This window comes from Bombina bombina, chromosome 1, assembly GCF_027579735.1.
Source record: "Bombina bombina isolate aBomBom1 chromosome 1, aBomBom1.pri, whole genome shotgun sequence".
Lineage (NCBI taxonomy): Eukaryota > Metazoa > Chordata > Amphibia > Anura > Bombinatoridae > Bombina > Bombina bombina.
Window position 1 is genome coordinate 823,743,198 of NC_069499.1, and position 144,179 is coordinate 823,887,376.

A 144,179-nucleotide genomic window follows, 5' to 3' on the forward strand; every position below is an offset into this window, starting at 1 on the left:
CCTGGATTCCTTGGCGGCTCCCCTTCTGACTCTAGTAATAAATAAGTGGGCAAACAGAGGCCTGTACCGAAATGCTGATGTATTCATAAATAATTCTATCTTATCCTTTAACCAATATGCAGATCTGGACCCCTCTGACACCAATATATGGTTCCATTACCTGCAACTTAAGTCGAGAGTTCAAGCAATACTACACTCTAAAACCCCTAGCAACGCCACTAGTTTTGAACTATTATGTTTATCCAGAAATAGACCACTTTATGCTAAAATGGGAATCTGAACTTAATATCACCTGGGATCAGGCAGACTGAATTAATATCATAAATAAGGGTTGTTCCTTTTCCTTTAGTGCCAACCTCAGAGAAAATTACATAAAGACCATATACAGATGGTACTTGCATCCAACAGGTTTACTGAGAGATGACAAGGATAATGTTTCTAACTGTTTTATGGGGTGTGGGGGAGGAATGTACATTCACATGTGGTGGGAATGTCCATGTGTTGCTCAGATGTGGACACAAACCTCGACATTACTAAGTGCTGTCTTTGACACACAAATTAAACTCCAACCTTTACAAGCTTTACTGCACCAACACGTCCCTAGCCTGTCATCACGGGAAAATAAACTCCTGATGACCATTTGCACAACAAACAGATTAAATATTGCCCAGTATTGGAAATGCCAAATACCCTCCTTCACATGTATTTTGCGTAAGATTGCATATATATTTCAACTATCTAGTATCTCGGTGGATATACTTGACCAGAAAGAAAGATTCTTACAAGTGTGGGAGCCACGGATAATGTACTCAGAGGCAATAAACAGTAATACAAGACGGATAGGTATAGCAAACGAGCGAGCCCTCTCAAACTGATAATTCTATAGAACACAGACACGCCTAGATTTAGAGTTTGGCGTTAGCCGTCAAAACCAGCGTTAGAGGCTCCTAACGCTGGTTTTGGGCTACCGCTGGTATTTAGAGTCAATCCGGAAAGGGTCTAACGCTCACTTTCCAGCCGTGACATTTCCATACCGCAGATCCCCTCACGCCATTTGCGTATCCTATCTTTTCAATGGGATCTTTCTAACGCCGGTATTTAGAGTCTTGGCTGAAGTGAGCGTTAGAAATCTAACGACAAAACTCCAGCCGCAGTAAAAAGTCAGGAGTTAAGAGCTTTATGGGCTAATGCCGGTTCATAAAGCTCTTAACTACTGTGCTCTAAAGTACACTAACACCCCTAAACTACCTATGTACCCCTAAACCGAGGTCCCCACACATCGCTGCCACTCTATTATAATTTTTTAACCCCTAATCTGCCGACCGCACACCGCCGCAACCTACGTTATCCCTATGAACCCCTAATCTGCTGCCCCTAACACCGCCGACCCCTATATTAAATTTATTAACCCCTAATCTGCCGCCCCCAACGTCGCCGTCCGCTACCTACAATCATTAACCCCTAATCTGCCGACCGGACCTCACCGCTACTATAATAAATGTATTAACCCCTAATCCGCCTCACTCCCGCCTCAATAACCCTATAATAAATAGTATTAACCCCTAATCTGCCCTCCCTAACATCGCCGACACCTAACTTCAAGTATTAACCCCTAATATGCCGACCGGACCTCACCGCTACACTAATAAATTTATTAACCCCTAAAGCTAAGTCTAACCTTAACACTAACACCCCCCTAAGTTAAATATAATTTAAATCTAACGAAATAAATTAACTCTTATTAAATAAATTATTCCTATTTAAAGCTAAATACTTACCTGTAAAATAAACCCTAATATAGCTACAATATAAATTATAATTATATTGTAGCTATTTTAGGATTAATATTTATTTTACAGGCAACTTTGTATTTATTTTAACCAGGTACAATAGCTATTAAATAGTTATTTACTATTTAATAGCTACCTAGTTAAAATAATTACAAAATTACCTGTAAAATAAATCCTAACCTAAGTTACAATTAAACCTAACACTACACTATCAATAAATTAATTAAATAAAATACCTACAATTATCTACAATTAAACCTAACACTACACTATCAATAAATTAATTAAATACAATACCTACAAATAAATACAATTAAATAAACTAACTAAAGTACAAAAAATAAAAAAGAACTAAGTTACAAAAAATAAAAAAATATTTACAAACATTAGAAAAATATTACAACAATTTTAAACTAATTACACCTACTCTAAGCCCCCTAATAAAATAACAAAGCCCCCCAAAATAAAAAAAAATGCCCTATCCTATTCTAAATTAAAAAAGTTCAAAGCTCTTTTACCTTACCAGCCCTTAAAAGGGCCTTTTGCGAGGCATGCCCCAAAGAAAACTGCTCTTTTGTGTGTAAAAGAAAAATACAACCCCCCCAACATTAAAACCCACCACCCACATACCCCTAATCTAACCCAAACCCCCCTTAAAAAAACCTAACACTACCCCCCTGAAGATCATCCTACCTTGAGTTGTCTTCACTCAGCCGAGCCACCGATGGAACTGAAGAGGAGATCCGGAGCGGCAGAAGTGATCCTCCAAGGGGCGCTGAAGAAGTCTTCCATCCGATGAAGTGATCCTCCAAGCGGCGTTGAAGAAGTCTTCTATCCGGGCGATGTCATCTTCCAAGCGGGGTCTTCAATCTTCTTTCTTCAGGATCCATCTTCATTCCGCCGACGCGGAACATCCTTCTCCCCCGACGGACTACCGACGAATGAAGGCTCCTTTAAGGGACGTCATCCAAGATGGCGTCCCTCGAATTCCGATTGGCTGATAGGATTCTATCAGCCAATCGGAATTAAGGTAGGAAAATTCTGATTGGCTGATGGAATCAGCCAATCAGATTCAAGTTCAATCCGATTGGCTGATCCAATCAGCCAATCAGATTGAGCTTGCATTCTATTGGCTGTTCCGATCAGCCAATAGAATGCGAGCTCAATCTGATTGGCTGATTACTATTTATTATAGGGTTATTGAGGCGGGAGTGAGGCGGATTAGGGGTTAATACATTTATTATAGTAGCGGTGAGGTCCGGTCGGCAGATTAGGGGTTAATAATTGTAGGTAGGTGGAGGCGACGTTGGGGGCGGCAGATTAGGGGTTAATAAATATAATATAGAGGTCGGCTGTGTTAGGGGCAGCAGATTAGGGGTACATAGGGATAACGTAGGTTGCGGCGGTGTACGGAGCGGCAGATTAGGGGTTAAAAAAAATATGCAGGTGTCAGCGATAGCGGGGGAGGCAGATTAGGGGTTAATAAGTGTAAGGTTAGGGGTGTTTAGATTCGGGATACATGTTAGGGTGTTAGGTGCAGACTTAGGAAACAATGGGGCTGCGTTAGGAGCTGAACGCTGCTTTTTTGCAGGTGTTAGGTTTTTTTTCAGCTCAAAATGCCCCATTGTTTTCTATGGGGAATCGTGCACAAGCACGTTTTTGAAGCTGGCCGCGTCTGTAAGCACCGCTGGTATTGAGAGTTGCAGTGGCGGTAAATATGCTATACGCTCCTTTTTTGGAGCCTAACGCAGCCCTTCTGTGAACTCTAAATACCAGAGGTATTTAAAAGGTGCGGGAGAAAAAAAGCATGCGTAGCTAACGCACCCCTTTGGCCGCAGAACTCTAAATCTAGCCGAGAGTATTTTAGAATTAATTTCATAACTCTTAGGGGTTGTTGGCACCTATATATTTATGGAAAATCCATTAAAGGATTACTAATTTTTGCTTTTTTGGTTCAAAACAGAACATATTTTAAATAAGATATATCAACCCAATACAGTGTACTTTTTTTTTTCTTCAAACGATGCTCCATAACATAATAAAATATACTTTTATTTTACCCGCATGACATCACATCATCCAGCAATCAAATATGGGCCGTACACGGTATACCTCAATTTCCAATCGGATGGTGACTTTTTGCATATCATTATAATACAATATCGTCAACCTACGCATGCACAATTGGATTGGTCTATTCGCGCATGCGCAGATTGTGGCACAATTGCCGATATTACCCATTAAGTTGAGCTATCTTGCGCATGCTCATTGCGTACAACTGTCGCCATCTTCCAACTGGAGTTGTTTGCCCGCATTGGAAAACGAGCACAGCTAACAAATGAGTGGGTTTGGAAAAATTTGGCAATCTTTTCTAAAAAACAGTAGGTATTTGTAACATGATGGGCATTCAAAATGTATTTATTTTTATGCATTTTCTTTAATCTCTGATTATTTTTTTACTACAGTGTCCCTTTAAGGTATGTCATAAACTATTACTAACCTCTGCCCCTATGCTGAGTGTTTGATTCTCTTTCCTTAGCCATTTCGATATTATTAGGACCCTACAAAACTCAATGAAGATATCATTCTGACTGCTTGCTTTAAAGGTAATCTTGACAAAGCGTTAAAGGGACAGTCTAGGCCAAAATAAACTTTCATGATTCAGATAGAGCATGTCATTTTAACAATTTTCCAATTTACTTTTATCACCAATTTTGCTTCGTTATCTTGGTATTCTTAGTTGAAAGCTTAACCTAGGAGGTTCATATGCTAATTTCTTAGACCTTGAAGACCACCTCTTTTCAGAATGCATTTTAACAGGTTTTTCACCACTAGAGGGTGTTAGTTCATGTATTTCATATAGATAACACTGTGCTCGTGCACGTGAAGTTATCTGGGAGCAGGCACTGATTGGCTAAACTGCAAGTCTGTCAAAAGAACTGAAATAAAGGGGAAGTTTGCAGAGGCTTAGATACAAGATAATCACAGAGGTTAAAAGTATATTAATATAACTGTGTTGGTTATGCAAAACTGGGGAATGGGTAATAAAGGGATTATCTATCTTTTAAAACAATAACAATTCTGGTGTAGACTGTCCCTTTATAGACTGTATTTTATTTGTTGAATACCTGTAAATGCAATAGCTTATTTTATTTTACTTTGTTCATATGTGAAAACTTTGAGAAATAAAAAACATAATTTATGCTTACCTGATAAATTTATTTCTCTTGTAGTGTATCCAGTCCACGGATCATCCATTACTTATGGAATATATTCTCCTTCCCAACAGGAAGTTGCAAGAGTCCACCCACAGCAAAGCTGCTATATAGCTCCTCCCCTAACTGCCATATTCAGTCATTCGACCGAAAACATGTAGAGAAAGGAAAAAAACCATAGGGTGCAGTGGTGACTGTAGTTCAAATGAAAAAATTACCTGCCTTAAAGTGACAGGGCGGGCCGTGGACTGGATACACTACAAGAGAAATAAATTTATCAGGTAAGCATAAATTATGTTTTCTCTTGTTAAGTGTATCCAGTCCACGGATCATCCATTACTTATGGAATACCAATACCAAAGCTAAAGTACACGGATGATGGGAGGGACAAGGCAGGTACTTAAAAGGAAGTTACCACTGCCTGTAAGAAACCCTTTCTCCCAAAAATAGCCTCCGAAGAAGCAAGGTATCAAATTTGTTAAATTTGAAAAAGTATGAAGCGCAGACCAAGACTCCATCTTGTAAATCTGTTCAACAGAAGCCACATTTAAAAAAGGCCCAAGTGAAAACCACAGCTCTAGTAGAATGAGCTGTAATCCCTTCAGGAGGCTGCTGTCCAGCAGTCTCATAAGCTAAATGAATTATGCTTTTTAACCAAAAAGACAGAGAGGCTGCCGAAGTCTTTTGACCTCTCCTCTGTCCAGAATAGACAACAAACAAGGTGAACGTTTGATGAAAACTGTAGTAGCTTGTAAGTAAAACTTTAAAGCACAAACCACGTCCAATATTGTGTAATAGACGTTCCTTCTTTGAGGAAGGATTAGGATACAAGCATGGAACAACTATCTCTTGAGTGATGTTCTTGTTAGATACCACCTTAGGAAAAAACCCAGGTTGGTACGCAGGACTACCTTATCTGTACGAAGGACCAGATAAGGAGAATCACATTGTAACACAGATAACTTGGAGACTCTACGAGTCGAGGAAATAGCTACCCAAAAGGAACTTTCCAAGATAAAGATTGATATCTATGGAACAAAAAAGGTTCAAACGGAACTTCTTGAAGAACCTTAAGAACCAGGTTTAAGCTCCATGGTGGAGCAACAGTTTTAAACACAGGCTTGGATCTAACCAAAGCCTGACCAAATGCCTGAACGTCTAGAATACCTGCCAGACGCTTGTGCAAAAAAATAGACAGAGTAAAAATCTGTCCCTTTTAAGGAATTAGCTGACAACCCTTTTCTCCAAAACATCTTGGAGAAAAGATAATATCCTGGGAATCCAGAATTTACTCCATGAGTAACCCTTGGATTCATAACAATCAGATATTTACACCATATCTATGTTCAATTTTCCTAGAGACAGGCTTTCATGTCTGTATTAAGGTATCAATGGCTGACTCGGAGAAGCCATGCTTTGATAACATCAAGTCTCCAGGCAGTCCATCTCAGATTGATTCTATTTAGAAGGTTGAAAGGACCCTGAGGTAGAGGGACCTGTCTCAGAAGCAGAGACCGTGATGGAAAGGATGACATGTCCACCAGATCTGCATACCAGGTCCTGCGTGGCTACGCAGGCGCTGTCAAAAACACCAAAGCCCTCTCCTGCTTGGTCTTGACCTCCGGACGAAATCCCACTCCCCCGGAAGAAAAGTCTGACGACTTAGAAAATCCACCTCCCAGTTCTCAACACCTGGGATATGGATAGCTGATAGACAAGAGTGAGTCTCTGTCCAGTGAATTATTGTAAGACTTCTAACATCGCTAGGGAACTTCTGTTCCCCATTGATGGCTGATGTAAGCCACAGTCGTGTATATTGTCTGACTGAGTATGATGTACCTCAGAGTTGCTAACTGAGGCAAAGTCTGAAGAGCATGGAATATCACCCCCAGTTCCAGAATATTTATTAGAAGGAGGGTCTCCTCCTAAGTCCACTATCCCTGAGCCTTCAGGGAGTTCCAGACTGCATCCCAACCTAAAAGGCTGGCATCTATTGTAACAATTGTCCCATCTGACCTGCGGAAGGTCATACCCTTGGACAGATGGACCCGACATAGTCACCAGAGAAGAGAATCTCTGGTCTCTTGGTCCAGGTTAAACAGGGGGACAAATCTGTGTAATCCCCGTTCCTCTGACTGAGCATGCATAGTTGCAGTGGTCTGAAATATAGACGTGCAAACGGTACTATGTCCCTTGCCGCTACCATTAAGTCGATTTCATTCATGTACTGAGCCACCGAAGGGCGCGGATGGGATGAAAAACACGGCAGAAATTTAGAAACTTTGACAACCTGGACTCCGTCAGGTAAATTTTCATTTCTACAGAATCTATCAGAGTCCCTAGGAGGGAAACCCTTGAGATTGGGGATAGAGAACTCTATCCTTGTTCACTTTCCACCCATGTGATCTCAGAAATCCCAGTACTACGTCCGTATGAGACTTGGCAATTTGGATGTTTGACGCCTGTATCAGGATGACGTCTAAATAAGGTGCCACTTCTATGCCCCGCGGCCTAAGGACCGCCAAAGCGACCCCAGAACCTCCATAAAGATTCTTGGGGCTGTAGATATCCCAAAGGAAAGAGCTACAAACTGGTAATGCCTGTCTAGAAAGGCAAACCTGAAAAACGATGGTGATCTTTATGCATCACAATGTGAGGATAAGCATCCTTCAAATCCATTGTAGTCCTCTATTGACTCTCCTGGATCCTAGTTAAGATGGTACGAATAGTTTCCATCTTAAATGACGGAATTCTGAGGAATTTGTTTAAGATCTTTAGATCCAAAATAGGTCTGAAGGTTCCCTCTCCTTGGGAACCACAAACAGATTTGAGTAAAAACTCTGTCCCTGTTCCTCTCTTGGAACTGGATGGATCTCGTACACAATGTAAGAATGCCTCCTTCTTTATCTGGTTTGCAGATAATTGTGAAAGGCGAAATCTCCCCTTTTTTTTGGGGGGGGGGAATCTTTGAAATCCAGAAGATATCTCTGGGATATAAATTCCAATGCCTAGGGATCCTGGGCATCTCTTGCCCACGCCTGGGCGAAGAATGAAAGTCTGCCCCCTATAGGATCCGTTACCGGATAGGGGTCCGTTCCTTCATGCTGCCTTAGAGGCAGCAGCAGGCTCCTTGGCCTGCTTATCTTTGTTCCAGGTCCAATTGTCTCCAGACCGCCTTGGACTGAGCAAAAATTCCCTCTTGTTTTGCCTTAGAGGAAGTGGATGCCACACCTGCCCTGAAGTTTTAAAAGGCACGAAAATTAGACCTTTTTTGGCCCTTGATTCCTATCCTGAGGAAGGGCATGACCTTTTCCTCCAGTGATATAAGCAATAATCTCCTTCAAACCAGGCCCGAATAGGGTCTGCCCCTTGAAGGGAAGTTAAGTAGCTTATTTATTAAAGTCACTACAGCTGACCATGATATAAGCCATAGCGCTCTGCGCGCCAGTATAGTAAAAAACAGAATTCTTAGCCGTTAGTCTAGTCAAATGAACAAAGGCATCAGAAAACAAAGGAATTGGCTAGCATAAGCTTGTCAAATATATTCATCCAATGGAGTCGCTAACTGTAAAGCCTCATCAAGAGACTCAACCCAGAACGCCGCAGCAGCAGTGACAGAAGCAATGTATGCAAGGGGCTGCAGGATAAAAACCCTGTTGAATAAACATTTTTTATCCATTGGATCTAAAAAGCACAACTGTCCTCGCCAGAGGTAGTGGTACGCTTAGCTAGAGTAGAAACTCTTCTCTCCACCTTAGGAACTGTCTGCCAGAAGTCCCGTGTGGCGGTAACTATTAGAAAATATTCTTCTAAAAAATAGGAGGGGAAGAGAACGGCACATCTGGTCTATCCCATTCCTTATTAAAAAATTTTTAGTAAACCTCTTTAGGTATTGGAAAAACATCAGTACACACCGGCACTGCATATTATTTATCCAGTCTACACAATTTCTCTGGCCCTGCGATTGTACACATTCATTCAGAGCAGCCAAAGCCTCCCTGAGCGACAAGTGGAGGTTCTCAAGCATAAATTTTAAATGTAGAAATATCAGAATCAGGTTAAATCATCTTCCCTGAGTCAAAAAAATCACCCACAGACTAAGAATATTGTGAGGTAGTATCATACATGGTTCTTAAAGCGTCTGTATGCTCTGTATCTACCCCCAGAGCTATCTGCTTTCTTTAATTTCAGGTAGTCTGACTAATACTGCTGCCAGAGTATTATTCACCACCTTTGCCATGGCTTGTAAAATAAACGCTATGGGCGCCCTTGATGTACTTGGCGCCATTTGAGCGTGAGTCCCTGAAGCGGGAGTCGAAGGGTCTGACACATGGGGAGAGTTAGTCGGCATAACTTTCCCCTCGACAGAATCCCCTGGTAAAATAAATGCTATGGGTGCCCTTGATGTACTTGGCGCCATTTGAGCGTGAGTCCCTAAAGCGGGAGTCAAAAGGTCTGACACGTGGGGAGAGTTAGTCGGCATAATTACCCCCACGACAGAATCCACTGGTGATAATGTTTTTAAAGACAAAAAATGATCTTTATTGTTTAACATGAAATCAGTACATCTGGTACACATTCTAAGATGGGGTTCCACCATGGCTTTAAAACATAATGAACACAGAGCTTCCTCTATGTCAGACATGTTAAAACAGACTAATAATGAGACTAGTAAGCTTGGAAAACACTTTAAATCAAGTTAACAAGCAAATATATAAAACGTTACTGTGCCTTTAAGAGAAAGAAATTTTGTCAAAATTTGAAAAACAGTGAAAAAAAGGCAGTAAAACAAACAAAATTTTTACAGTACATGTAATAAGGTAACAGAGCATTGCACCCACTTGCCAATGGATGATTAACCCCTTAATGCAAAAAAACAGATAAAAAAAACGACATAGACGTTTTTAAAAACAGACACAACAAAACTGCCACAGCAGAGCTGTGGATTACCTTCCCTATAAACGATTTTGGAAGTCTTTTTAGCCCTTTAGAAATGCCCTGTAGTATTCATGGGACTGCTGAGGGAATCTGGATGATTCATTTTGTAATTTTAACTGCGCAAAAAAGCGCTAAATTAGGCCCCTCCCACTCATATTACAACAGTGGGAAGCTTCAGTTAACTGTTTTTATGCAAAATTTAAGCCAGCCATGTGGAAAAAACTTAAACCCCAATAAGTTTTATCACCAAACATATGTTAAAAAACGATTAAACATGCCAGCAAACATTTTAAAACACATTTTCACAAGAGTATGTATCTCTATTAATAAGCCTGATACCAGTCGCTTTTACTGCATTTAAGGCTATACCAACATTACAGTGTTATCACCAATGTACGTTAAAAAACGATTAAACATGCCAGCAAACGTTTTAAAACACATTTTTATAAGAGTATGTATCTCTATTAATAAGCCTGATACCAGTCGCTATCGCTGCATTTAAGGCTTTACTTACATTACTTCGGTATCAGCAGTATTTTCTTAGTCAATTCCATTCCTAGAAAAATATTTTACTGCACATACCTTTTATGCAGGAAAACCTGCACGCCATTCCCCCTCTGAAGTACCTCACTCCTCAGAATGTGTGAGAACAGCAAATGGATCTTAGTTACGTCTGCTAAGATCATAGAAAAACGCAGGCAGATTCTTCTTCCAAATACTGCCTGAGAAAAACAGCACACTCCGGTGCCATTTAAAAATAACAAACTTTTGATTGAAGAATAAACTAAGTATAAATCACCACAGACTCTCACAACCTCCTATCTATGTTGAGGCTTGCAAGAGAATGACTGAATATGGCAGTTAGGGGAGGAGCTATATAGCAGCTTTGCTGTGGGTGGACTCTTGCAACTTCCTGTTGGGAAGGAGAATATATTCCATAAGTAATGGATGATCCGTGGACTGGATACACTTAACAAGAGAAATAAAAATTATTTTAAAAAAAAAAGAAGACTTAGTCCTCCCTCTAACAGTAAAAACCCCCACCCACCAAACCCCCCAAAATAAAAAAACTAACACTAAAAAATCCTAAACTACCCATTGCTCCTAAAGGGGCATTTTTATGGGCATTGCCCTTAAAATGGCATTCAGCTCTTTTACTACCCTTAAAAGGGCATTCAGCTCTTTTAAGAGTGCCCAATAAATCTCTAATCTAAAATAAAACAACCCCCCCAAAAATATACTTCAGGAAAGTTTTCCTCTGTGAAAAGCACACTGGTCTAAAAGAGGCTGCTCCTGGGTGATAAATCACCATAGAACTAGCTAATTAGCTGGTGTTCGTTCCTGGTAGAGTGCTTCTCTATTTGTATGCAAATTCATATGACCCTAGGGAGGTCTCCCTATGGGTGATGGGGGAAACCAGACGTGAACTCCTTGCCCAGTGTGCTTAACGAAATGTGGCTGCACCTCACTGATGAGGCCATGAGGCCGAAACGATCGTCTGGGGTTGTCATGTTCCTTGTTCAGAGGAGAATTGCCTGGTATTTCCAGGCTGGACTGACCTTACTTGGTGGGATCAGACTGATATACTTCAGGAAAGTTTTCCTCTGTGAAAAGCACTGTCAGGGTGATACAACCCTTAATGTAGTAGGATCACAACTGCAGACTGTCACTTTAAGGTGTAGGAGTGAGAGTTTAGATGTAATACTTATTTTCTTGTTACTGGAGTAACAGGTGTCACCTCTATTACTGTTTATAGATAGTCTGTGATACTCTCCCGTAAGTTCAGGGTTTATGGTAACCTTAAGGAGTGATATAGATGTGATGTTTCCTTGTCACAGAGTTAATTGGATACTTATACAGTTCAATTGTACCAGTTGTGGTGAACATACAGTTTGACTTAGAAATGGAAAGGGTACCTTAGGAATAGGAGACGTGTCCGTGCTGCAGCTGCAGCGCTTCTGTTCAGCCTGTGTGAACTTCCTCCTATCAGTGCACAGAAACACCTGACAGGCAGTCAGCGTAAGAGTTCCCTGAGCCGGGACTATGTGGTAGCGAGTGGAAGGCAGACCGGAGGTGTGTCGCTGGAGTCCTATCACAGAGAACGCTTGCTGGCAGGCTGCCCGGTACTAGAGCTGAGACGGAGATAGTCGTGAGCGGGTATGACCCGCGAACAGTATTTGTAATCCCTCTGCAGTGGAGTCGAAAAGCCAGTGAGTCTTTGTTAAGGAAGCAAGCCACAAGTAGAAAATTCTTTAGTTAGCGGTTATACCGCACAGATGATTGGATTGAAAGTCAAGACAACTTGCTTAACAGAGTAAGCGTAACTAAGGTGGAAAACTTTATCCAAAGTAGGAGGAATTAAGTCAGTGTTAAAGTTTAACAAGTGTGGAAGTAGCCAAGAGGTTCAGAGTAGCGTCCTCTCACATGAGATTCAGGTAGTCTAAACAGATTAATCGGCAGGTGGAAGGGGGAGGAGCAAGAATAAATAAAATTGAGTTAAAGGTACAGGTGCTAATCCTGACAGGTCCCCCCGTCAAAGGTGCTGCACCGCAGCAGCTACAGCAGGTTTATCCGGATGGAGCCTATGGAAGCGCCCAATCAAACGTGAGGCATTGACGTTGGACGAGGGTTCCCAAGAATCCTCATCATGTGAGTAGCCCTTCCAATGAATCAGGTATTGCAATACCCCACGGGAAAGTCTCGAATCGAGTATGTCAGATACTTCATAAACAGTCTTCTCCTGTATGACAGGTGGGGTATCGGAAGAAACAGCCTGTTGCCGAGTGGGTACGTAAGGTTTTAACAAAGAAACATGGAATGTGGGATGAACAGGGAGTTCAGGCGGTAGCCGGAGGGTCACAGCGTTTTCATTAATGACTTTGATGACTTTGTAAGGACCAATGAAGAGATGGGAAAACTTCCGAGTAGGAGTTTTGAGCTTCAAATGGCGATTGGACAGCCAAACTAGGTCACCCACTTGATAGTTGGGTGGTGGGCGTCTCTTCTTATCAAAATGAAGTTTTTTGCCGCTGCTGGGCTGCAAGAACGTTCTCCTTGAGGAAGGTGAACACTTCAAGAAGTGAGTTAGTCGTGTCATCTACTACAGGTGAGGTAGTGTTGAGATGGGGATGAAGATGGAAGGTTGGATGATACCCATAGTTGGCGTAGAACGGAGTACTCTTAGTAGAGCTGTTTAGTGTGTTATTATAGGCGAATTCCGCCATAGGTAAGTTGGTCATCCACTCATCCTGTTGATGGGAACAATAGCATCTAATGTACTGTTCAATCCACTGATTGACGCGTTCTGTCTGTCCGTTGGTTTGGGGATGGAACGCGGTGCTGTAGCGATGGTCTATATTGAGAACCTTACACAATTGTCTCCAGAACTTTGAAGTGAATTGGGATCCTCTATCGGATACTATAACGGACGGCAAGCCATGTATTCGGACTATAACGGAAAGGAATAACTTGGAAGTTTCCGCAGCGGTTGGTAGTTTTTTGTAAGGTATAAAGTGTGCCATTTTGGTTAGTACGTCCACAACTACCATGATCGTAGTCGACTGATTGGATGATGGTAAATCGACTATGAAGTCCATCCCTACTGTATGCCAGGGTCTGTCTGGGATGGGAAAAGGTTTTAACAAGCCATATGGTTTAGCCTTTTCCGTTTTCGATACAGCACACACATGACAATTCTTGATAAACTGGTCAACAGATTGATGGATGTTAGGCCACCAGTAGTTCCTCTTGACAAGTTCGGTTGTCTTAGTGATCCCTGGATGTCCCGCCAGAGGGGAATCATGATGGTCACGGAGTATGTCATCTCTTAATGTTGGGGGTATGTAAATCCTTCCATGTACATGAGCTATACCCCTGGAGTCCATTTGTTGGTCAAAAGTTGGAAGAGTGGTATCTTTTCCTTGATGTGACTTCAAGGTTAAGGTGGAATTCCTTACTACCCCAATGAATTGATGGGGTGCGAGTATGGGTTGGACAGGTGATGGTTGGGTTGGACGAGGAAGCTGTCTGGACAAAGAATCAGCCTTACCGTTTTTTGCTCCAGGTCGGTACGTGATATGGAATTGGAATCTTGTGAAGAACAGACTCCAACGTACTTGACGTGCCGACAGGGCTTTACTTGATTGGAGGTATTCAAGATTACGGTGATCTGTATATATGAGAATCGGGAATGAAGCTCCCTCGAGTAGGTGTCTCCAGTGTTCCAAGGATGCCTTTATAACAAGAAGCTCTTTCTCCCCAATGGGATAGTTGCGTTCAGGGGGAGTCATTAGTCTTGAATAAAAAGCGACAGGGTGTATGGGATCTGTGGGGGATTTTCTTTGGGACAGTATGGCACCTAGGGCATAATCTGAGGCATCCACCTCCAAGATGAACTGTAGACCAGTGTCTGGGAATTGTAGAATGGGAGCGGATGTGAATGATTTCTTAAGGTTGTCAAAAGCCGTTTGAGCTTCTGGGTGCCATCGGAAAGGTGTGTGAGAGCCTGTGAGGGCACTGAGTGGTCTGGCTATATTGGAGAACCCTTTAATGAACTTCCTATAGAAGTTGGCGAATCCTAGAAACCTTTGTACATCCTTTTTGGAAGTGGGTGTAGGCCACTTTTGTACAGCTTCTATTTTCCCTTCCTCCATTTGTACTCCGGATGAGGATATCTTGTAGCCTAGGAAGGTGATCTCATGGGTATGGAAGGTACATTTTTTCAGCTTGGCATATAGTCGATGTGTCCTAAGGCATTCTAGGACCCACCTTACATGCTTCTTGTGGTCTTGCAGGTTATCAGAGTAGATCAGGATGTCGTCGAGGTAAATGACAAGGCACACGTCCCATAAATCCCTGAAAATATCATTAATGAAATATTGGAACGTGGCCGGGGCGTTGCAGAGCCCGAACGGCATCACCGTATACTCATAAAGCCCATAGCGGGTCCTGAATGCGGTGAGCCATTCATCGCCCTCCCTGATCCGTACAAGATTGTAGGCGCCCCTGAGGTCCAGTTTCGTGTAAACAGTTGCTTTGCTTAACCGCTCAACAAGTTCAGGTATAAGCGGAAGCGGATATCTATTCTTCTTGGTCCTTCTGTTCAATTCCCTATAATCGATTATGGGCCTTAGGGACTTATTCCTTATTCCTCACGAAGAACATACCTGCTCCAGCAGGAGAGGTAGAGGGTCTGATGAATCCCTTTTTTAGGTTCTCATCAAGATATTTTTTAAGGTGTTCCAATTCAGGTTGAGAGAGTGGGTATATGTGCCCATAGGGTATGGTAGATCCGGGTAGTAGATCGATAGGACAATCGTATATACGGTGGGGTGGTAGGTGTTCTGCTTGTTTCTTATTGAATACGTCCATATACTCAGCGTATTCATGGGGTATGGCGCCTTGTGAGATGTGGAGGAGTTGTTGATGTGGGTAACAGGTGTTACGACAGTACGTCGAATTTAAGTCAATTTGAAGTGTTTGCCAGGAAATGGTGGGATGGTGTTTTTGCAACCATGAGAGACCCAAGACCACAGAATATAGCGGTGAGGGAATGACATCGAAAGTGATGTATTCGATATGACCATCACCCATAGTGACCTTAAGAGGGATGGTGTGATGAGTTACAGGACCAGAAGAAACATATGTACCATCAATAACACGAATAGAGACTGGGTTTGCTTTCAGAATTAGTGGTATTTTATTGTTATTTACAAGTGTTAGGTCAAGGAAATTGGAGTAAGCTCCCGAGTCGACGATTGCTTCAGCTTGTAGCACTTGCTGATCCCACTGTAAAGAGAGAGACATGGTACAGTAAGCTGCATTCAGGATCTTATTTGTCATGCAGTTATACACAATTTTTGGCTTACTTCTTTTCTGGCGCTGTAGTAGAGGGCATTCTTTTACGAGATGAGTTGGAGATGCACAGTACATACAGAGATTCTTCTGTTGTCTTCTGTGTCTTTCTTCGAGCGTGAGAGGTCCTTTGGTAAACCCAATCTCCATAGGAGTGGAAGTATCCTTGGGTTGGGGTGCTGGGTAGTACCTTTGGGTTCCCTCTGTCTGCTGTCGTTCGGATCTTCTCTCGCGGAGTCTCCTATCTATCTGAATACTGAGTGTCATGAGATCCTCTAGGGCTCTTGGTAATTCGGTTCGGGCTAGTTCGTCTTTAAGGCTGTCTGAGAGTCCTAGGCGGTATTGGTTACGAAGAGCGATCTCACTCCACTCTGAATCCTTGGTATAGAGTTTAAACTCAGATAAATACTCCTCTACAGGACGTCTACCCTGTCTGAGTGATCGCATCTTTGCCTCTGCTGTCAGCTGTTTTTGGGTATCCTCATAAAGGGTGCTCATTGCAGAGAAAAAGTCAGTGAGTGATCCCAAGATAGGGTCTTCATTCTCTAGAAAGGTATCCGCTCATACCCTGGGCTCCCCAGAGAGGAAGGAGATAACAGTCATGACCTTGAGTCTTTCAGTACTGTATGTCCTAGGCTTCATCTGGAACAATAAATAGCAGGCGTTCTTAAACTGCCTGAATAGCTTCCTGTCTCCTGCAAACCGTTCAGGTAGACAGACTTGGGGTTCCGGGATGTTATCCCTAACAGCAGCTCTGAGCCTATCATTTTGTAATTGAAGCTCCCTCAATGCTTGAGAGAGTTGCTCAACCTGCTGGGATAAGTTGTATACGACCGTAGGCAGGTCTGCTGGATCCATAGTTGGCCGATTAATATGTCAGGGTGATACAACCCTTAATGTAGTAGGATCACAACTGCAGACTGTCACTTTAAGGTGTAGGAGTGAGAGTTTAGATGTAATACTTATTTTCTTGTTACTGGAGTAACCAGTGTCACCTCTATTACTGTTTATAGATAGTCTGTGATACTCTCCCGCAAGTTCAGGGTTTATGGTAACCTTAAGGAGTGATATAGATGTGATGTTTCCTTGTCACAGAGTTAATTGGATACTTATACAGTTCAATTGTACCAGTTGTGGTGAACATACAGTTTGACTTAGAAATGGAAAGGGTACCTTAGGAATAGGAGACGTGTCCGTGCTGCAGCTGCAGCGCTTCTGTTCAGCCTGTGTGAACTTCCTCCTTTCAGTGCACAGAAACACCTGACAGGCAGTCAGCGTAAGAGTTCCCTGAGCCGGGACTATGTGGTAGCGAGTGGAAGGCAGACCGGAGGTGTGTCGCTGGAGTCCTATCACAGAGAACGCTTGCTGGCAGGCTGCCCGGTACTAGAGCTGAGACGGAGATAGTCGTGAGCGGGTATGACCCGCGAACAGTATTTGTAATCCCTCTGCAGTGGAGTCGAAAAGCCGGTGAGTCTTTGGTAAGGGAGCAAGCCACAAGTAGAAAATTCTTTAGTTAGCGGTTATACCGCACAGATGATTGGATTGAAAGTCAAGACAACTTACTTAACAGAGTAAGCGTAACTAAGGTGGAAAACTTTATCCAAAGTAGGAGGAATTAAGTCAGTGTTAAAGTTTAACAAGTGTGGAAGTAGCCAAGAGGTTCAGAGTAGCGTCCTCTCACATGAGATTCAGGTAGTCTAAACAGATTAATCGGCAGGTGGAAGGGGGAGGAGCAATAATAAATAAAATTGAGTTAAAGGTACAGGTGCCAATCCTGACAAGCACACTGGTCTAAAAGTGGCTGCTTCTGGGTGGTAAATCGCCATAGAACTAGCTGATGAGCTATGTTTTGTTCCTGGTAGAGCGTGTCTCTCTTTGTATTCAAATATATATATATATATATATATATATATATATATATATATATATATATATATATATATATATATATATATATACAGTGGGGCAAAGCCACCAATTGTGCAAGTTCTCCCACTTAAGAAGATGAGAGAGGCCTGTAATTGTCATCAAAGTTTCACCTCAACTATGAGAGACAAAATGTGGAAACAAATCCAGACAATCACATTGTCTGATTTGGAAATAATTTATTTGCATATTATGGTGGAAAATAAGTATTTGGTCACCTACAAACAAGCAAGATCTCTGGCTCTCACAGACCTGTATCTTCTTCTTTAAGAGGCTCCTCTGTCCTCCACTCATTACCTGTATTAATGGCACCTGTTTGAACTTGTTATCAGTATAAAAGACACCTGTCCACAACCTCAGTCACACTCCAAACTCCACTATGGTGAAGACCAAAGAGCTGTCGAAGGACACCAGAAACAAAATTGTAGACCTGCACCAGGCTGGGAAGACTGAATCTGCAATAGGCAAGCAGCTTGGTGTGAAGAAATCAACTGTGGGAGCAATAATTAGAAAATGTAAGACATACAAGACCACTGATAATCTCCCTCGATCTGGGGCTCCACGCAAGATCTCACCCCGTGGGGTCAAAATGATCACAAGAACGGTGAGAAAACATCCCAGAACCACACGGGGGGACCTAGTGAATGACCTGCAGAGAGCTGTGACTAACGTAACAAAGGCTACCATCAGTAACACACTACGCCTCCAGGGACTCAGATCCTGCAGTGCCAGACGTGTCCTCCTGCTTAAGCCAGTACATGTCCGGGCCCGTCTGAAGTATGCTAGAGAGCATTTGGATGATCCAGAAGCGGATTGGGAGAATGTCATACGGTCAGATGAAACCAAAGTAGAACAGTTTGGTAGAAACACAACTTGTCATGTTTGGAGGAGAGAGAATGCCGAGTTGCAACCAAAGACCACCATACCTACTGTGAAGCATGGGGGTGGCAACATCATGCTTTGGGGCTGTTTCTCTGCAAAGGGAACAGGACGACTGATCCGTGTACATGAAAGAATGAATGGGGCCATGTATCGTGAGATTTTGAGTGAAAACCTTCCATCAGCAAGGGCATTGAAGATGAAATGTGGCTGGGTCTTTCAGCATGACAATTATCCCAAACACACGACCTGGGCAACGAAGGAGTGCCTTCGTAAGAAGCATTTCAAGGTCCTGGAGTGGCCTAGCCAGTCTCTAGATCTCAACCCCATAGAAAACCTTTGGAGGGGGTTGAAAGTCCGTGTTGCCCAGCGACAGCCCCAAAACACCACTGCTCTAGAGGAGATCTGCATGCAGGAATGGGCCAACATACCAGCAACAGTGTGTGACAACCTTGTGAAGACTTACAGAAAATGTTTGACCTTTGTCATTGCCAACAAAGGATATATAACAAAGTATTGAGATGAACTTTTGATATTGACCAAATACTTATTTTCCACCATAATTTGCAAATAAATTCTTTCCAAATCAGACAATGTGATTGTCTGGATTTGTTTCCACATTTTGTCTCTCATAGTTGAGGTATACCTATGATGAAAATTACAGGCCTCTCTCATCTTCTTAAGTGGGAGAACTTGCACAATTGGTGGCTGACTAAATACTTTTTTGCCCCACTGTATATGTGAGAGTTGAGGGTCCCAGACTGTAGCGCAAGTAGAATGAAGAAAACATAAACAAGAAACAATTTATGGTGCAGTATGAATATACTAGTAACCAATATAGTAAAAAAGTAAGAATAGTGCTCACCTTTTTAATCCTCAAACATGTGATGTATGTGAGAAGCATTGGGAGGAGTAGATCCCAGTCTTTATTACAGATGTTTGTCTCTTGGTGCCTTGTTGGAGTATGGTATTCGGTAGAATATGATGCTTCTTTCTTTTTAGTGCCTTTAGGATATCCTTCTCCTCTTGTGGAGTATGGTATCTTTAACTTTCGGTGTAGAAATGGCTTTTCCTCTCAGGAGTATGGTAATTTCCAGGTTTGAAGTGGCAAAAAACTTTATTCCAACAGAGTGACGTTTCGGGGTTTACCCCCGTCCTCAGAGTCAAACAACCCCGTCTGAGGACGGGGATAAAACCCCGAAACGTCACACTGTTGAAATAAATTTTCTATTGGAGGGTAATGGTAGTATTTCAAAGATATATGCAATCTTATTGTTGTTGTTATCATTAAAGGATCATTGTCCTCATACTGTACAGGCAACATTATTACATATTACCTATTATCATGCAGACTAGTTAAATTACACCTTTTGATACTCAAACAGGTTATACCGATGAGCAATAATATATCAAGAAAATCATAACTTATGCATGTGATCTATATTGCCTTTTTAGCCTGTATGATTGTCAAATAAATGATTAATCCATGTATAAGATTCTAACTATGGATATAAATACGGATTCAAAATGATACCCAAAACTCCAACTGTTATGTTTGGATGCATTTACATACAAACTTCGCTATAAGGACAATAGAGAAATATCCATAATAATGTTGTATATACATAAAATCTAAACATACATATATAGATATTTTTATAAGAGATGAAAACACATTCTTAGCAATTCTCCAATTTGAGTCAAATGTTATTAACACCATTCATGCATATTACTTATAATACTTAAATTCTGTGCTTGTCATAAGGACATATGGAAAACTTAACTGCATGGAAAGGATTAGTTTGAACTTAAGTGTGAATATCTACAATCGTCTCACGGCTACCGCGCTTGACAGCTGACGATTGGTTGCAGAGTAAGCAATGACGTATCCGACCTCAGAGTAACACTTCTTGTTACATGCACGGAGCGGAATCGCTCTGGGACGGCTATGCGGTGTACAGATGATCCCCATAATATACGCATGTAGGTAATGGCAATTTGAATGCCTGTAGATTATAGTCAGCATACATCATGTGGTATCGTTTGGTTCTCTGTGATTACTCGTAAGTGGGCTATGATATTTGTACAGATCGCTCCAGTTTTATTTGTGTCTGTTATATCCACCACTGCTCTGTAATCTTATTCTCCTATTTCTCCCTTTATCTCACGAGTCACTCACTTTGTTAATATTGATGCTCAAACAGTATGCATATCACTTTAATTGTCGGTATGACTCAGTGGTTACCTTGACAACTGCTGTTTGGCGGTTTTGGGTCTAATGAGGGGGTGGGGCTGATTATTTGTTTGCTATAAATGTATTTCACTTTGTATCACGTGTCTGAGGAAGGGGATATATTATCCCCGAAATGTTACACGGTCACAGTAAATTTGTTTTTGAAAAATCCAGCGAGTGCAAGTTTCCTTTTCATGCTGTTTATGACCATTCACTAGCACCCTGGTAGCTGACGTTTGAGTGAGAGTGCACTTCCCTGCTACACTATATATATATATATATATATATATATATATATATATATATATACGTATATGCATGTACTAAGAGACCTACACATATGTACATAAGAGAGTCAGGATCAGAATTAGGATAGCCTGGGAAAGAGAGAAAATGTCCAGGTACCACGCTATTTCCAATAGTAAATCAGATCATATTCCAAATTCAGACCTGTGGGGACTCTTGCTTTAAGTTTAAAAATCCAAAACATTTCTCTCTTTCCCAGAATCCTGTCTGTCGCCCCCTCTAGAGGGTAATCTGATTTGTTCAATTGTTTGCCATCTAAATGTATCATTCCTTTTCTGATGGACCCTACTAAAATGTTGTACCAGTGAGGTACTAGCATCTCCTTTTTTAATTGTCGATAAATGGTTTCTCATTCGAGTATTGACATAATTTGTCGTTAAACCTACATATTGTAGGTGACATTTTATGCAAGTGATTAAGTATATGACATAAGATGATGTACAATTCAAGCATGTTTCAATCTGATATTTCTCTCCTGTAACAGATGACACAAATTTGTCTGAAAAAATAGCAAATTCACAGGGTCTACACCTGGCTCTTCCACACCTGTACATGCCTTTGTTGGAAAGCCAGGCGCCGCTGTGAGATGGTATACACCAGGAATCCTTTGGCTGACAGAGCTCCCACACAGTTCCCTAAGAAGTGCTGGAAAGTACCAGATGTTAACAATCCCTATAGGCTGGATAGGTCTCCAAGCGGTCTGACACAGAAGAAGCCGACACGCTGATACATTGAGGATAAGGACAGAGCTTTTGTGGTAATATTGGAATGCGATTGGATAGCACTACCTTCCCAAAAGCCGGCATCTGGAGTATCTAGGCGGTCTAAGATACAGACACACAAGGAGACAGTACGAGACGGCGGTGAGTTGATGCAGCTACTAGCTGCTGAACACAAGCTGTTCATTCATTTTCTGTTATTACTCACGCTCCTGGCTACGAGTGTTATCAAGAAATCTGAAGGTGATTTTGGAATGATTTCATAAAGGGGGTTTAAAGTGTGCCTCTCACATGGTATACCTATTTTTTATGGCATTAGAAAATTATTTCTGTACTTATGCATTGGATGTAAAGATTTGCATAAGCCTATAAAAGGAACTGTTTAAAGTAATTATTACTGGTATAGACACTAGTGTTTTTTCTCTTTTGTATCCTGTCATTTATTTATTGTGCTTCCTGGTAGCACATTTACACTATTGTCTATTAGAGCACTGATTCAAAATGGAGATGTCCAGCACTTATTACTACTCCTCGCTCTTGCCTGTTACAGAGAGAGATAATGGGGTTACAGATATGGATTTGATTTTTTCTAAAGACATTGCCACCTATACTTTAGGACTGTTTGATGACATGGAGAGACTGTTCATTAAGGAGCACAAATTACAGTTCGATATCTGGACATTTGAAAAATATGTTAAAATGAGGATTGTTCCAAGAGGACTAAGAATGAATAAGGTTCCTAACTTTGAAGTATCTGAATTTATAGAGTCCTGGAATGCAGTTCTAACCGATTGCTCCTTAAGCCTTATGCAGTTATTGATTACATATAAAACTGTCTTATTAAATAAGGTTAGAGAGGAAATCCAAATTATTCAGCTAGAGATGAACTAGAGCTGCAACAACTAATCGTCATAATCAATAATAATCGATTATGAAAATAGTTGTCAACGAATCTCATAATCAATTAATCGATTAGTTGGTTTGTGCACAACACCAGCTGCTTCACTCCAATGAACTCCTGCATATAGTATTGTGTTTTATGGTTATATCCTTAGCCTAAAGGACGTCTACAGACGTCTACTTTTCACTTTTTCAGGATAGTATACGTTTACAACTACCCGTGGCTTATGTGCAACCCAGATATAATAGTCACCATTTTGGATTGTTTATATTAAAGGGACAGTACACTGTAAAATTGTTTTTATATGAATGTATTTTCAATGACTTATTATACCTGCTGCAGAGTATAAAATGTATGATAAATTGCATTTTTCTGGTTAACTTGTGTATATGAAGTAGCTGGTTTTGTGCTTTTAAACCACAACCTATTACAATGGGTTGAGCTTCAGGTAATATCAGTTCTCATTATGTTATCACTTTGTGTACACAGACTTGCTTCCTTATCTTATATTTGTCTAGAAAACCAAAGCTCAATACTTAGAGAGAACAATGGAAAATTATAATTTTATTACTTAACTATCATGCACCCCACTGAGAGTGTAATCTCTTCTACTGGCTGTGTTTACTTAGGCTATTCAATAGAATATACTCCAGTATAGAAACTTTCAGTATAGGTTGGGATACAACAGGCTAAATCAGCTATTTCAAATGCCAAAATATGGGTAAAGGAGCTACTTGTAAATAATTTAAAACACTCCAGCAGGTAAAATGAATAATTGGGAACAATTTAAAGGGGAGAAAGTTTTTGGGTGAACTGTCCCTTTAAATCTGGTGATTTGGAACTATGCTTTTCATGATATAGTGCCAAGCTTGTTGTTTACACCTTGCCCCTAGATTGATGCGAGTTATTTAAATTGATGTGCACTATTATCTGTTTGCACAATTATTAGCGTATTGCTTGCTATTGCTGATTATATGTACTGTATAAATAAATGTGTAAGGCTTTGTCCTGTTATTGATATACAGTCCTTAGCGCTTTTGATTTTGTTTTTATTGTTTTTTTATATTTTTAATAAATTGTGATAATATGTACCAGATTCAACCTTTATAAGTATATATTCGTTATTTTTAGAGCGGACTAGATATTTCCCCATACTGTACCTTATAGCTGGTTATTTATCATTGCATATAGATATTCAAGATATTTTTATGTTAGAATGAAGTCAAGAGTTATTTTATTGAAAAGCCCCTTGCCAAGGTAGAAAACACTTAGCATTGGTGAAGAGCTAACAAAGATAAATATCCCACTTTGGTGAAATTGGCAAAACCCTACTTATACACCTCAACAGCCTTTTCTCTGCTGCAGGAAATATAGCTGCAAACAGAGAATCAGCCTTAGCCAGAAGCATGTGGACATGTTAAGATTTTTGCATTTCAATGCAAAGTTTCTGAAAGAGTGAATAACAGAATGTTATTAACAGTGATAGTCTAACTCTTTCTAGTTCTACCTCTTTTCAAACAGTTTGTGGTTTTGTTTTGTTTAATTATAAAACGGTGTTCTGCTGCTTAAAAGTTGAAGAAACAGTTGTGTTAATGTAGGCCTAGATTTAGAGTTTGGCGTTAGCCGTGAAAACCAGCGTTAGAGGCTCCTAACGCTGGTTTTAGGCTACCGCCGGTATTTGGAGTCACTCAAAATAGGGTCTAACGCTCACTTTCCAGCCGCGACTTTTCCATACCGCAGATCCCCTTACGTAAATTGCGTATCCTATCTTTTCAATGGGATCTTTCTAACTCCGGTATTTAGAGTCATTTCTGAAGTGAGCGTTAGACATCTAACGACAAAACTCCAGCCGCAGGAAAAAAGTCAGTAGTTAAGAGCTTTCTGGGCTAACGCCGGTTTATAAAGCTCTTAACTACTGTGCTCTAAAGTACACTAACACCCATAAACTACCTATGTACCCCTAAACCGAGGTCCCCCCACATCGCCGACACTCGAAAAAAATTTTTTAACCCCTAATCTGCCGACCGCCACCTACGTTATCCTTATGTACCCCTAATCTGCTGCCCCTAACACCGCCGACCCCTGTATTATATTTATTAACCCCTAATCTGCCCCCCTCAACGTCGCCTCCACCTGCCTACACTTATTAACCCCTAATCTGCCGAACCGCAAAGCGCCGCCACCTACGTTATCCTTATGTACCCCTAATCTGCTGCCCCTAACACCGCCGACCCCTATATTATATTTATTAACCCCTAATCTGCCCCCCACAACGTCGCCTCCACCTGCCTACACTTATTAACCCCTAATCTGCCGACCGGACCTGAGCGCTACTATAATAAAGTTATTAACCCCTAATCCGCCTCACTAACCCTATCATAAATAGTATTAACCCCTAATCTGCCCTCCCTAACATCGCCGACACCTAACTTCAATTATTAACCCCTAATCTGCCGACCGAATCTCGCCGCTATTCTAATAAATGTATTAACCCCTAAAGCTAAGTCTAACCCTAATACTAACACCCCCCTAAATTAAATATAATTTAAATCTAACAAAATTAATTATCTCTTATTAAATAAATTATTCCTATTTAAAGCTAAATACTTACCTGTAAAATAAACCCTAATATAGCTACAATATAAATTATAATTATATTATAGCTATTTTAGGATTTATATTTATTTTACAGGTAAGTTTGTATTTATTTTAACCAGGTACAATAGCTATTAAATAGTTAAGAACTATTTAATAGCTAAAATAGTTAAAATAATTACAAATTTACCTGTAAAATAAATCCTAACCTAAGTTACAAATAAACCTAACACTACACTATCAATAAATTAATTAAATAAACTACCTACAATTACCTACAATTAACCTAACACTACACTATCAATAAATTAATTAAATACAATTGCTACAAAGAAATACAATTAAATAAACTAGCTAAAGTACAAAAAATAAAAAAGAACTAAGTTACAAAAAATAAAAAAATATTTACAAACATAAGAAAAATATTACAACAATTTTAAACTAATTACACCTACTCTAAGCCCCCTAATAAAATAACAAAGCCCCCCAAAATAAAAAAAATGCCCTACCCTATTCTAAATTACTAAAGTTCAAAGCTCTTTTACCTTTTACCTTACCAGCCCTGAACAGGGCCCTTTGCGGGGCATGCCCCAAGAAGTTCAGCTCTTTTGCCTGTAAAAGAAAAAATACAATACCCCCCCCCCCAACATTACAACCCACCACCCACATACCCCTAATCTAACCCAAACCCCCCTTAAATAAACCTAACACTAAGCCCCTGAAGATCATCCTACCTTGTCTTCACCATACCAGGTGTCAGGCTTTTGGGTGTACTGTTTCTTTAATTAGAATTCAACCAATCATATCTTACTTACTCCCATAAAACACCTGTTCACTGAACACACCTTGCTTAGTATTTTGTTATTTTCCTCAGAGTAACACTGAGCCTCTCATATCTCTGTAAGGTTAAAATTGAATTAACTTACAGCAACTCAAGTTTCCTCATTCAAGATCTACCTACTACGGATTTCATATTTAATTCCAGCCTGTTGCAACATCTTTTGGAAATCTTACTTTGGCAAGTACTTTCATTTATTCAAGACTGTCTTTATTTTGGGAAGTTACGTTACCTGTTTCAACTTATCAGCTCATATTATTTAACAACCAAGTCTGTGGCAGCCATAAAGAATAACCGGTTATTGAAGCTCTAATATGTTAATCTTATTTGTTCTGTTATATTATCCTTATGTTGATTTCTGCTGCACCGGAGAATCGTGACGTCACACGCTGACTGTTAGCTTGCTTCAGCGTGTCTCTGCTGCTGCTGCAGCCACAGCCTACAGAACCCGGAAGTGTTTGTTCTTACTTACCGCACTCACAGTTTTCAAGGTACATTACCACGTTTGCAACTATAACTATATCTGCAGAAGTTCTCCATTATAACAATCTATCAATACTACATTGGATAAGACTTACTTGCTGTGTGTTTAATTTCTCATGTTACGCAATATATTATAATTATTTCTTACTTACTCATAAGAAAGTTTCACCTATTCCTATATCTTTTTGTATTATTACAAGCCTGCTTATTTCCAAGATTGCATTTGATTTTGATTCCTATAATACAGATAATACTTTAGTGTGTATTTTTTGTAGGGAAACATTAATCTTATATTAACTGCACATATATCCATATGGGTTTACCAAGTAATAGTACTCTCAATTGATATTGTGCTACATACCTTTACTTGTAATCAAACTAAGCAGGATTGATTGTTACATAATACTAAGCCATAAAAGAAAATGGAACCTGCTGAAATTCCCCAAGTAGTCTATAACCTGAGTCAAAAGGTAGACAAAATGGGACAGGCTATCCTGGACTTACAACTAGAAAATCAGGTTCTCAGAGAGCTTATAAAGGAGGTAAAAGAACAACAAACCCCCAGTTCTGAACCACAGATAAGCTTGCCAGAATTATATAATGGTAATAGGAAAACCTATAGGCAGTTTAAAAATGCCTGCTACCTGCTATTCAATTTAAAACCAAAAACTTACCCCACTGACAGGGTAAGGGTTTTGTCCACAATATCTTTTCTAAGATCTGAACCCAGAATTTGGGCAGATCATTTGTGTGAAACAAATGACCCCCTACTAGATTCACTAACAAATTTTTTCCAAGCTATGGATGAGCTATATAGAGATACTGATATTCAACTAACGGCTGAACAAAAGATGAGGAGCTTAAAACAAGGAAAAAAGACAGTGGAGGAATATACCACTGAATTTAAGCTGTACGCATCAGACTCAGCATGGAGTTTGGTTTCGCTCAGAAACCAATTTAGATTGGGACTGTCTGATCCTGTTAAGGATGAGCTAGCACGTATAGAGCTTCCAAGTACCCTGGATGCATTAATAAAAGTCTCAACCCAAATCGACCGGAGGCTCAGGGAACGCAAAGCTGAACGTGGTTATTCAGATCCAACATTTAAAGCCACTATGTCCACCTCAGCACACATAAAATCACCTCCAATGGAGCATGTCACCCCCATGGAAATAGGAGTTATACGTGGACCATTAACCCCTGAAGAAAGGATAAGAAGAAGAACTAATCACCTCTGTATGTATTGTGCAAATCCCAGTCATACAGTTATGAATTGTCCAACACTACAAAAAAATAAAAAGAGTAAGTTTGTTCATATTAACAACTCTCAAAGTCTAGATAAACAAATTTCTTATTGCAAACTATCTCTCCTTTTGCAGTGGGACCTTAATAGATTGTCTACTTCTGCCATCGTTGACTCTGGAGCATTTGGAAACTTTATAGACAAATCTACTGTATTGAAAAATAAAATACCTATTGTATTAAAGAAAACACCAGTTTCAATCAAAGTTATTGATGGCTCTGTAATTGCAAATAGTCCTATAACTCACAACACAGTACCTATATTAGTTATTACTGAAGATGGCCACACCGAATATATAACATTCGATGTAATTCCATCACCTCATTTTCCTATAGTATTAGGGTTATACTGGCTTCAGACACACAATCCCTATATAGATTGGTCAACTTTAACTGTTACCTTCCAATCAAAATTCTGTGAAAATACATGCTTCCCACATCATAAAATACTACACACAGAATTAGAACAGATTCAAATACCGGAACCATACCAGGACTTCATAGAGGTCTTTAGTAAAGTTGAGGCGGAAACTCTTCCACCCCATCGGGTTTATGATTGCCCAATTGAATTAATTCCAGGTGCAACATTACCGGTTGGTCATTTGTATCCATTGAGTCACCCTGAGTTGTTACATTTAAAACAATACTTACAAGATAATCTTCGAAAGGGTTTTATCAGACCCTCTTCTTCACCCACAGCAGCTGGAATGTTCTTTGTAACCAACAAAGACAATTCCCTCAGGCCGATAATAGATTACCGAGAGCTTAATAAACGGACGGTAAAAAACCGATATCCGTTACCTCTCATACCGGAATTAATTGAAAGATTAAGTAATGCTACCATCTTTACTAAGTTGGACTTGCGTGGGGCATACAATCTCATACGTATAAGAGAAGGAGACGAATGGCTCACAGCATTTAGAACTCGGTATGGACTCTATGAGTACCTAGTGATGCCATTTGGTCTCTGTAATGCCCCCGCAACGTTCCAACACTTTATTAATGATATCTTCCGGGATTTATTAGACATATGTCTAGTAGTATACTTAGACGACATCTTAATTTACTCCAACAACTTGCCAGAACATATAAAACATGTCCGTTGGGTATTAGCTCGGTTACAAACACATAAACTATATGCCAAATTAGAAAAGTGTTCATTTCACAATACCACTATCTCATTCTTAGGCTACACTATATCTCCTGCTGGTATCCAAATGCAAACCGAGAAGGTTGATTCAGTAAAAAATTGGCCAACTCCTAAAGATAAGAAGTCTCTCCAAAGGTTTTTGGGGTTTGCCAATTATTACAGAAAATTTATAAAGAACTTTTCATCAATAGTGAGACCACTCACACAACTTACTGGTTCAACCCAACAATTCCATTGGAATCAAAGTCATTCCAAAGTATTTGACTTCTTGAAACAAACTTTCACAGAAGCACCCATACTCAAATTTCCTAATGTTGATTTACAATACGTATTGGAAGTTGATTCCTCAGACTTTGCGATTGGGGCAGTACTTTCACAACAGAAAACACCCAAAGATCCTCTACATCCAATCTCCTACTTTTCAAAAAGTATGACATCAGCAGAGAGGAATTACGCAATAGGAGACAAAGAATTACTCGCCATCTGTAAATCCTTAGAATTTTGGAGACACCTACTAGAAGGTGCAAAAATGCCCTTCATAATTTATACGGACCACAAAAACCTCCAATACCTGCAAAATAACAAGACTCTATCAGCTAGACAGGTACGGTGGAGTCTGTACTTTGCAAGATTCGACTTTCAAATCCAATACCGCCCAGCAAACAAAAATGGAAAAGCGGATGCACTCTCTCGACAACTATCCGAACCTATTCATAACGAAAATCCTACTGCTATAATTCCTCCTGAACGCTTCATCGGATTAACTTCAGACTTTCTAACTGATATAAAGAATTCTTCAAAAACTTCACCTACTGACACTAAGGTTCCTTTGGAATTGAAAGATGGATTATACTACTACAAGAATATGATTTATATTCCTAAAGAATTGAGACTACAAATTTTACAACTTCACCATGATTCACCCTTAGCTGGACATCCAGGGGAATCACGCACTATCGAACTCATAACAAGGACATATTGGTGGCCTCATTTGAAGGAAACTGTTTCAGATTATATAAAGAGTTGTGTTACTTGTCAAGTATGCAAAACTGAGCGGAAATTACCTTATGGACTTTTAATATCAATTCCAACTTCTGACAGACCTTGGAAACAAGTAGGAGTTGACTTCATTGTGGATCTACCTCCATCAAAGAATTTTACCACCATCATGGTAGTTGTTGATAGTTTCACCAAAATGTCGCATTTTATTCCATTTCATAAGCTTCCCACTTCAGCAGAAACAGCCAACTTATTTATACAACATGTGATTCGGCTTCATGGGGTACCAACAGTTTTGATATCTGACAGGGGATCTCAGTTCACATCTAAATTCTGGAAAAGTCTCTGTCAATCTCTTAACATAACCCATCAATACACCACTGCATTTCATCCACAAGCCAACGGACAGGTTGAGAGAATCAATCAATGGTTAGATGAGTACCTACGATGTTTTTGTTCCTACCAGCAAGAAAATTGGATAACATACTTACCCTTCGCTGAATTTTCCTACAATAATCTAACCAATTCATCCACAAAATTATCTCCATTCTTCGCAAATTATGGGTACCATCCAACCATCACTTCAGTTAGTACTACTCCTTCCAATTCTCCTCTCGTAGATGAATGGAATAATGCACTTCTAGACAATTTTCGGGTTATCAAGGAAAACATTTCAAAAGCGCAGTCTTCCCAAAAACACTATTATGATTTGAGACACAGACAACCACCTTCATATCAAATTGGTGACCAGGTATGGTTGTCAACAAAAAACCTAAAGCTACATCTTCCTAGTAGGAAAATGACACAAAAATTCTGTGGACCTTTCCCTATCACTAGGGTAATAAATCAGAATGCAGTCACTCTGGATTTACCATCATCTATGAGAATACATCCGACTTTCCATGTTTCCCTCCTCAAACCATACGTTCCTACTAGAAATAACACACCCCAATTACTACCGACCACTTCCATTCAAGACTCAGAAATCTATGAGGTTAAAGAAGTACTTGATTCAAGGTTTTCCAAGGGTATTCTGGAATATTTAATTAGGTGGAAGGGGTACTCGGAGGAAGATGACTCCTGGGAACCCGCATCTAATCTTAATGCTCCTCGACTTGTTTCCCAATTTCACAGGAGATATCCAGATCGCCCCAGACTTCAAGCTGAGGATCAGCTTGTTTGAGGGGGGAGTCATGTCAGGCTTTTGGGTGTACTGTTTCTTTAATTAGAATTCAACCAATCATATCTTACTTACTCCCATAAAACACCTGTTCACTGAACACACCTTGCTTAGTATTTTGTTATTTTCCTCAGAGTAACACTGAGCCTCTCATATCTCTGTAAGGTTAAAATTGAATTAACTTACAGCAACTCAAGTTTCCTCATTCAAGATCTACCTACTACGGATTTCATATTTAATTCCAGCCTGTTGCAACATCTTTTGGAAATCTTACTTTGGCAAGTACTTTCATTTATTCAAGACTGTCTTTATTTTGGGAAGTTACGTTACCTGTTTCAACTTATCAGCTCATATTATTTAACAACCAAGTCTGTGGCAGCCATAAAGAATAACCGGTTATTGAAGCTCTAATATGTTAATCTTATTTGTTCTGTTATATTATCCTTATGTTGATTTCTGCTGCACCGGAGAATCGTGACGTCACACGCTGACTGTTAGCTCGCTTCAGCGTGTCTCTGCTGCTGCTGCAGCCACAGCCTACAGAACCCGGAAGTGTTTGTTCTTACTTACCGCACTCACAGTTTTCAAGGTACATTACCAAGTTTGCAACTATAACTATATCTGCAGAAGTTCTCCATTATAACAATCTATCAATACTACATTGGATAAGACTTACTTGCTGTGTGTTTAATTTCCCATGTTACGCAATATATTATAATTATTTCTTACTTACTCATAAGAAAGTTTCACCTATTCCTATATCTTTTTGTATTATTACAAGCCTGCTTATTTCCAAGATTGCATTTGATTTTGATTCCTATAATACAGATAATACTTTAGTGTGTATTTTTTGTAGGGAAACATTAATCTTATATTAACTGCACATATATCCATATGGGTTTACCAAGTAATAGTACTCTCAATTGATATTGTGCTACATACCTTTACTTGTAATCAAACTAAGCAGGATTGATTGTTACACCAGGTTCACCGATCGGTCCAGAAGAGCTCCTCTGATGTCCTGATCCAAGCCCAAGCGGGGGGCTGAAGAGGTCCATGATCCGGCTGAAGTCTTCATCCAAGCGGGCCAGAAGAGGTCTTCCATCCGATTGAAGTCTTCATCCAAGCGGCATCCATCCGGAGCGAAGCGGCAGCATCCTGAAGACCTCCACCGCGGAACATCCATCCTGGCCGACGACTGAACGACGAATGACGGTTCCTTTAAATGACGTCATCCAAGATGGCGCCCCTCGAATTCCGATTGGCTGATAGGATTCTATCAGCCAATCGGAATTAAGGTAGGAATATTCTGATTGGCTGATGGAATCAGCCAATCAGAATCAAGTTCAATCCGATTGGCTGATCCGATCAGCCAATCAGATTGAGCTCGCATTCTATTGGCTGATCGGAACAGCCAATAGAATGCGAGCTCAATCTGATTGGCTGATCGGATCAGCCAATCGGATTGAACTTGATTCTGATTGGCTGATTCCATCAGCCAATCAGAATATTCCTACCTTAATTCCGATTGGCTGATAGAATCCTATCAGCCAATCGGAATTCGAGGGACGCCATCTTGGATGACGTCATTTAAAGGAACCGTCATTCGTCGTTCAGTCGTCGGCCAGGATGGATGTTCCGCGGTGGAGGTCTTCAGGATGCTGCCGCTTCGCTCCGGATGGATGCCGCTTGGATGAAGACTTCAATCGGATGGAAGACCTCTTCTGGCCCGCTTGGATGAAGACTTCAGCCGGATCATGGACCTCTTCAGCCCCCCGCTTGGGCTTGGATCAGGACATCGGAGGAGCTCTTCTGGACCGATCGGTGAACCCGGTATGGTGAAGACAAGGTAGGATGATCTTCAGGGGCTTAGTGTTAGGTTTATTTAAGGGGGGTTTGGGTTAGATTCGGGGTATGTGGGTGGTGGGTTGTAATGTTGGGGGGGGTATTGTATTTTTTCTTTTACAGGCAAAAGAGCTGAACTTCTTGGGGCATGCCCCGCAAAGGGCCCTGTTCAGGGCTGGTAAGGTAAAAGAGCTTTGAACTTTAGTAATTTAGAATAGGGTAGGGCATTTTTTTTATTTTGGGGGGCTTTGTTATTTTATTAGGGGGCTTAGAGTAGGTGTAATTAGTTTAAAATTGTTGTAATATTTTTCTTATGTTTGTAAATATTTTTTTATTTTTTGTAACTTAGTTCTTTTTTATTTTTTGTACTTTAGCTAGTTTATTTAATTGTATTTATTTGTAGGAATTGTATTTAATTAATTTATTGATAGTGTAGTGTTAGGTTAATTGTAGGTAATTGTAGGTAGTTTATTTAATTAATTTATTGATAGTGTAGTGTTAGGTTTATTTGTAACTTAGGTTAGGAATTATTTTACAGGTAAATTTGTAATTATTTTAACTATTTTAGCTATTAAATAGTTCTTAACTATTTAATAGCTATTGTACCTGGTTAAAATAAATACAAAGTTACCTGTAAAATAAATATAAATCCTAAAATAGCTATAATATAATTATAATTTATATTGTAGCTATATTAGGATTTATTTTACAGGTAAGTATTTAGCTTTAAATAGGAATAATTTATTTAATAAGAGATAATTAATTTCGTTAGATTTAAATTATATTTAAGTTAGGGGGGTGTTAGTATTAGGGTTAGACTTAGCTTTAGGGGTTAATACATTTATTAGAATAGCGGCGAGATTCGGTCGGCAGATTAGGGGTTAATAATTGAAGTTAGGTGTCAGCGATGTTAGGGAGGGCAGATTAGGGGTTAATACTATTATAGGGTTAGTGAGGCGGATTAGGGGTTAATAACTTTATTATAGTAGCGCTCAGGTCCGGTCGGCAGATTAGGGGTTAAGAAGTGTAGGCAGGTGGAGGCGACGTTGTGGGAGGCAGATTAGGGGTTAATAAATATAATATAGGGGTCGGCGGTGTTAGGGGCAGCAGATTAGGGGTACATAAGGATAACGTAGGTGGCGGCGCTTTGCGGTCGGCAGATTAGGGGTTAATAAGTGTAGGCAGGTGGAAGCGACGTTGAGGGGGGCAGATTAGGGGTTAATAAATATAATATAGGGGTCGGCGATGTTAGGGCAGCAGATTAGGGGTACATAGGGATAATGTAAGTAGCGGCGGTTTACGGAGCTGCAGATTAGGGGTTAATAATAATATGCAGGGGTCAGCGATAGTGGGGGCGGCAGATTAGGGGTTAATAAGTGTAAGGCTAGGGGTGTTTAGACTCGGGTACATGTTAGAGTGTTAGGTGCAGACGTAGGAAGTGTTTCCCCATAGCAAACAATGGGGCTGCGTTAGGAGCTGAACGCGGCTTTTTTGCAGGTGTTTGGTTTTTTTTCAGCTCAAACAGCCCCATTGTTTCCTATGGGAGAATCGTGAACGAGCACGTTTTTGAGGCTGGCCGCGTCCGTAAGCAACTCTGGTATCGAGAGTTGAAGCTGCGTTAAAAATGCTCTACGCTCCTTTTTTGGAGCCTAACGCAGCCTTTATGTGGACTCTCGATACCAGAGTTATTTTTATGGTGCGGCCAGAAAAAAGCCGGCGTTAGTTTTTCGGGTCGTTACCGACAAAACTCCAAATCTAGGCCGTAAAGTTTTAGTCTGAAGTTTATATTTGTAACACGTACAAAAAAGAGAGAGAAGTTTGACAGTACCCAGCACTCACAAAACACTATATAGTAACAGTATGCATTGAAATCCGGATTGTGTCAAGAACTGGTTATTAAAACGTAACTTTTACTAATGATAGAATAAAAAAGGTGGTAAATAGTACCAAATGTATAACATAAATATGTGAGACATACATTTAAAACTTAGATTAAGAAACAGATCAGGACTGTGTGTGTGAGACTAAAAAACAGAATTACTTCCCTGGGTAATAGTTCAAATACACCGTAACCCTCAGGGCTCAGAGAATACACGGATTGCTCTAAAGCTAATCTAAAAAGGGGATTGACCCCATCAACATTACCTAATCTGAGCAATACTGGTATCTAGAGCAGGAGAGGAAACGGTTTATAAATGACTGATTAAGGAAGGCAATTCCCACATCAATATGAGCTTAGAAAGGTTCCAGGTAAACACAAATTAGCAAGTCTCATGCACACAGACAATGCCTGATGTACATTTCGCCGCTAGCACGGCTTTCTCAGAGCCTCACATGAACCTCACATGACACTTCATACAACATGACGTATAGAGAAAGACAGGCATTACATGAACTCAAGGCTAACAAAAACATAGTGATACGTAAAGCAGACAAGGGGGGCTCAGTGGTTGTACTTGATAGAAGTGATTATGGTAAAGAGGCACTCAGACATTTAGAGAATGAAGATTGGATAGCACTACCTTCCCAAAAAACGGCATCCGGAGTATCGAGGCGGTCTAAGATACAGACACACAAGGAGACAGTACGAGGTGGCGGTGAGTTGACGCAGCTACTAGCTGCTGAACACAAGCTGTTCATTCATTTTCTGTTATTACTCACGCTCCTGGCTACGAGTGTTATCAAGAAATCTGAAGGTGATTTTGGAATGATTTCATAAAGGGGGTTTAAAGTGTGCCTCTCACATTGTATACCTATTTTTTACGGCATTAGAAAATGAATTAGTAATAAAGTAATTATTACTGGTATAGACACTAGTGTTTTTTCTCTTTTGTATCATATATATAGATATACATATATTAGAATATATATTTAGAAATGCATAGAACATATTCCCCTATGTGCAAAACTAAAATACTTTCATTAAATACATAGTTAAAATCTTTATTAAATATTAATATTGCATACATATGCTTTTTCATGCTTCTATCTACTTAATTGCAAAGGGTTCCAATGCACTTTAATATATATATATATATATATATATATATATATATACATATATATATGTGTGTGTGTGTGTGTGTTTATATATGTGTATGTTTATATATCTGTAAATATATACACATATAAATACATATGTACACACACATATATATATATATATATATATATATATATATATATATATATATATATATATGTGTGTGTGTTGCCTTTCCTATGACCCATGGATGTTGTGGGTATTTTATTCTTGAACAGAAATAAAGTATGGAACTTTTAAATCAACCGTCATCTGCATACCGTTTTTATATATATATAAATATATGTGGTGTACATGATACAGTGTACAGCATGTGACAGAGGTTGCTACATTGGAGAAACTGGCCTAAAGTTGCATCTCAGAATGAATCTACACAGACACTCAACACCACAAGGAAAACGAATATTGTACCCCTGTTGGTCATCACTTCACCCAGACTGGTCACTCCATCCTAAACCTCAGGATTATAGTTCTTAAAGGGAATTTCAAAGAAGGAAAATGGTCACACATTTCAACACCAGAAATGAAGGACTTAATGTAGACTCTGGCTTTCTCACACATTACCAAAACTTTCTATAATCTCTCATCTTATTGTCTTATATTGTCTCTACATTCTTGTTTCTCCCTTATATCCATTTGTTTTCATTCATCATTGTAGCTCTATTCGTGTATGTCATGCTTTTTTTTTTCCTTTTTTTTCCCCTCTTATCTTGCCTATTTACTCTAATCTGTTTATTTACTATATAGCTATATTCTCCTTCAGACACATCCAGCCATTTCATTTTGATCCATCAAATAACTGAAGGACACAGTAATATTTCAGTAGTGAAATGAGGTTTATTGGATTAACAGAAAATGTGCAATATGCATCAAAACTAAATTAGACAAGTGCATAAATTTGGGCACCATTGTCATTTTGTTGATTTGAATACCTGTAACTACCCAGCACTGATTAATTGGAACACACAATTGATTTGGTGAGCCCATTAAGCCTTGAACTTCATATACATGTGCATCCAATTATGAGAAAAGGTGGCCAATTGCAAGTTGTTGTTCTCTTTGACTCTCCTCTGAAGAGTGGCAACATGGGGGCCTCAAAACAACTCTCAAATGACCTAAAAAAAAGATTGTTCAACATTATGGTTTAAGGGAAGGCAACAAAAGCTATTGCAGAGATTTAAGCTGTCAGTGTCCACTGTGAGGAACATAGTGGGGAAATGGAAGACCACAGGCACAGTTCTTGATAAGGCCAGAAGTGGCAGGCCAAGTAAAATATCGGAGAGGCAAAGGAAAAGGATGGTGAAAACGGTCAAAAACAGCCCACAGACCACCTCCAAAGACCTACAACATCATCTTGCTGCAGATGGTGTCACTGTGCATTGTTCAACAATTCAGCACACTTTGCACAAGGAGAAGCTGTATTGGAGAGTGATGCGGAAGAAGCCTTTTCTGCACACACGCCACAGACAGGGTCGCTTGAGGTATGCAAACGCACATTCGAAAAAATAGGATGGAATATCACCCTATAGAGGTGCGCTAGCTCGATCACAGTCCCTTATCCAAACGGCGGTCAGAAATCCGAGGCTGCTCTCCCAAGATAACGAAAACAGGCAAACAGTCCTATAGCAGGAAAGAAGAGGTGCCAATAGGGTAATAACGAAATGTTAAAGATGATATCAAAGGACAAAGTTGAGATACTCACAAACGAAGCGGCACTATTGTGTGCCTAGATCAGCAAACCGGGACCTGTCAGTCGCCCGGCAGACCACACACGGCAATGAACGCCAAACAGTCACGTGGATCCTCGACCAATCAGGGATGAACCAACGTCCACACCTTTCTCCAGGGGATCTATCCACCAATCGGTAATGTACCACGGCTCACACCTTCCTCCCGAAATCCCAATCAGCAGGATCAGATTGTAAAGGATAGATGAATACGGTACAAACTGTCAATGTCCAAACAGGACCGGAACTTAAACGTTATAGGCCAAATGATTAGGAGAAGGACTCCAAAGGGGTACGATAAAAGCAATTTATTTAAAAATATAAAAGAAACCAGCAACGCGTTTCTCGGCTGCACAGAGCCGTTTCATCAGGCTGTAATATCATTGAAACAGCCTGATGAAACGGCTCTGTGCAGCCGAGAAACGCGTTGCTGGTTTCTTTTATATTTTTAAATAAATTGCTTTTATCGTACCCCTTTGGAGTAAATTAGAAAGTTGTTTAAAATTGCATGTTCTTTCTAAATCATGAAAGAAAAAATATGGGTTTCATGCCCCTTTAAGATCAGTTGGAGAAGGATTATTATGTGAAGAATATTATTACATGAAAATATGTAATAAAGAATTTTTAGTAAAGTCAAGGAAATCTAGAAATATACAATCAAATAGTATGAGCTTTTCTCCTTTTTTTTATATTCAGGCCAAATATGAATATGTATGTTATCAGTTAAAATGACATGAAACATATATTTTTTCTTTCATGATCCAAATAGAGCTTACAGTTAAACAACTTTCCAATTTAGTCCTATTATCACATTTGCTTCATTCACTTAGTATCCTTTGTTGAAGAAGTTATGGGAATTACAGTGCATTGTATAAAAGTTGGATGCAGTGACTACTCTGAGTAGATGTATGATGTTACTTCAGGCTTTACCTACAGCTGCTTGGGTAATGCTAGGATTACCCAATCTCTAATTTTACCTGCAACATATACATAAAATAACCATATCGTTTGAATTTGCTGGGTCTGCTGTAAAAAAACACAAAAAAGCAATAAATAATATATGTGAGTTTCTCACTGAAAAGAATGGCCTACCGTAAGACTTTTCCTCTCATAGACATGTATGTGACTGTTATCGTTATCATTTATTTATTGTTGCCGTTTTTTTTCACTACTCTAGAGAGGCTAAACTGTGTCCTACATACCACCCAGTGATTGTTTGGCCAGTCCATGAGTTATATAATGGAGTCAGTCCTTGGGGTGTTATATGCACCTAAATTATTTTGGAAAAACCCAATGCAGGGTTCTCCATAGAAAATGTTAACAGCTGTGTAGCATTATAAAATAGCTGTGTGACGTCCGTGTAATATTTTTTTAATATTACATAATTTTCTGCTATCCAAAGCACAGATTAATTACATAATTTAACAACATAAATGTATTTAATGATAATTTGTGCAATAAAAATTAAACATAAACTAAGTTTAGCTTAATATTGGCTAAAATCTTAGGGTCAATAAAATCAGCCAGGTAGTGCACACGCTAAAAAGGTCCTGGAGTAAACACTGCAATGCAAAATACATCAGAGTTTGTCTAAATTTCATAACTACTCTAGGAAAACTTCAAAGCAAAAGGGGGGGGGGGGAATCACCGCTGTTCCTATATATAACATTCATAAAACCATTCCCGATATGTAATGCCACGTTATCTAGGCCCCTTTTTTAAGTGCAATAAATGTATTATTTTATACATTAGCCACCTTTGCTTTGGTTATATTTATTTGTTACCTCATACCATGTACGGTTTATAAAGACCAGAATGAATGAGAGGGAGAGGAAAAGGTCAAACAAGAATTGGGCACAAATAGTTTAACGGTCTACAAGATAAATAAACAACGTTACAGACCCTGACTAGATGAACTCTCATGTGATTCACTGCACAGATAGTGGTTAGTGAGTGAGTGATGCCATAGCCTCCCTCGTCATGTGATCTTTATTTAAAAAAAGACTTATGATGGGTGGGAGTTTGGCTAAAGGAGGGTTGTGAGTGACGTTGATCTCACCCTATCAGAATGTCACACCTGATTGCGTCACTCCCGCCCTGCACACCTGAGTTCTGCCCACTGTTAAAGGGCGCACTGGTGGGCGGGTTTACTATGGGCTGTGCGCACTGAAACTTTTCAAAGATACAGTAACCATCAACCTACCCTACCGCTGGGATTAATTATGGGTGGGACGCGGCGGTCACCGAGTGTTTGGCTCTACGGGATTTTTTTTCTGTTACAGGTTAGTGTTTCCATCACATTCGTACATCTGCTCCCTATTACTTTCTTGTGTATACGCGACTGTAGCACCAAGTGATATTTTTTTTAATACCCTTAAATGACTGTGCCCGTCTCCATCTTGGTGAATTTTACAACTTTATAATAAATAACTAGTATTTTTATATCGCTTTTCTCTCAGTGAGACTCAAAGCGCTATTTTTACAGCTCTCGGAATTACCCAAATCTGCACCAGAATAGTAATAGTTGTTCCTATCTGTGCTGCTTCTGCTTAGACCTGTAACCCACACGCGTACCTTGTCCCTGACTTCTGTTTGCGCAATGTAACTAGTTTCTTATTCCCACGCGAGTTTCTGCCCCTCTCTAAGTTGTAGAAATAACGTGTTTCTTTCCATACAGGTACTGCCCTCCGGGAGTTTAGATGTTTCAGGCTGTAGCTCTGGTTTCACCTCCCCTGAGTACACCTTTGTTGTCAGCCGCAGGGAACTGGACAAAGGCAGAAAGCTCGGCAAAGGTAAATAAACCCCCCAGTAGGAGCTCGTTGTGCTATATAGCTGGTAATGTGTGTTGTTCCCTGTGGGTCTTAACACTTTAAATGCTTAAAGGGACACTGAACCCAAATTTTTTCTTTTGTAATTCAGAAAGAGCATGCAGTTTTTATTTTGGGTACAGTGTCCCTTTAAAGGGACACTGTACCCAAAAAAAATTCTTTCGTGATTCAGATTGAGCATGACATTTTAAGCAACTTTCTAATTTACTCCTATTATCAAATTTTCTTCATTCTCTTTGTATCTTTATTTGAAATGCAAGAATGTAAGTTTAGATGCCGGACCATTTTTGGTGAACAACCTGGGTTGTGCTTGCTGATTGGTGGATAAATTCATCCACCAATAAAAAATTGCAGTCCAGAGTACTGAAACAAAAAAAAGCTTAGATGCCTTTTTCAAATAATGATAGCAAGAGAACAAAGAAAAACTGATAATAGGAGTAAATTAGAAAGTTGCTTAAAATTGCATGCTCTTTCTGAATTACAAAAGAAAAAATTTGGGTTCAGTGTCCCTTTAAGGGGTCATAGTAGCCCTTATTGTTCACAAAGGGGTTACATTTTGTTGTTTGAGGGTATCACTTGGTGTTTAGATCTATATGTGTAGACTGTCTGGTCTCATTATTACAAGATGCACTGCTGGTGGGTGTCTGAATAATAGCCTGTTCATATGTGTGTGTTTAGGGTGTGGACCTTAAAGGACCAGTCAACCCAAAATCTTTTTTTGATGATTCATATAGAGAATGAAAATTTAAACATTACAATTTACTTCTATTTATTTTGCTTCATTTTTTTTTAGATATCCTTAGTTGAAGAAAAAGCAATGCACATGGATGAGCCAATCACATGAGGCTTCTATGTGCAGCAACCAATCAGCAGCTACTAAGCATATCTAGATATGCTTTTCAGCAAAGAATATCAAGAGAATAAAACAAATTAGATAATAGAAGTAAATTAGAAATATGTTTAAAATTGCATTCTCTTTCTAAACCATGAAAGAAAAAAATGTGGGTTTCATGTCCCTTTTACTTAAAGTTTACATTTTTTTTTTTAGATTTAACGTCTTAAATTTTTTTTTAATTTTTATTAAAAGGGGGAAAAAAAGGAAATATTACACACACGGCTTCTTCATATTAGAATGCATATAGCCAACTTGCATTACATACCATTTAATAAACATTCTTATTATGGGCTTTGTGCATGGCTAAGGCTGTTAGTGGGGGAAAAAGCTGTTCTTGTGGCTTTGGAAGCTGCACATTTGTTGCATGGTTTAGCATTATAAGAGGCTCAAGGAAGTTGTTAATCTATTTGCTGGTTAATTATTTACAAGTTTCCTGCTTTGCAACTGCTTATAACATGCATTAGCTTTTTATATACTGTGCTCCTCAGAAAGCCAGGTACTTCATGCAGCATCCATTATAGAGAATATTTGTCAATGGGCTTGCAGTCTTCCATCTTTTAGTTGTCATTTGTCCTTCTAAGATCTGTAAGCCACTCCTAGTTACAAACGTGCTTTTGAAGAACTGGGTGTATTAATTGTGCTCCCTGGTGGTGTTTTGTTGGGAATCCTACTTTTTTTTTTTTTTTTTTTTTATTAGGTTGACAGTCTCTATACATATGCAAGATAAGCCATTGATCATGTAGTTTTAATGTGAGAGCGTCTCTTTGCCAATCATTTGCATATAATTATTTTAAAAATAAATACTAGGTGGTTTTATACTATTTATAATAAAAAAGTTTGTCCGTATCATCCCATTGAAAGTTTCACAACCTGCATAGATCTGCTGTCTTATTCACTTCACATTCCATAGCTTGTGTTACCTTTTTTAAAAGAGAGAATAGTCTCTTCTAACAGATGTTTTGTCACCTAGTTTTTGTGGTGTCCGTCCCTTGGGTGATACCTTATCCAGAGGCTTTCAAAATAAGATCTGTGTTCAGTTCTGTGTGACACTAGTTTATAGTGTATGTGTTCTGGTTGCACATATCTGCCCTGTGGGATCAAGCCTGCATTCCTTAGTGCTTGGGTGTCTGGTGTCCTTGCATGCTGCAGTTTTCTCACAAACTTAATTATCTGTACATTTGGAATGTAAAAACAAACTAGCTTTATGTGGGTTGTTTTTTTTTTGTTGTGTGTTTTTTTTTTTTTTTTTTTTTTTACCTTCCCTGGCGCCAACATTTTTAATTTTTTTGCATACCACTGAACTTTACATATTTGAATAAACAGTAGGTTATTATTAAAGATTACTTTTGGTAATTATATAAGAACCACTTTGAGTTTTTTTTTTTTTCTAATAGATCCTTCCTGGAAATGCCATAGATCAATCTATTTAGTATATTTGGCTTGTACATTGATAAGGACCAGTCTAGGTACACCCCTATGGGACAGTAAATACCTCACTGGGTGGGAAAAACACTTAGAATAGTGTGATAGTTTTGATCTGTGAGACATTTGCTTGGTGTTCTTTGTCCCTCTGTTTGTACAGGGCACTTCAACGGTTAATGCTTCCTGGCTGTAATTGAAACTAGTGAAACTCTTTTGCTTTGTTCATCCTCTCATATGGCATTAAACAATAGAGGGATTGTGTTCTCCAGGTGCAGATACTGCTTTGTATAACCTCTCCTGTAGAGAGAGAGAGGGGGGATACACACACTATATGGAGATGCTACATCTCTATAAACCAAATACAATAATACATTCTAACATAGAATGTTAGGCTTTCATAATTTAGGGCAGGGGTGGTCATACATTTAACTGTGGCACTTAAAGGCACAGTATACACCAAATTGTATGTAGCTGCATGTAATAGACACTAGTATAAGGAATAATATCCACATATACTGATATAAAAATCCAGTATAAAACAGTTAAATACTTGCAAGGTCCCAGTTTGGCTCTGTTAAAAAGGTTAGCAGGAAAACCCACTGAAAGTGGGTGTAAAGCAAAAAAATCAGCGCAATTTAAAAATAAGAACTAGCTGTTGTGTTGTATAAGCTAATTAAATGGATCTTCTACAAAACATTTATGCAAAGATAAATCTAGTGTATAATGTCCCTTTAAAGGGACATGAAACTCCAATTTTCTTTTGTGGTGCACACAACATAAATTTTTTTTATTTTTTTACGAAATATATGCACATGTACAGGTCTAAAAATCCATTGTAAAACCTTTTTTTAAACACCTAAAATCTCCCAGTTTAGCACTGCTGATGAGTTTTGGTGTTCTGTTAGAATAGCAAACAGATCAGCAAGCGTAAATGACATTCCATCGTCTGTCTGATAAATATGCACCACGCATGCGCCCCTCGACGTAGTCACATACCAATGCTTGAACGTCAGAACCCATCAGATTCTTGGCAGTATTCAAAGCGCATGGGCAAGCGGACGTGCGCAATATAATAGCCATAAGATTGTTAGGACACTTGGCCTTTGTTAACTTAATAATAAATAAGAACTAAAGTTCTTCAATGATGCAAACAATAGTAGCAGTATGTGTTAAGTGAATCCCACTACATGCACAAGGACCTTTGAAAATGCGACCTGTGAAACGCATAAATTGACTTTCACCCGGCGGGGTCTGACGTTGCTTATATGAACTGTTACTATGTTCTGATATTTTAATTATTTACTTAAAGGGGCACTGTACCCAAAAAAATTTTTCTTTCTTGATTCAGATTGAGCATGAAACTTTAAGCCACTTTCTAATTTACTCCTATTATCAAATTTTCTTCATTCTCTTGGTATATTTAGTTGAAATGCACGAATGTAAGTTTAGATGCCAGCCCATTTTTGGTAAACAACCTGGGTTGTCCTTGCTGATTGGTGGATAAATTCATCCACCAATAAAAAAAAAAGTGCTGTCGAGAGTACTAAAACCAAAAAAAGCTTAGATGCCTTTTTCAAATAAAGATAGCAAGAGAATTAAGAAAAATTGATAATAGGAGCAAATTAGAAAGTTGCTTAAAATTGCATGCTCTTTCTGAATTGCAAAAGAGAAAATTTGGGTTCAGTGTCCCTTTAATAAAGGATTGGACTTTGAATCCTATTGAGGCTCCTCATGTGCATGTAATGGTATACACTTGTTCCACATACCGCTACTATTGTTTGCTTCGTTAAAGAAATGTATTTATTCCCAAAGCTCAGGACTTGAGTTTGTGGCGAACTGCTCTGGATTAAAAAATGTTTGACGTTGCTACTATTTTTGGTGCTTATGGTGTATAGTAAGCCAATCAGGGTTTGTGATGAGACGCGTGCGAAATAAAGGGGTAAAATCCCATGGGTACAAGTGGGGGGGGCACTACCTAGGTAAGCTGAGGAGCAGCAATGCACTACTGCAGGGCTCAACAAACTAGGAGCCAGGTAGCCATTGGCTCTCAGAAATTTTTATCCCTAGCTACTAATGTTTTTTTTATTTATGCCTCTTGCGGTTTGCTCACCTGATATGTTCAGCTAGCTTACAGTAGTGCATTGCTGCTCCAACAAAAAATATTAAGTGAATGAAGCAAATTAGATAATAGAAGTAAATTGGAAAGGTTTTTTTTTTTTTTTTTTTGTTTTTTCCTGAAGAGAAAGTGGTTTTATGTTACTTTTTTAAAGGGACATTAACCCCAACATTTCTTTCATTATTCCGATAGTGAATACAATTTTAAAAAACATTCCAATTTGCTTCATTCTCATGATATTCTTTGTTAAAGAGATAACTAGGTAGTGTGCACGTGCCTGAAGCACTACATGACTGGAAATAGGGCTGCCATCTAGTGCTCCTGCTAATGTATAACATTGTTGCAAAACTGCTACCATATAGTGCTGCAGACACGTGCACACTTTTGATCTTACATCCTTGCTTTTCTACAAAGGATTACCCGAAAACTAAATTTGCTAAAAGTAAATTGGAAAGTTGTTTAAAATTGTATGCTCTATCTGAATCATGAACAAAGAAAATTGGGTTTTATGCCCTTTTTAACCCCTTCAATGTAAATGGAGAAGAGCTCGTCATGCACTGGGTTTGCCGATCTAACACGGTTTTCATCAATCCCTCTCATTACAGGCCGGGGGGTTGTTTGAGTCCTAGTGGGCGGCACTCCCAGTCTCATGGTATTGCTGGTTATGTCACCATTTACGCATTAAGTGATGTCACAAAGGGGGCTGAACTAAAATACACCGCTAACTGCAAGGGAGCTGGATGTGGGTGGATTTTCAAACCCCTTAGATCTCAGTTCCCTTAGCAGCTATAAACCTTCAAGACCCTTTATTTGAAACAGATCTTAAACAAAAAAAAGTGCACATGGGGATTTTCTTGGGTATATTACATTATCTGCACACAAAAAAAATCTGGTATGTCGAGACCCCTAAAAGTTATTTTTATATATAATAAATTATGGCTGCATAATCGGGTAAACACCTGTCAAAGTGTTTGTTTTATAGTTTTGCTGCAGACATCCCATATGCTATGAAATATAAATATTGTGAAATCGTCTGGGCCTACTGAAAAAATCCAATAGATAATTTGTTTGGGTTACGAACTGATGTTTTGACTTTTAGGGTTTAAATGTAGGTAGCAAAAAAGCTTAAAATTGGGTCAGCACTGGGGTGTAAAGAAAAGGTTTAGCAGTTAAAGGCTGAAACCCAATTTTTTTTTTTTTTTCTCGCATGATTCAGAGACCATGCAACTTTCTTTACTCCTATCATTGTTTCTTCATTCCCTTGGTATCATTATTTGAAATGGCAAGAATGTAAGCTTAGGGGCCGGTTCATTATTGGTTCAGACCCTGGGTAGCGCTTTGTGTTTCATATCCCTTTAAAGGGACAGTATGCTGTAAAATTGTTTGAATATAAAATAATCTTAAATAAGGGGAGCTTAGTTTCCTGAAGGCAAATAAGTGTGTAAAAAAACAAAAACAAAAAAAAGTGACACTTAATTTAAACAAAATAAATATAGTGACTGACACGGAACAAAAAGAAAACTAAAACAAATTGAGGGAAAAAATAAAATGTATATAACAAATAATGGTGAGTTGAGTTATTGTCCTTGGTAGCGGTCAAACTCGGTGAATAGGCAGCTTCTCTTGGAACCGATGGTGAATCGGTGCATCTAAAATTGGAAAGCAGAAAGAAAGCGCCTCATGGTGTAGTATTTTCAATTAATATGGATCAATGTGAGAGCAGGTGAACAAGTACTCACAAGTGTGCTGGCACCCTTAGCGAAAAAGGTGCAAATAGGCAGGCTGACCGTTTAAAAGCAGTCGGCTCGCTGGAAACTAGCGACTGCTGTTAAAAAGGTCAGCCTGCATATTTGCACCTTTTTCGCTAAGGGTGCCAGCACACTTGTGAGTACTTGTTCACCTGCTCTCTCACATTGTTCCATACTGTAACATTGTTTTTTTCCTTAATGTGTTTCCAATTATCTTTAATTTTTTCTCCAACTGCAGAGTATAAATGTATGAGAATTTGCTTTAAGGTTTATTTATGAAATAGCTGATTTTGTGGTTTGAAGCCACAACCTAATAAAATGTGTTGAGCGTTTAGGTATAATCAGTTCTCATTATCATATTCTGTTGATATACCTGCTTTATCTTAGATCTGTCTGTAATCCAAAGACCAATACTTGGAGAAAACAATGGAAAAGTAAAAATTATATTACCTTATCTCTTCTATACCCCACTGGGAGTATAATTCTGCTGGCTGTGTTTTGTTTACACATCTTATCTATAGCTTGGAACTAAGGCCAGAAACTTTCAAAATGGGTGGGGATACCACAGACTCTATCAACTGTTTCAAATGGCAATATAAGGGTAAAGGAAATACTTTACACTCCAGCAGGTAAAGTGGGTCATTGGGAACAAAATAAAAGGGGGGAACATTTGAGTAAACTGTCCCTTTAAGTTTGGCAAAATGTATCGTTAATCTCCCAGTGCTCCCCTCTGGATACCTGCAATTTTTCAAAGAATTTAAAAGTGCCAATTTTTTTTTTTAATTTCTTTCTAATGTTTTATATGCAAGCATCAGTATATAATAAAATGCTCTGTTTAACTCCATTCAAAGGGATTAAACAGTTGACTAAAGATTGTCAATGCACTAATGGGAGCTAGTTGAACTCGACTGGTGTGCAGTGACAAGATACATTTATCTGATAGCTATGTTTAGTGCACTGTCTAAGTATCTGATGGTTGTGACATGCTGGTGTTCTATCAGATTAGCAGACGCGGTGAGTATTTTCGGTCAGACAGCTGACCAACGTCACTTCCGTTTGTTAGTCTGATAGAACACCTGCACATGGTAGAAGTAATGCTTGGAACCCACAGAGCACTACTGTTGCTAGACACAGCAGCTGAACTTATTACTGCTACCAGCACAATCCTGCTGTGAATAGTATTGCGATTTGGGTCATTCGTAGTTTTCACACAAGAACTCCAATGCTCTGTTGGTCTCAAGCGTAACACTGTTTTTTAACACCTCTGCTTTGGTTAGAGACCGTAGAGTTGCAAGGACACTAGTTTTTTAAAATTACATACTTTAGCAGATTATGCCATTTATTTATTTTTTATAATTTTACAGCAGTGACCAGTTTTGCTTTTTAAAAATGCATTCTCTATTTGATATTGTTGGTTATTTACAATAGCTTAAAGGACCAGTCAACACAGTAGATTTGCATAATCAACAAATGCAAGATAACAAGACAATGCAATAGCACTTAGCCTGAACTTCAAATGAGTAGTAGATTTTTTTTTTTTTCTGACAATTTTAAGTTATGTCTTTTTCCACTCCCCCTGTACCATGTGACAGCCATTAGCCATTCACAAATGCATACACGTACCATGTGACAGTCATCAGCCATTCACTAATGCATACACACTTATTCTTGCCCATGCTCAGTAGGAGCTGGTGACTCAAAAAGTTTAAATATAAAAAGAATTTGCACATTTAGATAATGGAAGTAAATTGGAAAGTTGTTTAAAATGGCATGCTCTATCTGAATCATGAAAGTTTAATTTTGATTGAGTGTCCCTTTAATTTCAAAGGAAGGACATTTAAAAAAAAAAAAAAAAAAAAGGGGAAATTCAAAATTAAACTTTCATGATTCACAGAGCATGCAATTTAAAGGGACAGTCAACACCAGAATTTTTGTTTTAAAAGATAGATAATCCCTTTATTACCCATTCCCCAGTTTTGCATAACTAACAGTTATAATAATACACTTTTTACCTCTGTGATTACCTTGTATCTAATCATCTTCTGACAGCCCCCTGATCACATGACATTTTATTTATTATCTATTGACTTTCATTTTAGCCAATTAGTGCAGTGTCTGCCACAATCCACGGGCGTGCTCACAATGTTATCTATAGGGTTTACCTGAACTAGCTCTCCCCTGCTGTGAAAAGCAAATACAAAAGCATGTGATTAGAGGCGGCCTTCAAGGGCTTAGAAATTATCATATGAGCCTTCCTATGTCTAGCTTTCAACTAAGAATACCAAAAGAACAAAGCAAAATTGGTTATAAAAGTAAATTTGAAAGTTGTTTAAAATGACATGTCCTATTTGAAACATGAGTTTTTTTTTGTTTTTTTTTTTTTGGACTTGACTGTCCCTTTAAACAACTTCCCAATTTGCCTTGTTGTTGTTTGAAACGCTTATGCAGCAATGCACTTCTGGGAGCTAGCTGCTGATTGGTTACTGCACTTATATGCTTTTACCTGATATGTTCAGCTAGCTCCCAGTAGTGCATTGCTTCTCCAACAAAGGATACCAAGAAAATGGCGCATAGGTCAGTGATGGGAGGAGTTATGTATAGCCATACTTTGGTTTAAATATATCTATTTTAAATAGCCTTTTTTTTTGGGGGGGGGGGTTGTGATTACTGTCGGTAAGTCTCTCTTGTTGTGGTGTGTGGCTATTGAATTAGAGCGCAAGCATTTTAATCAATGGCTTTATAATCTGACAACAGCATACTTGAGCAAAGGCAATAATCCAAACATTTTCAGTCATGTAGACTAAACCTGTTGATTACCATACATTCAGCATTGGCTATCTTATAGCTGATAACCTTTTTTCATTATCCCTCTGGGCAAACATTTAAATATAAGATGTTTGTTTTAGATTAAGAAGTGTGTGTGTAATTACAGCTCAAGGCATACTCTGAAATCTCTGCTAGTTAAAGGGAAATAGTGCTGTAAAATGTTCTCCATCCCAATGATCCAGTTTACCTGCTGGAATGTCTTTGTAAATTGCTTTATTTCATTTGAGACTATTTAGAATCATAACCTATACTGGAAATATGAATACTTTAGTGTTGTGAAAAGCTATGCAGACCAGAATCTGCAGTAGCCCAGAGTATTTGGGGGGCATGGTGACCTACTTAAAGGGACATTATACACTCTTTTTTTTTTTTTTTTTTTTTTTTTTTTTTTCCCCCCCCCCATGTTTTGTAGATCTATTTATTTTATATAGCCCATAAAGTTATTTGTTTGAAAATGTATAGTTTTGCTTATTTTTAAACATTGCTCTGATTTTCAGACTCCTAACCAATCCCCAAAGTTTTATGTGAATACCGTCAGCTACCTTCTCCAGCTTGCTCCTGTTTGTGTAAAGGGACGTTTTCATATGCAAAAGGAGGGGGTAGTGACTTATTACCTACTTGCAGTGAGATTTCCTGCTACCTTTTTCAACAGAGCTAAACTGAGAGCTTCTAAGTTTTTAAACAGTTTATACTGGATTTAAATATCCGTATCTGCATCTTATTCTTTATAGTAGTGTTTATTAAATGTAGTTATATGAAAATGAGTGTATACTGTCCCTTTAAATGGTTTTTTTTTTTTTTTTTCACCCCCCCCCCCCATTTTCTGGATATATATCACACACTTATCCACTTCAGACTGGTTTGTAGTGCTTAAAGGGATTTTCTATACAGCTGCTTTTTTGTAATGTTCTGCTGATTTTTAAATAAGTGTGCTGATTTTCGGACTCTTAACCAAATTTTAGAATTATACTGATGTATACCTACTTCAGCTTGCTCCTTTGTGTAAAGAGTCTCTTCATATGCAGAGATGAGGGGGGTGTCTGCTATTTTTGCTATAGAACCACTTTAACTGGGTGTTCCAACTAAAATTTTCAACATCTTGGAACTTCTACATTTTTTTTTTTTTTTTAAACTGTTTAATACTGGATTTTTAAATCAGTATCTGCATATTATTCTTTATAGTGTTTGTTACATGCAGTTATATGAAAATAGGTGTAAAGTGTCTCTTTAAATGGAGGAGGCCTTTGGATCAATGCAGGGGTTAAGAGAAACATGGTTCTCCTCTCCCTCAGTATCACCCCCCTCCCATTTCTTAACTGGTTTATTGTTGATAAATGTTTCCTTTTGTTATGCAACATGAACAATTTTTTTTTTTTTTTTTCCCCTTCAGCTGTATTTGGATTGTTTGAGTGATAATTCTGACAGATGTAGGCTGTGAGCATGCAAGTAAAATCTTTTTAGTTTCCTTACTATTTATGTCTGTATACCAAAGCCCTATAAAATAGTAAAATTTAACATTTCTTTTATCTCTTCTACACCCCACTGGTAGTGTAATTTCTTCTGCTGGCTGTTTACATTTATAGAAACTTTCAGTATATAGTCTATTTCAAATGCCAATATAAAGGCTAAGGAGCTATTTGTACACTATCGAATACACTGCAGCAGGTAAAATTGAATCATTGGGAACAAATTAAAGGGGAAGTTTTAGGGTAAACTGTCCCTTTTTAATACATCTTATTTTAGATGCAGATCTTCTAATTCTTTTATACCACTTGCCTTCTTTCAACTGTACAGTATGGATGAGAACCTTATCAGTGTGACCATCTCAGTATCTTCATTACATTTTCATGATTCAGATACAGCATGTAATTTTTAAACATTCTAATTTACTTCCATTAAAAAAAAAATGTGCACAGTATTTTATATTTACACTTTGAGTCACCAGCTCCTAATGAGCATGTGCAAGAATAAGTGTGTATGCCTTTGTGATTGGCTGATGGCTGTCACATGGTACAGGGGGAGTGGAAAAAGACAACTTTTAAAATTGTCAGGGAAAAAAAAAATCTACTACTCATTTGAAGTTCAGACTAAGTGCTATTGCATTGTCTTATTTTGCAATTGTAGATTATGCAAATCTACTGTGTTGACTGGTCCTTTAACTTTGAAATTTGTTAGAAAAGAATCTACTACACATTTGAAATTCAGACTAAGTTCTAGTGCATTGTCTTATCTTGCATTTGTTGATTATGCAAATCTACTGTGTTTACTGGTCCTTTAAAGTGATTGTAAAATGTAATGACTACGTTCCTGGTATCTTAAAAAAAATACTGTTAAAAACAGGGGTCCTTTCATTTATTAAACGTTACAAAGATGCATTTAAAAAAAAAAAAAAAAAAACGAACCTCCGCCCGCAGAGCTTGCTTTCATTAGCAGAACGATAATGATCTATCTTCCTCCAATTGTTTACCCCCTTTGGTGATCAGCTCGTGAGGCATGCAACGATTGGAGGAAGCCAGATTGTCATAGATATGCTAATGAAAGCAGGAGCTCCTCCAGGCAGAGGATCAGCGTTGTTTACCATAACGCAAAGGTAATTTATTTTAAATAGTCTTTTTAAAGTTTTAATGAATGGGCCCCTGTTTTTGAGAGAGAGAGAGATAGATATAGATATATAGATATACATACACACACACACACACACGCGCACACTGGGCACTTATTCATTAAACTTTACAATCTCTTTTAAAGATTAAATTATTTAAAAAATGTTTAATTTTTTTTTTTTAGACAAATCTTTATTAGATTCAAAAAGATAAAGGTTACAGGCAATAATAAACAGTAAATACATTAGACTCAGCCGTTCTAAATACAAACATTTTGCTGGCATTAAAGTCAACTCTGGTGATGAGGGACTCTTATTCAGATCCCCACTGCTATTAGCCCTTGAGAATGACTTGTCTTTATTATAACATTATATAAAACTTAAATCTTAACAAAAGTTGAACATTTTTGAAGGTGCACAGTCCAGTTTGTGGTGGTAGGAGGAGGAAATATATATAAAAAAAAGGGGGGGTGGGGTTCAAGGTAAGGGGCCATGTGAAGGAATGCGGGAAATGCCTAGGTTGGTTACTGTATGATGTTACACTGCATTGTGTAAACTTTTCACATTAAAGGGACAGTCTAGTATAAATTAAACTTTCATTATTCAGATAGGACTTGTAATTTTAATTAACTTTCCAATTTACTTTTATTATCAAATTTGCTTTTTTCTCTTGGTTTTCTTAGTTTAAACTAAACCTAGGTAGGCTCATATGCTAATTTCTAAGCCTTTGAGGGCTGCCTCTTATCACAGGCTTTTTAAATCTCTTTTCAACACAGACAGAAAGTACATGTGGGCTATATAGATAACACTGTGTTAATGCACAGGGGGTTATTTAAGATTTAGCACAAAACAATGCTAAATTTAAGACTCAGTCATGTGATCAGGGGCTGGAAGAAGGTTCCTAGATACAAGATAATCACAGAGGTAAAAAGTATATTAATATAACTGTGTTGGTTATACAAAACTGGGGAATGGGTACTAAAGGGGTTATCTATCTTTTAAAACACATTTCTATGGTAGACTGTCCCTTTAAGTGGGTGTTCCTCCCATGCCAGGAGCATGAGTTTGTGTATGTCGGGTTATATATGTGATATATTTCGAGCTGGATCTGCGTGGAGACCAGCTCTTTCTACTCTGAGAGGCTAGGGATCTTATCAGTTTTCCATTTTTGAGGAATTGGGTTTTTTGCCCCATTTAGCATGAGAATGAGGAGCGCTTTATCATGAGTGTTAATAAGTTTTGGGAGGTTATGGTAAAGTAGCAGCATGGGGTTGGGAGGTATTCTCGTTGCCAATTTCTGATTTCAGCGAACACCTCTCTCCAGAAACCCTCTAGTTTGGAGCAATCCCACCAGATGTGTATCATGGATCACATTTGGCTGCAACCTCTCCAGCATCTATCTGATGTGACTGCGTTCTGTATAGAAACAAAAAAAAAAAAGAAGAGGCGCTCTGGTGCAGATGATCCTTGGCTACAAATGATTCTAAACTAACAGTTCAGAGTAATACTCACAAAGATGTTTGCACATGCAGTGCAATAACAGGTGAGCCGAAGCTTCAGAGCCGCTCGGCTGACTCGCTAGAGGGTGAAATCAGCTGTTCACTGGGTAATCACTTCACCAACGATGTGGGGAAAAAAGATACCTATGACATAAAATATAGATACCGCCCTTGGTGCAGATTATCCCAGGCACAGAATACACATACAACAGATGTCGAGAAGTTATACTCACAAACGGAGTTGCACAAGCAGTGCAATATCAGGCGTGCCGAATCTTAAAGAGCCGTTCGGCTGACTCCCTGAGGCCTGTACAGCTGCTCCTGGATCGTTGGAGGAGTGGTGGAAAATAAAGGTGGATATGCCGATAGAGGTTAATCCAAGCAAGGGATCAATAAGGCAAATAGAACAATTCACCAGCAAGGTAGACAAAATAAAAGTATTTATTAAAAATATAAAAATTACTTAGCAACGCGTTTCTCGGCTAACATGCCGTTTCATCAGGCTACATAATTCTAAGAGCTACCTTGCTGACTTAAAAGGACTGACAGGACCAATCAAAACCCTGAAAATTCACACACCTCCCTTGCTCAGGTGTACTATCTGATTACAGGGTGTCGCCCTGAGATACATAGCACTTTTGTTAAAAATGAATACAATTTATACAAACTTCAAAAAAATCTTTCTATATATACAAGGGCAATTTAACATGAATCGATAGCAAGTTTTAATCTCAATAATTGTAACAATAATATTTAGATATTTCAGTCTTACAAACAATATAACAATATAAAAGAAATACGATATAATAATCAGATATTTATAAATATAATAGATGAATTCTCAGTAATAAATTTATAATAAACATATAAATCATATAATAACAAATTATATATAAATACTAAAAAAAATATATAATTACTAAAAATATATATAAAGCCATATAATCAATCATATTACTACATCTAATGGTCGGATTAGAACTCACGACCTAGTGGCTGGGAAACCATCAACCCAGCCACTAGGCTATAAGCGGGCTTCTGATGCAAGTGTTCATAGTGTACTGAATGTATCTTGACAATGCTGTGACTGGTGCAAGTGGTGCATTATACAAAATAAACGTGTGTGTGAAAAAAGGTGTATAAATGTGATGTACTTGTGCCTAACAGATAGTGGTATTTACCTTTATAGTGATGTACATATAAGGAAAGCAATGATGTACCATTATGTGATGGATTGCTATGTGTGGCCATAGCAGATATGTGTGACATGTTGGTTAACATACTAGTGTGATGGCTAAAAATAAAATAAGAATTGACTAAAAGCCAATATTGGAAGGGGATACTAGTAATTATTATAGTGCTAATATGTTAATAATTTGCTAAAAAGATATTATGAATGATTATTAAGAATACTTGATGTATTCATATGACATATTTACTATGTTAATGTATTCTTAATGTGACAATATTAAGCCACTATATATAATGTGATATATATTAGTATTAAACATTGACTAGATTGGATCTCCCGACCTCATAGTATAAATATCTAACAAGCTAACCGCTAGGCCATGACTGCCTGTGTGCAAAGAGTGGTCAAATAGTTAAAATACTAATGTGGTGCCTAAATATAAATATTGACTAATAGCCAATATCATAAATAATATTGATTATTAAAGTGCTAATGTATTAAAAGATTTTTAACTAAAAAGATATTGTGGGTGAATATTAAGAATGCTCCGTTTACTCGTGTGACATGTTTGATATGCTAAATATATTCCTGATATAGCAAAATTGTGCATCTATATTGTTAATTTAAAAGATAAAAAATTAAAAAAATATAAATAAAATTTAGTATAAATTAATACTAATAAACAATAATGGCCAGATTTGAACTCCTGACCTAATAATATAAAGACTATCAACCTAACCACTAGGCCACAACTGCATGTGTACCAAGATTGGTCGAATTTTCTTATAATCAGCTGTATATGGTCTATTAAGATTATTCATATGCTAATTCAATACTATACTATTACATAAGATAGGGGTAATTTTGATAGGCAGAGAGAGATTATATAACAGCTTTATACTTTTAGTTAATAAATATAATCTAGAGGGCTGCCAAATCTACATTAATCTAAAAGGCTGCCAGATCTACATTAAGGTTAAGTCCTAATGGGTGTAAAGTTTTTAGTTTATGAATCCAAAAAGTCTCTCTCTGCCTAAGCCTCAAAAATCTATTATATGTATGGGATGGTATAATTTCTTCTATGGGTATTATAGTGTAACAATTGGGGTCCCCTTTGTGATTTTTATGGCAGTGTTTAATAACACTGTGTGATTTCTTGTTTTTTAAAACACTACAATAATGCTCTGACCACCTATGGCTCAATCGTCTAATAGTTCGGCCGATATATTGAATCCCACAAACACAAGAGATAAGATAAACTACATATTTTGAAGCACAAGTCATTCTACTTTTGATCTTGTAAGTTTTTTTGTCTACAAAGGATTGAAACACATGAGTACCATGTCCTATGTGATCACACATTTTACATCTGGATGCTCTACATTTGTATATTCCTCTGCCCTTTATTTGGGAATTCAAATTTCTTCTATTCTTAGATTTATGATTTTCTTGTTTGGCCTTGTGTTTTACTACTTTACTAGGTGCCAAAATATTTTTAAGATTTGGGGCCTTTCTATACACAATGGAGGGAGTATCTCCAATTAGATCCTTTAAAATAGGGTCTCTTTTCAGGATTCTCCAATGTTTTTGGAAAATTTCACTTATATGTTTATAATTACAGTTATACTGTGTAATAAATCTTATTTCAATAGGTTTATCATCTCCCCGTTGGATATTATGGTTTTTGTTAAAGTATGTCTCTCTATTTTCATTTCTAGCTCTTTGATAACTAGAATTAATAAGGTCTGTTGGATAATGCTTTTCCATGAATCTCTCTTTGAGCGTCGTACTCTGCTTATCATAATCCGATATTAGGCTACAATTGCGCCTTATCCGTTTAAATTGTCCGTATGGGACATTCTTTTTCCAAGGATAGTGGTGATTACTTCTAAAATCTAGATAGCTGTTGCTATCAACAGTTTTGAAATGGGTTGAACTATCTATTCCACCCAAATTATTAAAACGCAGGGATAAATCTAAGAAAACCACACTCTCCTTATGTATACAACTAGTAAATTTCAATCCTCTGTTATTGAGGTTCAGGTGGTCTACAAATTCTAAAGCTCTATCTTGAGTGCCATTCCAAATGAAAATTAAATAGTCTATGAACCTACCATAGAACACCAGGTTCGCCCCAAATTCCGATTGGTAGATGTAACTATTTTCAAAGCTCCCCATATATAGATTAGCGAAACTCGGGGCGAACCTGGTGCCCATGGCGGTTCCTTTTATCTGCAAATAATATTCATCTAAAAATAAAAAATAATTGTGCTGTAAAACAAATAATATAAGTTGTAATATAAATTGTTTTTGTAATGGGGGGATATATTGGTCTTCTTCTAAATAAGCTGATATAGCGTTCACACCCAAATCATGAGGAATATTGGAGTATAAAGCCTCCACGTCACAAGTAATCCATATATAGTCATTAGTGATCGGTATACATCTTAATTTATCCAATAGATCCATAGAATCTCTAATATATGATTCCAAGTTAATTACATACTTTTGAAGGAAGTAATCTATATAAGCTGATACATTCTCAGTGAGACTACCTATGCCCGCTATTATTGGTCTGCCCGGAGGGTTGACAGTATCCTTGTGGATTTTGGGCAGATGGTAATAGAAGGCACAACTAGGCTCACTGGGAATCAAAAATTCCTTTTCTCTCTTAGATACAATGCCTTCTTGATGGGCGAAATTAATTAGACCTGTCAAAGTTTTTAGGTATTTGGGGGTAGGATCTTCTTTAAGGGGAGAGTAATATGATTTGTCCATAAGAATTCTATTTGCTTCTTTAATATAATCCAAATAATTTTGAAGGACAATACCTCCCCCCTTGTCTGCTTGGCGGATTATCAGTTCAGCATTATTCCTTAGTGTTTCAAGGGCCTTAATCTCGTTGGGAAATAGATTATGTTTAGAAATATTTTTAGGGAGCTGTTCCAATTCCTCTAATACTAATTCTTTAAAAATTTCTACATATGTATTGTTTGAAACCTGTGGATTAAAGTTGGATTTAATCCTAAAATTTGTCTGGACATAACCCTCACTTAGTTGTGCCAATAGTGTATCTGGTTCATATATGGGAATGCCAGAAGATATTCTTGTTTCCATAGTATCTGTAAGGATAGGTAATGCATTAGATTCTTTGATTCTTTTCTCAGCGAAGTATTTCTGCATAGTGAGTTTCTGTGTGAATCTGTTCAAATCAACAAATAAATCAAATGTGTTGTGTGAATTTGAGGGACTGTAAGATAAACCTTTGCCCAATACCCTAATTTCATCATCTGATAAATTATGTGATGATAAATTGTAAATACCCTTTTTTAATCTTTGTAATCTTGTTTTTTTGATGGTGGACCTACGCCCTCTGCACCCCCGTCTACGAATGGTCTTTTTCCTTTCTGGGGCTGGGTATGTGTGCTGATCGGTTCTAAGTAGCTGGCTATTTTTCGTTGAGACCATGTGTGTATTGGTCTTTGGCGCTGTTCTAAAAAAGCAGCATTATCCGTTGAATTGGAATGGCTATTATCGTGACAGATCTCATTATTCCCAGTAATTAATGGTTGTCTGGGGTTATTACCCCTTGGGGTGGTAGATTCATCCAAAATCTCGTATCTATTATAAGTGAGGATATGTGTTGGGGTATATATTATTTTTTTTTTTTTTTTTTACTCTTTGGGGGGGTCAGGTACCACCTACTCAGGAATTTTATATAGTCTCTTGGGTTCTTGCAGATATGGAGCATTTTTTTTTAGTGATCTCAAAGATTGAGCCATTCCTTAGGCTCTAGTTCGAGTCCTAGCTCTCTGTGCTAGCTACTCGCATATGAGGGGAAGTGCCTGAGGCCTTCCTGTTGAAGCAGATTGTAGAGAATTGAGAAGATGTTTGGGTGGGTTGTTTTGTGTGCAAAAGGTTTCAAATGTTGTCAGGGGTCTAAGGAGTGAGGTTTTATGCCTGTGTAGCGATAAAATGATAGAGCTGGGCGCAGTGGAACCAAGGTATTTTTGGGTTTTAAGATTATTTTGGGTCAGGGCATTATATATATATATATATATATATATATATATATATATATATATATATATATATATATATATATATATATATATATATATATATATATATATATATATATATATATATATATATATATATATATATATATATATTAACCCCTTAACGACCAAGGACGTACGCCACACGTCCTCAAAAAAAAAAAATGCAGTTAATGACAGAGGACGTGTGGCGTACGTCCTTGGTCTGGAAAGCAGCTGGAAGCGATCCTGCTCGCTTCCAGCTGCTTTCCGGTTATTGCAGTGATGCCTCGATATGGAGGCATCCTGCAATAACCCCCCTTGGCCATCCGATGCAGAGAGAGCCACTCTGTGGCCTTCTGCACTGACATCGATGGCCGGTATCGTTGGTGGGTGGGAGCTTACGTGGGAGGCGGGTGGGCGGCCGGCCATCGGTGCTCAGTGTGAAGTGGAGGGGGCGGGATCTACGGGGGTGGCGGGCGCGTGCATGGAGCGGGTGGGAACCGCTACACTACAGAAAAAAATAAAGTGAAAAGTAAAACTAAATGTAATTATTACAAATGTAATCTAAGGGATCTGGAAGGGGTTGGGGGTTGGTCTTGGTGGGGGGGGAAGCTACACTACAGAAAAGGGCATTTTTTTTTTTTAAATCAAAAGGCACATTTTTTTTTACAAAACTGGGTACTGGCAGACAGCTGCCAGTACCCAAAATGGCGCCCATTAAGGCAGAGGGGAAGGGTTAGAGAGCTGTTTGGTGGGGGCTCAGTGAGGTTGGGGTCTAAGGGGGGATGCTACACATCAGCATATGTAAATATGCTTTTTTTTTTTTCTTTTTTAAAAAGGGCCAAATACCTTTTATTTTAGTACTGGCAGAGTTTCTGCCAGTACTTAAGATGGCGGGGACAATTGTGGGGGAGGGAAGAGAGCTGTTTGGGAGGGATCAGGGGGTCTGTTTCAGGTGGGAGGCTGAGCTCTACACTAAAGCTAAAATTAACCCTGCAAGCTCCCTACAAGCTACATAATTAACCCCTTCACTGCTAGCCATAATACACGTGTGATGCGCAGCAGCATTTAGAGGCCTTCTAATTACCAAAAAGCAATGCCAAAGCCATATATGTCTGCTATTTCTGAACAAAGGGGATCCCAGAGAAGCATTTACAACCATTTGTGCCATAATTGCACAAGCTGTTTGTAAATGATTTCAGTGAGAAACCTAAAATTTTGAAAAAATTTACATTTTTTTTTTTTAAATTTGATCGCATTTGGCGGTGAAATGGTGGCATGAAATATACCAAAATTGGCCTAGATCAATACTTGGGGTTGTCTACTACAGTGTTTTTCAACCAGTGTGCCGTGGCACACTAGTGTGCCGTGAAAGATCCTCAGGTGTGCCACAGCAGACTGACAACAGTGTGACATATTTTTTAAACTTTGCTTGTTTTTTACTCCCAGTGCAGGGGTAGTTTGTAGGAGGCATGGCATAACAGCACAATACATACAGTATGTGTGTGTTTGTGTGTTTGTGTATGTGTGTATATGTGTGTATATGTGTGTATATGTGTGTATATGTGTGTATATGTGTGTATATGTGTGTATATGTGTGTATATGTGTGTATATGTGTGTATATGTGTGTATATGTGTGTATATGTGTGTATATGTGTGTATATGTGTGTATATGTGTGTATATGTGTGTATATGTGTGTATATGTGTGTATATGTGTGTATATGTGTGTATATGTGTGTATATGTGTGTATATGTGTGTATATGTGTATATGTATATATGTATATATATATATATATATATATATATGTATATGTATATATATATATATATATATATATATATATGTATATATATATATATATATATATATATATATGTGTATATGTATATATATATATATATGTGTATATATATATATATATATATATATATATATATATATATATATATATATATATATATATATATATATATATATATATATATATATATATATATATATATATATATATATATATATGCTGTATTAGGCTACAATGTGTGATTTTTTTTAAAATTTTGGGATGGTGGTGTGCCACAGGATTTTTTAATGTAAAAAAGTGTGCCACGGCAAAAAAAAGGTTAAAAATCACTGGTCTACTACACTAAAGCTAAAACTACCCCAAAAAGCTCCCTAATTAACCCCTTCACTGCTGGGCATAATACACGTGTGGTGCGCAGTGGCATTTAGCGGCCTTCTAATTACCAAAAAGCAACGCCAAAGTCATATATGTCTGCTATTTCTGAACAAAGGGGATCCCAGAGAAGAATTTACAACCATTTATGCCATAATTGCACAAGCTGTTTGTAAATAATTTAAGTTAGAAACCAAAAGTTTGTGAAAAGTGAACGATTTTTTGTATTTGATTGCATTTGGCGGTGAAATGGTGGCATGAAATATACCAAAATGGGCCTAGATCAATACTTTGGGTTGTCTACTAAAAAAAAATATATACATGTCAATGGCTATTCAGAGATTCCTGAAAGATATTGGTGTTCTAATGTAACTGTTGCTAATTTTGAAAAGAAATGGTTTGGAAATGGCAAAGTGCTACTTGTATTTATGGCCCTATAGTTTACAAAAAAATCAAAGAACATGAAAACATTGGGTATTTCTAAACTCAGGACAAAATTTAGAAACTATTTAGCATTGGTATTTTATGGTGGTTGTAGATGTGTAACAGATTTTGGGGGTCAAAGTTAGAAAAAGTGTTTTTTTTTTTTTTGTTTTTTTTTTTATAGTAAATTATAAGATATGATGAAAATAATGGTATCTTTAGAAAGTCCATTTAATGGCGAGAAAAACGGTATATAATATGTGTGGGTACAGTAAATGAGTAAGAGGAAAATTACAGCTAAACGCAAACACCTCAAAAATGTAAAAATAGCCTTGGTCCCAAACGGACAGAAAATGGAAAAGTGCTGTGGTCATTAAGGGGTTAAAGGTGGAAAGTCCTCTGGTAGCTTGTTGGGTGTCCGAATATTTAAGGTTGGGTTATCACAAATCGGAATTAGAGGGGAGATTGTGGTTGATATGTTGCTCTGTGTAGCTGCAATTTTATCCCATGTAGTTAGGGTCTTGTTTAGTAAAGGGTATATGGACACTTGGGTTGGTCGGAGTCTGCGCGGGATATACGCCAGGGAGCCCACGTTTCCGCATTTAAGAATATCAGTGTCTAATTTTACCCAGACCTTGTGTGTTACATTCAGGCTCCATTTTGTGATCCGCTGTAATGAAATAGCTTGTCTGTAGATGTGTAAATTTGGTACGCCTAATCCTCCTGTTGACCGTGGTTTATATATTGTGTGTTTGTAAAATTGTTCTATTTTAAAAAAAAAGTCCCATTTTTATAAACAAAGTGCATGATCTTTTTGGAAGTATCATACTTAAAGATCTCTTAAAGTGAAGGTTAAGTTACAGCCTTCAAATTTCGTTTATACACTTCTATGCATATGAAATTAGTAACCGCTATATTATTTTTTTTATAATATTTTATTTTTATTATTTTATACTCTGTTATATCCTTACCGTTCCCTTCTATTCTCCTCCCATCAGTTACTTCCTGCTTTTTTACCCAGTGACGTATAGAGCGGTCCCTCACGCTCTATACGTGTATAGTAGGCTCGTGCACAGAGACTATCCAAAACTACGCATGCACATCTATCTCCTACGCATGCGTTAATCGAGTCAATTACCCATTTCATCGCATGCGTCATTCTTCTGCAACATAGTATTGAATGAATAACAATATCCATTCAATACTATGTTTGTACAGACAGAGACTAGCTGTGTTTTTTAGCAATCCTACTGTTGCAGATTGTCGCGGAACTGCTGTTAGCTGCCTGAATAAATAATATTGGCAGAGCGCATGCGCGAAACGGGGCCGCGCTCGCTTTGCTGATGTAACCAGAAGACACTGACGCATGCGCATATTGTGACACTACCTGCTGACGTCAATTGACGGCCGCCTAACGGCCTAAAAGTCAATTGGCTTCTGACACAACGTGATCATCCTTTCAGCAGAAGAAAAAAAACAGGGTCGATTTTGTGATAGCGATATTGGAAAGAAATAATTAAGATATTAAATGAACGATGTAAAAATGATGAATGAAACTGCCATTTATTTTGGGTGATAAATAAAATATTGCATTAGCAACTAACAAAGTTAACCTTCACTTTAAAGTGAATGTAATTTTTTTTTTGATGCTAAAGTGCCCGGTTTTTAAAAATTCGATTAAAAACAGGGGCACTTAAATTTGTCTAAATTTACATTTCACTCGTGTTGTGAAAAAATACCTTTAATCTTGACAGCCGTTCCGGCTTCCTCCAATCACAACTTTTTAATCGGACGCTGATTCCCCGGGGGAGAAGCCGTGATTGGAGGATGACCTATCCATGATTTCTTACGTCAGAAATGGCTTGAGACGACCAGAGGAAGTTGGAGCTGATGTCAAGTTTAAAAGGTAAAGGGACATTGAACACTTTTTTTTTTTTTTTTTTTTTTTTTTTTTCTTCTTCCGTGATTCAGAGCATGCAATTTTCTAATTTACTCCTATTAGCAATTTTTTTGTTCTCTTGCTATCTTTATTTGAAAAAGGCATCTAAGCTTCTTTTTTTGGTTCAGAACTCTTGAGAGCACTTTATTTTTTTTTTATTGGTGGATTCATTTATCCACCAATCAGCAAGAACAACCCAGGTTGTTCACCAAAAATTGTCCGGCATCTAAACTTACATTCTTGCATTTCAAATAACGATACCAAGAGAATGAAGAAAATTTAATAGGAGTAAATTAGAGCACAAAATTTAGCAACTTTCTATCTGAATCACAAAATTAAAATATTTGGGTTCAGTGTCTTAAGTATTTTTTTCACAAGAGGAGTGAAATGTAAATGTCCCTGGTTTTTAATCGAAATTTTAAAAACCGAGCACTTTAGCATAAAAATTTACATTCACTTTAACCCTTTTGTGTCAGGGTTAAAGTGCCTATATCGGAACAACTGTTCCGATGTAGACAAATTGAAACCACGCGATCGCAAGATTTCAATTATTGGATCGCATCTGGGGGGCGTCCCTAGGAACGCGATCAAGTCCTGACACAGAAGGCTTCAGGACAGCCGTTAGCTATGACGTTCTATTCCGTCATAACAGCTTTAAAGCCCAGTCTAATTATGACGGAATAGAACGGCATAACGGCTTTAAAAGGTTAACTACGGTTGTTGTATTAAGTGCAATACAGTCGCTTCATTATTGGCGTGCCATATGTTGAAAAGCTTAGCTTGAAAGTGATTGTGTAAAGCTTATTTATGCATAAGCCCAGTATCCTTCAGGCACGGACAACTTTCCCAGAATTTGCACTGAAACTTTTATAATACCCTATGATGCCCTTATTGACATAGCTCAGTGGCATATGTTGTTGTGGTGTGTTTTTTTTTTTTTTTTTGTTTTGGTTTTTTTTTATTCTCTACAATTCTAAATCAAGCCTGCTTTTACAAATACGAAAGCGAGAGGTTAATTTGCTGACTTAGCTAGCCTGTTATGGGTGTGGGGGGGGGAGATATTTTCCTGTAAATGTATGTCATACGTCAAACAAAGGTTTACTGACGTTTCTCTTAACTACCTTGCCTGCCAGGCCACTCACTAAGAGTACCCGTTAATATAAAAAGCACTCCCCACCTTTTTTAGAATGAAGTTATAAATATTGAAACTTTTTTTTTTTTTAATTTTTTTTTTTTTGGTCCACCTCATTTAACCCCTTAATGACCGGACCATTTTTCAATTTTCTTACCCTTAATGACAATGGCTATTTTTACATTTCTGTGGTGTTTGTGTTCAGCTGTAATTTTCCTCTTACTCATTTACTGTACCCACATATATTTATATACCGTTTTTCTCGCCATTAAATGGACTTTCTAAAGATACCATTATTTTCATTATATCTTATAATTTACTATAAAAAATATTATAAAATATGAGGAAAAAATGGAAAAAACACACTTTTTCTAACTTTGACCCCCAAAATCTGTTACACATCTACAACCACTAAAAAACACCCATGCTAAATAGTTTCTAAATTTTGTCCTGAGTTTAGAAATACCCAATGTTTACATGTTCTTTGCTTTTTTTGTAAGTTATAGGGCCATAAATACAAGTAGCACTTCGCTATTTCCAAACCACTTTTTTTTCAAAATTAGCGCTAGTTACATTGGAACACTGATATCTGTAAGGAATACCTGAATATCCATTGACATGTATATATTTTTTTTTAGAAGACATCCCAAAGTATTGATCTAGGCCCATTTTGGTATATTTCATGCCACCTTTTCACCGCCAAATGCGATCAAATTAAAAAAAAGTTCACTTTTTCACACATTTTGTCACAAACTTTAGGTTTCCCACTGAAATTATTTACAAACAGCTTCTGCAATTATGGCACAAATGGTTGTAAATGCTTCTCTGGGATCGCCTTTGTTCAGAAATAGCAGACTTATATGGCTTTGGGGTTGCTTTTTGGTAATTAGAAGGCTGCTAAATGCCGCTGCGCACCACACGTGTTTTATGCCCAGCAGTGAAGGGGTTAATTAGGGAGCATGTAGGGAGCTTGTAGGGTTAATTTTAGCTTTAGTTTAGTGTAGTAGACGACTCCAAGTATTGATCTAGGCCAATTTTGGTATATTTCATGCCACCATTTCACCGCCAAATGCGAGTAAAAAAAAAAAAAAAAAAACCTTTAAATTTTTCACAATTTTAGGTTTCTCACTGAAATTATTTACAAACAGTTTGTGCAATTATGGCGCAAATGGTTGTAAAAGCTTCTCTGGGATCCCCTTTGTTCAGAAATAGCAGACATATATGGCTTTGGCGTTGCTTTTTGTTAATTAGAAGGCCGCTAAATGCTGCTGCGCACAGCACGTGAATTATGCCCAGCAGTGAAGGAGTTAATTAGGTAGCTTGTAGGGCGCTGGCAGGGTTAATTTTAGCTTTAGTGTAGAGATCAGCCTCCCACCTGACACATCCCACCCCACAATTGTCCCCGCCATATTAAGTACTGGCAGAAAGTCTGCCAGTACTAAATAAAAGGAGTTTTTTTTTTATTTTGTTTTTTTAAAAAATGTATTCTGCTGTAATGGAGCCCTGTCTTAGCCCCCAACCTCCCTGATCCCCCACCAAACAGCTCTATAACCCTCCCTGCTACTTAATTGCCGCCATCTTGGGTACTGGCAGCTGTCTGCCAGTACCCAATTTGCCCCCAAAAATATTTATAAACTTTTCTGTAAGTAGCAGCCCCACCCCAGATATATATATATATATATATATATATATATATATATATATATATATATATATATATATATATATATATATATATATATATATATATATATATATATATATATATATATATATATATATATATATATATATATATATATATATATATATATATATATATGTATATGTGTGTTTTGAACTTTTTTTTTTTTTCATTGGTGTCAGTGGCTAATATGCGCGCGCCCCACGTGCACGCGCCCGCATGCTTGCCGCCTCTTTGCTTCCCTTCCCCCCGGAACACTGCACCATTGATACCGGTGCAGAGAGGGCCACAGAGTGGCTCTCTGCATCGGAGGCTTGTTAAAAGGTATTGCAGGATGCCTCCATATCGAGGCATCACTGCAATACCCTGAGAGCTGCTGGAAGCAATTGCGATCGCTTCCAGCACTCTCTTAAACAACTGACGTACCAGGTACGTCCATTGTCACTAACTGCTAGTTTTTGCAGGACGTACCTGGTACGTCAGGTGTCATTAAGGGGTTAAGTTCTTGTATGTTGTGCAGGGGATGTGTCTTTACAGGACTTTTTTTTTTTTTTTTTTTTATTTTTTTTTTTTTTTTTTTCTATAGAATAACATACCTGTCTTAACATTGCAATTATGCTTTTAGGGTAAACATGTAGCAGGGGTAACCTTAAAATATCATCAATATGGTGCAAATTTTCACAACTAAAAGATTCTATATTATAGGGATGTTTTTGTTTGTTTTTTGTTTTTTCCCCATGATTCAGAGCATGCAGATTTCTAATTTTCTTCTCTTTAAAAAACAAAAAAACAAAAAAAAAAACAGGAATGTAAGCTTGGGAGCCAGCCCACTTGGTTCCTGGGTAGCTACACTTGGGTAGCTTTTGCTGATTGGTGGCTAAGTGTAGCTACCCAGAAACCAAAAGTGGGCCGGCACCCAAGCTTATATTCCTGCTTTCACAATAGATACCAAGAGACTGAGATTTGAGTACAAGTTGCTTAAAATTGCCTGAATCATGAAAGAGGAGAAAATATTTGATTTTCATATCCCTTTAAGATCTTAAAGGGACATTGAACACTAGGGTTTTTTTTGTTTTTTTTTTGATAAATGTTTTGTAGATCCATTTTATATAGCCCATCTGGAAGTATTTTTGTAGCAATGTATAGTTTTGCTTAATTTTTTTTTTTTTTTAATTGCTTTGTGCTGATTTTCAGACTCCTAAACAAGCCCCGCAGTGTCAATGTATACATGCGTTTACAGACTCCTGCCGCCTCCTGTCTGTTACCTGTCTATTCATATGTAGGGAAGGGGGAGTGTTTGCTATCTTTCTTTACCCAGCCGCTTTCAGTCAATGTCCTAGATAGAGCTGAAACAACTAATCGTCATAATCGATTATGAAAATAGTTGTCAACGAATCTCATAATCGATTAATCCAATTAGTTGGTTTGCAATTAGTTGGTCTGTGCACAACACCAGCTGCTTCACTCCAATGAACTCCTGCATATGGTATTGTATTTTATGGTTAGGTCCTTAGCCTAAAGGACATCTACAGATGTTTACTGTTTACTTTTTCAGGACAGTATAAGTTTACAACTACCCCTGGCTTATGTGCAACCCAGATATAATAGTCATCATTTGGATTGTTTATATTAAATCTGGTGATTTGGAACTATGCTTTTCATGATATAGTGCAAAGCTTGTTTACACCTTGCCCCTAGATTGATGGGAGTTATTTAAATTGGTTTGCACAATTATTAGCGTATTCCTTGCTATTGCTGATTATATGTACTGTATAAATAAATGTGTAAGGCTTTGTCCTGTTATTGATATACAGTCCTTAGCGCTTTTTGATTTTTTTTTTTTTTTTTTTTTATATTTTTAATAAATTGTGATAATATGTACCAGATTCAACCTTTATAAGTATATATCCGTTATTTTTAGAGCGGACTAGATATTTCCCCTAACCTTATAGCTGGTTATTTACCATTGCATATAGATATTCAAGATATTTTTATGTTAGAATGAAGTCAAGGGTTACTTTATTGAGAGGCCCCTTGCCAAGGTAGAAAACACTTAGCATTGGTGAAGAGCTAACAAAGATAAATATCCCACTTTGGTGAAATTGGCAAAACCCTACTTATACACCTCAACAGCCTTTTCTCTGCTGCAGGAAATATAGATGCATACAGAGAACCAGCCTTAGCCAGAAGCATGTGGACATGTTGAGATTTTTGCATTTCAATGCAAAGTTTCTGAAAGAGTGAATAACAGAATGTTATTAACAGTGATAGCCTAACTCTTTCTAGTTCTACCTCTTTTCAAACAGTTTGTGGTTTTGTTTAATTATAAAACTGTGCTCTGCTGCTTAAAAATTGAAGAAACAGTTGTGTTAATGTAAAGTTTTAGTCTGAAGTTTATATTTGTAACACTCATTATGTGGATTTTATTTAAAACATAGAAAACTTATTGATTCTCTTTTTTTTTTTATCCGATTAATCGAAAAAATAATCGGCCAATTGGTCGATCATGAAAATAATAGTTAGTTGCAGCCCTAGTCCTAGACTATCTCTCTCATCAACAATGCTAAACTAGGATCTTCTAAGTAAAAATTTTTTATTTTTAGGTCAGTATCTGTGCATATTCTCTTATAGTAGTGTCTATTACATGCAGTTATAAAAATTGGTGTATACTGTCCCTTTATTTTTTTTATTTTACACTTCCTGAAGACAATGGAATGTGAACAACCTTTACCTGGAAGTACTTATGTTTGCGCCGGATAGATTTGAGAAGTGCAACCCTCAACTGTATGCAGACATTTGTATTGTGCTTTTTCTCAAATCTGAGCTGAAAATAGTTGACTATCTCAGTGCCGTTTTCTGGACTTCGTTTAACGGATAAACCCAAAATGCACGTGGTTACCTTGTGTACAGATTTGTACTTTTATATATAAAAAAAATTAGCCTGTTTTTGAGGTAGTGGCGAATGAAAATCCAGATTTGGCCTTTGGAAGTTCTTAGCCTGATGGCCTAAAACTTCTAGGCTAGTGAATAGACTAGATAACAGGGAGTCAGATTTGCTTATGCCCAGAACTGACGGAATAAAGTTTTTTTTTTTTTTTATAATCCTCTGCTCTTAAAACACCCCAGGGGCTATACTGAGGTTTTTTTATTTTTTTTTAAGTGCTCATTTTGCAAGAAAACTAAGCTATTTGGCCGTTTTTTTTTTTTTTTTTTTTTTTTTTTTTTACCAATGGAGCACTGTTTAATATTTCATATCGCAAACTTTTATTTAAAAGCCAATTCCTGGGCCTTCTCTAGGACACTAAAGAATGTTTTTCTTTGTCTAAAGCTGTCATGTGTTTGTCTGTAGGGCTTTAGTCAGCAGGTCCTCACTCTGTTGCCGGACTTCTATGTAAGTCAGATGTTCTGTTTTTGTAATCTTCAGAGCCCATGGACAGCTACACCCTGCATATTCCTCTCCTGTGTGATTTTATTAGAGATAATTAAAGGGACATAGTCAAAATCAAACGTTCATGATTCAGACAGAGCACAACATTTTAAACCAATTTACTTTTGTTATCAAATTTGCTTTGTTCTTTGGTAAAAAAATTTTTTTTTGAAGAGTAAAACTAGGTAGGGCTCATAAGAGCTCAGGAGTGTGCACGTGTCTTTAGTACCCTATGGCAGCAGCAGTGTTTTGCAACATTTGTAGATTTGTTATATGTTGGAAAACACTGCTGCCGTAGGGTACTAAAGACACATGCACACTCCTGAGCTCTTATGAGCCCTACCTAGTCTTGCTCCAATAAGATTACCAAGAGTACAAAGCAAATTGGATAACAGAAGTAAATTGGGAAGTTGTTTAAAATTGCATGTTATATCTGAATCATAAAGTTTGATTTTGACTTTACTGTCCCTTTTTTTTAAATCATGCCTTTTTTTTTTTTTTTTCTAAACACATCTCAATTGGAAAGCTTCAATGTTTACCCCTCTTATGTGGTGGTTGTTCATCTACCATTCTGCCTCAATCTGAAACTGGGGAATAAAACTGAACAATGTATGAAGCCAGATAACAAATTCTTACTATTATAAAATCTGAAACATGGTGCAGACAAACAAATTAATGCCACCACAGTACTTCAAATGTAAAAAAATTTTTTTTTTTGAGGTTGGTTTCTTCCAATCCCCCCCCCCTCCTCCTCCATTGAGGAGAGCATGTGATTTGGTTAATGAAATTAAACTAAAGGATTTTTTTGCCTGCAGAGGAAGACCTATTTCTGTCATTTTTGTATTTATAAAAAAACATGAAACAAGACCACTTTAATATGAATATAGTCTGGAGATATGGCTGATTATATGCTCCAGTGATGTATTTGCTGTTTGCATGCAATATATAGTTTTCACTGCCAGGGAAGTGAGCTTGCAAATATATAAACTTTTATATTTAGAGAGATATCTATCTATATGCCTTGTGGTCCAATGCTGTCTAGTCTCCCTTCTCTTTATACTTATCAGTACAATTGTGTTTTTTTAAGTTCTGTTTTTGGTCAGTTCTTAAAGGGACAGTCTACCATAGAATTGTTTTAAAAGATAGATAATCCCTTTATTACCCATTCCTATAACTGCCACTTTAGGTGCAAGATATGACACTTTATACTGTTGATTGGCCCCCTATCCTTACTTGGTTCTCCCATCATTTCCTGCCTAACATTGCTGTGCCAGATCTTGCATACCAATCTCCTCTTCTCCCCCCCCCCCCCATCTATTTAATAAACCTCTGCAAGGACTCTTTTCTGGGGTTATCACACATACCATTTACCAAGGTATCATGTTACTCTCAACTTGTGACCCCCCCCCCCTTCTCTTAACTATTCATTGTGGGCCCTGAGCTGAAGGTTATCGGTTAGGGACTGCTAGGTGCCTTTTGTTTTGCTTATACTTCAAGATGTGTTATGTCTGTTCCACAAGACAGTGCTTGAATTCATTCACCCTTTGTCATAAAATAAAGTTGTTTTTTTAAAGGGATACTGAACTCAATTTTTTTTTCTTTTGTGATTCAGATCATGAAATTTTAAGCAACTTTCTAATTTACTCCTATTATAAAATGTTCTTTATTCTCTTGGTATCTTTATTTGAAATGTAAGAATGTAAGTTTAGATGCCGGCCATTTTTGGTGAACAACCTAGGTTGTACTTGCTGATTGGTGGATGAATTTATCCACCAATCAAACTGCTGTCCAGAGTACTGAACCATGAAAAAAGCTTAGATGCCCTTTTCATATAAAGATAGCAAGAGAATGCTGAAAAATTAATAGTAAATTAGAAAGTTGCTTAAAATTGCATGCTCTATCTGAATCACAAAAAAGAATTTTTGGGTTCAGTGTCCCTTTAAATGGAATTTGTATTTTTACAATCTGACAACCCTTGCTGGTGTGTGTGTTTGTGGTGTTTTTTTTATTTTATTTTTATTTTATCTCTCACAACCAATAACTTTAGGGAGTTTTTACAATATACCACTAATTTTCAAACCTGCCCTCAGGCCACATTTTGAGAATATCTGAACTAGAGCACAGGTGAAATCGGCTGATTAATAAACATGGTTATTTTACCTGTTCTCATCCAAGGTTGTCCAGAAAACCTGGACTATTGGAGGCTTGAGGACAGGTTTGAAAACCAGTGCAATAGACCAAAGGGCAATTAATCCTGCTAAACTGCAGATAAGCCAGCACACAGTTAACATTATGCATTTTATTTAATCGCCCTCTATAGTAAACTTTGTGGATTGCACAGCACGGAAGCATAGTGTTTATGATGTGGGAGACTCTCGGTTCTGGTTGCTCATGGATGGCACCGTTTTGGCTAAACGCCATGTCAAACTACATGGTAAAGACACCAAATTTACCGTCAGTACCTGGGATGCTCTTGGAAGGAAACATTCCACCACAATCACTGTGATCAGCAAGCGTCATCGCTCAGTGGAGGTAATATAACAATATACTGAATTTATTGACTTTTTTTTTTGTCTTTCAGGGTGAACGGTTACAACTATTTTGTGAATTTTTTTTTTTTTTTTACTCTACATATAAAGTAGAGAGCTGTTATTGCAGATGGCACAGATAATTTGTGAATAAATATATAGTGCCGAATTTATATATAATTGAAAATAGACAATTTTTAATATGAAAGAAATTTACTGGTCAGTGTAGTTGGGTTGAGGAGTGGTGGTTTTGTTTTGTTTTTTTCCTCTGTGTTACCCACACATTTCCACTCTATCTACAGGAACCTCACATTAAATCTAAAGACTCTGTGGTAACATTTCCTGAAAAACACCCTGGATTGAAGAGACAGAAAAGAGACTGGGTTGTTCCTCCAGTCAAAGTGTCTGAAAATGAGAGGGGGCCTTTTCCAAAACGTGTGGTGCAGGTTTGTAGCTCCAGATACATAGAAACATAGATTTTGACTGCATATAAGAACCATAGGCCCATCAAGTCTGCCCAATATTTCCTAAAAGTAAAAACCTTATCTAGTTCATAGGATAAGCTTATGCCAGACATTCTTGAATTCTTCCATAGTGACACAACTTGCTAAAGTAGATATGTATCAAATAACATATCTTTTTTATTTTTCAGATCAAATCAAACCGGGATAAAGCAACCAAAGTTTTCTACAGTATTACAGGGCAAGGTGCGGACACACCTCCTGAAGGCGTTTTTATCATAGAGAAGGCCACGGGCTGGATGAATGTTACCCGTCCTCTTGATAGAGAGGAGCTTGATAAATATATTGTAAGTGGGAAATCTTGGTTAGTTATCACTAGTATATGCTGGTCATTAAGACAAAGGATGTATTCAAAGAAGCTATAAAAGGGTCGATTTTTATCAAAGCCTTTGCCACTACTGCAGGTTCTCACAAGATAGCCTGCATTCCCTATTTACCTCTTTGCCACCTCTTAGCTGGCGAATTTCAATCTCCCTGGTCTCGCCCGACTGTGGAGATTGACAGTGATTGGCTGTGCGCCGGTAGGGTGCGGTGTTGCACAACAATTTCTTGTGCAATGCATAATTCAGCCCGCCAGAGGCGACTAGCTGCGGCGCATATGTATGCCCCTTTCTGCCGTAGCTTGATAAATCAACCCCCTAGTGTGTGTGTTAATAAACGCACACCTGTTAAATGGATATAATACTCATATGCTAAATCACTTGAAAGTGATACAGCATAACTGGAAAATATCACCTGAAGATCTTATGTACAAAAAAGATATTTTCTTCTTAGAAGGGAAGAGTCCACAGCTGCATTAATTACTTTTTGGGAATTCAGAACCTAGCCACCAGGAGGAGACACACCCCAGCCAAATGCTTAAATACCTCCCCATTTATTCTTTGCATTTTTTCACAGGAAGTTGTCAGAAGTGTACAGAAGTTAGAGAGAGTCTCTTATGGAGGGTAGTACTCTTCGCAATGGGACTGAGTTTTAAGTAATCATGTCAACCTCTCAGTGAGAGCATGGATGAAAGTTAGAGTCCGGAGATGCAGGGAGTGTTTTCCTGCAAACCCATCCCAACTTGTATTAACAGCTCCTTGGTAATCGGCGTTGACTAGTTTTGCTGCCTACCTTCACTCAAGTCCATATCAGAAACAAGGCTATCTGTCAGAATTGAAGGGCAGTGTTCCTGTTCCATGGCATGGATTCCGTTTAATTTTATTTCAATATGAGATGTATTGTTGAGAAACACGGTAGGGTCCCAGTGGGACTCCTTTCCTCTTAAATGAGGAATCATCATGGGTTAATTCTTGAGGGGGTTATTGAACAGGGGGGGGGGACTTAAATCATGTTTGTTATATGGTTCTAGCTGCAATGTGTAGCTATACTTGGGCTCACTGCCTTTATGGAACATAACTGCCTTTTTATGACGCAACTTCTCAAGATTGCACGGTGCACCTCGTGACGGGTGCGGTTACGTTGTCTTTTCACTAACGTATGCTGACTGTGTGCAACCGAGAGAGTCTAGGTTGTGGGTTGTCTGGTTCACAGGAGGTGGTGAGTTACCCAGCCATTGGGAGTTTCAGTGTGCCAGTTTTTGTCCTTTTGTAATCCCAAGATTATGGAGGATTAAGACATACGCGACACGGATGCCTCCAATACAGAGGGATGTCTTGTGATAAATATGAAATAGCCTGGGTAATCAATGCCCATCAGTTATGTTCCGGTTGCCGTTCTAGAGTACTCTGTTCTCCTGATTTTGGGAGTTTAGAGTGCGTTGAACTATCCGCCTCTGAGGTTTCCATGACCCGTGAGGTGCATGCTCAAGACCCTTTCCCAGCTAGGTTACGCATGGCCATTTCTATGGCGCTGAATCATTTGTATCTCCCAAGTGCAGTATTTCTACGATACTGTCTGTGCTCCGTTAACCAAGGCCCATCAAGCGTGGGATCACCCAATTTAGTTTGGCGTTCTGGGGAAGCATTGGCCCCTGAGGCTTCAGGGGCCCCAATCTCGGAGCCAGGGTCTTCAGTAGATCCAGTGAGGGGTGATTTTGCCTTCTGTTATAGGCTGTCTTGCCATCGGGTTCTCTTGAGACCTGTTTTGGCAATGTTGGAGGATCCCAGTCCTAGTGTGCCAAGGGATCCAAGGCCTTAGAAGATCGGATGGCAAAATGGAAATTACATTTGGGGATGAAGCCAATCTCCTTATTTTCTTTTTTGTATTTGTTTTTTAGTTCCATTTCTGAGCTTGAGTGAATGGGGCTTCTAATCGGCTGGTCCTGTTGTCTTTTTCATTCACCTCTGGCGTTCACCCGATGGGTGCTACCTTCATTTTAATTTGTGATCCAGATGAAAGTGTTTTAATTATGTTTTCCTTAAGCTCATGTCTGTTAGACTTTCGATTTATGAAAGTTCTTCTCTGGAACCGATACTTGTGACTAGTGGGCACTCCCTTGGGAGTTGCGCACTTGTTGAATATTAGAATTATGTTTTCTAGTTCATTTATCAATCCTTCGGGGTGAATTTTCTTGGACCTTGAACAGTTCCAGAGTGTCCTTACACCAGGCTAGCACTGGTTGGGCACTTTATTAGCTGTTTCCAGGGTTCATGTTACCTTCGTAGTGCTGAGAATGTCTCTTGGCTTCTATGGACTCCGGGCTCGGATCCTACTGAAGTATGAGGCCTGTTTATATACAACTTCTCCGGATGGAGGGTTGTGAGTGCCAATTTGGTTGGTTCAGGATACTCGCCTGAGTTACGGATCTGCTCTTGCAGATGGTATCATGGTTCTTAGGTCCCTGGGGTCTCAGAATTGTTTCCATTCTTTGGAAGTTGGGAGATGTGTGGAACCTTTGTGTTCTGGTGTACTGGGTGACTAACGTTTGTGATTTCACTCCAAGTTCTTCCGGGCACTGACTTTCGCCTACTGCGTTTTTTTTGTTTTTTTTGTTTTGTTTTTGCGGTGGTGGAGTATCATCCTTCCCGCTTTGGGTGGATCTGGTCTGGATGTGCGGGCATGTTTGTCTTCCTCTGTTCAGAGTTTTCTTTGAGGGGGGGGTGGGGGTCTTCGGCTCACACGTTTGCCTGCTCTAGGTAGTTTTCTTTGGAAAATAGTTCCTTCGGGTTCTCTTTTTTTTTTTTTTTTTTTTTCATTTTCATGCCCTTGGTTGGACTACAGTCTTCGACGTTCAGGTGTATTGCGTATTGAGTCGAGGTCAGGTATGGATGGCTGCCCTTTGAGGGTCAGACAGTTGTCCATTTTTCCTCGATGCTCTGTTTGGTGTTTTGTGGGCGGTGCCTTACATTAACTCAGCGAGCAAGGCACTGGTCTATCATTTGCCTTTGGGTATTGATGTTTCCGTGTGTGTGTGTCACGTGTTGTCACTTGCCTACGAGATTTCTTGTGATAATTTGCACTGTGTGCTGATTCTCAGACTGTTCAGGAGTCCTTCGTGACTCTTGGGTTTGAGGCTATTTCTAGATCGCCAAGTCTACGGACTTTAGAGATGTGCTCCTCCCTTGTCTAACCCTAGCCTTGGTCCATGTCTCTTCATAGATGGGTGTGGATGGTTTGGTTTAACATTTGATGTTTGTGGTCCCGCGGGCCCCTTTCGGAGGGGCTGGGGTTCTGTGAGAACTGTCCATCTGACTGTGGCTTAGACTCTAGGTCTTCTGACGGGTCCCTACTGGTCTTCTGGTGCATTTCTGATGTTCCTGTAGACTCAAAGTGTTTTTCAACTGGGTTTGGCGATGTGGCCGAGGGGTCTCGCCTCTAGGGTGTTTTTCTGTTTTCATTCCCTTATCTTAGAGTAGGGTTTGGAGTTACTTTAGTATTTGTGGAGTCCTGGGGGTTTTTGGTCTGCCTTCCAGGGGTTTTTCCCTTCTTGCGTTTCCGGATCCTTGAAGGGGTACTGTGATGTAGTGCCTGGTTCCTGCTGAGAGTTTGCTTCCGTGGGGGCTTCTACTACGTGTATCTGATTTTATATGAATGCTGAGGTTTGGGGGGGACTTCTTCCCTTGGAAGTGTGCCCTTTATGCTGACTGAGTGTAGGCGGTCTCGTACCAGAGCACAATGTTTCTTTGACTCACGGTAGCATGCGGTTTGTAGCAGCGTTGTTTCAGGGGACTTAGTTCCTCATTGATCTTTCCAGTAATCTTGGACTCTTGGTTCGGTCTTTTAACTAGCCTTTGTGCTGGGACTGTTATCTTGGAGGGAAGATTTGAGATTAGTTACTCTATGCAGTGTTGACCATTTTCTGCTGTTGGTTTTCTCCTTTGAGGGAGGATTTTTGATGTCGTTCTTTCTACTGGCATGGTGCCGGGAGGGGGCGCTATTCAGAGGGCTGTTAGCCCTTGGAGTGGAACCATCTATAGCTATTGGCTCAGGGATGGTGTAACCAGTTACAGCTAATTGCTTTTGTCCGGATGCTAACAAGTTTGAAGCCCTTTTAGGAGCTTTGAGTTAGCAATAGGGTCAGCCTTCCTTTGGTCCTTTTGAGAGTCCTGTTAAGGCAGTTTGAGTTTTTCTTGAAGAGCTCTTTCTTCTGTTAAGTGTGATCAGTCCACGGGTCATCATTACTTCTGGGATATTACTCCTCCCCAACAGGAAGTGCAAGAGGATTCACCCAGCAGAGCTGCATATAGCTCCTCGCCTCTACGTCACTCCCAGTCATTCTCTTGCACCCAACGACTAGATAGGATGTGTGAGAGGACTATGGTGATTATACTTAGTTTTATATCTTCAATCAAAAGTTTGTTATTTTAAAATAGCACCGGAGTGTGTTATTATCTCTCTGGCAGAGTTTGAAGAAGAATCTACCAGAGTTTTTGTTATGATTTTAGCCGGAGTAGTTAAGATCATATTGCTGTTTCTCGGCCATCTGAGGAGAGGTAAACTTCAGATCAGGGGACAGCGGGCAGATGAATCTGCATAGAGGTATGTAGCAGTTTTTATTTTCTGACAATGGAATTGATGAGAAAATCCTGCCATACCGATATAATGTCATGTATGTATACTTTACACTTCAGTATTCTGGGGAATGGTACTTCACTAGAATTACACTGTAAGAAATACATAAAGCTGTTTAATAACTAGAGATTATGTTTAACGTTTTTGCTGGAATGTAAAATCGTTTTCATTTACTGAGGTACTGAGTGAATAAATGTTTGGGCACTATTTTTCCACTTGGCAGTTGCTTAATCTGTTTTCTGACAGTTTCTGTTCTCCCTCACTGCTGTGTGTGAGGGGGAGGGGCCGCTTTTTGGCGCTTTTTCTACACATCAAATATTTCAGTCAGCAACTCATTGTATTCCCTGCATGATCCGGTTCATCTCTACAGAGCTCAGGGGTCTTCAAAACTTATTTTGAGGGAGGTAATTTCTCTCAGCAGAGCTGTGAGAATTATAGTTTGACTGAGATAAAAAACGTTTATTCTGTAATTTGTTTCCTGCTTTCAGAATTTGTTATCTTTGCTAATGGGATTAAACCTTTGCTAAAGTTGTGTTATTTACAAGGATTGAGGCTATAACTGTTTTCAATTTATTAATTTTCAACTGTCATAGATCTTCTGTGCTTCTTAAAGGCACAGTACGTTTTAATATTATTCTAATTGAATTGTATTTCCAAGTTGCAAGTTTATTTGCTAGTGTGTTAAACATGTCTGATTCAGAGGATGATACCTGTGTCATTTGTTGCAATGCCAAAGTGGAGCCCAATAGAAATTTATGTACTAACTGTATTGATGCTACTTTAAATAAAAGTCAATCTGTACAAATTGAACAAATTTCACCAAACAACGAGGGGAGAGTTATGCCGACTAACTCGCCTCACGTGTCAGTACCTACATCTCCCGCTCAGAGGGAGGTGCGTGATATTGTAGCGCCGAGTACATCTGGGCGGCCATTACAAATCACATTACAGGATATGGCTACTGTTATGACTGAGGTTTTGGCTAAATTACCAGAGCTAAGAGGTAAGCGTGATCACTCTGGGGTGAGAACAGAGTGCGCTGATAATATTAGGGCCATGTCAGACACTGCGTCACAGGTGGCAGAACATGAGGACGGAGAGCTTCATTCTGTGGGTGACGGTTCTGATCCAAACAGACTGGATTCAGATATTTCAAATTTTAAATTTAAACTGGAAAACCTCCGTGTATTACTAGGGGAGGTGTTAGCGGCTCTGAATGATTGTAACACAGTTGCAATACCAGAGAAAATGTGTAGGTTGGATAAATATTTTGCGGTACCGACGAGTACTGAGGTTTTTCCTATACCTAAGAGACTTACTGAAATTGTTACTAAGGAGTGGGATAGACCCGGTGTGCCGTTCTCACCCCCTCCGATATTTAGAAAAATGTTTCCAATAGACGCCACCACAAGGGACTTATGGCAAACGGTCCCTAAGGTGGAGGGAGCAGTTTCTACCTTAGCTAAGCGTACCACTATCCCGGTGGAGGATAGCTGTGCTTTTTGAGATCCAATGGATAAAAAATTAGAGGGTTACCTTAAGAAAATGTTTGTTCAACAAGGTTTTATATTGCAACCCCTTGCATGCATTGCGCCGATCACGGCTGCAGCGGCATTCTGGATTGAGTCTCTGGAAGAGAACATTGGTTCAGCTACTCTGGACGACATTACGGACAGGCTTAGAGTCCTTAAACTAGCTAATTCATTCATTTCGGAGGCCGTAGTACATCTTACTAAACTTACGGCGAAGAATTCAGGATTCGCCATTCAGGCACGCAGGGCGCTGTGGCTAAAATCCTGGTCAGCTGATGTTACTTCTAAGTCTAAATTGCTTAATATACCTTTCAAAGGGCAGACCTTATTCGGGCCCGGGTTGAAAGAGATTATCGCTGACATTACAGGAGGTAAAGGCCATGCCCTGCCTCAGGACAAAGCCAAGACTAGACAGTCTAATTTTCGTTCCTTTCGTAATTTCAAAGCAGGAGCAGCATCAACTTCCTCTGCACCAAAACAGGAAGGAGCTGTTGCTCGCTACAGACAAGGCTGGAAACCTAACCTGCTGCTGCCCCTAAAACAGCATGAATTGAGGGCCCCCGATCCGGGATCGGATCTAGTGGGGGGCAGACTTTCTCTCTTTGCCCAGGCTTGGGCAAGAGATGTTCAGGATCCCTGGGCGCTAGAGATAATATCTCAGGGATACCTTCTGGACTTCAAATACTCTCCTCCAAGAGAGAGATTTCATCTGTCAAGATTGTCAACAATCCAGACAAAGAAAGAGGCGTTTCTACGCTGCGTACAAGAGCTCTTGTTAATGGGAGTAATCCATCCAGTTACACGATCGGAACAGGGACAGGGGTTTTACTCAAATCTGTTTGTGGTTCCCAAAAAAGAGGGAACTTTCAGACCAATCCTGGACTTAAAGATCCTAAACAAATTCCTAAGAGTTCCATCGTTCAAGATGGAGACTATTCGGACAATTTTACCTATGATCCAAGAGGGTCAGTACATGACCACTGTAGATTTAAAAGATGCTTACCTTCACATACCGATTCACAAAGATCATTATCGGTACCTAAGGTTTGCCTTCCTAGACAGGCATTACCAGTTTGTGGCTCTTCCATTCGGATTGGCTACAGCTCCAAGAATCTTCACAAAGGTTCTGGGTGCTCTTCTGGCGGTACTAAGACCGCGGGGAATCTCGGTAGCGCCATACCTAGACGACATTCTGATGCAAGCTTCAAGCTTTCAAACTGCCAAGTCTCATACAGAGTTAGTGCTGGCATTTCTAAGGTCACATGGATGGAAGGTGAACGAAAAGAAAAGTTCACTCGTTCCACTCACAAGAGTTCCCTTCCTGGGGACTCTTATAGATTCTGTAGAAATGAAGATTTACCTGACAGAGGACAGGCTAACAAGACTTCAAAGTGCTTGCCACACCCGTCAGTGGCTCAATGCATGGAGGTAATCGGCTTAATGGTAGCGGCAATGGACATAGTACCCTTTGCACGCTTACACCTCAGACCACTGCAACTGTGCATGCTAAGTCAGTGGAATGGGGATTACTCAGACTTATCCCCTTCTCTGAATCTGGATCAAGAGACCAGAAATTCTCTTCTATGGTGGCTTTCTCGGCCACATCTGTCCAGGGGGATGCCATTCAGCAGACCAGACTGGACAATTGTAACAGACGCCAGCCTTCTAGGTTGGGGTGCCGTCTGGAATTCTCTGAAGGCTCAGGGACAATGGAGTCAGGAGGAGAGTCTCCTGCCAATAAACATTCTGGAATTGAGAGCAGTTCTCAATGCCCTCCTGGCTTGGCCCCAGTTGACAACTCGGGGGTTCATCAGGTTTCAGTCGGACAACATCACGACTGTAGCTTACATCAACCATCAGGGAGGGACAAGAAGCTCCCTAGCTATGATGGAAGTATCAAAGATAATTCGCTGGGCAGAGTCTCACTCTTGCCACCTGTCAGCAATCCACATCCCGGGAGTGGAGAACTGGGAGGCGGATTTCTTAAGTCGTCAGACTTTTCATCCGGGGGAGTGGGAACTTCATCCGGAGGTCTTTGCCCAAATACTTCGACGTTGGGGCAAACCAGAGATAGATCTCATGGCGTCTCGACAGAACGCCAAGCTTCCTCGTTACGGGTCCAGATCCAGGGATCCAGGAGCAGTCCTGATAGATGCTCTGACAGCACCTTGGGACTTCAGGATGGCTTACGTGTTTCCACCCTTCCCGTTACTTCCTCGATTGATTGCCAGAATCAAACGAGAGAGCATCAGTGATTCTAATAGCACCTGCGTGGCCACGCAGGACTTGGTATGCAGACCTGGTGGACTTGTCATCCTGTCCACCTTGGTCTCTACCTCTGAAACAGGACCTTCTGATACAGGGTCCCTTCAAACATCAAAATCTAACTTCTCTGAAGCTGACTGCTTGGAAATTGAACGCTTGATTTTATCAAGACGTGGGTTTTCTGAGTCAGTTATTGATACCTTAATACAGGCTAGGAAACCTGTTACCAGAAAGATTTACCATAAGATATGGCGTAAATACCTATATTGGTGTGAATCCAAAGGTTACTCTTGGAGTAAGGTTAGGATTCCTAGGATATTGTCTTTTCTACAAGAAGGTTTAGAAAAGGGTTTATCTGCTAGTTCATTAAAGGGACAGATCTCAGCTCTGTCCATTCTGTTACACAAACGTCTGTCAGAAGTTCCTGACGTCCAGGCTTTTTGTCAGGCTTTGGCCAGGATTAAGCCTGTGTTTAAAACTGTTGCTCCACCATGGAGTTTAAACCTTGTTCTTAATGTTTTACAGGGCGTTCCGTTTGAACCCCTTCATTCCATTGATATAAAGTTGTTATCTTGGAAAGTTCTATTTTTAATGGCTATTTCCTCGGCTCGAAGAGTCTCTGAATTATCAGCCTTACATTGTGATTCTCCTTATTTGATTTTTCATTCGGATAAGGTAGTCCTGCGTACTAAACCTGGGTTCTTACCTAAGGTAGTTACTAACAGGAATATCAATCAAGAGATTGTTGTTCCTTCTTTATGCCCAAATCCTTCTTCAAAGAAGGAACGTCTACTGCACAACCTGGATGTAGTCTGTGCTCTAAAATTTTACTTACAGGCAACTAAGGAATTTCGACAAACGTCTTCTCTGTTTGTCATTTACTCTGGGCAGAGGAGAGGTCAAAAAGCTTCCGCTACCTCTTTCTTTTTGGCTTCGTAGCATAATTCGTTTAGCTTATGAGACTGCTGGACAGCAGCCTCCTGAAAGAATTACAGCTCATCTACTAGAGCTGTGGCTTCCACTTGGGCCTTCAAGAATGAGGCCTCTGTTGAACAGATTTGCAAGGCTGCAACTTGGTCTTCGCTTCATACTTTTTCCAAATTTTACAAATTTGACACTTTTGCTTCATCGGAGGCTATTTTTGGGAGAAAGGTTCTTCAGGCAGTGGTTCCTTCTGTATAAAGAGCCTGCCTATCCCTCCCGTCATCCGTGTACTTTTGCTTTGGTATTGGTATCCCAGAAGTAATGATGACCCGTGGACTGATCACACTTAACAGAAGAAAACATAATTTATGCTTACCTGATAAATTCCTTTCTTCTGTAGTGTGATCAGTCCACGGCCCGCCCTGTTTTTAAGGCAGGTAAATATTTTTTAATTTATACTCCAGTCACCACTTCACCCTTGGCTTTTCCTTTCTCGTTGGTCCTTGGTCGAATGACTGGGAGTGACGTAGAGGGGAGGAGCTATATGCAGCTCTGCTGGGTGAATCCTCTTGCACTTCCTGTTGGGGAGGAGTAATATCCCAGAAGTAATGATGACCCGTGGACTGATCACACTACAGAAGAAAGGAATTTATCAGGTAAGCATAAATTATGTTTTTCTAACTGCTGGGATAGTTATCCGGTTTTCTGCTGTCTGCCTATCTAGCTTCCAGATCTAGATATGTTATGGGGCGTCGGGACTCATGAATTCCTGGAGTACCTTAGGTTATGGGATTGGACATGAGGGATTCCTCAAGTCCTTTTTGGGACATGTCCTCTGTGTATGGATCCTTTCTCCAGTCCTTGTGTTCTAGGGAGTTTGTCTCTGGGTGTTGCCTTTGTAAGACAACCATGGGTTGCCTTCTAGGTGTTGAGTGGGTCCTTTTTGGATTTTCCTGGTTCCCTTTTTTGGGGGCAGATGTGGTCCTTTTTTATATTTGGCCAGGTACCTTCTTGGGAGTAGTGACCCATGGGGTGGACGCCTCTGAGGTTGTCTGGGGCTGACGGACTCTAGTTCTGGGTGGTCTCTAGTTCGGTTTTGCCGGTGGTGTAACTGATGTGCAGTTACCCAGGCTCGGGTTTCTCCGGTGTCGTTTGTACTTAAATTTTTGGGTGTTGAGTAAGGCTGTGGTGCCTTTAGAAGGGGCCGCCTTTTGTACCCACCCATTGTTTGCATTCAGTGTCCTCTAGCTTGGGTATTTTCCCAAAAGTAATGAATGCAGCTGTGGACTCTTTTAAAAAGCAGAAAAACATAACTTATGCTTACCTGATTTCTTCTGAAGGGAAGAGTCCACAGCTCCCGCCTGTGTTTCTTTGAGGCGGCTGTAACTTTTTTGTTCTTCTGGCACTTTTTTTTTTTTTTTTTTTTTCTCACCCTGATAGTTCTCGTACTGTTCCTTGTTCCCTTGGCAGAATGGCTGGGGGATGAAGGAAGTAGGGGAGGTATTTAAGCCTTTGGCTGGGGTGTGTCTGCCTCCTCCTGGTGGCCAGGTTCTGAATTCCCAAAAGTAATGAATGCAGCTGTGGACTCTTCCCTTCAAAAGAAAATTAAATTATCAGGTAAGCATAATTTGTTTTTTACCTCAAACTTTCTTCAGCTCATTTAGCAGTTATTCCTCAGCTATTGTCAAGCTGCACGGGGGGGGGGGGGGGAGATAAATAGCCCGTCTGTAGTGCTGAGGTAAGGCTCTGATCTTCTCATCTAATTTCATAGAACTTGCTTAAAGGGCCATGATACCCAAATGTTTAAGCACTTGAAAGTGATGCAGCATAGCTGTAAAAAGCTGACTAGAAAATATCACCTTAACATCTCTATGTAAAAAAGGAATGTTATTTTACCTCAATATCCTAAGTATTCACACCCTATTGTGAAGGACTTTAAGCAGCAAATCAGTATGTCTGTCCCGGGACAGGCAAGGGAGTGAGCCTTATGCACACGTTATTTCCTTATTCAGTTTAAGGAAGTTTACTATGAAATCTCGAGTTCTGTGAAATCTCATGAGGTCACAGTAAAAGAGTTCATGACCTCAGCACTGCTGACGCAGATTGGCTGCAGTTCATTGCGTTTCTGTTAGTTTTTTTGTTTTGTTTTTTACACCTGCAGCTGGGCAGTAAATCTTTACACAGTACTTACTCTGCTGAGTTGAGGAAATTGTGTGGTAAGAGATGTTCAGGTGATATTTTCCTGTTAGCTTTTTACAGTTATGCTACATCACTTTCAAGTGATTTAGCATGAGTATGTCCCTTCTAAACTGAATAGAAAAATAACATGACTATGCCTGCACACAACAGATGCACACTCCCTAGCAAGTCCTGGGACAAGCATCCTGACTTGCTTCTTAAAGTCTTTTTCAGTGGAGTTTGAATAATTAGAAAACAATAAATAAAATGATATTTTACCTCAAATTTTCTAAGATGTTCAGGTGATATTTTCTAGTCTTACTGCTATGTTGCATCATTTTCATGTACATTTAGGTATACTGTCACTTTTAACTGTATACATTGACGTAAAACTGGTACAAAACTGAATACTTTGAGTTTGATAGCCTGAAATTGGCCACAAGTTATCCACATTGGAGGGAGGGGGCTCTAATGGATATAATGGGTAAATTTGCTATATTAGGACTTGGATATCTGAATGGCAGCTCTTTGGATAAAGTATTAAACTGATGCCCATTCTTTACAGCTACTGTCTCATGCAGTGTCTGAGAATGGCCAGCCAGTTGAGGAGCCCATGGAGATAATCATTGCAGTTATTGATCAGAATGATAACCCACCAATCTTCACAGAGGCCGTTTTCAGGGGCTCCGTGAAGGAAGGCGTTCAACCAGGTGAGAATTTGTTACATTTTAGTGCTTTTGTTATGGCTGACAATGCTCTTAAATGCTCCAGAGTTAGACGCCTTTTTTTTTTTTTTTTTTTTAATTCTTATTTGTTAGCACGTGTCAGTTTATCAGGGCTAGAACTTCACAAGCTTCAGTGGTGCCTAAAAAATATTACATGTAGTCACTTAAATCTTCAGGCATTACAAATAGAAAATGGCTAACAAATATATGATGGTATTCTGAGAACGGTTTGGTTAGTGAGCATAAGTGTTTGATACATTTTGACTTTATACTGTAATTGGTTTTTCATTAATGTGTGTTCAGCAATTTGTTATACCAGCTGTAGAGTTTGATATACAAAATCTAAAAAGAATAGTTTCTGTTAAACCTACAGCCCAATAAAATGGGTTGGGCTTTTAGGGAAAGCTGGCTACATCTTACATAATTATTTACAAAGTCCTCCTTATCTTATGTCTCGCTTTTTACTGATAAGACCAATACTTTAGCGAACACAATGGGAAACGAATACTTTAGTATGTCATACTTTGCACTGGGAGCATGACTTAATTGAACAGCTTTTTGTTAACCTAGATTTTCTATAATCAGTACTTAATGTGAATGTATACTTAAAGGGACAGTAAACCTTAAAAATGTTATATAATTCTGCACATAGTGCAGAATTATATAACATTATTTAGGTGCTATAGCTATAAACGCTTTTTTTTTTTTTTTTTTTTTTTTTTTTTTTACCTTTTTAATTTGTTAAAAATATGGTGCTTTTACAGACCCCACTATGTGCAGAATTATATAACATTATTTTTAAGGTTTACTGTCCCTTTAAAGCCCAGGATCAAAAAATAATCTTAAATACAGGGGCACTTAAATTCATTAAAGTTTACAAAGACATTTATTTTAAATACCTTAACGTTATGATAAACCTAACGCAGATCCTCCGCCCGCAGCTCTTGCTTTCTTTAGCATATGGATAAATCTGGTTTCCTCAAATTGTTGCGTGCCCCCTTTGGCGTCCTGCTCGTGGGGGCACGCAATGATTGGAGGAAGCCAGATTCTAGTTAGAGGGACAGTAAAGTCAGATCAGACTTAAAAAAAAAAAAAAAAACCCAAAAAAACAAAAACCTCTTTCCAATTTACTTCTATTATCTTCTTTCTCTTGGTATCCTCTGTTGAAAAGCCATACCTAAGTAGGCTCAGGAGCATCTGGGAGCTAGCTTTTGACTGACACCATATGTGCCTCTAGTCATTGGCTCACCAAATGTGTTCATCTAGCGCCCAGTTGTCCATTGCTGCTCCTTTTACAGAGGATACCAAGAAAATAAAGCACATTTGATAATGCTAAAGAGGGGTTAAAGCATCTGTGTGAGAATATAAATGTTTGGCTATGTAGAGTGAGTGTCGTGGCCAAAAATCCCTGCCTTTTTGATTTCCAATAGCATAGTCAGCCCTGCATGTTGGCATTACTGACCATAGCAAGCACCCATTGCCCAGTTAGAATACCCCCACTGAGGTCCAATTATTCTCCAGCAATGGGCAAACCCCACAATATATGTATTGTTTAACAGATTTCCTCCGCAACCCCTCCAGCACCCGTCCGATGTCTTTGGGTAGATTGCTTTGAGACGGGACTGTGTGAGTTACCATCTACTCATCATTTTGTATTGAGATTCGTGCGTGCTGATACCGATATGGCCTTAACAGCCCGGAACATCCGTTGCCATTCTGCCACTGAATTCAGTCTAAAGTTCCTTGTGCCACATTGTGGCATGGGCAAGGGAGGGTGTCATCCTCTGGAGGAGAATTGAATATAGTTTAGAATTTAAATGTTTAGGGGCGGTTCAAAGCAAGCATAGTGTTTCAAAAGGTGTAGGCTCCCTCAGCATTAAAGTGATGGTAAACTCCATATGTAGCGATAATATCAATTAACAGAATAGATTACCTTACTGACACACATCAAATTACATCTAATGCAATATATTAAAAAAGCTTTGAATACTTGTATTTAGCCGTTCATCTTCTGAGATACATCTCCAGCCCCCTGTGACGTAATAACCAATGTTTATTAAGTTGGACCAATAAGCAAGCCTGTCACCAGACAGGCTATCTTCTATGCTACCGGCTATGCGCCTGCACAGTGTCATTTTACTTTCAAGACGCGCATCCAATCAGGAGCCTTTCAAATTCTCTTACGAATTTGCACGTGCATGTTTTGGGTACGCATGCACTTCCACACGATTTGAGATTAAAAAATAACACCCCATCACTATCAATTTTCGGTTCTGGTAAATAAATATGAAAATTGTATAAAAATAAAATATTTTAAGACTTACTGATATTTTCAATATTACAAACCCAATGCGCATGCGTGGAAAATAGCAGGGTCGGGAGCGCGCAAATTCTCTGACGTGCAGAGAGGGGGGAAACGAGGTACACATCTAGTGTCTTCAGTGAAGAAAATATAAGGGGCGGAGCGATGCAGCGTTATAACGGTTTGTAAATAAGTTGAAAATATAATAAAATTGCATATAAAAAGTTAAAAAAATTAAGGCGGTTTAATAAATATGCTATTACAGAATCCGAATCCGTTTTTGTACCAACAGAAGTTTACCATCACTTTAAGTGTTTGTGTGTGGTAATGTAGTTGCCAATCTGTAAATAAACAAACCAGGGGATTGGAAAATAACCAACACAGTTATATTAATACTTTTTTACCTCTGTAATTACCTTGTATCTAAGCTTTTGACGACTGCCTCCTTATCTCAGATCTTTTGACAGACTTGCATTTCAGGCAATTAGTGCTGACTCTTAAATAACTGCGTTCACAATGTTATATGACACACATGAACTTAACGCCCTCTAGCTGTGAAACTGTCAAATGCATTCAGATAAGAGGTGGCCTACAAGGGCTTAGACATTGGCATGAGACCTACCTAGGTTTAGCTTTCAACTAAGAATACCAAGAGAACAAAGCAAATTTGATGATAAAAGTAAATTGGAAAGTTGTTTAAAATTGCATGCCCTCTCTGAATCACAAAAGTTTAATTGGGACTTTACTATCCCTTTTTCTCCAACATAGGTGTGTCCGGTCCACGGCATCATCCTTACTTGTGGGGATATTCTCTTCCCCAACAGGAAATGGCAAAGAGCCCAGCAAAGCTGGTCACATGATCCCTCCTAGGCTCCGCCTACCCCAGTCATTCTCTTTGCCGTTGTACAGGCAACATCTCCAAGGAGATGGCTTAGAGTTTTTTAGTGTTTAACTGTAGTTTTTATTATTCAATCAAGAGTTTGTTATTTTAAAATAGTGCTGGTATGTACTATTTACTCTGAAACAGAAAAGAGATGAAGATTTCTGTTTGTATGAGGAAAATGATTTTAGCAACCGTTACTAAAATCCATGGCTGTTCCACACAGGACTGTTGAGAGGAATTAACTTCAGTTGGGGGAACAGTGAGCAGTCTTTTGCTGCTTGAGGTATGACACATTCTAACAAGACGATGTAATGCTGGAAGCTGTCATTTTCCCTATGGGATCCGGTAAGCCATTTTTATTCAGATAGTAAATAAGGGCTTCACAAGGGCTTATTAAGACTGTAGACATTTTCTGGGCTAAATCGATCATATTTACACATATTTAGCCTTGAGGAATCATTTAATCTGGGTATTTTTTGTAAAATAATATCGGCAGGCACTGTTTTAGACACCTTATTCTATAGGGGCTTTCCCTAATCATAGTCAGAGCCTCATTTTCGCGCCGGTATGGCGCACTTGTTTTTGAGAACAGCATGACATGCAGCTGCATGTGTGTGGAGCTCTGATACATAGAAAAGTCTTTCTGAAGGCATTATTTGGTATCGTATTCCCTTTTGGGCTTGGTTGGGTCTCAGCAAAGCAGATTCCAGGGACTGTAAAGGGGTTAAATATAAAAACGGCTCCGGTTCCGTTATTTTAAGGGTTAAAGCTTCCAAATTTGGTGTGCAATACTTTTAAGGCTTTAAGACACTGTGGTGAAATTTTGGTGAATTTTGGACAATTCCTTCATACTTTTTCGCAATTGCAGTAATAAAGTGTGTTCAGTTTAAAATTTAAAGTGACAGTAACGGTTTTATTTTAAAACGTTTTTTGTGCTTTGTTATCAAGTTTATGCCTGTTTAACATGTCTGAACTACCAGATTATGTTCTGACTGTGGGGAAGCCAAGGTTCCTTCTCATTTAAATAGATGTGATTTATGTCATAAAAAATTTAGAAAAAATGATGCCCAAGATGATTCCTCAAGTGAGGGGAGTAAGCATGGTACTGCATCATCCCCTCCTTCGTCTACACCAGTCTTGCCCATACAGGAGGCCCCTAGTACATCTAGCGCGCCAATACTCCTTACTATGCAACAATTAACGGCTGTAATGGATAATTCTATCAAAAACATTTTAGCCAATATGCCCACTTATCAGCGAAAGCGCGACTGCTCTGTTCTAGAAAATACTGAAGAGCATGAGAACGCTGATGATTTTGTTTCTGAAGGGCCCCTACACCAGTCTGAGGGAGCCAGGGAGGTTTTGTCTGAGGGAGAAATTTCAGATTCAGGAAAAATTTCTCAACAAGCTGAACCTGATGTGATTACTTTTAAAATTAAGTTGGAACATCTCCGCGCTCTGCTTAAGGAGGTGTTATCCAATTTGGATGATTGTGATTATCTGGTCATTCCAGAAACACTATGTAAAATGGACTAGTTCCTAGAGGCCCCGGGGCCCCCCGAAGCTTTTCCTATACCCAAGCGGGTGGCGTACATTGTTAATAAAGAATGGGACAGGCCCGGTATACCTTTCGTACCTCCCCCCCATATTTAAAGAAAATTGTTTCCTATAGTCGACCCCAGAAAGAACTTATGGCAGACAGTCCCCAAGGTCGAGGGGGCGGTTTCTACTCTAAACAAGCGCACCACTATACCCATAGAAGATAGTTGTACTTTCCAAGATCCTATGGATAAAAAATTAGAAGCTTTGCTAAAAAAGATGTTTGTTCAGCAAGGTTACCTTCTACAACCAATTGCATGCATTGTCCCTGTCACTACAGCCGCGTGTTTCTGGCTCGATGAGCTAGAAAAGGCGATTATTAGTAATTCTTCTTCTTATGAGGAGATTATGGACAGAATTCGTGCTCTTAAATTGGCTAATTCTTTCACCCTAGACGCCACCTTGCAATTGGCTAGGTTAGCGGCGAAAAATTCTGGGTTTGCTATTGTGGCGCGCAGAGCGCTTTGGTTAAAATCTTGGTCAGCGGATGCGTCTTCCAAGAACAAATTGCTTGACATTCCTTTCAAGGGGAAAACACTGTTTGGCCCTGACTTGAAAGAGATTATCTCTGATATCACTGGGGGCAAGGGCCACGCCCTTCCTCAGGATAGGTCTTTCAAGGCCAAAAATAAACCTAATTTTCGTCCCTTTCGCAGAAACGGACCAGCCCCAAGTGCTACGTCCTCTAAGCAGGAGGGTAATACTTCTCAAGCCAATCCAGCCTGGAGAATGCAAGGCTGGAACAAAGGAAAGCAGGCCAAGAAACCTGCCACTGCTCCCAAGACAGCATGAGATGCGGGCTCCCGATCCGGGACCGGATTTGGTGGGGGGCAGACTCTCTCTCTTCACTCAGGCTTGGGCAAGAGATGTTCTGGATCCTTGGGCGCTAGAAATAGTCTCCCATGGTTATCTTCTGGAGGTGATTCATCCTGTTCCACTAAAAGAACAAGGGATGGGGTTCTACCCCAATCTGTTCGTAGTTCCCAAAAAAGAGGGAACGTTCAGACCAATCTTAGATCTCAAGATCCTAAACAAGTTTCTCAAGGTTCCATCGTCCAAAATGGAAACCATTCGAACAATCCTTCCATCCAGGAAGGTCAATTCTTGACCACGGTGGATTTAAAGGATGCGTATCTACATATTCCTATCCACAAGGAACATCATCTGTTCCTAAGGTTCGCATTCCTGGACAAGCATTACCAGTTCGTGGCGCTTCCTTTCGGATTAGCCACTGCTCCAAGGATTTTCACAAAGGTACTAGGGTCCCTTCTGGCGGTGCTAAGACCAAGGGGCATTGCTGTAGTACCTTACTTGGACGACATTCTGATTCAAGCGTCGTCCCTTCCTCAAGCAAAGGCTCACACGGACATAGTCCTGGCCTTTCTCAGATCTCACGGAGGAAAGTGAACGTGGAAAAGAGTTCTCTATCTCCGTCGACAAGAGTTCCCTTCTTGGGAACAATAATAGACTCCTTAGAAATGAGGATTTTTCTGGCAGAGACCAGAAAAACAAAACTTCTAAACTCTTGTCGGATACTTCATTCCGTTCCTCTTCCTTCCATAGCGCATTGCATGGAAGTGATAGGTTTGATGGTAGCGGCAATGGACATAGTTCCTTTTGCGCGCATTCATCTAAGACCATTACAACTGTGTATGCTCAGTCTGTGGAATGGGGACTATACAGAGACTCACTCCGTTGGTGGCTGTCCCTGGACAACATGTCACAAGGGGTGACCTCCCGTAGACCAGAGTGGGTCATTGTCACGACCAACGTCAGTCTGATGGGCTGGGGCGCGGTCTGGGGATCCCTGAAAGCTCAGGGTCTTTGGTCTCGGGAAGAATCTCTTCTACCGATAAATATTCTGGAACTGAGAGCGATATTCAATGCTCTCAAGGCTTGGCCTCAGCTAGCGAGGGCCAAGTTCATACGGTTTCAATCAGACAACATGACGACTGTTGCGTACATTAACCATCAGGGGGGAACAAGGAGTTCCCTGGCGATGGAAGTAGTGACCAAAATCATTCAATGGGCGGAGACTCGCTCCTGCCACCTGTCTGCAATCCACATCCCAGGAGTGGAAAATTGGGAAGCGGATTTTCTGAGTCGTCAGACATTGCATCCGGGGGAGTGGGAACTCCATCCGGAAATCTTTGCCCAAACCACTCAACTGTGGGGCATTCCAGACATGGATCTGATGGCCTCTCGTCAGAACTTCAAGGTTCCTTGCTACGGGTCCAGATCCAGGGATCCCAAGGCGACTCTAGTAGATGCACTAGTAGCACCTTGGACCTTCAAACTAGCTTATGTATTCCCGCCGTTTCCTCTCATCCCCAGGCTGGTAGCCAGGATCAATCAGGAGAGAGCGTCGGTGATCTTGATAGCTCCTGCGTGGCCACGCCGGACTTGGTATGCAGATCTGGTGAATATGTCATCGGCTCCACCATGGAAGCTACCTTTGAGACGAGACCTTCTTGTTCAAGGTCCGTTCGAACATCCGAATCTGGTCCCACTCCAGCTGACTGCTTGGAGATTGAACGCTTGATCTTATCAAAGCGAGGGTTCTCAGATTCTGTTATTGATACTCTTGTTCAGGCCAGAAAGCCTGTAACTAGAAACATTTACCACTAAATTTGGAAAAAATATATCTGTTGGTGTGAATCTAAAGGATTCCCTTGGGACAAGGTTAAGATTCCTAAGATTCTATCCTTCCTTCGAGAAGGATTGAAAAAAGGATTATCTGCAAGTTCCTTGATGGGACAGATTTCTGCCTTGTCTGTGTTACTTCACAAAAAGCTGGCAGCTGTGCCAGATGTTCAAGCCTTTGTTCAGGCTCTGGTTAGAATCAAGCCTGTCTACAAACATTTGACTCCTCCTTGGAGTCTCAACTTAGTTCTTTCAGTTCTTCAGGGGGTTCCGTTTGAACCCTTACATTCCGTTGCAATTTCTTCTGCTAGAAGAGTTTCAGAATTATCTGCTCTGCAGTGTTCTCCTCCTTATCTGGTGTTCCATGCAGATAAGGTGGTTTTACGTACTAAACCTGGTTTTCTTCCAAAAGTTGTTTCTAACAAAAACATTAACCAGGAGATAGTCGTGCCTTCTCTGTGTCCGAAACCAGTTTCGAAGAAGGAACGTTTGTTGCACAATTTGGATGTTGTTCGCGCTCTAAAATTCTATTTAGATGCTACAAAGGATTTTAGACAAACATCTTCCTTGTTTGTTGTGTATTCTGGTAAAAGGAGAGGTCAAAAAGCAACTTCTACCTCTCTCTCTTTTTGGATTCAAAGCATCATCAGATTGGCTTACGAGACTGCCGGACGGCAGCCTCCTGAAAGAATCACAGCTCATTCCACTAGGGCTGTGGCTTCCACATGGGCCTTCAAGAACGAGGCTTCTGTTGATCAGATATGTAGGGCAGCGACTTGGTCTTCACTGCACTCTTTTACCAAATTTTACAAGTTTGATATTTTTGCTTCTTCTGAGGCTATTTTTGGGAGAAAGGTTTTGCAAGCCGTGGTGCCTTCCATTTAGGTGACCTGATTTGCTCCCTCCCTTCATCCGTGTCCTAAAGCTTTGGTATTGGTTCCCACAAGTAAGGATGACGCCGTGGACCGGACACACCTATGTTGGAGAAAACAGAATTTATGTTTACCTGATAAATTACTTTCTCCAACGGTGTGTCCGGTCCACGGCCCGCCCTGGTTTTTTAATCAGGTCTGATATTTTATTTTCTTTAACTACAGTCACCACGGTATCATATGGTTTCTCCTATGCAAATATTCCTCCTTAACGTCGGTCGAATGACTGGGGTAGGCGGAGCCTAGGAGGGATCATGTGACCAGCTTTGCTGGGCTCTTTGCCATTTCCTGTTGGGGAAGAGAATATCCCCACAAGTAAGGATGACGCCGTGGACCGGACACACCGTTGGAGAAAGTAATTTATCAGGTAAACATAAATTCTGTTTTTTTTAAGCTCATAAAAACATTCTGATACCCAAAGAGTGGGACCCTATGAGAAATATATCCTTTAGTAATTATTGCATTATAGGATGTGCCTTTGGCAGTTTCGTTGTTTGCCAAATGCTGAAGGCAGCCGCTCGCAGCATCCTGTTCTTTTCGGTGCCATATTGCTTCTTGTGAAACACACTAAGATCTGTGCAAATCCAAATCTTAGTGTTGCACTTTCGCAAGAAGAAATTGGTCTGTTAAGAGCCAAATGCTGCGTGTGGCTGCTGCCTCCTGCATTCAGCAGCTAACGAAACTCCCAAAATGCACGTCCCTAGAATTACTGTGTTAATTTCCGTTTTGATTGTAAAGTCCATCACTCTCTCTTTTTCTTGTGCATATTAACTTTTGAAGCATACCTACATATGCCTTGTGCCACTCCCATTCTGGTTGCAAGTGCTCAGTGTGTAAGCACTGACACTAAACTACAGTCAGAGTTCTGAGTTGCTGCAAGCGCAAAAGAATACTAGATGTAGGTTTGCTTAAAGGGATATCCAAGCGCAAAAGGAAATTTTTCCAACATATAATCATTTTTCCCTCTTTCGTACAACCGTTTAAACGCAAAGCAATTGAGCACAAGTTGGTTGACTCTAGAGCAGCAATACACTTCTGGGACCTAGCTGAAAGCATTTAGCAGGGCCAATGACTAAACCTATACATGTAGTCACCAGCTAGCTCCAAATATTGCCTTGCGGCTGCTTAGGAGCTGCCTTTATAAGGATAGCAAACAAATTTAACATTTTTTATATGCTCTGTCTGGATCATGCAAGATTTTTTTTTTTTTTTTTTTTTTTTTTTTTCTTGGTTTGTATTTATATCTTCCCTTCCTTCTCCTGCAGGTACTTCTGTGATGTCTGTGACCACAACTGATGCTGATGATCCAGAGACCACAAATGCACTGATAGCTTATTCAATCATTAAGCAAGAGCCTGAAGATCCAACATCAAAGCTGTTCACCATCAACCGAGCTACTGGTGCTATTGGAGTGATTGCTACTGGCTTAGATAGAGAGGTAAGGTCATTGAAAATATTTTTATTACTTATAGGACCAGTAAATGTAGTAGATTTTCCTGATAAAAAGACAATACAATAGCATTTAGTCTACTTCAAATGGGTAGTAAATTTGAATTATTTTTTTTTCTGACAAAATTCAAAGTTAAAGTGAATGTAAATTTTGATGCTAAAGTGCCTGTTTTTTAAAAATAAAATAAAAAAAAATTTGATTAACAGGGGCACTTTAATTCATCTGTTTACATTTCGCTCCTGAAAAAACAAACAAAAAAAAACTTGCCTTTAATCTTGACAGCAGCTCCAGCTTCCTCCGGTCGTTGCAAGACATTTCTGATGTCAGAAATGGATAGGTCATCCTCCAATCACAGCTTCCCCCCCCCCCCCGGGATATCAGTGTCTGATTCAACGCTGTGATTGGAGGAAGCAGGATTCCTCATTTTAGCCCCAGGAAGAGGGGCTAAAATAATTTTTTTTTTTTTTTCCACAACAGGAGTGAAATGTAAATTTTGAATTAAAGTGCCCCTGTTTTAAATCAAATTTTTTAAAAAAAACCAGGCACTTTAGCATCAAAATTTACATTCACTTTAAGTCTGTTTTGACGACTCCTGCATCATGTGACTGCCATCAGCCAATCACAAATGTAAATATGTATATATTGTGTGAATTCTTGCACATGCTCAGTGGGAGCTGTTGACTCAGTGTAAATCTAGACTGTGCACATTGTGTTAATGGAAGTTGATTGGAAAGTTGTTTAAAATTGCATATCTGAATCATGAAAGTTTAATTTTGACTTGAGTGTCCCTTTTTAAATATGCTGGTTATTTCTCATTGTGGTTCTTCTGTTGCTATATTTGTTCTGTGCAGAGGGTGCCACAGTATACACTAACTGTAGAAGCTGCAGACATGGACGGAATAGGTCTTCGTGCAACTGCTCAAGCAGTCATTGAGATCATGGATGCAAATGACAACCCTCCAATCTTTGAGTCAAAAACCGTAAGTTTCATAATTCTGTGTTTTTTGTGTTTAATTGTGTGTTGTTTTTGTTTGTTTTTTTCCATCTGGTAGTCTGAAACTGAATATTGAATGTTGTTGTGTGTTTGTTTTTTTTTTTTTGTTTTTTTTTATTCTATACTTTCATTCTATACTTTCAATATTCCAGCACAGCGCAATTGTGCCAGAAAATGAAGTGGGTTTTGAAGTGAAGAGGCTGTCAGTGACTGACAAGGACCAGCCTGAAACTGCTGCATGGTGGGCAGTTTACAAGATTAGGGGTAATGAAGGTGGCTACTTCAAAATTACCACAGACCCAGAAACAAACGATGGTATCTTGACAACAGCTAAGGTAACACTATTTCTTGAACTGAATGCAGTATTTTTAGACTTGCCAGTGTGTCCTTAAAGGCGCTCGTCTGCCTCCATATCATTCTCTATGGCATCTAAGTTCTGTGTCTGCTCTATTTTTGACTTTTTTTTTTTTTTTTTTTTAGCACACCTGTTCAGTAACACCTATTTGCTATTTTTTTCAGGGCCTGGATTTTGAAAGCAGGAAGCAATTTGTTCTGCTGATCACTGTAGAAAATGCAGAACCATTTACTGTTAACCTGCCCACATCTACAGCTACAGTGACTGTGGATGTGGAGGATGTAAATGAAGCTCCCTATTTCACACAGCCTGTTATGCGTTTCGAAGTGTCTGAGAATCTCCCTCTAGGGCAGCAGATTGGATCACTTTCAGCACAGGATCCAGATAAACAGCAGAACCAGAAACTGAGGTAATTTCATTAATCATTTTTGAAGTCTCCTTTTGATAAGTCCTATGGGGATCATGATTTGCTTGGGACTATCAAAGGATCTGAGTGATCTGCATCTGTCTGAAATTTGGCCTTTAAAGAGACTGTGCAAGCAGCGGATAAGTGTATTGTATTGATGACCTCTCCCGCTCCACTTTTTAGAAGGTATAGGATCTAGTTTGATAACGAATACACTCCAGAAGGCAAAATTGGTCACTAGAAATATGGTAGAGGAGTACTCACTTTAATTTTCAACCTTATTCTACTGTGTTTTTATAGACCATGTTTGCTATATGAAGATTCGATTTTCTTTTTTATATGGTTGTAGGCTCAGTACACTGCTTTAGTGTTTAGTTGTTTTTGCTGCTGTTTGCATAGTGGCCAAGTGAAATTCAAGCTTTTAAACCATTTTGGAAGACTAATGCCAATTTTTTTTTTTTTTTTTTTCCTCCCAGTTTTAGCATTGGTAATGACCCAGCTCGTTGGCTGTCTGTTAACAAGGGCACTGGCATAGTAACTGGCAATGGTAACCTAGATAGAGAGTCGGAGTATGTGAAGAACAACACTTATATCGCTATTGTGCTTGTCAGCGATGATGGTATGTAGTGCCTAGTAACTATCCTGTGTTGTCTGGGGTGTTTAAACAAGCACTTTATAAACCGGCAATCGTAAGCTTGTTTTCTCTTCCGATAGGCATTCCATCTGGCACAGGTACTGGAACTATTGTGCTCCACGTGCTGGATATAAATGACAACGGCCCTGTTCCCAGTCCACGAGCCTTCACTATCTGCAGCCGAGAGCCAGAGCCTCAAACACTCACAATCACTGATGCTGATCTTCCGCCAAATACCTATCCTTATAAAGTGGAGCTAGCACTAGGATCTGAAAATTCATGGGCATCTGAATTAGAAGGTAATTTAGAAAAAAAAAAGTTCAATTTCATTGGGCCCCAGTGCTTTAACTTTTGTTCCGGATTTCATTGCTAAATAATTATTCATTTAAATGTTGGGTTACATAAGAAATTTTTGGATTCTGAAAATGTCTATTGTTCCTCCATCAGATACCTCACTTATACTTAAACCTAAAGTGCCTCTGGACGTGGGATATTACAGCATCTATGTGCGTTTAACTGATGCACAGAAGTGGCAACAACTGACTGTGGTGAATGCAACAGTGTGCAACTGTGCTGGTTTAGTGACTGGCTGTAGAGAGGGACGAAATGAGGAGTTTATCCAGCTACCCATTATATTGGTCATCCTAGGCTCTGTTCTGGCACTACTGAGTAAGTGTTTTGTTCTATTTCTTTAAAAAAAAAAAAAAAAAAAAAAAAAGGCTTTAACAAAAGATTCAACCCTCAAGCTAACATTTGTGAATAGTACTTCTCCATATTTTGAAAAATGACTACTTCTGCCCATTTCTAAATTGACATCACTTTGTTTGGCATAAACTGGTTTTCCAACCTGCCCTCAGACCTCCCTAACAGGTCACATTTTGAGGGTATCTGAACTGGAGCAAAGGTGAAATAATCAGCTGATTAGTAACCATGGTTATTTTACCTACTCTCAACCAAGGTAACCTGAAAACCTGTCCTGTTGGGGAGGCCTGAGGACAGGTTTGAAAACCACTGGCATAAACTTTAGAAGGTAAACAGGCAGTGACTTGGCCAACAGGTTTTTTTTTTTTTTTTTTTTTTTTTTTTTTTTTTTAAATCTTCAGATATGCACAATATAGAGAAGTTCATATAAAACTGTTTTCAGGCAGTGCAAGTTTTGGCTTTATTCCTCTCAATTTAACCTTTCTATCTTGCAGTCCTTCTCCTGCTTTTGCTGCTCTTTTTAAAGAGGAAGAAGGTTGTAAAGGAGCCGCTGCTTCTGCCTGAGGATGACACAAGAGACAATATTTTCTATTATGGAGAAGAAGGCGGAGGGGAAGAGGATCAGGTAAGGATTGAGGGTCTGTGGAGGAGGATAAGGGGAAATGTAAAGCTCTAGATCTCTATACTGCTAGTTACTTGTAAAGATCACCTATCTTTAGAAAGTTGTGGAAACCCAGACCTGCTACTCATAGCTTACTGCAAAACTTCTAGATTTACTGACTTAGCTGTGCACTATTCTACTCATGACAGCCTACATATGAAGCTCACAATGTCTGCCCATACTGTATGTTAAAGGGGAAGTAAACCTAAACAATGTTATATAATACATGTATAATGTAAAATATATATCTATATAGATCACATAATGCAGCGTTATAACCTTATCTTAGCGCTAACATTATACATCTAAATATTGTAGATTTTTTTTTTATTTACCACTATGTGCAGAATTATATAAAAAATATATATATATTTTTTTGTTTACTGTCCCTTTAAGTAAATGTTCAGCGAATGATTATCTTCAGTTTTGATGGTGGCTAGACATGTCCACAACTTCAGGTTTAGTTATTTGTGTAATGCCTCTCAAAAATGGCGGCATTCTGTGGCATTCAGCCGATTACTGCACTTATTAGTGAAAAAGTGCATCATGCAAATACTGATATTTGTGTGTTTAAAAAAAAAAGTGCTGAAATGAGCCAAATGTTGCAGACTGGCCATTTTCAGTATTTGTTGAACGGATCAATTATTAAACCTGAATTTGTGCTCATGTCTAATGGTGACTATATACCTATATCTCCATATTGGCGCCTACAAATTGAAGCTCATTCCTGTTGCTTAGCCTCCGGATGCATGCATACAAGTAACTGCTGATTTCAGTGACACTATGTAAATGGGATATTTTTTAAATTTATTCTATTAAGGATTATGACCTTAGCCAGCTACATAGAGGCCTCGATGCTCGGCCTGATGTCATGAGGAATGATGTAGTCCCCACACTGATGCCTGCTCCGCAATACAGGCCACGGCCCTCAAACCCGGATGAAATTGGAAACTTCATTGACGAGGTGAGTTGGGCTTGAAGTGTTTGGATAATAGTATCCAGTTAAACCATAAAACCACTGAGCTTCTGCAATTTGTAATCTGTTGTGGAAAAAGTCTGCTTCAATACTCCTAGAACAGCTACATGCTTTTAGTATTGAGTATAATGTAATGAACTTTTGGGCTAGAAAAGTTTAACTTATTTTAAACTTTAAAAGGGACAGCCTAATTGAAAATGATTGTTTAAAAAGATAAATTATCCCTGTATTACCCATTCCCTAGCTTTGCAAAGCCAACACTGTTACAGGGAAAAAATTTTTTTTATCTAAGCCTCTGCAATCTGCCCCCCACCCTATCTTAGCCATGTGCAACTTGACAGGAATGAGCACGTTATCTATATGGCACACATAAACTAGCATTGTCTTGCTGTGAAAAGCTAATAAACCGCACTTGGATGAATGCGGGCTGCAGGGGCTTTGAAACAGGCAGAGAATTTGGAATTTTAGACATAGTATATTAAAGGGACTGTATACACCAAGTTTTATGTAACCTTTTCCCCCTCCATATGGAAAGACTCATTACACACAGGAGCAAGCAGGAATATATATGTAGACTTCATCTGATACATTGGAGCTTGGTTAGGAGTCTGGAAATCGGTAGAATGTTTAATTTTTTTCATTTTTTTTTAAACACTGTTTATAAACACTATATATAAATGGATCTACAAAACATTTATGCAATAAAAATAAAGTTTACAATCGCTCCCTTTTAATGTAAGCATGCTGGTTGTGCAAAGCTGTAGAATGGGTAGTAAGGCTTTATCTTTTTAAACCATAAAAAAATAGACACTGTCCGTTTTAAAATCCCTGCTAGAGAAGACAATTCTGTTCTAGATGGTCTGTCAAACTTGGATGCCTTTATTTCACATACAGGGTTACTGAAAAGGTGAAATACAAATCTATTAACTTTCACATTGTGGCTAGGAGAATTTTTGAGCTTTCCCAAATTCTTTGTCATTAAAGGACCAGTCAACACTGTAGATTTGCATAATCAACAAATGCAAGATAACAAGATGATGCAAAAGCACTTAGTCTGAACTTCAAATGAGTAGTAGATTTTTTATTTTATTTTTTTTCCTCTTGCAAGATGTATCGAGTCCACGGATTCATCCATACTTGTGGAACATTCTCTTTCCCAACAGGAAGTGGCAGAGAGAGCACCCACAGCAGAGCTGTCCACATAGCCCCTCCCTTAGCTCCACCCCCCCCAGTCATTCTCTTCGCCTGCTAACTGCTAGGAAGGGTAAAGTGAGGGTGGTGACAAAAGTTTTTTTTTATTTTCTCAAGCAAAAGTTTTATTTTAAATGGTACCGGTGTGTACTATTCACTCTCTGGCAGAAAAGGGATGAAGATTTCTGCAAGGAGGAGGATGATCTTAGCACTTTAACTAAGATCCACTGCTGTTCCCACAGAAGCTGAGGAGTACAGGAAAACTTCAGTTGGGGGAACTGTTTGCATGCTAAGCTGCATTGAGGTATGTTAAGTCAATTTTTTTCTAGACACTGTGATAATTCTAGAAAAGGCTGACAATATCCCCATGAGGGATGGGTAAGCTGTATTCAGACACTTAATAGAGAATCCCAGCTTGCATAAAGGGCTCATTTGTTACTGGTGGCACTTATGGGGAAAAACGTTTTTTTTTTTATTGAAAACTTAACGTTTTTTGAGGGACTTTAAGGGGTCATTGTGGCTTATTTAAGGGTTATTAACCCACATGGCTAGTTTAGAAACACTTTGGTGTGTTTCTTTTAGGCCCCACTAACATCGAGTGAGGTGGGAGGGGCCTATTTTCGCGCCTCAGTTACGCAGTTTCTTTTACTCTGAAGGCATCCAGCTGCTTCTCCAGAGGGTCCTGCTGTGTTTGAGGGCCTAAAAGAAGTTTTTTTTTTTTCCCACAAATCTATCAGAAAGGGCAGGTAGGCGCCACAGCAGAGCTGTGGCAAGGTGCTGAACGTTTTTATACCGGTTTCACGTTTTGTCAATCTGGTTTTTACATTAAGGGGTTAATCGTTTATTTGGCTAGCTGTGCAAACTTACTAAGGCTTTATGCTTCTACTGTAAAAATTTCGTAAAGTTTACTGCTTTTTTACACTGTTTTTTCTCTTAAAGGCACAGTACTGTTTTTAAGAAAATGTTTCCCATATCTGACACCATGCGGGACTCGTGGCAGACGGTTCCTAAGGTGGAGGGAGCTGTTTCTACTCTCGCTAAGCGTACAACTATACCTATTGAAGACAGTTGTGCTTTCAAAGATCCTATGGATAAAAAATTAGAGGGTCTCAAGAAAATTTTTGTTCAAGGTTTTCTTCTCCAACCTATTGCGTGCATTGTTCCTGTAACTACTGCAGCTGCTTTCTGGCTCGAGGCTCTAGAAGAGGCTCTTCAGATGGAGACTCCATTAGAGGATGATATGGGTAGAATTAAGGCCCTTAAGTTGGCCAATTCTTTCATTACAGATGCCGCTTTCCAACTGGCTAAACTTGCGGCAAAGAATTCAGGTTTTACCATTTTAGCACGCAGGGTGTTATTTCTTAAGTCCTGGTCTGCTGATGTGTCATCAAAATCTAAAATTTTGAACATCCCTTTAAAAGGAAAGACCCTATTCGGTCCTGAACTGAAAGATTTCAGACATCACTGGAGGGAAAGGCCACGCCCTCCCTCAGGATAAAACAAATAAAATGAGGACCAAACAAAATAATTTTCTTTCCCTTCGGAACTTCAAGGGTGGTCCTGCTTCAGCTTCCCCTGCTGCAAAGCAAGAGGGGAATTTTGCCCAATCCAAGTCAGTCTGGAAACCTAACCAGGCTTGGAACAAGGGTAAACAGGCCAAGAAGCCTGCTGCTGCCTCCAAGACAGCATGAAGGGGTAGCCCCCGATCCGGGACCGGAACTAGTAGGGAGCAAACTCTCTTAGCTCAGGCTTGGGAAAGATGTTCACGATTCCTGGGCATTGGAAATTGTGTCCCAGGGATATCTTCAGACACACTCCCCCCCCCCCCCCCCCCCCCCCCGGGGAGATTTCACGTTTCTCAATTGTCTGCAAACCAGACAGAGGCATTCTTATGCTGTGTAGAAGACCTGCATACCATGGGAGTGATCCGCCCAGTTCCAAAAGCGGAACAAGGGCTAGGTTTTTACTCGAACCTGTTTGTGGTTCCCAAAAAAGAGGGAACTTTCAGACCAATCTTTGATCTCAAAATTCTAAACAAATTCCTCAGAGTACCATCATTCAAGATGGAGACTATTCGGACTAATCTACCTCTGATCCAGGAGGGTCAATATATGACTACCGTGGACTTAAAGGATGCATATCTACACATCCCTATTCAGAGATCATCAATTCCTCAGATTCGCCTTTCTGGACAGGCATTGCCAGTTTGTGGCCCTTCCCTTCGGGTTGGCCACGGCTCCCAGGATTTTCACAAAGGTGCTAGGGTCCCTTTTTGGCGGTTTTAAGAACGCGGGGCATAGCAGTGGCGCCTTATCTAGACATCTTAATTCAGGCGTCGACTTTCCAGTTAACCAAGTCTCACACGGGCATCGTGTTGGCTTTTCTGAGATCTCACGGGTGGAAGGTGAACATAAGAGTTCTCTCTTCCCTCACAAGAGTTTCCTTCCTAGGGACTCTGATAGACATGGTAGAAATGAGAATATTTCTGATGGAGGTCAGAAAATCAAAACTCTTAACCACTTGCTGAGCTCTTCATTCCATTCCTTGCCAATCAGTGGCTCAGTGTAAGGAGGTAATCGGACTCATGGTAGCGGCAATGGACATAGTTCCTTTTGCCCGCCTACACCTCAGACCACTGCAACTGTGCATGCTCAAACAGTGGAATGGGGATTATGCAGATTTATCTCCGCAAATGCATCTGGATCAGGAGACCAGAGATTCTCTTCTCTGGTGGTTGTCTCAGGACCACCTGGCTCAGGGAATGTGTTTCCGCAGGCCAGAGTGGATCATTGTAACGACAGATGCTAGGATGGGGTGCAGTCTGGAACTCCCTGAAAGCACAGGGCTTATGGTCTCGGGAGGAAACTCTCCTCCCGATAAACATTCTATAACAGAGTGATATTCAATGCGCTTCAGGCGTGGCCTCAGCTAGCTGCGGCCAAATTCATCAGATTTCAGTCAGACAACATCACGACTGTAGCTTACATCAATCACCAAGGAGGAACACAGAGTCCTCTAGCGATGATGGAAGTAACCAAAATCCGATGGGCGGAGACTCACTCTTGCCATCTGTTCGGAGGTTATTTTTGGGAGACAGGTTCTACAAGCAGTGGTGCCTTCTATTTAAGGTACCTGTCTTGTCCCTCCCTTCATCCGTGTCCTAAAGCTTTGGTATTAGTATCCCACAAGTATGGATGAATTTGTGGACTCGATACATCCTTGCTAGAGAAAACAGAAATTTATCAGGTAAGCATAAATTCTTTCTCTTGCGATGTATCGAGTCCACGGCCCGCCCTGTCTAAGACAGGTAGTATCTTTTTATTTAAAAAACTTCAGTCACCTCTGCACCCTATAGTTTCTCCTTTTTCTTCCTAGCCTTTGGTCGAATGACTGGGGGGGTGGAACTAAGGGAGGGGCTATGTGGAAAGCTCTGCTGTGGGTGCTCTTTGCCACTTCCTGTTGGGAAGGAGAATGTCCCAAAAGTATGGTTGAATCCGTGGACTCAATACATTGCAAGAGAAATTTATCGGGTAAGCATAAATTCTGTTTTTTCTGACAATTTTAAGTTGTCTTTTTCCACTCCCCTGTACCATGTGACAGCCATCGGCTAATTACAAATGCATACACACTTATTCTTGCACATGCTCAGTAGAAGCTGGTGACCCAAAAAGTTTAAATATAAAGACTGCACATTTTGTTAATGGAAGTAAATTGGAAAGTTGTTTAAAATGGCATGCTCTATCTGAATAATGAAAGTTTTTAATTTTGAGTGTCCCTTTAAATAACAGTATGAACCTCAAAGGAAACTGCACATAAGCATTAATAATTTTTTTTTTCTAATGGGTGTGTTATGAGTAGCTTTTTTTTTTTTTTTTAAATAGGGCAAGGGGGCACCATTGTAACTATCTTGTGTAGTTTAAATATTGGACAGCTAAGCAACATTAGTCTCTAGAGTAAAATAATAAGTTTGCCATGCTGACACTCAAATTTAAATCCTATTCTGTTATGCAGTTTTTAAGAGACTTTTCCATTTTACTTCCATTATCAAATTTTGCTTAGCCTATTTTATTTGCATACTTTAAGGGACTAGCTCCTACTGAGCGTGTATACTAGTCTGTGATTGGCTATTTAAGGGACAGTATACACCAATTTTCATGTAACTGCATGTAATACACTACTATAAAGAATAAGATGCACAGATACTGATCTAAAAATCCAGTATAAAACAGTTTAAAAACTTAAAAGCTCCCAGTTTAGCACTGTTAAAAAGGTTAGCTTGAACACCCCCTGAAAACCAGACACTTCTCCCCCCCCCCCCTTCCTCTGCATATGAAAATACTCTTTACACAAACAGGAGCAAGCTTGAGTAGGTATACATCAGTATTCTAAAACTTTGGGGCTTGGTTAGGAGTGTGAAAATCGGCACAATGTTTAAAAATGAGCAAAACTATACATTTAAAAAAAAAAAAAGCTGTATAGGCTAAATGGATCATCTTCTAAACATTTATGCAAAGAAAAATCTAGTGCATAATGTAATTCCTCCTTTCTATGGTAAATAAAGGTAGCAATAAACCTATATCATATACTGTAGTGCTGTTGATATTCTGTGGCACATGATAGATATATTTACTCAGCAGACAAAGTAGAAATTCTTGTGAATTATGTATAAACCTGTGGTCTAAAAAGGGGGGGGAAATGTGTATTGGCTGCAGCTATTCTAATATTTTATAATGCGCACTTTACAAGACCTTTCATGCAGAAGAATAGCTATCCCTCTGGACAACACACTTAACCCCTGTCCGTAGTGGAATATTTAAGTGTCTAATAAGTCTATTTCCTTTCGACATTATACTGAGCTGGTTAGAGCTGCTTATGTCAGGAAATGTTCCTTAAAGGGACAGTATACACATTTTCATATAACTGCATGTAATAGACACTACTATAAAGAATAAGATGCACAGATACTGATATAAAAATCCAGTATAAAACTGTTTAAAAACTTACTTAGAAGCTTTCAGTTTAGCTTTGTTGAAAAGGTAGCTGGAAAGCCCACTGCAAGTGGGAAATAAGACACTTCCCCCCCCCTCCCCCTTCTTTTGCATATGAAAAGACCCTTTACACAAACAGGAGCAAGCTGGAGAAGGTATACATCAGTACTCACATAAAACTTTGGGGCTTGGTTAGGAGTCTGAAAATCTGAGCAATGTTAATTAAAAATAAGCAAAACTAAACATTTTTAAAAAAAAAAAAAACTTCATGGGCTATATAAATAGATCTTCTACAAAACATTTATGCAAAGAAAAAATGAGTGTATAATGTCCCTTTAATGGATTCCTTTCTTCATTAAAAGCAAAAAAATGCATGTAAAGGAATTTTCGCAACCTAATATGAATCGTTTGCAAGACAATACTGTTTTTGTGCGTTTTTTTTTTTTTTAATAGTTTTTTTTTTTTTTTAACAACAACTTTGTGTGGACTACTGGTTTTTTTTTTTTGTTTGTGTATGTTGCCTAAATTTTAAAGTGATGGTAAACTTAGCGTAATCTATAAACTATAACATTGTGTGCCAATTAAATGTTTCATCACTTTCTATATATACTCGTAAAAATAGTTATTTAGTAACGATCCCAAATTCAACCCGTACAAAAAAAAAATTATACGTGTATTTACAGCAATAAATCAGTAGCTGGTATGGCTCCTATCTAGTAGGGAAAAAAATCTAATTTGTAGAAATATTCACAGCGCCAAAACTGAGTATACAGTAAGTCCCCTACTTACGAATAAGTTCCGTTCCAGGAGCATGTTATTAAGTCCAAATGTATTGTAATTTGTGTGAAGTATTATAAACCTCACTTTATACTTTTCACACAAATTACAGTACAGTAGTACATAAACAATATTTTAAGAAAACATTTTTTATCTTACCTTTTTGTTTAGTAAAACCGCTTACAGGGACTGGCATTGAGTGAACAAAAACTGAACTAACTTCCCTGATTTGACATGCGAACGAATGTTTATCTTTGAAAGTTTTTAACTTGAAAGGGGACTTACTGTATAATTAAAAAAATATGTATGTGTGTTTATGTATATATGTATATATGTATATATGTATATATGTATATATGTATATATGTATATATGTATATATGTATATGTGTATATGTGTATATATGTATATATGTATATGTGTATGTGTGTATGTGTGTATATGTGTATGTGTGTATATGTGTATGTGTGTATATGTGTATGTGTGTATATGTGTATGTGTGTATATGTGTATGTGTGTATATGTGTATGTGTGTATATGTGTATGTGTGTATATGTGTATGTGTGTATATATGTATATATGTATATATGTATGTGTGTATATATGTATGTGTGTATATATGTACATATATATGTGTGTGTGTGTGTGTGTGTATATATGTGTGTCACAAGGATGTGTACAGGTAATCTTATACAATAGTGGAATAAATGCAATCATTCAATATCATTCGACTTTACAGAATATAATACATTAAATTGCAATAAAATAGTCGAATGATATTTACTCACGGCATTTATTTCACTATTGTATATGCTCATTTGTACACATTTTGTTTGACACTAATGTCAAAATTATTTATTTTATTCCCTGTTTCTTCTGTTATGTGTGATCAGTCCACGGGTCATCATTACTTCTGGGATATAACTCCTCCCCAACAGGAAATGCAAGAGGATTCACCCAGCAGAGCTGCATATAGCTCCTCCCCTCTACGTCAGACCCAGTCATTCTCTTGCACCCAACGACTAGATAGGATGTGTGAGAGGACTATGGTGATTATACTTAGTTTTTATGACTTCAATCAAAAGTTTGTTATTTTAAAATAGCACCGGAGCGTGTTATTACTTCTCTGGCAGAGTTTGAGGAAGAATCTGACAGAGATTTTTACTATGATTTTAACCGGAGTCGTTAAGATCATATTGCTGTTCTCGACCATCTGAGGGAGGTAAAGGCTTCAGATCAGGGGACAGCGGGCAGATGAATCTGCATTGAGGTATGTGGCAGTTTTTATTTTCTGAATGGAATTGATGAGAAAAGCCTGCCATACCGTTAAAATGACATGTATGTATACACTTCAGTATTCTGGGGATGGTATTTCACCGGAACTACTCTGTTAAAGGTCATTAATCCTTTTAATAACTATTCTCATGTTAAACGTTTTTGCTGGAATGTAGAATCGTTTAATTTTGCTGAGGTACTGTGTGAATAAATATTTGGGCATTATTTTCCACTTGGCAGTTTTGTTGCTTTAATTGTGACAGTTTCGTTTCTCTTCACTGCTGTGTGGGAGAGGGAGGGGCCGTTTTTGGCGCTCTTTGCTACGCATCAAAAAATTCCAGTCAGTTACTTTTATATTTCCTGCATGATCCGGTTCATCTCTGACAGATCTCAGGGGTCTTCAAACTTCTTTGAAGGGAGGTAAATTCTCTCAGCAGAGCTGTGAGAATCCTTATAGTGACTGTGAATAAAAACGTTGTTTTATTTTCTTATGTACAAATTTAATTAGGTTGTTTTTACTAATGGGAACAAACCTTTGCTAAAAGATTGTGTTGTTTTAAAGTTTGATGCTATAACAGTTTTTCAGTTCATTATTTCAACTGTCATTTAATCGTTAGTACCTCTTTGAGGCACAGTGCGTTTTTTTGCTAAAAAAGATTATAACCAAGTTGTAAGTTTTTTTGCTAGTGTGTTAAACATGTCTGACTCAGAGGAAGATATCTGTGTCATTTGTTCCAATGCCAAGGTGGAGCCCAATAGAAATTTATGTACTAACTGTATTGATGCTACTTTAAATAAAAGTCAATCTGTACAATGTGAACAAATTTCACCAAACTGCGAGGGGAGAGTTATGCCGACTAACTCGCCTCACGCGGCAGTACCTGCATCTCCCGCCCGGGAGGTGCGTGATATTTTGGCGCCTAGTACATCTGGGCGGCCATTACAGATAACATTACAAGATATGGCTACTGTTATGACTGAAGTTTTGTCTAAATTACCAGAACTAAGAGGCAAGCGTGATCACTCTGGGGTGAGAACAGAGTGCGCTGACAATGCTAGGGCCATGTCTGATACTGCGTCACAGCTCGCAGAGCATGAGGACGGAGAGTTTCATTCTGTGGGTGACGGTTCTGATCCAAACAGATTGGACTCAGATATTTCAAATTTTAAATTTAAATTGGAGAACCTCCGTGTACTACTAGGGGAGGTCTTAGCAGCTCTCAACGATTGTAACACCGTTGCAATACCAGAGAAACTGTGTAGGTTGGATAAATACTTTGCGGTACCGGCGAGTACTGACGTTTTTCCTATACCTAAGAGACTAACTGAAATTGTTACTAAGGAGTGGGATAGACCCGGTGTGCCGTTCTCACCCCCTCCAATATTTAGAAAGATGTTTCCAATAGACGCCACCACTAGGGACTTATGGCAAACGGTCCCCAAGGTGGAGGGAGCAGTTTCTACTTTAGCTAAGCGTACCACTATCCCGGTGGAGGATAGCTGTGCTTTCTCAGATCCAATGGATAAAAAATTAGAGGGTTACCTTAAGAAAATGTTTGTTCAACAAGGTTTTATATTACAACCCCTTGCATGTATCGCGCCGATTACGGCTGCGGCAGCATTTTGGATTGAGTCGCTTGAAGAGAACCTTAGTTCCTCTACGCTAGACGACATTACGGACAGACTTAGAGTCCTTAAACTAGCTAATTCTTTCATTTCGGAGGCCGTAGTACATTTAACCAAACTTACGGCTAAGAACTCAGGATTCGCCATACAGGCACGCAGGGCGCTGTGGCTAAAATCCTGGTCAGCTGATGTTACTTCTAAGTCCAAATTACTTAATATACCTTTCAAGGGGCAGTCCTTATTCGGGCCCGGTTTGAAAGAAATTATCGCTGACATTACGGGAGGTAAGGGCCACGCCCTACCTCAGGACAAGGCCAAAGTTAAGGCTAGACAGTCTAATTTTCGTCCCTTTCGGAATTTCAAAACAGGAGCAGCATCAACCTCCACTGCACCAAAACAGGAAGGAGCTGTTGCTCGTTACAGGCAAGGCTGGAAGCCTAACCAGTCCTGGAACAAGAGCAAGCAGGCCAGGAAACCTGCTGCTGCCCCAAAGACAGCATGAACCGAGAGCCCCCGATCCGGGACCGGATCTAGTGGGGGGCAGACTCTCTCTCTTCGCCCAGGCCTGGGCAAGAGATGTTCAGGATCCCTGGGCACTAGAGATCATATCTCAGGGATACCTTCTAGACTTCAAATTATCTCCCCCAAGAGGGAGATTTCATCTGTCAAGGTTGTCAACAAACCAGATAAAGAAAGAAGCGTTTCTACGCTGCGTACAAGATCTGTTAACAATGGGAGTGATCCATCCGGTTCCGCGGTCGGAACTAGGACAAGGGTTCTACTCAAACCTGTTCGTGGTTCCCAAAAAAGAGGGAACTTTCAGGCCAATCTTAGATTTAAAGATTCTAAACAAATTCCTAAGAGTTCCATCGTTCAAAATGGAAACTATTCGGACAATCCTACCCATGATCCAAGAGGGTCAGTACATGACCACAGTGGATTTAAAGGATGCTTACCTTCACATACCGATCCACAAGGATCATCACCGGTATCTAAGGTTTGCCTTCTTAGACAGGCACTACCAGTTTGTAGCTCTCCCATTCGGATTGGCTACGGCTCCAAGAATCTTCACAAAGGTTCTGGGTGCCCTTCTGGCGGTACTAAGGCCGCGAGGGATTTCGGTAGCTCCATACCTAGACGACATTCTAATTCAAGCTTCAAGCTTTCAAACTGCCAAGTCTCATACAGAGTTAGTTCTGGCATTTCTAAGGTCGCATGGATGGAAAGTGAACGAAAAGAAGAGTTCTCTTTTTCCTCTCACAAGAGTTCCATTCTTGGGGACTCTTATAGATTCTGTAGAAATGAAGATTTACCTGACAGAGGACAGGTTAACAAAGCTTCAAGATGCATGCCGTGCCCTTCATTCCATTCAACACCCGTCAGTAGCTCAATGTATGGAGGTGATCGGCTTAATGGTAGCGGCAATGGACATAGTACCTTTTGCACGCCTACACCTCAGACCGCTGCAATTGTGCATGCTAGGTCAGTGGAATGGGGATTACTCAGATTTGTCCCCTACTCTGAATCTGAATCAAGAGACCAGAAATTCTCTTCTATGGTGGCTTCATCGGCCACACCTGTCCAGGGGGATGCCATTCAGCAGGCCAGACTGGACAATTGTAACAACAGACGCCAGCCTACTAGGTTGGGGCGCTGTCTGGAATTCTCTGAAGGCTCAGGGACTATGGAATCAGGAGGAGAGTCTCCTTCCAATAAACATTCTGGAATTGAGAGCAGTTCTCAATGCCCTTCTGGCTTGGCCCCAATTAACAACTCGGGGGTTCATCAGGTTTCAGTCGGACAACATCACGACTGTAGCTTACATCAACCATCAGGGAGGGACAAGAAGCTCCCTAGCAATGGTGGAAGTATCAAAGATAATTCGCTGGGCAGAGTCACACTCTTGCCACCTGTCAGCAATTCACATCCCGGGAGTGGAGAACTGGGAGGCGGATTTCTTGAGCCGCCAGACTTTTCATCCGGGGGAGTGGGAACTTCATCCGGAGGTCTTTGCCCAAATACTTCGACGTTGGGGCAAACCAGAGATAGATCTCATGGCGTCTCGCCAGAACGCCAAACTTCCTCGCTACGGGTCCAGATCCAGGGATCCGGGAGCGGTTCTGATAGATGCTTTGACAGCACCTTGGAAATTCGGGATGGCTTATGTGTTTCCACCCTTCCCGCTGCTTCCTCGATTGATTGCCAAAATCAAACAGGAAAGAGCATCAGTGATTCTAATAGCGCCTGCATGGCCACGCAGGACTTGGTATGCAGATCTAGTGGACATGTCATCCTGTCCGCCTTGGTCTCTACCTCTAAGACAGGACCTTCTGATACAGGGTCCATTCAAACATCAAAATCTAACTTCTCTGAAGCTGACTGCTTGGAAATTGAACGCTTGATTTTATCAAAACGTGGTTTTTCTTAGTCAGTTATTGATACCCTGATACAGGCTAGGAAGCCTGTTACCAGAAAAATTTACCATAAAATATGGCGTAAATACCTATACTGGTGCGAATCCAAACGTTACTCCTGGAGTAAGGTTAGGATCCCTAGGATATTGTCTTTTCTACAAGAAGGGTTAGAAAAGGGTTTATCAGCTAGTTCATTAAAGGGACAGATTTCAGCTCTGTCCATCTTATTACACAGGCGTCTGTCAGAAAATCCAGATGTCCAGGCTTTTTGTCAGGCTTTAGCTAGGATCAAGCCTGTGTTTAAAGCTGTTGCTCCGCCATGGAGTTTAAACTTAGTTCTTAACGTTTTACAGGGTGTTCCGTTTGAACCCCTTCATTCCATTGATATAAAATTGTTATCTTGGAAAGTTCTGTTTTTAATGGCTATTTCCTCGGCTCGAAGAGTCTCTGAGTTATCAGCCTTACATTGTGATTCTCCTTATCTGATTTTTTACTCAGACAAGGTTGTTCTGCGTACTAAACCTGGGTTCTTACCTAAGGTAGTCACTAACAGGAATATCAATCAAGAAATTGTTGTTCCATCCTTGTGTCCAAATCCTTCTTCAAAGAAGGAACGTCTTCTACACAATCTAGATGTAGTTCGTGCCCTCAAGTTCTACTTGCAGGCAACTAAAGATTTTCGCCAAACTTCTTCCCTGTTTGTCGTTTATTCTGGACAGAGGAGAGGTCAAAAAGCTTCCGCTACCTCTCTCTCTTTTTGGCTTCGTAGCATAATACGCTTAGCCTATAAGACTGCTGGACAGCAGCCTCCTGAAAGAATTACAGCTCACTCCACTAGAGCTGTGGCTTCCACTTGGGCTTTTAAGAATGAGGCCTCTGTTGAACAGATTTGCAAGGCTGCAACTTGGTCTTCGCTTCATACTTTTTCCAAATTTTACAAATTTGATACTTTTGCTTCTTCGGAGGCTATTTTTGGGAGAAAGGTTCTTCAGGCAGTGGTTCCTTCTGTATAATGAGCCTGCCTATCCCTCCCGTCATCCGTGTACTTTTGCTTTGGTATTGGTATCCCAGAAGTAATGATGACCCGTGGACTGATCACACATAACAGAAGAAAACATAATTTATGCTTACCTGATAAATTCCTTTCTTCTGTTGTGTGATCAGTCCACGGCCCGCCCTGTTTTAAGGCAGGTAAATATCTTTTAAATTATACTCCAGTCACCACTTCACCCTTGGTTACTACTTTCTCGTTGATTCTTGGTCGAATGACTGGGTCTGACGTAGAGGGGAGGAGCTATATGCAGCTCTGCTGGGTGAATCCTCTTGCATTTCCTGTTGGGGAGGAGTTATATCCCAGAAGTAATGATGACCCGTGGACTGATCACACAACAGAAGAAAGGAATTTATCAGGTAAGCATAAATTATGTTTTTGTCAAGATTTGCACAAATATATTTATTAATAGACAAGATATTCTGTAACTGATTTTTGTCTGTTTCCCCCTCAGAACCTTCATGCTGCAGACAATGACCCAACTGCTCCTCCTTATGATTCTCTCCTTGTGTTTGACTATGAAGGCAGTGGTTCGGAGGCTGCCTCTCTCAGCTCCTTGAACTCCTCCAGTTCGGACGGTGACCATGATTATGACTGTCTAAATAATTGGGGTCCCCGCTTTCGAAAATTGGCAGATATGTATGGGGGAGAAGAGGATTAGTTTGCAAGACGGGACTATTGCTGCACGTTCAAGACCTATGTAGCCTCTGTATCATATTCAGGATTTAGTACATAAGGACTACTTGTAATAGCCTTCTCAATCTTGTGTTTTCTCTGGGTTCTGTGGTTGTGGAAGAAACATATTGCATACTGTAGTTTGGATAATTCACCCCCACATTAGAGGTTTTTACCTCTCCCAAACAAGGCCCAGAGATACTTCTGCTTACAACTTGTTAGAAGAAAAAAAAAATGCATACTTGCCTGTGGCCTCCTTGAACTTCAGGCCCTCTGAGTTCTTTGCATAGTGTATGTATACTGTTACACTTGCAGAACATGCACATTATCGGATGTTGGCTGCAGTCATGAAGTATTGGTAGTTTAAAAACAGTTGTCCCACATTTTAATAACTCTGCATTTATTTTTAAATTAAAAAAAAAAAAAAACTTTCCTGTCAGTCTTACACTGGAAATCTTAACTACTACAAATTCTAACTGAATAAACCTGATGACACTTGGTGTGATTGGAAAAGCTATTTGTCTGCAAGGCAGATATTAGGAGGGTATTCTAGCAGAAAAAAAAAAAATATATATATATATATATATATGTGTAGTGCCTGGTTTTTATTTCCCATCAACAAGTTTTATAATTCTGTGATATTTATAACATTACATTTTTGTGTACTTTTGAAATCTTAAAGATGTTGGGGGTGTAAAATAAAATTTCATTAAAGATATTATTTTTTTTTATATATATATATATATATATATATATATATATATATATATATATATATATATATATATATATATATATATATATATATATATATATATATATATATATATATATATATATAAATTTTAACAAAACTATTTGGATTTGTCATCCTTTTTGAATAAGGTTGTGTGTTTTTTTTTTTTTTTGTTTTTTTTTTTTTTCCATTTAAATCTATAGTACTCACATGTTGTATCGTGTGTGACAGTCCAGAACTATAAACTTGATGAATTTAAAGTAATAATTTGTTTTCTTCTATAAGGTACAAGTCCACGGATTCATCCTTTACTTGTGGGATATTATCCTCTTGCTAAAAGGAAGTGGCAAAGAGCACCACAGCAGAGCTGTCTATATAGCTCCTCCCTTAGCTCCACCCCCCAGTCATTCTCTTTGCCTACTCTAAGTACTAGGAAGGGTAAAGTGAAAGGTGATAAAATATTAGTTTTTAATTTCTTCAAGCATGAGTTGTTGTTGTTTTTTTTTTTTTTTTTTTTTTTTAAATGGTACCGGTGTGCACTATTTACTATCAGGCAGCAGATGGATGAAGACTTCTGCCTGGAGGATGATGATCTTAGCATTTGTAACTAAGATCCAGTGCTGTTCCCACAGAGGCTGAGGGGTACAAGAAACTTCAGTGTGAGGAACGTTTTCATGCTATATAGCAGTGAGGTATGTTCAGTCATTTTTCCTGGAGAGACTGTATTTCAGAAAGGCTGACAGTATCCCCATGAGGGTAAGCAGTAATCCTAAGAGCTATAGAAAGGCATTACTAAGCTTGCATAAGGGGCTAATTACAAAAATGGTTGACACTGAGTTTTGAATGTTTGTGGGCAACTTTTATTGAGGGTACATTTGGCTTATTTTTTGTGTCTCAGAACCCACGACTAGTTTAAAACAGCTCTGGTGCGGTTCTTTGAGGCTGTAGACATCGAGTGAGATGGGCGGGGCCTATTTTCGCACCTCAGATGCGCAGTTTTCACGCAGCAAGCTCCAACTCCTGAGGGCCCTTGTGGATGTTTTGGGCCAAATCAAAGCTTTAACCCCATATTTACTATCCCTGAGGGCAGGTAGGCGCCACAGCAGGGCTGTGGCAAGGTGCTGGGGGTGTTTTTTTCCGGATTTAGGCCTAATTTCAATCTGGTTTGCACATTAAAGGGTTAAATGTTAAATTTCCTTGTGGGGTAAACTTAACTACACTGAGTCTGCTTGCAAAAATTTGGTGACATTTTAAAGCAGTTTTGCAGAACGTGTGCTTATTTTTTTTTTTCACTAAATAAAGTGTTTTCATGCTTGTTTGTAGTCATTACTAGCCTGTTAAACATGTCTGACATTGAAGAAAGTCATTGTTCAATATGTTTAGAAGCCATTGTGGAACCCCCACTTAGAATGGGTCCCTCATGCACTGAAAGGTCAAATTGCAAAGAACATATTTTAGCTACTAAAAGTATGTCGCAAGATGATTCTCAGTCAGAAGGGAATCAGGTTAAGCTATCTAATTCTCCCCAAGTGTCACAACCATTAACGCCCGCACAAGCGACGCTAAGTACTTCTAGTGCGTCTAATTCTTTCACCCTGCAAGATATGGCCGCAGTTATGAATACTAACCTCACAGAGGTTTTATCTAAGCTGCCTGGGTTGCAGGGGAAGCGCAGTGGGTCTGGTGTGAGAACAAATGCTGAGCCCTCTGACGCTTTATTAGCCATATCCGATGTACCCTCACAATGTTCTGAATTGGGGGTGAGGGATTTGCTGGCTGAGGGAGAGATTTCTGATTCAGGAAAGATGTTCCCTCAGACAGACTCAGATATGACTGCTTTTAAATTTAAACTAGAACTCCTCCGCTTATTTCTCAGGGAGGTTTTAGCGACTCTGGATGATTGTGGCCTTATTGTAGTTCCAGAGAAATTGTGTAAAATGGACAGATTTCTAGAGGTTCCTGCCTACACTGATGGTTTTTCCGGTTCCTAAGAGGATTTCGGACATTGTTACTAAGGAGTGGGATAGACCAGGTATTCTGTTCGCTCCCCCTCCTACTTTTAAGAAAATGTTTCCCATATCAGACACCATGCGGGACTCGTGGCAGACGGTCCCTAAGGTGGAGGGATCTATTTCTACCCTGGCTAAGCGTACAACTATACCTATTGAGGACAGTTGTGCTTTCAAAGATCCTATGGATAAAAAATTAGAGGGTCTCCTAAAGAAAATATTTGTTCATCAGGGTTTTCTTTTCCAACCTATAGCGTGCATTGTTCCTGTTTTGGTTCCAGGCTCTGGAGCAGGCTCTTCAGGTTGAGACCCCATTAGAAGATATTCTGGCTAGAAATAGGGCTCTCAAGCTAGCTAATTCTTTCATTACAGATGCCGCTTTTCAACTTGCTAAATTAGCGGCAAAGAATTCAGGTTTTGCCATTTTAGCGCGTAGAGCTTTATGGCTTAAGTCCTGGTCTGCTGATGTGTCATCAAAATCTAAGCTTTTAGCCATCCCTTTCAAGGTAAAGACCCTATTCAGGCCTGAACTGAAAGATCATTTCAGACATCACTGGAGGGAAAGGCCATGCCCTTCCTCAGGATAAGACAAATAATATGAGGACCAAACAAAATAATTTCCAATCCTTTCAAAACTCCAAAGGTGGTCCCTCTACCTCTTCCCCTGCTGCAAAGCAAGAGGTGAATTTTGCTCAATCCAAGTCAGTCTGGAGACCTAACCAGACTTGGAACAAGGGGTAAACAGGCCAAGAAGCCTGCTGCTGCCACCAAGACAGCATGAAGGGGTAGCCCCCGATCCGGGACCAGATCTAGTAGGGGGCAGACTTTCTCTCTTTGCTCAGGCTTGGGCAAGAGACGTTCAGGACTCCTGGGCTTTAGAAATCGTAACCCAGGGGTATCTTCTAGATTTCAAAGATTCTCCTCCAACGATTCCATCTTTCTCAATTGTCTGTAAACCAGACAAAAAGAGAGGCGTTCTTACGCTGTGTAGAAGACCTATATACTATGGGAGTGATCTGCCCAGTTCCGAAAACAGAACAGGGGCAGGGGTTCTACTCCAATCTGTGGTTCCCAAAAAGAGGGAACCTTCAGACCAATTTTAGATCTCAAGATCCTAAACAAATTCCTCAGAGTACCATCCTTCAAGATGGAGACCATTCGGACTATTTTACCAATGATCCAGGAGGGTCAATATATGACTACCGTGGACTTAAAGGATGCGTATCTACACATCCCTATCCACAAAGATCATCACCAGTTCCTCAGGTTCGCCTTTCTGGACAAGCATTACCAGTTCGTGGCTCTTCCCTTTGGGTTGGCCACAGCTCCCCGAATTTTCACAAAGGCGCTAGGGTCCCTTCTGGCGGTTCTAAGGCCACTGTGGCATAGCTGTGGCGCCTTATCTGGATATCTTAATTCAGGCGTCGAATTACCAACTAGCCAAGTCTCACACTGACATTGTGTAGGCTTTTCTAAGATCTCACGGGTGGAAGGTGAACGTAAAAGAGAGTTCACTTATCCCTCTCACAAGAGTTCCATTCCTGGGAACTCTGATAGATTCGGTGGACATGAGAATTTTTCTGACGGAGGTCAGGAAATCAAAGATTTTAACCATCTGCCGAGCTCTTCATTCCATTCCTCGGCCGTCAGTGGCTCAGTGTATGGAGGTAATCGGACTCATGGTAGCGGTAATGGACAATAGTTCCGTTTGCATCTCCGACCACTGCAACTATGCATGCTCAAACAGTGGAATGGGGATTATGCAGATTTATCTCCTCAAATAAATCTGGATCAAGAGACCAGAGACTCTCTTCTTTGGTGGTTGTCACAGGATCATCGGTCCCAGGGAATGGGTTTCCGCAGGCCAGCATGGGTCATAGTGACGACTGACGCCAGCCTATTGGGTTGGGGTGGAGTCTGGAATTCCCTGAAAGCACAGGGTTTGTGGACTCAGGAGGAGGCTCTCTTCCTGATAAATATTCTAAAACTGAGCGATATTCAACGCGCTTCTGGCGTGGCCTCAGCTGGCTTCGGCCAGATTCATAAGATTCCAGTCGGACAATATCACGACTGTAGCATTTATCAATCATCAGGGGGGAACAAAGTTCTCTAGCGATGATAGAGGTTACCAAAATAATTCGATAGGCAGAGACTCACTCTTGCCATCTATCAGCAATCTATATCCCAGGAGTGGAGAACTGGGAAGCGGATTTGGTGTTTGCACAATTGATTCAGCAATGGGGCACACCAGAATTGGATCTGATGGTGTCTCATCAGAACGCCAAACTTCCTTGTTATGGGTCCAGGTCAAGGGATCCTCAGGCAGTACTGATAGATTCTCTAGCAGTACCCTGGTCGTTCAACCTGGCTTATGTGTTTCCACTTTTTCCTCTCCTTCCTAGTTTGATTGGCAGAATCAAACCGGAGAGAGCTTCAGTGATTTGATAGCACCTGCGTAGCCACGCAGGACTTGGTATGCAGACCTGGTGGACATGTCATCTCTTCCACCATGGACTCTGCCACTGAGACAGGACCTTCTGATTCAAGGTCCGTTCCAGCATCCAAATCTAGTTTCTCTGCGACTGACTGCTTGGAGATTGAACGCTTGATTTTATCCAAGCGGGGTTTCTCTGAGTCTGTCATAGATACCTTGATTCAGGCTCGAAAGCCTGTCACTAGGAAAATTTATCATAAGATATGGCTTAAATATCTTTATTGGTGCAAATCCAAAGGCTACTCATGGAGTAAGATCAGGATTCCTAGGATTTTGTCCTTTCTCCAAGAAGGATTGGAGAATGGGCTATCTGCTAGTTCCTTAAAGGGACAGATATCTGCCTTATCAATTCTACTGCACAAGCGTCTGGCAGATGTTCCAGACGTTCATTCGTTCTGTCAGGCTTTAGTTAGAATCAAGCCTGTGTTTAGTTCTTAAAGTTCTTCAAGGGGTTCTGTTAGAAGCTTAATATCTATGGAATGCATAGGTTCAATCTTGGAAAGTTCTGTTTTTAGTTGCCATCTCTTCGGCTCGAAGAGTTTCTGAATTGTATGTATTGCAATGCGACCCGCCTTATCTTGTTTTCCTTGCTGATAAGGTGGTTTTGCATACCAAACCTGGATTCCTTCCTAAGGTTGTTACTAATAGGAATATCAATCAGGAAATTTTTCCCTTCTGTGTCCTAATCCTTCCTCTAAGAAGGAGCATCTGTTGCACAACTTGGACGTGGTTCGTGCTTTGAAGTTTTACTTGCAAGCAACCAAAGATTTCCGTCAAACATCTTCTTTGTTTGTCTATTCTGGAAAACGTAGAGGTCAAAAAGCTACGGCTACCTCTTTCTTTTTGGCTGAAAAGCATCATCCGTTTGGCATACGAGACTGCTGGACAGCAGCCTCCTGAAAGGATTACAGCTCACTCTACTAGAGCGGTGGCTTCCACATGGGCTTTTAAAAATTATGCCTCTGAACAGATTTGTAAGGCGGCGACTTGGTCTTCACTTCATACCTTTTACAAACTTGATACTTTTGCTTCTTCGGAGGCTATTTTTGGGAGAAAAGTTCTTCAAGCAGTGGTGCCTTCTGTTTAACCATCTGTCTTGTCCCTCCCGTTCATCCGTGTCCTGTAGCTTTGGTATTGTATCCCACAAGTAAAGGATGAATCCGTGGACCTGATAAATTAATTTCTTCTATGGTACGACGATTCAACAGCCTGCCCTGTCATTTGAAGACTGAATATATTTTATATTTTTTGATTTTAAACTTCAGTCACCTCTACACCTTTAAGTTTCTCCTTCTTCCTGTACCTTCGGTTGAATGACTGGGGGGTGGAGCTAAGGGAGGAGCTATATAGACAGCTCTGCTGTGGTGCTCTTTGCCACTTCCTGTTAGCAGGAGTATATCCCACAAGTAAAGGATGAATCTGTGGACTCTTACCATAGAAGAAATTAATTTATCAGGTAAGCATAAATTTACTTTGTTGGAGAAAACGTCATGCATATGTAAATTTTCAGCCAGTGACCAGTCTCTTAGCATGAAAATTATTACTTGCAGGGGAAATAAAATAAAATTATATAAGGTGGTGCGAGTCCATGAGTCATAACACTTAGGATTAACGGGACATTATTTTTTTCTTTGCATAAATGTTTTGTAGATCTATTTATATTTTTAAGTAACATTGGTCTGATTTTCAGACTCCTAACCAAGCCCCAAAGTTTTACTTGAATACCGTCAGCTACCTTCTCCAGCTTGCTCCTGTTTGTGTAAAGGGTCTTTTCATATGCAAAAGGGGGGAGTGTCTTATTTTCCATTTGCAGTGGGCTTTCCAGCCACCTTTTCAACAGAGCTAAACTTAGAACTTCTAAGTAAGTTTTTTTTTTTTTAAGTATTTTTATTGAGGTATAACAGATCATACATTAAATCGAAATACTTGGTCAAGAACAAATCACACTTAGACATATTTTCAACTTAACATGTTATATAGAAACCTGACCTTTAGCTAAAAACCATAACCTCGTTGAATTTTCATTTTTACAAGAGAAATACATAAAAAGAGAAAAGGAAAGAAGAGAAAGAGAGAAGAAGAAGATTGTCATTTAGATTGTGGAATTCAGACCTCAAGTTTCTCGTGTACCCTGTATCGCAAGCCATCAGATTTCAATATCTATTTAATTATCATATTTGTTATATATATAATCTTCCCAAATAAAGAGAATCTCATGATAGAAGTCTATGCGTTGTGAATTCATGTAGTGGTATTCCTCTAATTGAATAGTTTTGTGCATTGTATCAATCCACTGGGCCGTATTTGGGATTGAGGATTGTTTCCAGTATTTTGCTATTAGGGTCTTAGCGCTATTGGAAGCAATTTGAAGTATGGACAAATGTGTAGCCAATAGTTTCCTGGGGGGTTTATTAAGGAGCCAAACTAACGGGTCCTGCGGGATAGTGATCCCCAGTATCTTCTCCGTTTGGTTTATAACATCCCTCCAGAAGGGGGAAATGTTTGGGCATAACCACCATATATGACCCATAGTGCCTCTCCCTCTGTCGCAACGCCAGCATGTATCTGATCTTTGAGGATATAAGGTTTTTAAACGTGTAGGGGTATAATACCAACGATGCAATATTTTAAAATTAATTTCTAGTATTCTAGCTGATGTGGAAGCTTTCATTGTTCTTTTAAATATCATATGCTTCTCCTTTGGGGAGATTCTAAGATTCAACTCCGATTCCCATTTTTGAATATAATGGTGTTCTAGGCCTAAAGGTTCTTGTTGTAGCATGTGGTATATAATTGATAGAGTGTGCCTAATCGGTTGTGCAGACAAGCATAGTTTCTCAAAATTGGTAGGTGATCTCAACATATTATTTTTCCCTTTGTGGTTCTGAAGAAAAGAGTGTGCTTGCAAATAGAAAAACCAACTATTAAATATATGTAGGTCATCTTCTAGGAGTTTTAGCCTTGTATGCATTTTGCCTCCCTCTGACAATGTAGAGAATGGTAAGTTGCTCCTTTTATCTAGGGGGTCTAATTTAGCAATTCCCAATCCTGGAAGAAACTCTGGATTTCCAAGCAAGGGTGTCAATGGGGATGGTATAGAGGAAAGCATGGGGTATTTTACTAGTAACCTATTCCACATTTTGTATGTCTCTTCTGTAATAAAATTACCCACAATTCTCAGACGGCCTTCAGAGCCATCTAGCCAACACAGAGAACCCAGGTGAGAACATTGGTGCATTTGGTGTTCGATTCGCACCCAGATTTTATCAAGGTAATTAGTGTTCCAGTCTACTACCCGCTGTAAGAAAGTCGCCTGTCTATATTTCTCAAGATCCGGAACTCCCAGACCCCCTGACTCTTTAGGGAGAGTCATTAACTTTCTATTAATTCTAGGGTGTTTCCTATCCCATATATAGTCATTGATTATTCTCTGTAGTGAAGGGATGTAGGATGAGGGGAGAGGGATTGGTACCGTCTGTAAGACGTATAAAATTCTGGGCAGTATATTCATAGTGATTGTGTTCATTCTCCCTAGCCAACTAAGGCGTTTAGATCTCCAGGAGCTTAAGTCTGCTACAATGTTCTTTTTAAGAGATTCATAGTTAAGAGTTAATAAGTCAGTTTGGTTGTGAGACAGGAAAATCCCCAGGTATTTAATGTAAGAGGATTGCCAGCGAAAGGGGCAAATTTGTTTTGTAAGATTAAGTTCTTCTTCAGACAAGTTAATGTTCATGATTTCAGATTTTGATTGATTAATTAAGAAGTTGGACACAATTCTGAAATCATGAAGTTCTTTCATTAATTCAGGGATTGACTGGCTAGGTGACGACAATGTAAACAGGATGTCATCCGCGAATAGCGAAAGTTTATAGGTATGATTCTGAAGGGTTAGGCCGCAAATATTTTTATTTTCCCTTATTTTTAATGCCAATATTTCTATAGCGCATGCGAAAAGTAGGGGAGATAAGGGACATCCCTGTCTAGTGCCATTTTTAATATAGAAGGGGGCTGAGAGATCTCCATTTACCAGTATGCGCGCGCTTGGGCTATTATATAGAGCAAAGATTTTCCCTAAGATACCCTTGCCAAAACCGAATCTTTCTAAAATGTGATGCAGAAACGTCCAATCTACACGATCGAACGCTTTTTCAGCGTCTGTGGATACCATCACTATTTGTGAATCAGAAGATAGTGCATGTTGGATTAAATGAAGGGAACGGATTGTGTTATCTTTGGCCTCCCTATGAATAACAAAACCAACTTGGTCTCCGTGTATCAAAGAAGGCATAATGGGTCCTAATCTATTTGCAAGTATCTTGGCAAAGATCTTTGAATCGTTATTTAGCAAGGAGATCGGTCGATAGTTCATAACCATATCTGTTGATTTCCCAGGTTTGGGCAATAATACTATTGTGGCCTCTAATGATTGTTGTAAGAAGGGAGTGGCCTCATTCATAACATTATACAGTCTACATAACTGGGGGGCAATTATGGGTTGAAAGCTTTTGTAGTACGAATTAGTGAAGCCATCCGGCCCTGGAGCTTTACCATTAGGTAAATGTTTGATGACATTAATAACTTCTTCAACTTGAATTGGGCTATCTAATTGTTCTTGTTCTTTTGATAAGGTGGGGATCTGTATGCTATCTAAATATCTCTTAATATGGGAGCTAAAGGAGTCATCGCGTCTAGTGACTATGGGGTCAGAGTCTTTCAAATTATACAAACCTTCGAAGTATTCTCGAAATGCGTTAGCTATAGAAGTGGTATTAGAACATGTGGAGCCTTTTGCATTTTTAATTGACATAATAAAAGATCTATTTGTTCTATGTAATTTCCTAGCTAAGAATCTCCCGCTCTTATTGTCGCTGTCAAAATATACTTGTTTAAGTCGGAGGGCATTTTTTTATATCTATGTAGGAGTTGAGAGTTCATTTCCTGTCTTTTGTTACAGAGTTCGGTATACACAGGTTCATCCCCCGGGTTCTGTCTGTGTTGGGACTCCAAATCAGTAATTTGTTGTAATGTTGTTTCTAATCTAGCTTTTTGTTGTTTAACTTGAAAGCTTTTATGGCTAATACATTCTCCCCTAATGACACTTTTATGTGTTTCCCACACAACTCTTTCGTCCATTTGTGGAGATGAGTTTAGTTCAAAATATTCAGCTAGAGATTTCCCCAATTTTTCATTTATTAGTATGTCTTCTATTAGGGAGGATTCAAATTTCCAATTAAATATTTTTTGAGAGATGTTGGGCCAATGTAGACTACAGCTCATAAAAGAATGATCTGACCATGTGCATGTTAGAATCTTGCTTTGTACTATATAGGAGAAACTAGAGACATCCATGAACAGATAGTCTATCCTAGAGTATAATTTGTGTGGGGCAGAATAGAATGTATAGTCTCTTGTATGCGGGTTTAGAGATCTCCACACGTCATGTACTGCTAAGTCCCTCATGTTCTGTTTTATTGCTGCGATTCGTTTGGATGGGATAGACTAAGAGTGTGTAGAGCAGTCAATATGTGGATTGAGTGGTGTATTGAAGTCACCTCCAATGATCAAAGCTCCCTTTGCATTGTCAAGTAGTCTGTTTGTTATCGTCTTAAAGAAGAGATGTTGTTGTGTGTTTGGAGCATATATACAAACTAAAGTTACAAGCTTTCCATACAGTTTACCCGTTACTGCTATAAATCTACCCTCTTTATCTTTGTGGGTAAAAAGCTCCTGAAAAGGAATATTGCTTTTAATCAGAATCCCAACCCCGTTTGTTTTTGTAGTATTGGAAGAATAAAAGCATTGGCCAAATTTAAATTTATAGGTTTGTGGTTCCCTACCTCTTTTGAAATGCGTCTCTTGAAGCATGACTATATCACTCCTATGTTGTTTAAAGTCAGAGAGAGTTGAATTTCTTTTGAAGGGAGAGTTTAGACCTTTGGTGTTAATGGATATTATCCGGAGTTGGTTTATTTGTTTATCTGTCATAGGAAAAGTTGGGTGGGTGTAAGGTTCTTTTTTTACAAGATGCAGTACTCTTGTTTGAGGTACTGTTCTGAAAGCTATAGATTAACAAGTAATGACAATCAAAGGGTGAGAGAAGAGTGAAAGAAAGAAGAGTAAAAGATAGAAAGAGTTCGACAAAGTGAGAAGAAGGATACATATATAGTTTGTAGAGACACGGGTTGGGTACCAGAGATTCCACTATTAAGAAGTGGAGTTAAGAGAAGACAATCTAAAAGAGTCTTCAAAAAAAAAAGGACAAAGGTTAGTGCTAAGTCAGTCCTATCTATATGATACAAATACATCAACCAACAAAATGCACATTTCTAGCTAAACTGCAAAATATTAAATTTCTATCCGTAAAGACTTGGCTAATTCACGCTTAAAGTGCTCTATTGCAACTCTCGAATATTCAGGGCAAAATTATATTCTACCTTAATGACACTATTGTGTCTTGATTAATAGGTGTTAGGTGTTAGATAAGGTATCAAAGCCTGAAGACATTTCTGCTAGTTTTTGTTCATAGAATATGCAGCATGTGTCTAGAAGAAAAAGAGCATAATATATAACAACCAAAGAACCATCAAATAACATAGTTAACATAGCGAACAATAACAGTAAACATAACATTTTCTTTCTTATTTTTTCTCGTCAGAGAATTACGAAAAGGATATGGACTGCCCAGTTATGAGCAGTTAGTCTTTGTGAGATTCAAGATTAAGACCTTCAAGAAGTCATGTAGGGAAGTTAGATTTAACAACGGATTCAGAGTTTGTTTGTCTGGGAGGCCTTTTCCTGTATTGAACAATGTTCCATTCAGGTCTCCTGTCTTTCAGGCGAGATGTCATCCCGCTTGTAGCGGGGGTGTTATCTTATATTGAAGGTGCAGGAATTTCCAGGTTAATGCCTTTGGAAAAAGAGTCCAAGTCCTCCAAAGTTCTGTAGATCCAGGTTTTACCCTCAAGTGATACGATGAGAGCAAATGGATACCCCCAACGGTATCTTATGTTGTGCTTTTGTAAAGTAGTTGTAATAAATTTAGCGTCCTTTCGTTTTTGGAGAGTGATAGGGCTTAAGTCCAGGTAAGCCTGAATCTCCTGGTCTTGATATTTAAGATTAGGGTTATCTCTGAAGAGCTGCCAAATAGTGTCCTTATCTTTAAAGCTAAGGAATTTAATTATCACATCTCGTGGTGGAGCTTGATTTGAAGGTTTTGCTCTCAGAGCTCTGTGAGCTCTCTCTAAAGATATAGAGGATGTGGTATCTGAGGAGTCCATAAGATGGCGAAAGAGTGATTGTAGATAGTCTTCCAGGTCGGAGGGCTCGATAGACTCTGGTATCCCTCTAATTCTCAAATTATTTCTTCGCCCTCTGTTGTCCAGATCTTCGAGTTTAACATTCAAATCCTGAATTAAAAGGGATTGCTGCTCTTGAGATTCTGTAATGTCTTTCATCTCTTGTGTCGTCATGTCCAGTGATGACTCTAAATTATCTACTCTGTTGCCGATATCAGTGATATCTTTCTTTAGGTCAGAAATCTCTGTCTTAATCAGATCCTTTAGAGAGTCTATATCATTTTTAGATGGGAGATCATTCAACCTGGTTAGGATTTGTGATAGTTGATCTTGCTGGTGATCCGCCATGATGTCTCCTGACCCTGGCGCTTTGTCAGTATGATTCGAGTTTGCTGGTTCTTGGGATGTGCTTTCTCTATCCTGAGACTGGAAAAAGTCTGTGACTGATTTGAGTGTGGTATGCTGTGATTTCGCAGGTTTATCTGGCTTTGTTTGCCTTCTGGAGGACATTATTAAGATTTCAAGTATAAGGTGTATATCTTCGCTGTAATAACTGTATGAAGACACCAAATGCATCCCCCGTAGTGAGATTGCACAAACAGAAACTTTAAATAGTTCAGGATATAGTTATACTACACAGAGGGTAAAGCAGCACCTGATATTCAATTATAGAGTTGCTAGTAGGAAATGGCACATTGCTCCCTGAAGTTATAAGCCAAGTTATAAAACATAACAAGCCATCCCAGCTGTTTCTTCTGAACACACATTCAGTATATTTGAGATATAAGCATATGCATTTGTCATGCTATTTAATGTGTATCTTCATCTCCATATCTGTTTTCCCCCCTCAGAAAAGCGCAGTTTCATGTTTATTTTTGTTTTCTTTTAAAATGAAAAAAGGGAGGAAAATAAGAATAAAAAGCTGTATCCAGACTTTCCTTGTACTTGTAACATCAAATCCACTGGTTAGCGACATGTCCTGTATGTTTTGTAGTATGTTAGACTTATAAGTTATGTCCACTTATGAGGGCATTATAGTAGTTCTGTGAACCTATATTAAGGAGCAGGTATATGCCGTTAAAATTACTATTTGTGTAAACGTATACTATGGTTAGAGTCTTTGGCATGTGTGTTAGCCCTTGTGCCTAATGAGTAGTAGCATTTCGAGTACCCACTTTAATAATACCTGGTCCTGTTGCAGTCGTATGCTGCCTGAACCTCGTGGGGAAAATCCAAGATGGCGACCGCTATCTCCTGAACACTGTGAGCCTCTTCAGATGTTTGCGGTCTGTTCAGGACATATTTGTTATCCTAAGTGCGGCGGTTCTGTTCCTCATGTGTTCCGACACCTCTAGGTGCCTGTATTTTATCCACAGCTAGATATAAGTGTGCAAGACAAACTCCGGTCCCACAGAGCAACCTCACTGAGCGGCCATGTCCCAGCGTGGCCAGACTCCGCCCCCCTCTAAGTAAGTTTTTAAACAGTTTTATACTGGATTTTTATATCCGTATCTGCATCTTATTCTTTATAGTAGTGTCTATTACATGCAGTTATATGAAAATGAGTGTATACTGTCCCTTTAAGCTTCCTGCACCAGGAGGCAGGCAAAATTACACAATACAGAAAGAGCTTGAATCCCTCCCACTTCCTGCTTCTCCCCTCCCCCCCCCGTCTTTTTGCTTTCATAGGTGACTGGTGCATTGCTATTTATGACTGAAAGGGGTGGTCAAATTGCCTGTGAGGCTCTTTATCCCCCTCAGAACCTAGAAGAGGTTAGAGGGGTGACCAGGAGTACCATGTCTGGTGGGTGTAAATTACTTGTGGAAGTTAACTAGCTGGGCGGATCATATGTCACCTACTGTGCTTGGCACGTCTGGGTACCTATTACCCAAGATCCTAATTTGGTGACATCTAACTAGGATAATGGAATTACTGCAGACCAAGTAAGTGCAGCTGTGTATGCACCCAAGGTAAGTTTCTTTCCACCCCTAGCAGTGTTTGGCTCAGATTTTATCTACTGGAATGCTGTACTATGGGGGATCCTTTTCTGAGTTTATGGCCACACAAGTTTCATCTTGACTGGAGACGGAGATCCACAAGAGGCTATTTATGAGGGGAGAAATAATTTTAATAGCAGTGGGGAGTATATGCGGAGATCTTCTATAGTGGTTCTGGACTGGCTTGAGTGAATTATACTTTTAATTTTGTGACTGATAGCAGTTGGTTATAGTTCCTTCTATTGGCAGTGAGAGCCCACAAGAACATTCTTAATCTATTTGAATTACTCCACAAGGAGGTGGCAAAGACTCCCCAAACAGTCATAAATATCCTCAGTTCTTTGCCTTATTTCATGGAGGTAGGCAGAGAGGTGCTCTGTAAAGAAAAATTAAGTTTATCAAGGATTGGTTTTCTATGAGAGCTGGGGATCATATAAACATTTAAATCTCAATAAAATATTGGTGTTTATAGTACAGACTGATGCTGGGTCTCCCATGCCTCTTTCCAGTTTATCCTATATCCCCTGTCTGATAGACCAGTGTACCGGGCATCTAATTTTAGTATATGCAGCTGAAAGGGGAGCGCTTCAGGCACACCGGTATACAGGATAGACTGGTATTCTGTCCTAATTTGGGCACCTTATAGCACCCAGACATGTCACGTAGGGGTGTTTGTCATGCCGTTGCACTAGACCTCATTACCAGTTACTTAATTGTATCGTGCAGGCCTGGAATTGATACAGGCCACTGCTGTGCAACGCATTCGCAGCATTTCTGCTTCAGAGCTATTGAGCATCCAACCTGTGACAGCAGTAGCAACACGGCTTGGCCGGACCGAGGTTTAAAGCGGGAACAGTTATTTGGTGCATTGGTTCATGATTTTTTACTGCAATCAATATTACTCTCCACAATATTATGGACAACTCTATTCTAATAGTCTGGAGGAATCTTCTTTGAATTCCATTGACAATAGTAAGTGTATGCTTTGTAAAAAAATTACTGTGAACACTCGCATAATTTATGCAATGTTGCATATAACCTGACGTCTTATTCAGGAGGCCCAAGTGGACAGACCGCTGAAGAGCTCCTGTGTGACCTGTCTCCAGCAGGCCCTACTGCGGCTTCTCCAATCTTACGCGAGTATCCCTGTCCAAAAGCTTGTGAATACAACCACAGTTGCCCCAGAATGCTGAGTAGAGAGAGGCACAATGGACCTGATATCACGACCCGTATATAGGTTGATGTGTCTTTTGCCCTGAGTACTAGACAGTTATCCGGGAAAAGAAAGGTAAAACATTGCGCTGCAGTATGGAGCCCAGGTGCAGTGGTTGAGGCTACAAACGGCAGTTATGGGCCACCTTCTGATGACGAACCCTTAGTTCTGAAGGAGAACTTCGTTCCTCTGACCCTTCTGAAGGAGAGTCTGAAGAGGACTCTGAGGAGGCTACTATTAGGTTCAAAGTGGAGCAGCTTAGGCTCCTGCTTATGAGGTTTCTATCTACTCTTGGTATTCTGGCGGCAAAACCGCAAGGAGGAACAGGTTCCAAGACTTGAATCAGTGTTTAGACCTAGGGCCCCTGAGGTGTTACCTGTACCCTTGGTTATTGCTAAAACCTTTTCCAGGGATCCCTTTTTGCCCCTTCGGCAGCATTTAAGTGTGTTTCCGGTTCCATCTGCCAATGCAGAGGTTTGGAAGAGCATCCCTAAGGTTGATGGGGCTATATCCACCTTGGCCAAGTGCAGTACTACTCTGCTTGAGGATAGAACTTCTTTTAAAGATCCCCCTAGACCAAAAAAGTTGAGGGATACCTAAGGTGTTTCTCCATTTGGGTGCTCTTTCAACCAGCAGTTGAAATAGCTGCAGTCATGGAGGCCACCAAGTTCTGGTATGAATCTTTAGCAGATCTGATTTGCTGTGGAAACTCCTCTGGTGGAGATCCAGGAACATATACAATCCCTAAGTCTGGCAAATGTCTTCATCAAGGATGCCATTCTGCAGATTATTTGCATCAATGTGAAAAACTCCAGCTTTGTGGTTTTAGACAGGAGAGTGCCTTGTGGCTCCTGGTCAGCGAATGTTTCTAAGACTAGACTTCTATCCTTGTCCTTCAGGGGCAAGTCCCTGTTCGGTCCTGGTTTGGACTCCTCTTATAGCCAGTCACAGATGGAATGGAAGCTTTCCTACCGCAGGGCAAGAAATCTAAACCTAAGGGTAGTTTGGCTGGATGTTTTTCGTTCGTTTTTGTCCAAAAGAGTGCGACGTGCCCTAGTTGCTGTCACCTGTGGGTACTTTTAAACCCACCCCAGGGTGAAACAAGAACAACCAACCGCCTAAGAAAGCTTCCAGGATTAAAAAAAAGCCCTATTTTGGACATGAAAGGACTAAACAGATTTGTAAGTATTTTTACCTTCAAGATGGAATTGATAAGATCCATCTTTCCCCTGGTTCAAGAGGGGTCAGTTCATGTCTTCTATAGAGCTAAAGTACACATACCTTCACATTCTGATTAATAGATCACTATAGTTTCCCATCGTTCGCCTTCCTAGAAAAGCACTGCCAGTTTGTTGCAGTTCCATTTGCACTGGCTATGGCACCCCAAGTGTTCACCAAGGTGCTGGGAGCTCCTTATCTGTACTACATTCTGGTCCAGGCTCTATCTTTGCCAATGGTTCAGGACCACATCCAAAAGTTGCTCTTGTGTGTTCAGGCACACAGTTGGAAGGTCCATCTGGAAAAGAGCTCCCTTGTCCCGAAAACAAGGATGCGCATTTACCTCACAGATCAGCGCAGAGAAAAGCTTCTGAAAGCTTGTCTGCTGCTTTAGGCCACCGCGCATCCTTCTGTGGCACAATGCATGGAGTTTGTAGGTCTAATGGTGGCAGCATTAGATGCTATACAGTTTGCTTGCTTCCATCCAAGACCATTTCAGTTGTGTATGCTTAGAAAATGGAATGAAGACCATTCAGATGTGTTGCAGATCTGCCTGGACACTCAGATGAGAGGGAGTCTAGCCTGGTGGCAGTTCTCAACTCCACTTTTTGGGATGTTTCTGTTGCCCCTCTTGGATAATAATCACCACAGATGCAAGTCTGTCTGGCTGGGACGTGGTGTGAGGTTCCTTGAGAGCCCAAGTACTCTTTCGAACAACACTCTAGAGTTGAGGGCTAGATACAATGTGCTTCTAGCGTGGCCTCAGCTGGTATTTCTGGAAATAGCTTGCTGATGGTTTCCCACTTCAATGCCAAGCTCCTGAGATATGGATTAAGGCCCAGGGATCCTCAGGCTGAGCTAGTGGACGTTCTAGCGGTCCCCTGGAACTTTATCCTAATTTATCTGTTTCCTCCAATTGTTCTTCCCCAAGTGGTTGCTCGGATCAAGCGGGAGGGAATACCTACTATTCTGATAGCCCCTGCGTGTCCACGCAGGACTTGGTATGCAGACCTGGTGAACTTGTCTGCTCATCCTTGGCTATTGCCTCTTTGTCAGGACCTTCTGACTCATGGTCCGTTGTGTTATCAAAACCAAAATATTCTGAGACTGCCTGTAGATTGAACAGTTGATCCTATCTCAAAGGCTTCTCTGACAATGTGATTTATACTTTTCTGGTGTAACCAGCAAGGTTTTTCTTGGTGTAGTGTGAAGACTGTTTCTTACAGTTTCTTCAGGAGGGTTAGGAGAAGGTCTTATCGGCCAGTTCAATCAAGGGTCAGATCTCTGCCCTTTCTGTTTCACAAGAGGTTGGCTAGTTTGCCAGATGTTCAGGACTTGATAAAATCCAACCTGTTTAAATTTAGGCTCCATGGAGGAGCAACAGATTTGTAGTTTAAAAGTTCTTCAGAGGTCTCTGAGCCTCTTTATGTTTATATTAAGTTACTCACTTGGAAAGTGGTTTTCTTGTTAGCTATTTCCTCAGTGTAAGAGCTTTCGGCTTTGATGTGTAATCCTCCATATCTGGTGATTTATCAGGATAAGGTTGTATTGAGGATTCGGCTAGCGTTTCTTCCCAAGGTGGTTAATACTTGCAACATCAACAAGGAAATTGTGGTTCCTTCACTTTGTCCCAATTAGTCATCTTCAAAAGAGAGATTGTTACACAATTTGGATATAGAAAAAAAATATAGTGAATAGACCCTAATGTATAGCTTAGCTACCCCTACAAAAAGGAATTATCCCATGCCTTGTTAAACAGTATCAACAAAAGAGCAGGTGCACCCTCTTGTTTGCACAATTTGGATATTGTAAGAGCGTTTACATTCTACCTTCATGCTACTGAAGAGTCTTGTCAATCTTCCTTATTCATCCTGTATACTGGTAAGCGCAAATGGCAGAAGGCCTCAGCTGTCACTATTTCCTTTTTAGTTGAGCAAATCTGAAAGGCTGCAACTTGGTCTTCATTGCACACTTTCATGAAGTTTTATAAATGACATTTTTGCCTCAGTGGAGGCATCTTTTGGGAGTAGGGTTCTACAAGCGGGTGCCTAGTAATTAGGACTGCTTTCCATCCTGTACGTTTGTGTACTCCACAGCTTGAATATTGGTTTACCATAGGTTACGAATGTTCTTGTGGACTCTCACTGCCAATAGAAGGAATATAAAATTTATGCTTACCTGATAAATTTCCTTCTTGGCAGTGAGAAACCACGAACCCAGACGGATGTGTAGCAACTTAAAGGGACACTGAACCCAATTTTTTCTTTCTTTTGTGATTCAGATAGAGCATGCAATTTTAAGCAACTTTCAAATTTACTCCTATTTTACTTTATTTATTTGAAAAAGAAGGCATCTAAACTATTTGTTTGGTTCAGTACCATGGACAGCACTTGTTTGTTGGTGAGTGAATTTATCCACCAGTCAGCAAGAACAACCCAGGTTGTTCACCAAAAATGTTCCGGCATCTAACTTTCATTCTTGCATTTCAAATAAAGATACCAAGAGAATGAAGAATTTGATAATAGGAGTAAATTAGAAAGTTGCTTAAAATGGCATGCTTTATCTGAATCACGAAAGAAAAAAAATTGGGTTCAGTGTCCCTTTAAAGGGACAGTCTACCATAGAAATGTGTTTGTTTTAAAAGATAGATAACCCCTTTAGTACCCATTCCCCAGTTTTGTATAACCAACAGTTATATTAATATACTTTTTACCTCTGTGATTACCTTGTATCTAGGAACTTTCTTCCAGCCCCCGATCACATGACTGTGACTGTTTATTATCTATTGTCTTAAATTTAGCATTATTTTGTGCTAAATCTTAAATAACCCCCTGTGCCTGAACACAGTGTTATCTATATGGCCCACGTGTACTTTCTGTCTCTTTGTGTTGAAGAGATTTAAAAAGCATGTGATAAGAGGCAGCCCTCAAAGGCTTAGAAGTTAGCATATGAGTGAGCCTACCTAGAGAGAAAAAGCAAATGTGGTGATAAAAGTAAATTGGAAAGTAGATTCAAATTACATGTCCTATCTGAATAATTAAAGTTTAATTTTGACTAGACTGTCCCTTTAAGTGTTTTTTTTTTCTTTGCACCTCTGTACCCCCTTGTATCTCTTCACTTTTCCTTATTCTTGGCTTTAACTACTGAGTGGGTAGAGGAAGTGGGAGGGATTTTTATAACTTTGGGAGATATCTGCCTCCTTGGTGGCTTGCTAGAGTAATTCCCATAGGTTAAGAATGTTCTTGTAGACTCACTGTCTACAAGAATACATTTGCTACTTACATGACCTATCTGAATCGTGAAAGTTACATTCTTTTACTTGATTGTTCCTTTTAATGGAGTTTTTCAGGCAGGTTTCTTTTTTCAAGCTAGCTGTTGGCATTGACTGTGGCAGGTGTGGTTACATTGTGGTGTGACTGAGTTACTAACTGAAGAGACTTTTCTGGAATTACAGGATCATTTGAAGATGGTAAATTCTCATGTGTGGTGCTACATTGGATATTGTTAGCCTCAATGTAAAGAACACAGGTCTTACAGTACTGGCTAGAAAGGGTTTAAGTGGATACTGTTTCTAAGAATAGACTTTTACATCTTTCTTTGAAAGGGAAGTCTCATTGGTCAAGGTCTAGATTCCACCATTGCCATGGTTACTGAAGGAAAGTGTTCCTTTTTAATTCAGGCCAAAAGATCCAAGAATAAAGCAAGAACTGGATGTGTTCAGTCTTTTTGACAATCGCAAAATTAAGACTACAGGTAGAAATCTTCATTGCAAAGGTTTGACTACACAAAATCATCTTGGAAACCTGGAAGTTCTTGGAACAAGCAAAAGAAGTCTACGAAAGCTTCATCTCCGAAATCCGCATAAACGTGGGGCCCTCATACCACAGCCGCCTCTGGTTGGGGGCAAGTTTAGCCTGTTTCAGCAGGCCTGGCCAGGACCCTTGGGTACTAAACATAATTTCACAGTTATAGAATAGAATTTCAGTTCATGTCTGTGTGGGAAAGGTTCAGTTTGTTTCATGTTTCCAAGAACCATGTAAAAGCAGTAGGTTTTTTTGGTTTGTTTTTTTTTAATAAAAATTTTTTTTAATTTTTTTAAATCTTTTTTTTTTTAAATCTTTTTTTTTTAAATCTTTTTTTTTTTATAATTTTTTTTTCTCTCTATCTATATATCTATATATATATATATATATATATAAAAAAAAAACACACCTTTCCATATGATCACTAACTTGCTTGGTGTCAACTACGAACCTTTTAAAGTGCTACGAGAATTGTCGTTCTGCTAGTTTGAGCCCGTGTTGAGCTAATGTAATACAGTCCAGCATGTATTTGTACTTTATGATAGGAATTTGGACTGTATAGATCTGTGTTTTTAGATCACTAATCTGTCAATGAACTTGCCTATGTCTCACTTTAATCTTCCTAAGGATTAGCTGCAATCCGAAATAGTGGGTGTTATATGGCTGTAAATAGAAAAATATAGCGAGCTAAGGATATCTAATTTGTGTTAAAGGGGGCATTATAGAGCACTCGGTTTAAAATGCTTTCAAATGTACTTCAATTCTCAAATTGTGCACAGGCTTTTTTTTTATTTTTAAAATGTATTTAAGCACACAGAGGTTCCAGCTATTCCTGAGCATGTGCAAAATTCAGTGTAAACATATTAGTTTGTAATTGGATAATGGCTGTAAAATACAAAACAAAGGGCAGAAAAATAGGAAATTTGACAGAAAAAAAAATATATATATACGGTCAATTTTAAATTGAGTGTTATACCATTCTTTTAATAATGCATTTGATTCGACTGTATTTTAATGGTCTTTTAATTCCATCCATCCAACATTACAGATGTGAGCTTATTTGTAGTTTCATTACAGCTGAGGGATGGCTTTCAATGTTGGTTTCATAGTAACGTGTGTATGCTTTTTATTTCTATCAATTCTTTAAAAAGCATTTCAAAGTAAAGCCGGAGACTAGTGACCCTGCAACTCTGTGTTTTACAGCTCAGGGTTAAGTTTCCAAAAAATTACACAAATAAAGTATATTGCAAACTTTTATTTTTAGTACACATAATTAAAGATTTTGTATTACAATCTTGTACAGTTTAACATCACTTTAAAGGGCCATAATATCCAAATGTTTAAACACTTGAAAGTGATGCAGTATAGCTTTAAAAAGCTGACTAGAAAATATCACATAAACATCTCTATGTAAAAAAGAAAGATATTTTACCTCAAAAGTTCCTCAGTCGCCACATCCCATTGTAAAGGATTTCTAAGCAGCATATTAGTATGTCTGTCCTGGGACAGCTAAGGGGATGAGCCTCGTGCACTCTCATATTATTTCCCTATTCAGGTTAAAGGAAGCTTACTATGAAATCTCATGAGAGTTAAGTCAAATCTCATGAGATCACAGTAAAAGAGTTTATGACCTCAGCACTGCTGATGCTGATTGGCTGCTGTTCATTTCTTCATTTTTTTTTTATTTTTTTTATTTTTTTTTACCTGCAGCTGAGTATAACTTTTTACACAGAACTTACTCTGCTGAGCTAAGGAAATTGTGAGGTAAAATATCTTCCTTTTTTACATAGAGATGCTCAGGTGATATTTTCCTGTCAGCTTTTTACAGTTATACTGCATCAGTTTCAAGTGATTTAGCATATGAGTATTATGTCCCTTTAAGCTGTTGGCCAATGCATCTTTGGTCTTCAATACTCTAAATTACAAGTGAAATAAATATTTCCATACCACTTGCTGCTCTCATTAGTGGCGCTGTTCACTTTTGATTCTGTGACTCTGCTCTAGCAGCCTTGACGTCTTTACTGTTTAAAATCAGCATGGCCTATCGTGTGTTTGGCCCAAAATGAGCTTGTAGAATTATGATAGAAAAAGAGTGAAAAAACTTGTAAAGTCTCTATCATTATTCTTACAATTTATGAATGTGGCAGTACTTATACCCACATAGCTCGGGCATGGGAAAAATTTCTACACAAACTTTGGCAAGTTGTTTTTCTAAACCGTATTATTAGAGGTGCCTCAAAGATGTATATCAATAGTAAAGAATTGTACTAGTGCAAGATAATGTGTTTCACCTTATAGGGATACTGTGCACTAAATATGTATCCCCTTTAATGTGGTCCATGTTACCTGCTGCTGTGTATTTGTTTTAAAATAGTTACTTTTGTATTGCCCCTACACTGAAAATATGAGTAACAGATATTTCTTTCCATAAGGCAGGGAGAGTCCACAACTTCATTCCTTACTGTTTGGAAATACAACACCTGACAACCAGGAGGAGGCAAAGACACCCCAGCCAAAGGCTTAAATATCCCTCCCACTTCCCCTATCCTCCCTCCGAAACTATCCAGGCTGTTAACTAACAACTCCTGAGCAATCAGTGTTGACGGGTTTCACTGCTTTTAATCACTCAGGTCCCTGTCAGAGCATTGCTACAAAGCTGTCACACTTGACAGGCTGTATCTGTTCCACAGCATAGATCCTAGAGGTTAAGTCCGCTTTGTTATAGCAGGGACTCCTGTATAGGGTCACAGTGTGACTCCTCAATAGGATTAAGGGTTAATATCTCCTTTAGGGAGATTATTGGGAACAGTTATGGGGATTTTTATGTTCTGCATTAGGTTTGGGCTCATAAGACTGCTTTTGGCTTGGGAACAGACAGGTTTCACTTTCGTTTTTTAAATGTTGCACAGTGTTCTGTCGAGAACTCCAATTCATCGAGAACTCCAATCTGATATCACTTCTGGTGATTCTCCTTACATCTGATTGTTCCGTGTCTCAGTGAGTGACAGGATTCACAACCAATCAGATGGGCACTGTAATCACCTATCTTCACTACAGGGAGTGCAGAATTATTAGGCAAGTTGTATTTTTGAGGATTAATTTTATTATTGAACAACAACCATGTTCTCAATGAACCCAAAAAACTCATTAATATCAAAGCTGAATAGTTTTGGAAGTAGTTTTTAGTTTGTTTTTAGTTATAGCTATTTTAGGGGGATATCTGTGTGTGCAGGTGACTATTACTGTGCATATTATTAGGCAACTTAACAAAAAACAAATATATACCCATTTCAATTATTTATTTTTACCAGTGAAACCAATATAACATCTCAACATTCACAAATATACATTTCTGACATTCAAAAACAAAACAAAAACAAATCAGTGACCAATATAGCCACCTTTCTTTGCAAGGACACTCAAAAGCCTGCCATTCATGGATTCTGTCAGTGTTTTGATCTGTTCACCATCAACATTGCGTGCAGCAGCAACCACAGCCTCCCAGACACTGTTCAGAGAGGTGTACTGTTTTCCCTCCTTGTAAATCTCACATTTGATCATGGACCACAGGTTGTCAATGGGGTTCAGATCAGGTGAACAAGGAGGCCATGTCATTAGATTTTCTTCTTTTATACCCTTTCTTGCCAGCCACGCTGTGGAGTACTTGGACGCGTGTGATGGAGCATTGTCCTGCATGAAAATCCTGTTTTTCTTGAAGGATGCAGACTTCTTCCTGTACCACTGCTTGAAGAAGGTGTCTTCCAGAAACTGGCAGTAGGACTGGGAGTTGAGCTTGACTCCATCCTCAACCCGAAAAGGCCCCACAAGCTCATCTTTGATGATACCAGCCCAAACCAGAACTCCACCTCCACCTTGCTGGCGTCTGAGTCGGACTGGAGCTCTCTGCCCTTTACCAATCCAGCCACGGGCCCATCCATCTGGCCCATCAAGACTCACTCTCATTTCATCAGTCCATAAAACCTTAGAAAAATCAGTCTTGAGATATTTCTTGGCCCAGTCTTGACGTTTCAGCTTGTGTGTCTTGTTCAGTGGTGGTCGTCTTTCAGCCTTTCTTACCTTGGCCATGTTTCTGAGTATTGCACATCTTGTGCTTTTGGGCACTCCAGTGATGTTGCAGCTCTGAAATATGGCCAAACTGGTGGCAAGTGGCATCTTGGCAGCTGCACGCTTGACTTTTCTCAGTTCATGGGCAGTTATTTTGCGCCTTGGTTTTTCCACACGCTTCTTGCGACCCTGTTGACTATTTTGAATGAAATGCTTGATTGTTCGATGATCACGCTTCAGAAGCTTTGCAATTTTAAGAGTGCTGCATCCCTCTGCAAGATATCTCACTATTTTTTACTTTTCTGAGCCTGTCAAGTCCTTCTTTTGACCCATTTTGCCAAAGGAAAGGAAGTTGCCTAATAATTATGCACACCTGATATAGGGTGTTGATGTCATTAGACCACACCCCTTCTCATTACAGAGATGCACATCACCTAATATGCTTAATTGGTAGTAGGCTTTCGAGCCTATACAGCTTGGAGTAAGACAACATGCATAAAGAGGATGATGTGGTCAAAATACTCATTTGCCTAATTATTCTGCACTCCCTGTATCTATTTTGCCCTCGCCTGGGGGGGGGAGCAAAGCCCCCCTTGTAAACACCATTCCCCAAGTTTTACTTGGGGTGTATGCCAGATGATCGGCGGTGCCCCCCCAAGACAGACAAAAACCGATAGTGAAAATAGAGTTTTTGAGGAATTGGAGTTCTTGACAGAACAACAGCTCATATTAGCTTAGCACTCTTTTTTGCATAGCAGGGGAAGTCCTGTCTTGCGCACCACATGACCGGGTGCAGTCTCTTTCGCTTCCTTTCGATCCTGCTGCAGACAGCACTCCCGAGGAGAGCATTTTCACTGATCATTTGTCTGGGTCTAGGAGGTGGTGAGTGCCCCAGCCATTGGGATTGTAAAGATGCCTGTTTATATTAAAACGCTTGTTTTTTTGTAACGTTTTTTCTCCAACATTGGTGTGTCCGGTCCACGGCGTCATCCTTACTTGTGGGAATATTCTCTTCCCTAACAGGAAATGGCAAAGAGAGCACAGCAAAAGCTGCCCATATAGCCCCCCCCCTCTGGCTCCGCCCCCCAGTCATTCTCTTTGCCGCTCTGAACAAGTAGCATCTCCACGGGGATGGTAAAGAGTATGTGGTGTTAGTTGTAGTTTTTTATTCTTCTATCAAGAGTTTGTTATTTTAAAATAGTGCCGGTTTGTACTATTTACTCTAAAACAGAAAAAGATGAAGAGTTCTGTTTAAAGAGGAGGATGATTTTAGCAGCAGTAACTAAAATCAATTGCTGTTCCCACGCAGGACTGTTGAGCCCAGAGAACTTCAGTTGGGGGGAACAGTTTGCAGACTTTTCTGCTCTAGGTATGACTAGTCCTTTTTCTAATAAGACATAGTAATGCTAGAAGACTGCCATTTTCCCTTTTTGGGATCGGTAAGCCATTTTCTTAGACTCATAACAGAATGAAGGCTTATTAATGGGCTATATACTGGTTGACACTATTGTGGGCTAAATCGATTGATTTATTCAATATGTATATGTCTTTTGGAGTGTTTTGGGACTTGAAAACACTTTGGGAACGTTTTGTAATCGCCTGGCAGTCGTTTGGACACCTATTCTAGTCAGGAAGGGCCTTTCACTCTAGTATGCAGAGGGAGGAGGCCTCATTTTCGCGCCTTAATTGCGCAGTTACTACTGGAAGCAGTGCATGCAGCTTCATGTGAGAGAGGTCCGGTGGCCATAAAAAACGTTTCTGGAGGGCTTATTTCTGTGGCGAATATCCCCTAAGGAGAGGTGAGGCCGCAGCAAAGGCTGTGGCTGGGACTGTAGTGGGTTTAAGCTGGTAAATTGATCAAATTGCTCCGGTTTGCTCATTTAAGAGGTTACAAACCTGAAATTCGGTGTGCAATACTTTCAAAGCATTAAGACACTAGGGTGAAAATTTGGTAAGGATCGGATATTTCCTTCATAGTTTTTCACACATTCAGAAATAAAGTGTGCTCTGTTTAACATTTAAAGAGACAGTAACGGTTTTGTTTAAAAACGGTTTTATTGCATTAATAGCCTGTATAAGCCTGTCTAACATGTCTGTACCTTCAGATAGAACATGCTCTGTATGTATGGAGGCCAAGGTGGTCCCCCCTTTGAATGTATGTGATAATTGTGCCATGGCGTCCAAACAAAGTAAGGACAGTACTGTCACATTTAATAAGGTTGCCCAAGATGATTCCTGAAGTGAAGGTAGTGGGGATAGTTCATCATCCTCTCCTTCTGTGTCAACACCAGTTATGCCCGCGCAGGCGACACCTAGTACATCTAGCGCGCCAATGCTTGTTACTATGCAACAATTAACGGCAGTAATGGATAATTCTATAGCTAATATTTTATCCAAAATGCCAGCATTTCAAAGAAAGCGTGATTGCTCAGTTTTAAATACAGCGGATGAGCAAGAGTGCGTTGACGATAATTTATCTGTCATACCCTCACACCAGTCAGAATTGGCAGTGAGGGAGGGTCTGTCGGAGGGAGAAATTTTTGATTCAGGAAAAGTTTCTCAACAGGCAGAACCTGATGTTGTGACGTTTAAATTTAAGTTAGAACATCTCCGCGCCCTGCTTAAGGAGGTACTAACTACTCTGGACGATTGTGACTCTTTGGTCATTCCAGAAAAATTGTGCAAAATGGACAAATTCCTAGAGGTCCCTGTGCACCCTGATGCCTTTCCGATACCCAAAAGGGTGGCAGACATAGTGACTAAGGAGTGGGAGAAACCAGGCATACCTTTTGTCCCACGTCCTATATTTAAGAAAATGTTCCCCATTGTCGACCCAAGGAGGGATGCATGGCAAACAGTCCCTAAGGTTGAGGGGGCAGTTTCTACGTTGGCCAAACGCACGACTATTCCCATTGAGGACAGTTGTGCTTTCAAAGATCCTATGGATAAAAAATTGGAGGGTTTGCTTAAAAAGATATTTGTTCAGCAAGGTTTCCTCCTCCAACCAATTTCGTGCATTATTCCTGTCACAACGGCGGCGTGTTTTTGGTTCGAAGAACTAGAAAATTCGCTCAATAAGGAGACTCCATATGAGGAGGTCATGGACAGAATTCACGCACTTAAGTTAGCTAATTCCTTTATTTTAGATGCCGCTTTGCAATTGGCGAAGTTAGCGGCGAAAAATTCAGGTTTTGCAATTGTGGCGCGCAGAGCGCTCTGGCTAAAGTCTTGGTCGGCGGATGTGTCTTCCAAGACAAAATTGCTTAATATTCCTTTCAAAGGTAAGACCCTTTTTGGGCCAGAATTGAAGGAAATTATTTCAGACATCACTGGGGGAAAGGGCCATGCCCTCCCACAGATAGGCCTTTTAAGGCTAAGAATAAATCTTATTTTCGTTCCTTTCGCAACTTCAGGAACGGACCGTCTCCTAACTCTGCGGCCTCTAGACAAGAGGGTAACGCTTCCCAGGCCAAGCCAGCATGGAAACCAATGCAAGGCTGGAACAAGGGTAAACAGGCCAAGAAGCCTGCTGCTGCTACCAAGACAGCATGAAGGGGTAGCCCCCGATCCGGGACCGGATCTAGTAGGGGGCAGACTTTCTCTCTTTGCTCAGGCTTGGGCAAGAGATGTTCAGGATCACTGGGCACTAGAAATAGTCTCTCAGGGTTATCTTCTAGAATTCAAGGAACTCCCTCCAAGGGGAAGGTTCCACATGTCTCGCTTATCTTCAGACCAGATAAAGAGACAGGCATTCTTACATTGCGTAGGAGACCTATTAAAGATGGGAGTGATACACCCAGTTCCAACAGTGGAACAAGGTCAGGGGTTTTACTCAAACCTGTTTGTAGTTCCCAAAAAAGAGGGAACTTTCAGACCAATTCTGGATTTAAAAATTCAAAACAAATTCCTCAGAGTTCCATCGTTCAAAATGGAAACCATTCGAACAATTTTACCAACAATCCAGGAGGGTCAATATATGACTACCGTGGATTTAAAGGATGCGTACCTACATATTCCTATCCACAAAGATCATCATCAGTTCCTAAGGTTCGCCTTTCTGGACAAACATTACCAGTTCGTGACTCTTCCGTTCGGTCTAGCCACTGCTCCCAGAATTTTCACAAAGGTACTAGGGTCCCTTCTAGCGGTTCTAAGGCCGAGGGGCATTGCAGTGGCACCTTACCTAGACGACATCCTAATCCAAGCGTCGTCCCTTTCCAGATCAAGGGCTCATACAGACATTGTATTAGCTTTTCTCAGGTCTCACGGGTGGAAGGTGAACGTGGAAAAGAGTTCCCTGTCCCCGTCTACAAGAGTTCCCTTTCTGGGAACAATAATAGATTCTGTAGAAATGAAGATTTTTCTGACAGAGGTCAGAAAATTAAAGCTTCTAAAGGCTTGTCAAGTTCTTCAATCTATTCCTCAACCTTCCATAGCTCAGTGCATGGAAGTAATAGGTCTAATGGTTGCAGCAATGAACGGGGTTCCTTTTGCTCGAATTCATCTAAGACCATTGCAACTGTGCATGCTCAGACAGTGGAATGGGGATTATGCAGACTTGTCTCCCCAGATTCAAGTAGACCAGATAACCAGAGACTCACTCCGTTGGTGGTTGACTCAGGACCACCTGTCTCAGGGAATGAGTTTCCGCAGACCAGAGTGGGTCATTGTCACGACCGACGCCAGTCTATTAGGCTGGGGCGCGGTCTGGGACTCCCTGAAAGCTCAGGGTCTATGGTCTCAGGAAGAGTCTCTTCTCCCGATAAACATCCTGGAACTGAGAGCGATATTCAATGCGCTCCAGGCTTGGCGAACTAGCGAAGGCCGGATTCATAAGATTTCAGTCGGACAACATGACGACTGTAGCTTACATCAACCATCAGGGAGGAACAAAGAGTTCCTTGGAGATGAGAGAGGTATCCCAAGATCATCAAATGGGCGGAGGATCACTCCTGCCATCTATCTGCAATTCACATCCCAGGGGTAGACAACTGGGAGGCGGATTATTTGAGTCGTCAGACTTTCCATCCAGGGGAGTGGGAACTCCACCCGGAGGTCTTTGCCCAGTTAACTCAATTATGGGGCATTCCAGACATGGATCTGATGGCGTCTCGTCAGAACTTCAAGGTTCCTCGCTACGGGTCCAGATCCAGGGATCCCAAGGCGACTCTAGTGGATGCATTAGTGGCGCCTTGTTCGTTCAACCTAGCTTATGTGTTTCCACCGTTTCCTCTCCTTCCCAGGCTCGTAGCCAGGATCAAACAGGAGAAGGCCTCGGTGATTCTGATAGCTCCTGCGTGGCCACGCAGGAC

At 39.7% G+C, this 144,179-nt stretch overlaps 1 protein-coding gene across 1 annotated transcript; it reads left to right on the forward strand.

The window, feature by feature from the left end:
• Positions 1 to 40,078: 40,078 nt before the first annotated feature.
• Positions 40,079 to 114,754, forward strand: LOC128646017 (blastomere cadherin). The gene is made up of 16 exons (XM_053699409.1): positions 40,079 to 40,204; positions 40,600 to 40,714; positions 72,196 to 72,407; positions 72,706 to 72,849; positions 73,056 to 73,211; positions 85,342 to 85,486; positions 95,126 to 95,298; positions 96,162 to 96,290; positions 96,457 to 96,639; positions 96,824 to 97,068; positions 97,542 to 97,684; positions 97,780 to 97,998; positions 98,147 to 98,368; positions 98,896 to 99,026; positions 99,883 to 100,026; positions 113,816 to 114,754. Exons 1-16 carry the CDS (start codon positions 40,145 to 40,147, stop codon positions 114,020 to 114,022), a joined length of 2,628 nt encoding a protein of 875 aa, XP_053555384.1. The 5' UTR covers positions 40,079 to 40,144; the 3' UTR covers positions 114,023 to 114,754.
• The last annotated feature ends 29,425 nt before the right edge of the window (positions 114,755 to 144,179 follow it).

Coding starts and splice junctions, on each gene's coding strand:
- LOC128646017 (XM_053699409.1), top strand. CDS start 40,145: ATGGGTGGGACGCGGCGGTCACCGAGTGTTTGGCTCTACGGGATTTTT. Junction 97,999..98,146: donor ATGGGCATCTGAATTAGAAG/GTAATTTAGAAA, acceptor TTCCTCCATCAG/ATACCTCACTTATACTTAAA. Junction 100,027..113,815: donor TTGGAAACTTCATTGACGAG/GTGAGTTGGGCT, acceptor TTTCCCCCTCAG/AACCTTCATGCTGCAGACAA.